Raw genomic sequence first — 103,790 nt, forward strand, 5'->3', positions numbered from 1 at the left:
GAAGATGAGACATCAATGTTTTTTCCAAATGAGGAAAAAGAAAATTTCAATTTCACTTAATATTTGTACCAGGTATCAAGCATTTCACATAAGTAAGAGAGAAGAAGCTAAAAAAATTATATATATACCTGTATATATATGTGTGTGTGATATATATACATATGTATGTATATATGTACATATATGTATATATATGTGTGTGTGTGTGTATGTATGTGTATATATATATATATATATATATATATATATATATATATATATATATATATATATATATATATATATATATATATATATAAAATTCCAAGTCCGAAAATCATCCTGATACTTGAGAAGGAGGAAAATTAAGTATGAGGTGACAAAGTACAGGACTATCCTTCAAAGCTAAAACCAAAACCAATCAAACATCAGAATTCAAGTTTCAAAGGTGTGCTGATGTCCCTGAAGAGAATATAATCTTCTTGTACTGATTCCCAGAATACCAAATGATCTTGGACTGAACAGAATCTCCAGAACCATTTTCAATAATAAGCTATTCAGTACTTTTTGAAATGGCGTCACATTATTTGAAAGATTAGCAGCATGAGGTATTGACTTCCCAATGATTCTAAGGTATATTTCTGGTAATATATAGCCTTTTAGCAAGGAAGAGATATGGAAGTTTCCTCAAAAAAGCATGAGGCAGACTTAAAGCTTGGCAAAGGTTTACTACCCATAGTAACACAAAAATACACAACTTGTGCTTTTCTTGTTTTCTTTTTAAATAGTATGATTAGAAAATGGAAGCACCATCAACTGTGAGAAGAAAAACTAAATATTTGAGTAAAAGGTGTTGGAATGTTAATGTTAGCTGTCTAAAGAGTGTGACTAGACAGTGTCGTGAATTATTGATGAACTGAAAATAAATTATTATAAAAGAGACATCTGTACATTTTACATATATATATATATATATATATATATATATATGCCGACTTTACACAGTAAAATGGATAGTGCTTTACTTGTTCAATCCCAGCCAAAGTCATGTCCAGTCATCTGATAGAACTTCATGTTAAAAGGCCTGTAAAACTCACGGAGTCTCTGGACAACCTCTTGTTTGATGTTAGGGTGTGTTCTGCCTTTGTTTTTACCAAGGCAGTGAGATTTGCTGCTGCTCTCAGACTTTTTCAGGCAGGGAAAGCCCTTGGTCTTGTTAAAGTAAAAATTTTTTCTTGTGATGACCCTTTTAAGACCCAGGAAGTCCTGGACCCTTCCAAGTTCTCCAGCTGGGTCACCAATTAGTCTCTCCCCGCTCACAAACAGTATCTGGTTGATAGGGAAGTAAAGGAGCCAGTTCTCTAAGTGCTTGGCATAGATACCAATCTGTATGGCACTCCAGGATGTGTCAATGAGGCCTGTAGTTCTGTTTTTGAAAGTTAAACTTTCAAAAGTGGGGATATCAGGGCGTTTGGAGAGTGTCTGAGTATAGTCTGAGATGGCTCTGGTCACTGGGTCTCGGACCACAACAATGAGCTTGATATCCTTGGACATAGCTGAAATTCGAGCAGGAACTTCTTTGGTGATGAAGTAACTGGGGGTTTTCTCCATGGTGATTTGTCCATCCAAGGATCTTGGCATCAGATCTCTGAAAACAGACAAATGATACACAGGTAAGCAAAAAATATATATGTGTGTGTGTGTGTGTGTGTGTGCTAAAATTTCAATCAGGAAAGTAGTATGATAGATTTTTCAGGATCCTATGAGATTGTGTCAGGGCTAGATTTCAAAGACTTGTGCCCCTCTCATGCCTTATTATGATATCTCTCTTCCTGTGATTAGATTTGTGTACTGCATTCTCATTTTTGTAATGAAACTTGTCTCCAATACAAGAAAAGTCAAGAAAAATTACCAATTGCATATCATTTATTCTCTATTTTTCTGAGCAATTAAGTATAATTTTTAGGGATTTCCAGCAGAAAGAGGTGGTTTTAAACACATAAAAATCATCTTTACTTGATATAAATCTATAGGCATCTTATAGATAATGAGAGAAATAATTTGATGGAGATCTACCAAATCAAGCTAGGAATTTATTTTCTTATTTGTAATTTCTCAATATTTTCCCCATTTCAGAGAACATAAATTACCCAAAAAGTGGTGTAATACAGAGGTGTGGAAAAGAACCTAGGAGTGGAGTTGCTATCCTGCCAATCATTTGTTCTAAGGTGTTAGGCAAGTTACTTAACTTCTATAAGCCTATTTCTACATCTGTGAAATAAGGACATTGCACTAAATCATCTTTAAAATGCTTTCCAGGCATTTTTCTATGTTTTCTATAATAGAAATAGAAAGTAATAAAGACTGAGATATCTAATCTATCCATTCTTCTATCTAGAAGCGTTAGCCTACATTCAGTTGGCTTTACCATGATAAACCCTGACAAAGTGAATTCACCTTGAAGAGAGAGCGTTAAGAAATATATGTGCATAGATATCACAATGGTATGAGCAAAACCACTGTATATTTACTACAGAAGAATATATCAGAAATCTTTATGAACTATTTCACAAAGCTTCAGATACAACAGGAAAAGATGTATATGGTATCCATCATATAATCAAGATAACAAAAATCGTGCAGATAAAGACAACTAACTCATGATAGAAGCATATAATGCCATTTAAAGAGAAAGAGAAATAGGTGCTAGTGATTAGTATCCAAAACAAAAGTTACAGCTGATGTTACTGAAGAGTGAAGGAATTTGACTGTCCTCAGTTATTCAAATAGGTACCAATTTATTGCTATGCTGCATTATGAGTACGAATACTGTAATGTTAGAAAAGTATTATACTAAAATATCTGGGGACAAATTATCTAATTCAGTGCTGAATATTTAAATACTCACTGTGATGTAATGGATCTAGCCTACGCTTGACGACCTCCAAGGAGTTCCACTTTTTGAGGCAGTCCATTCCACTTTTTACTTTTTTGCAACTTCTACCATTTATCTTTCTTGTCTTCCTTCAAGTCCCAACTAAAATTCTACCTTCCACAGGCAACTTTTCCAGATTCCCTTTAAATGTAATGACTCTACTCCATTGATGGTTTCATATTTATCTTGTAGATAGCTTGTTTGTACATAGCTGTTTGCTTATAGTCTCCTCCAATAAATTGTGTCCTTTGACTATAAGGATAATCGTTTTACCCCAAAGACTGTGATAGCATATAGTTGTTTCTTAACCAATGTTTATTGACTGACTGGTTTTGTCTTCAAGAGTTCAATAAAACATGTGTAATTCCTTCGCTACATGATTATTCCTTCAAAAAGCATCATGTCTCCCCAAGTCTTCTCCAGATTGAAAATGCACGGTTTCATTGGGAGTTCTCGGACATTTTGTTTTTAGTAAATAACCATGGAAAAATGACTACATGCAAAGAAATAACAGTAATAATAATGTCTGGCAATTAAATAGCATTATGTAATTACAAAGTACCTTATGTGGGATTTGGAGTGTCTCCAAATATCTCGGTTGGTAGATTTTAAAACACATATAATACATAATACATATACACACTCAACATATATATAGACTTACTCCAGTAGGAAATAATATTGCAAAAAAATATAATGTGCAGTGAGTGGAAATTGTCTAAGCTATCTGAAAAATTAAGTGACAGAGCTGGAGTATAGATCATGATACAGCAAGCAATCTCAGGATTACTGCTATTCTTTATTACTTAGAAGAAAAAACAGTTTACTATAAAGGATATGAAATAGTAATGAATCAATTAAAAGAAAATTTCTGAGAATTGGCTGAAATAATTTATGAAATACAAATCAAAATTATCCACAAAACCCCAAATAAGAAGGAACTCAAGATTTAGCATGCATGGAGATAGCATAAATTCTAACAAAAAAACATTAAAAAAAAAAAAAAAGCAAACTGCTGAAAGATGTCCAAAAATCACTTACAATGATCAAATAAGTGGCGTTGCAATAAATTTTATAGAAAGAATAAGAGAATTGTGGGAAGATGACAGAATAAGGCAGAAAATTACCTGATTCTCCCAAATCTCCCTCCAAATGACTTAACACCTCAAATTGAATTTTAGAGTAGCATAAATAATAAAAAGTCATGATAAAGCAGTCATATAGCCAAAGACATCTTAAGAGGATATTAGAAAAGATCTGATCTACCAGGGTGACGATCTGGCTGTGAAGAAAGTACAGACATATTGGATCAACAAGCAACAACCTTTGGGGTCAATTGTGTTAGTGGCAGCCAAGGTTTATGGATAGTTGAGAGTTGGGGGTGGGTGACTGATCATTAGAAGATTGTGAGGGTCCTCTACTATCACTGAACAAAGGGCCTGGACCTGATTACTGGAAGAAGCCTCAGGCTGTGACTGTTGGTGAGAAAGGGCAAGTACAAGCAGGTGAATGTAGTCATAGAGGGACAGCAGCCCTGTTCATTGTTCCTGGATGGAAAAGACTGGTTGCAGTCACTCCCAGGAAAGCAGAGTCCCTGGTTTTGGTACCACGGCAGAGGGGTAAACTGATTCTTCTAGCTGTAGGTTGGTGGTACATTTCTGGGATAGTAGGGAGTGATTGTTTGCTGTGGCAGCAGTGCAGGGGCCCTGATCTTGGCTCAGGGGTGGAAAGGGAGTACTTGAGGTTACTCATAAACCAGAAAGGTAGTGACATAGCATATTGGAAGAACTAAAAGGTTAAAGATCTCCATATAGAGCTCTGAAAACAACACCACAAAAACCTGAAGCCTGAGATGTCATCCCCAATACCCCAGGAACAGAGTTCAACCCTAACATAAAGTTAACAGCCAAGAAATAGACCATAAAAATAGATAAACAACAGAAAAAGAACTTAACCACAGAAAAGTTACTTCAGTGATACAGAAGAACAGGGTTCAAACTCAGAAGAAGACAATGAAGTCAAAAGAAAAACTTGGAAAGTTTCAAAGAAAACTGTAAAAAGGTCACAAGCCCAAAAAGAGTTCTTGGAAGTGCTTAAAAAGGACTTTAAAAATCAAGTAAGAGGAGATAAAAAGATAGGGAAAAATAAGAGTAATGCAAGCTGGGTTTGCAACCAAAAATAACCTACCCAGAAAAGATGATTGCAAGGGGAAAAATGGATGTTTCATGAATTAAAGGACTTTCAGATATTCTTGAGGAAAAGACCAGAACTGAACAGAAAATTTCATTTTCAAATACAAGAATCAAGAAAAACATAAGACTTCAGAACCTTACAATATGTTGTTTACAAGAAACATATTTGAAAATGAGAGACACACACAGAGTAAAAATAAAGGGTTGGAATAGAATTTATTATGTTTCAACTGATGTAAAAAAAGAGAGAGCGATAAGTGGACAAACTACATTATGTTTAAAAGGTACAATATATTATGAAGTAATATCAACATTCAACATATATGGGCCAAAGTCTATAGCATCCAGATTTGTAAAGAGAAAGGTAAATGAATTATAGGTGGAAATAGATAGTAAATAGTATAATAGTAGGGACTTGAACTTCCTCTTCTCAGAACAAGATTAATCTAACCAAAAAGTAAAGAGGAAAAAATTTAAAAAGATGAAGAGATCTTAAATAATCTAGATATGATAGATATCTGGAGAAAACTGAATGTGTACCAAATAATATAATTTTAAAACTGAGTGAGTAAAAGAACAAACCATAGGAACAATTTTATTAAGGAGAATGATGATGAGATAACACACCAAAACTTATGGAGTGTAGAAAAAGTGGTAATAAGAGGATAATTTATATCTTTAAATGCTTAGCATCAATAAAATAGAGAAAGAGCAGATCAGTGAATTGGATATATTTTTTTAAAAACTAGAAAGAAGACAAATTTGAAATTCTAAGTTAAACATGGGGGCAACTAAGTGGTATAGTGGATAGAGTGCTAGAAGAGGCCTCAGGAAGACTCATATCTATGAGTTCATATTTATCCTGAGACACTTAGTAGCTGTGTGTAGCTGTGTAGACAAGTCACTTAACCATTTGTGCAGAAGGAAATGACAAACTATTCCAGTATCTTTGCCAAGAAAACCCCAAATGGACTCATGAAGAGTTGAACACAACTGAATAAGAACAAAATTAAACATCAAATTTGAAATTCTAAAAATTAAAGGTAGTATTAATAAACTTGAATGTAAGAAAACCATTGAATTAATAAATAAAGCTAGGAGTTGGTTTTATGAAAAATAAATTGATATGAATAAAATCGATATGCCATTGGTTAATATGATCTTTTTTAAAAAAATTACTAGTATCAAAAATGAGAAGAGTGAATTCACCATTAATGAAGATGAAATTAAATTATTATTTATGAAATTATTAGGAGTTATTTTGCCTAATTTTAGGGAAATAAGCTTAACAATTTAAGTGAAATGAAAGAATACTTACAAAAATATAAACTGCCCAGAAGAAGACATAGAATATCTAAATAAATCTATTTTAAAAAAATAAGTTGAACAGGCCATAAATGAACTGCCTAAGAAAAAAGTATCAGGACTAGGTGGATTTACAAGTGAATTCTACCAAACATGTAAAGGTCAACTAATTGCAGTATTAAATAAGAGTCCTAACAAACTTCTTTTATGAAACAAATATGGTGCTGATATCTAAACCAGGAAGAGCAAAAACAGAGAAAGAAAGTTATAGACCAATTTTACTAATGTCAAGATCTTAAATAAAATATTAGATAGGAGGCTATAGTCAACATATCATAAAGATTATATATTGTGGCCAAGAGGAATTTATACCAGGAATGCAGAGCTGGTTCAACATAAGGAAAACTATTAACATAATTGATTATATCAATTAAAAATATACCAGAATTCATACGATCATTTCAATAAATGCAGTAAAAGCTAAATACAACACTAGTAATGATCCTATTAAAAACAATTGAAGGAATCAGGATAAATGAATTTTTTCTTAAAATGATAAGAAGCATCTACCTAAAATCATCAACAAACATAATTGTAACAAGTCTTCCCAATAAGACCAATAGTGAAAAAGAATGTCCAATATAACCAATATTAAACAATATTGTACTAGAAATGCTAGCAATAGCAATAAGAGAAGAAAAGGAAACTAACAGAATTAGAATGGGCAATGAGAAAATAAGATTATCTCTTTTTCAAATGATATAATGGCATACTTGAAAAAATCCTTGAAATTCAACTAAAAAAATTAGTTGAAACAATTATTTTTAGCAAAGTAGTAGGATACAAAAATAAACACATAAATCATCGTTATTTTTGTATATCATCAACAAAACCTTGCAAGAAAAGATAGTAAGAGATATCCCATTTAAAATAACCATAGACAGCATAAAATACCTGGGAATATACTTGCCAAGACAAGTTCAGGAACTACATGAACATAATTATAAAACACTTTTGATACAATAAAGTCAGATTTGGCAGAGCCAATATAATAAAAAGGACAATTCTGTTTAAACTAATTTACTTAATCAGAGCCATTCCAAGTAAACTACCAAAAATTAGTTTATTGAGATAGAAAAAATAAAATAAAATTCCTTTAAAAGGACAAAAGTTTAAAAAGAGCAAGGGAATTAATGGAAAAATGTAAAAGATCTTAAACTATATTATAAGGTGGTCATTGTCAAAGCTATCTTGTACTGGCTGATAAACAGGATGGTTGATCAGTGGAATAGAGTAGGTATACAATACATGATAGCAAATGATTATAGTGTTCTCATGTAAAGATCTAAGCTTCTAGGACAAAAACTTACTATTTGGTAAAAATTGTGGGGGAAATTAAAAAGCAGTTTGGCAGAAATTTAGGTATATCTATTAGGTATATTAGATATGCATTACATCATTTAGCAAAATATACTCAAAATGGATACGTGACCTAGACATACAGGGAGATATCACAAGTAAGTTAGAAGAACTTAGAACATCAGATTTATGGACAAGAGATAGCAAGAGATATAGAGTATTATGAGATATAAAATGGATGGTTTCAATTACATTAAATTAAAATGTTTTTATACAAATAAAAATATACCCAAGATTAGAGGGAAAATAGAAAACTGGAGCAGGGAGATTTTATAGCCAGTTTCTCAGATGAAGGTCCTTATTTCTCAGATACAGAGTAATTACTCAAATTTAAAAGGATATAGGTCATTCTCCAATTGATACATGTCAAACAGTATGAATAGACAGCTTTTGGAAGAAAAATTAGAAGGCAGTCGTGTAGAAAAATTGGTCTAAATCATTATTGATTAAAGAAATGGAAATTAAAAAAATCTTTGAGGTACCATCTTACACCTATGAAATTGGCTGAAATGATAGAAGAGTAAAATGACAAATATTGAAGGGATGTGGAAAAATTGAGACATCAATTGGGACATGTTGATGGAATTGTGAACTGATCCACCATTGGAAAAGCAATTTGGAATTATGCCCAAATAGCTTATAAACTCATATATATTCAGTAATTGACCCAGCAATATCACTGAAATTATCCCTTCCACTTTGAAACTTATCCCATCACAGGTATCAATATATCTAGAACTGGCATAAGAAACTAAATGGGAATTTTTTTCTGCAGCTTTCTGTAAGCGGCAGATAACACATGAAGGCTAGCGGCTGACACAGAAAAAGTTTAGAAACTCAGAAATGTGTAAAATGTATGGGTAGTATTATACAATATCAACCTAAATTTTACAATAAATTAATAAACATCCCATAAAAGAAAAATTTTAAATTCAGATTTCTTCTCCAGTACAAAAGAAGGATCAAAAAATTTCATAGGTATTTTCCAGATTGTGGAGCTGTTGTGCCCCTAACTGCTGTAATGTGGAAGGAATAATTGTATTATGTCTGTTTCTCAAGATGGTGAGCAAAAAAGGAAAATAATGTATATGTTCTAAAATATTTATAGTAGCTCTCTTTATGGTGGCAAAGAACTGGAAAATAAGGGAATGTCCACCAATTAAGGAATAGCTAAATAAGTTGTGGTATATGATTGTGATGGAATACTAATGCTCTGTAAGAAATGATGAGTAGGTTGATTTTAGAAAAACATGGAAAGAATTGTATGAAATAATGCAGAGTGGGGAGCCAAGATGGCAGAATAAAAGCAGGAACTTGCCTGAGCTCTTCACCAAACCCCTCCAAATACCTATAAAAATGACTCTAAACAATTTCTAGAGCAGCAGAACCCATAAAAAGAGAGAGTGAAACAAATCTCCAGCCCAAGAAAGCCTGGAAGGTTGATAGGAAATGTCTGTTGCACCAGACTGAGAGAGGAACAAGGCCCAGCACAGATCTTGCCAGCAAAGGCCAGGCCTCAGCAAACCTGGAGCAGGCCTCAGATACCTGAATCACTGGTTGCTATGGCAGTTTACATATTTCTCAACCCACAAACATCAAAGACAACTTAGAAGATAAGTAGGAAAGATCTGTCAGACCTGGATGAGAGAGAAGCAGAGTCCAGTCCTGACCCCAGCAAATGACTCAACAAAACAGGAGCAGGCTATGGGAATGACTGAATCAGTTATGGCAGCAGTTGTCTCCAGAGCTCTCAGCTCACAGAGGGTAAGGGGATCAAACAACAAGTCAGGAGATTACAGGGATTTCTTTGTTGGTACTGAGGCAGGACTCTGTCGCTTTGCTTATGCTTGGTCTGGGTCACGTTCCAGAGTGGCAGTCCAAGAGAGAGGAAAAGCACTGGCACAGAGCATTACTTGTAGCAGCAGTGGAGAGGGAACTCTCCTCACATTTCAGTGCAGAAAAGAGTGCTTGGTTTTTCACAGTTCAAAACACAGGCCAGGAGAGACATAAACACCTCTCCTTAGATCATAGAGGTCCCTAGAAGTATCTCTGAAAATAGCTGCACAAAATCCCTGAAGCTTGGGACAGTATGCCCTCCACAATAGAAGCAGAGCCTTACCTTAACAAAGAATTTAAAAAGTAAAGTAATAGCCTGGGAAAACGAGCAAACAACAGAAAAAAACTCAGACTATAAAACTTACTTTGGTGACAAGGAAAATCAAAACATACTCAGAAGAAGAAAACAAAATCAAAGCTCCTATATCTAAGGCCTCCAAGAAAAAAAATATGAATTTGTCTCAGGCCATGGAAGAGATCAAAAAATATTTGAAAACCAAGGAAGAGAAATTGAGGAAAAAATGTGAAGAAAAATAAGAGTGAAGCAAGAAAATTCTGAAAAAATGAGCCAAATAATACTAAAGAAAATAATGCCTTAAAATAGACTAGACCAAATGGCAAAAGAGGTCCAAGAAACCAATAAGGAGAAGAATGCCTAAAAAGCAGAATTGGCCAAATGAAAAGGAGGTACAAAAGCTCAGTGAAGCAAATAATTCCTTTAGAATTAGAATGGAGCAAATGGAAGCTAGTGACTCTATGAAAAATCAAGAAATTATGAAACAAAACCAAAGTAAACAAAAAATAGAAGACAATGTGAAATATCTCTTTGGAAAAACAACTGACTTGGAAAATAAATCCAGGAGCAAAAATTTTAAAATTATTGGACTACCTGAAAGCCATGATCAAAAAAAGAGCCTAGACATCATCCTTTAGGAAATTATCAAGGAAAAATCCTCTGATATTCTAGAACCAGAGGGTAAAATAGAAGTTGAAAGAGTCTATCACTCACCTCCTGAAAGAGATCCCAAAATGAAAACTCCCAAGAATATTGTAGCCAAATTACAGAGTTTCCAAGTCATATTGTAAGCAGTCATAAAGAAACAATTTAAGTATCATGGAATCACAATCAGGATAATAAAAGATTTAGTGGCTTCTACATTAAAGGATTGCAGGGCTTGGAATATGATATTATTCCAGAGGTCAAAGGAGCTAGGATTAAAAACAAGAATCACCTACCCAGAAAAACTGAGTATAATCCATGAAGGGAAAAATTGATATTCAGTGACACAGTGGAATTTCATGCATCCTTGAGAAAAGACCAGAGCTGATTAGAAAAATTGATTTTTAAATACAAGATCTGCTATGATATCAGCATAGCACACCAAGAGGAGCAAGTCTCATGCCTGACCAGCAGGCTGCTCATCTTCCTGTGGAGCTCGCGAGTAAAAGAATGAAGCAACTCTAATTTATTCAAGCAAGCATTCTGATTATATAGTCTCTGCCAGCCAGCCCAGGGAACCATGGTAACACACACAAACAAACCTGAAACTATAGTAATGAACACAAGCTGGAACTATAGTAACAAAAACAAACCAGGGTGGGGCTGTCCCTTCCAGAGCCATCTTGTTCACCCTTCCCTGCACTGGACTCAGTTTACCTGATGTCCATCAGTGTGGCGTCCCAGATGGCGTGGCGGTCAGCGCCCCTTACAACTCCCCCTTTTTGTTTTAGACCCGATGACCTACTCTCTGACTCTGACAGGGCTGTCTATGAGGATGTGACGAATGTTCTCATTTGCACTGCCTTGCCACCGTCTTCCTCTATGAACATATTCTTCAGCATGTTATATAGGAAGAATGTGTACTGACCCTGACTCAACTTTTGTGAGCTTTGCCCCATTTCAATTTTATTCATGGTTACACCTCGTCTCACTTGAGCTGAATGTGCACGTCTTCTCCTGCGTCTTCTTCTCAGACCCGCTCCAGGAGGCACTCGGTGAGGCAAACAGGCTACGGTTTCCTGTCGCGCTCAGGTATCCACTTTTGACCCTGTCCTGATAGCTCCTGTGCACTGGACTCTATGAGCCCTGACTGTCTAGGCTTCTGGAGAGCTTGACTCACTCGCTGGGTTACTGAGGGACCTGATTCCCTCAGCTGGGGTTCCTGAGGGACCTGACTCCCTCAGCTGAGTTTCCTGAAGGACCTGACTCCCTCAGCTGAGTTTCTTGAGGGACCTAACTCCCTTAGCTGAGCTTCCTGCTCCTTCCCCCTGCTTGTGGCCCCAGTTTGGGTGTCAAGTTGCTATGGTATTGGCACAGAGGAGCAAGTCTTATGCCTGACCAGCAGGCTGCTCATCCTCCTGTGGAGCTCGCGAGTAAAAGAATGAGGCGGGAGAGTGGGTCATGAAGCAACTCCAATTTATTCAAGCAAGCATTCTGATTATATAGTCTCTGCCAGCCAGCCCAGTGAACCATGGTAACACACACAAACAAACCTGAAACTATAGTAATGAACACAAGCTGGAACTATAGTAACAAAAACAAACCAGGGGTGGGGCTGTCCCTTCCAGCACCATCTTGTTCACCCTTCCCTGCACTGGACTCAGTTTACCTGATGTCCATCAGTGTGGCATCCCAGATGGCGTGGCAGTCAGTGCCCCTTACAAAGATCCAAGAGAAGCATAAAAAGGTAAACAGGAAAGAGAGATCATAAAGGACTTGTTAAAGTTTAATTGTTTACATTCCAACATGGAAAGGTGATATATCTAACTCATGAGATCTCTCTCATTATTAGGGTAATTGGAGAACGTATGTGTGTGTGTGTGTGTGTGTGTGTGTGTGTGTGTGTGTGGAGAGAGAAAGAGAAAGAAAGAGAGAGAGAGAGAGAGAGAGAGAGAGAGGAGAGAGAGAGAGGGAGAATGGCACATGGTGAGTTGAAAATGAAGGGATTATATCTAAAAAATAAAATTAAGGGGTGAGAGAGAGGAATGTACTGTGAGAAGGAGGAAGGGAGAAATAGAATGGGGTAAATTATCTCACATAAAAGAGGCAAGAAAAAACTTTTACGTTGAAGGGGAAGAGGAGGGAGGTGAGAGGGAATGAGTGAACCTTACTCTCATCAGATTTGGCTTAAGGAGGGACTAACATATACATTCAATTGGGCATGGAAATCTACAGGAAAGTAGGGGGGAAGGGTGCAAGACAGAGACTATGTGATAGAACAGTGAGCAGACTGAGGGAGGGGACAATTAGAAGTAAACACATTTTAGAAGGCAGAGGGTTAAAGCAAAGAATAGAATAAATAGAGGACACAGGGTGGAGGGAAATACAGTTGTCTTTCACAACATGACTACTATGGAAGTGTTTTGCATGATGACACTTGTATAACCTATATCAGATTGCTTGCCTTCTCAATGAGGGTGGGTGAAAAGGGAGAAAGGAAGACAATTTGGAACTCAAAGTTTTAGAAACAAACGTTAAAAGTTGTTTTTACATGCAACTGGTAAATGAGATATACAGGCAATGGGTATAGAAATCTGTCTTGCCCTACAGGAAAATAGAAGGGAAGGGAATATGGGGTGGTGGTGACAGAAGGGAGGGCAGATTGTGGAAATGAGTAATCAGAATGCACACTGTCTTTGGATGGGGGGGCGGGAAATGGGGAGAAGATTTGGAACTCAAAATCTTGTGTAAGTGAATGTTGAAAACTAAAAATAAATGAATAAAAGAGTAGAATTGGTCAAATGGAAAAATGAATGTTAAAAATTGTTTTTTACATGTCATTGGAAAAAATTAAATGCTAAATAGATACAAAAAGTAATGCAGAGTGAAATAAGCAGAAGAAGAGAGCATTGTATACAGTAACAGCAATATTATTTGCAGAGTAGCTGTGAATGACTAAGTTATTCAGAGTATTATAAATACTCAAATCAACTACAAGGGACTTATGAAGGAAGATGCTATCTACCTCCAGAGAATTTTGTGATAACTGATACATTGATAAAGAACTGATCAACAGAAGTATGCACAATATGGTTCCACATATCTGTCTCAATCAATCAATCTAAATGTTTCCCTTTTCTAATGCAGTGGTGGGAGGGAGATAACTCAATTCAAAATATAGCAAAAAATGAATAAAATAATAATTAAAAAGAAGTGTAAAAGAGAGGATCATAATAACATTTGAACTCCATAGCCTTCAGTGCAACTCCAGGCAGGCAAGCAACCTCTAGCACCAAAACCTCTTTCTCAATATATCTACATCCAAAAACTCAAAGGGAATATGAAATGGTCTGAAGCCCCCAAAGAGCTTTCTTAAAAGAGGTCAAGAAGGATTTTAAAAGTCAAATAAGAAAGATAGAAGAAAAATTGAGAAAAGAAATGAGAGGTATGAAAGAGAAACTCAACAGCTTGTAAAAGGAAGGGCAAAGATTGTAGGAAAAAAAATCCTTCAAAAACAAAATTTGCTAAATGGGAAAAAAGCCCAGTGAAGAAAATAACTCCTTAAAAAGAAGAATTGGCCAAATGGAAAAGGAAACACAAAAATTCACTGAAGAGAACTCCTTTAAAAAGTAAGATGATGCAAATGGAAAAAAGATAAAAAATCTAGCTGAAGAAAACAATTTATTAAAAATTAGAATTGGGCAAGTGGAAGCTAATGACTCCATGAGACATCAATAATCAAACAAAATCAAAAGAAAGAAGAAATAAATGAAAATATAAAATACCTCATTGGAAAAATAACTGACTTGGAAAATAGATTCAAGAGAGATAATTTAAGAAATACTGGTCAACATGAAAGCTCTTATTTTAAAAAAAAGAGGCTAGACAGAATCTTTAAAGAAATCATCAAATTGCCCTGACATTCTAGAACTGGAAGGTAAATCAGTCATCGAAAGAATCCACTGATCACTGACAGAGATCCCAAATTGAAAATGCCAAGGAATATGGTAGCCAAATTCCAGAGTTATCAGGTCGAAGTGAAAATACTGCAAGGAGCCAGAAAGAAACAATTTAATATCGTGGAACCCAAGTCAGGATTATGCAGGACCTTGCAGCTTCTATGTTAAAAGATGAGAGGGCTTGAAATATAATATTCCATAAGGCAAAGGGCTGGGATTAAAACCAAGGGTCAACTACCCAGCAAAACTGAGCATAATCTTTCAGGGGAGGAGTCTCCTAAATTTCGGTGCAATAGAGGACTTCTAAACCTTCCTGTTAAGTAGAGTTCAACAGAAAATTTCATCTTCAAATAGAAGACTTAACAGAGCCATAAAGAGATAAGAAGGAAATTTTAAAAAACCATGTTATTCAATAAGGTGGAACTCTTTATATCCCTACATAGAAAGATGACACTTCTAACTCTTTTTTAAAAATTATTTATTTATTTTTAGCTTTCAACATTCACTTCCATAAAATTTTGAGTTTTAAATTTTGTCCACCTCCCTCTCCTTCTCCCTCCCCAATATAGTGTGCAGTCTCATATCCTCTACGTATACCTTCATATTAAATATATTTCACATTAGTCATGAAGTAAAGAAGAATTAGAATTAATTGGAGGAACCATAAGAAAAAAAGAAAACAAAACCACAGAAGAAAAGGAGAGCAAATAGTATGCTTCCACTTGAATTCAGACTCTAAAGTTCTTTCTCTGGACATAGATAGCACTTTCTATCATGAGTCTTTTGGAGTTGTCATAGATCCTTGCATTGCTGAGAAGGTAAGTCTATCAAAGTCAGTTATCACACTAGGTGGCTGTTACTGTGTACAATGTTCTCCTGGTTCTGCTCATTTCACTCAGCAATAGTTCATATAAGTCTTTCCAGGTTTTTCTGAAGTCCACCTGTTCATCATTTCTTATAGCACAATAGTATTCCATTACCTTCATGTATCATAACTTGTTCAGCCATTCCCCAATTGATGGACATCCTCTCAATTTCCAATTCTTGGCCACCACAAAAAGAGCTACTATAAATATTTTCATACATGTGGGTCCTTTTCCAATTTTTATTATCTCTTTGGCATACAGACCTAGAAATGGTATTGCTGGGTCAAAGGGAATGCTTTTGATATGGTCAATTAAGCTGGTCCCCATGCCTGCTATATTTGTTTACAATTTTCTTTCTCTGTTTTGGCTCTTCCTAGTTCAGGTATCAGCACCATATTTGAATCATACTAAGAATTTGGTAGGACTCCTTCTCCTATTTTCCCAAATAGTTTGTATAGTATTGGAATTAATTGTTCTTTAAATGGTTGGTGGAATTCACTTGTTAATCCACCTGGTGCTGGAGATTTTTTCTTGGGAAGTTCACTGATGGCTTGTTCAATTTCTTTTCCTGAAATGGGGTTATTTAAATATTCTATTTCTTTTTCCATTACTCTGGGCAATTTATATTTTTGTAAATATTTATCCATTTCACTAAGATTGTCAAATTTATTGACATACAACTGGACAAAATATCTCCAAATTATTGTTTTGATTTCCTCTTCATTTGGTGGTGAATTCACCCTTTTTATTTTTGATACTGGTAATTTGGTTTTCTTTCTTTTTTAAATCAAATTAACCAAAAGTTTATCTATTTTATTGTTTTTCTTTTCATAAAACTAGCCCTTAGTTATATTTATTAGTTTTGTTATCTATTTCTTCCTGTAACTCCCTTAACTTCTCTAAGAATTTGGATGCTATACTACTTGGTGCATATATTTTTTGTAATAATATTACCTCATTGTCTATGGTACCTTTTAGCAAGATACCATTTCCTTCCTTACCTCTTTTAATTAGATCTATTTTTGCTTTTGCTTTGTCTGAGATCAGGATTGCTACCCCTGCTTTTTTTAACTTCAGCTGAAGTATAATATATTCTTCTCCAGTCTTTTATCTTTACTGTGTATCCCTCTGCTTCAAATGTGTTTCTTGTAAACAACATATTGTAGGATTACAGTTCTTAATCCAATATTCTATCTGCTTCCATTTTATGGAAGAGTTCATCCCATTCACATTTGCAGTTATAATTACTACCTGTGTTTTTCTCTCCATCCTATTTCCTCCGTCCTGTTAATGGCTTTTCTCTCTCCTTTCTGCCTGTCCCTCCTCACTAGTGATTTGCTTTCAACCACTGCCTCCCTCAGTCTGCCCTGCCGTTTCTTGGCCCCTCCCTTTTCTTCTCCTTTACCCTTACTGCCTCTTCTCTCCCTTCTATCCACCCCTCCTTTTTCTTTCCCCTTTCTCCTCCTACTGCAAATAGGGTAAGTTTGATTTCTTCTTTGAGCCAAATCTGTGAGAGGAAGGTTCAAACAACGCTCATATCCTTCCATTCTTTCCCTCTACTGTAATATTTTTGTGCCTCTTCATGTGATTTAATTTACACTTTTCTGCTTCCTCCTTTCCTCTTCTCCCAGTACAATCCCATTTCATCACGTAATTGGATTTCCTTATCATCACATCAAAGTCAACTTACATCCACACCTGTTTCTATGTATATCCCTTTTAAATGTCATAATAATGATACAGTTCTCAAGAGTTACAAGTGTCATCTTTCATTGTAGGGATGTAAACAGTTTGCCCTTATTAATAACATGTTGTAGGGTTTTTTTCCTGTTTAGCTTTTTGTGCCTCTTTTGAATCTTGTATTTGAAGATCAAATTTTCTGTTGAACTCTGGTCTTTTCATCAGGAAGGTATGGAAGTCCCCTATTCTACTGAATGTCCATCTCCTTCCCTGAAAGATTATGCTCAGTTTTGCTGTGTCGTTGATCCTTGGTTGTTAATCCAATCTCCTTTACCTTATGAAATATAGTATTCCATTTTGATATTTTAACATAGAAGCTGCAAGGTCTGTGTAATCCTCACTGTGGTTCCATAATATTTGTTTCTTTCAGGCTGCTTGTGGTATTTTCTCTTTGGCCTGGTAATTTTGGAATTTGGTCACAATATTCGTTGGCATTTTCATTGGGGACTCCTTCAGGAGGTGATTAGAGGATTCTTTCAGTGATTATTTAATTTCTGGTTCTAGGACCTCAGGAAAGTTTTCCCTGATGGTTTCCTTAAAGACCAGTCATGGTCTTTTTTTCATCATAGATTTCAGGTAGATCAATAATTTTTAAGATTGTCTCTCCTGGATCTATTTTCCAGGTCAGTAGATTTACCAATGAGGTATTTTATGTTTTCTTCTATTTTTTCATTCTTTAGTTTCTGTTTAACTGATTTCATAGAGTCATTAGCTTCCACTTGCCCAATTCTGATTTTTAATGAATTGTTTTCTTCTATTAGGTTTTGTACCTCCTTTTCCATTTGGCCAATTGTTTTTTTTTTCAGGATTTGTTTTCTACTGTTTATTTTTGTCCTTCCTTTTCCAAGCTATTGACTCTCTCTTGCATACCTCTCATTTATTTTTTTTTCCCAAATACTTCTTGAGCTCTTCCAAGAAGGTTTTTTGGGTTTGATACTACCTCATATTTCCCTTTGAGATTTTGGATGTGAGTTTATTGACAATGTTTTTCTCTTCTGAATTTGTGCCTTGATCTTCCCTGTCCCCATAATAAGAATCTGTGGTCATTGTCCATTTCTACTTTTTGCTCATGGTGTTTGTCTATTTCCTGGCTTTTAAAGTTGAGCTCTCCTGCTGGAGCATGGGGGCACTGACTCAAGTTTCTTGTGCTGGGAACCTGGAACCTGATCACCGGCTTTGTGTGCTGGGTCCTCAGGTGCTGGCAGCTTGAGGTTATAGTGGTCTGACAGATTATCTGGTGTTGATCTTGAATCAGCAACACTGGAGCTCTTGGGGTGGGAGTGAGGAGTTTAGCTCCTGAGAAATGCCTACTCACCTGAGTTTCTTTAAAGCACCTGAATATCTGGCTGCTGGAGGATGTTTGCCTGGAACTGTGACTCCTGGAGTTGTGCTGAAGCACAGGGAGATTTGGCTTTCAGAAAACACTGGTGCATGTGGTGGTTTTCAGAGCTGGTGTCTACCGGTTCCTCTGCCTGTGCTGAGGCACTCAGGGGGCCTGATGTTAACATTTTTCTGTTCTACCACCCCGGGGCTCAGGATCTCCCTGTGGTTTGCTGAGATGGGACTTGTTGCTGGCTTGCTGGGACACTTCCTGTCCTGTGCTCCTCCCCTTCCCTCAGAGCAAGAGGGGCCTTTCCTGTTAATTGCCCAAGCTTCCTGGTCTACACAATTGCTGTACCCCATATTTCTGCTGGTTCAGCTATTCCAAGGTTTTTCCTGGGATGATATTTTCTGAGCTTTCAGAGGTCAATAAGGGATGGTGAGAGTGACTTACTTCTTATTCTGCTATCTTGGCTCCTAGAAGCTTATACTTGCAACTCTTGAGAAGTGTATCTTTAATACAGTATATAGAAGAGATATACATAGATAGAGGGGTGGGTAAAATTTGACTTTGATGTGATGATAAAAAAAAATCTAAGTGGTGAAAAGGGATTATACTGGGAGAAGAGAAAAGGAGGAGGCAAATGAGGGTAAATTACAACACATGACGAGATGCAAAGACCTCTTACAGTAGAGGGGGGAAGGAAGGGAGATGAGAATTATTTGAACCTTCCCCTCATCAGATGTAGTTCAAAAATGGAATAACATACTCAGGTATGAAAATCTAACTTTTCCTATATGCAGTAGGAGGAGAAAGAGGAAAGAAAAGGGAGATGGTGATTAGAAGGGAGGGAAGAAGTAGTAGGGGAAAAGGGAAAGAAAAGAGAGATGCATGTTAGAAAGGAGGGCAGATTGAAGCACATGGTGGTCAAAAGCAAAACTGGTGAGGAGAGAAAGGGGGAAAGGGGAGAGAAAAGCATAAACAGATGTGAAAATGGGGTGGAGAGAAAGACATGGGTAGTAATCATAACTGTGAATATGAATGGGATGAACTTACCCACAAAATGGAAGCAGATAGGAAAGTGAATTAAAAATTAGAATCCTACAATATATTGCTTACAAGAAACACATTTGAATCAGAGGAATACACACAGAGTAAAGGTAAAATGCCCAAGCAGAATATGTTATGCTTCAGTGGAAGTAAAAAAAAAAAAAGAAAGTGTAGCAACCCTGATCTCAGACAAAGAATAAGCAAAAAGAGAATTAATTAAAAGAGGTAAGGAAGGAAAATACATCCTGCTAAAAGGTATCACAGACAATGAAGTAAATATCATTTCTAAACATATATGCACCAACTGATATAGCATCCAGATCCTTAGAGGAGAAATTAAGGGAGTTACAGGAAGAAATAGAGAGGATAACTATTCTAGTGGGGGACCTCAACCTCCTCCTCTCAGAACTAGATTATTCTAACCATAAAATAAGCAAGAAAGAAGTTAAGGAGGTGAATAGAATTTTAGAAAAGTTAGATATGGTTGACCTCTGGAGAAAATTGAATGAGGATAGAAAGCAATATACCTTTTTCTCAGTGGTATATGGCACCTACACACACACACACACACACACACACACACACACACACACAATTGACCATGTATTAAGATATAAAAACCTCACAATCCGGTGCAGAAAGGGAGAAATATTAAACACATCCTTTTCAGATCGTGATGCAACAAAAATTATATGCAATAAAAGGCCATGGAAAGATAGCCTACAAATTAATTGGAAACTAAGTAATCTAATCCTAAAGAATGAGTGGTCAAACAACAAATCATATAAACAATCAATAACTTTATTCAAGAGAATGACAATAATGAGACAACATACCAAAACTTATGGGATGGTGTGAAAGCAATTCTTGGGAAAGTTTTTTATCTCTGAATGCTTACATGAATAAAGTAGAGAAAGAGGAGATCAATGAACCGCGCATACAACTAAAACACCTGGTAAAAGAACAAATTAAAAATCCTCAATTAAATACTAAATTAGAAATTCTGAAAACCAAAGGAGAGATTAATAAAATTGAAATTAAGAAAACTATTGAACTAATGAATAAAGTTAAGAACTGGTTTTATGAATAAAAACAATAAACCTTTGGTTGATTTAATTTTAAAAAAGAAAGAAAACCAAATTACCAGTATCAAAAATGAAAAGGGTGAAGCCAATGAGGAGAAAATTAAAATAATAATTAGGAGCTATTTTGCCCAACTGCATGCAAATAAATTGTTCATCTATCCGTAAGTCTAACAAGTAATATGTTACATGTTCTAATTTTCTTGTAAAATATCTCTTTTTATTTAGGTCATGTATCTATTTTGACCTTGTCTTGTTAGATGTAAGATATTGGTTTATGCTCATTTTCTGCTATACTGCTTCCTAGTTTTCTCAAAAGTTTTTTTTCCAAATAATGAATTCTTATCCCCAAATCTCAAGCATTTACACTTGTCATTTGCAAGGTTCTATTCCTTTGATCTACCTTTCTATTTCTGAATCATTACCAGATAATTTTGATAATTACTGTAATATATTGCATTATACTTTCTGGTACTGCTAAACTTCATTCCTCTACATTTTTTTTCATTATTTTCTTTGATCTTCTTGACTTTTTTTCCGAATGAATTTTTTATTATTTTTATAACTCAGTAAAATAATTGTTCAGTAATTTAAATGGGATGAAATTGAATATATAAGTTAGTTAGAGTAAAATTGTCTTATTGGTCCTACCTATCCATGAACAATTAATACTTCCCCAATTATTTAATCCTCATTTTATTTGTATAAAAATTTTTAATAATGTTATTTATATTGTTCCTGGGTTTGTTTTGGCAGGTGTATTCCCAGCAATTTTATGCTATCTAGAGTTATTTAAAATGGGGCATTTTTTTACTATCTCTTCTTGCCAAGTTGTGTTTATGATAGGTAGGAATGCTGATGATTTATGTGGATTTACTTTATATCCTGATACCTTGCTAAAATGATTAATTGTTTCAACTAACTTTTAGTTGAATCTTTTATATTGTTTGCAGGAAGAGATACTTCTAGCACCTCATTCCCTATTTGTATTCCTTCAATTTCTTTTTCTTCTCTTATTGCTATTGCTAGGATTTCCAGTACAATATTGAATAATATTGGTGAAGGTGAGCATCCTTGTTTCACATCTAATCTTGCTGAGAAGGCTTACATATGTTATTTACAAACATCATTACACATATTCCTTAAAGCACAGCAATATTTCATTACATTCATGTATCACAACTTGCTTAGCCATTCCCCAATTGATGGGCATCTACTTTCTTTCCAATTCTTAGTTATCACAAAAAGTGTCCCTATAAATATTTTAGAGTAATGGGGACTTCTTATTAATGACTTCCAGGGATGGGGTAGTAATGGAGTGTCCAGTTCAAAGAATATGGGTGTCTTATTCACTTCATTTGTATAATTTCAAATTGTTTTCCAAAATAGTTGTACCATTTCATAGCTCCACCAGCAATGCATCAGTGTGCCTATTATTTCACAACTCCTCCAACAATGACTGTTGTCATATTTTTGTCACTTTTGTCAATTTTCAGGGTATAGGATACTGGATTTTTTTGATTTCTATTTATCTTATTGTGCTTCTTATTTATAATAAGTAGCCTTAATTACTTTTTTTAGTGAAGAGAATTTACTAAGCAGGTATAGCAAGAATATTTGGTATCAAATACTTTCCCTCACAAAACCCAGTATACACAAGGGCCCTTTGGTGAGTATGCACAAGCTTATTGTAAAATGCTAGTGAAGCACATAATGAGTAGATTGTACCTCAAAAGTTCAAATTACTGGATATTTTTTTCTCTTTCTGTAGAGTCTTCATTAGGTTCACTTTACGAGACCTCTTCTGACTCCAAGAGTCATAGCAGACACTTCTCTACATTGGCTCCTTCAAGCTACTTCTTTTAAGTGGCTCTCATTTTTTTTACCTCTCTTTGTGACTTGTCTTCAGTGTTTCTGTCTGCTTCTAGCTAAATGTATTATCTCTTACTGGTAAATTTCTTCAATAGCTCTCCATTTAATGTATCTAATCTCTCCCTCCAATGAGGGAGCGGGATTGGAGGGGAAGGTAATGTTCTTTTTGACATCACTCTACCTCTTGATAATCCCAAGGACAAGTGCAAAGGTCTGTCTCCTCAAAGTGTTCCTGCACTTGGAGTCCTCTGCCACTCAACTTGCTACTTTTTTAATATTTGTTGTTTGCTGTTCAGTCGTTTTCAGTCATGTCCAACTCTTCATGACCCCATTTTCAGTTTTCTTGGTAAAGATACTGTATGACTCTTTTTTATGACTCATTTTACAGATGAGGAAACTGAGGCAAACAAGATAGAGTGAATTGCCCAGGGTTACAAAGCTAGTAAGTGAAACCAGATGAACTCAGGAAGATGTCTTCCTGACTACAGGGCCAGCACTCTATCCACTGTTCCACTAGCTGCCCTACACATGCATATACACACACAGACACACAGACACACACACACACTCCTAACATTGTATGTGATTCTTTTAGTCACAAGCTAAGAATTTTCCTTGTGGCATCTCTTTTTCATCTCATTATCAAAAGCTACATTATTCTTTAAAATTGATTAGGAGCTTATTCACTGTGATGAAGTTGCAGGAAATTTCTTTAAAAACTAATTTACTCTGGTGACTGATTTGCTTGAGTTGTCTGTGCCTCCTTTAGTTAATTGAGATTGCACCTCATCCATAAATATAATGTAGATAAGGGACATAAATCCAGAACTATCTATCCAACAAAACTCAAGTCTCCAAGAAATCAGGGGATGGATATTTGAGAAATAGGCTTTGAAAATCCAATTCAAGAAAATCATTAAATATAAACATTTAAAACAAGTCATGCTTTTCAAATCAAGACAAAATGTTAGTAACAAAACACAGTACCTCTCAGGACCCATACAAGTAAAACCATTAAAAGTTTTACAAAGGTATTTCAGAGAAACAGTGGGAGAGAAAAAAGAAAGAGAAAAAAGAAGGGATCCAAGGCAATCCTTGTTCTAGGCTTCCATCTTTTCCAAAGATGTCCAAGTTTAAAAAAAACATATATGGCTATTGATATGATACAAGACAAACAGAAATTTTGCAGTGGTTCTGTTAAGTTTGGGTCAGTAATATTTCTTTTATTAGCAAGTTTCTATTCTAATTTTTCTCATTAGAAATTTCTAACCAGAAATTTTTCTAAATTTCTGATTTATATTCTAATATTTCTATCATTAATAATACTAATAAGTATGGTCTAATTTCCAATAAAAATGAAGTTACTAATGGATTAAATACAGAATGTAACAAAAACATTGCTAAAAAAACACATTTCTTCTGGAAAAAAATCTAAATATATTTAAAATGAAAAAGTGATTGAACTTTATCATGTTGCTGTCAAATTATGAAACCAGAAAGGGTATTAAATTGAATTAAACCACTATTGCTACTCAAGTTTAATATGTTTTAGATAGATTTACACTTTTAATGAGGCATTAAAATGAATATGGATTAGCAACAAAAATGCTAAAATATCTCTATATATTAATTTTTCACTAATAAGCCCAGAAAGTAAACAATAAAAATCAGTGGATGTGATAAATTGCTCCCCCCAAGAAAAATAAAATTTAAAAAAAGTATACTTTGATCTACATTCAGACTCAATCAGCTCTTTCTCTGGAGGAAGACAGTATTTTTCCTCATGAGTTCTTCAAAATTGTCTTAGATCTAATTTTTCTCAGCCTCTCTTATTTGCTTTTCAAAGTCCTTTGTTAGTCTCTCAAGGACTCTTTTTGGCTATGTGACCATTTTACATTTTTCTTTGAAGAAGAATTAGCTGTTTCGACTTTGCTGTCTTCTGAGTGAATGCAACCTTCTCTATCACCATAATAACCATCTATGATTTGGTTTTTTTCTCTTTTACTTACTCCTTTTTTAAAAGCATCTATTTCTTGACTACTAACTTTGTGTTAGCCTTGGGCTCTATTCCAGGGATGTGGGTCATTATGTCTTCAGTTTTTTGTGCTGTTGTTTTCTGAGCTCCATCTAGGTTCTTGAGCTCAGGTCCTCCTCTCTTCTCCTCAACTGCTACCTAGGCCCCCAGAAACAATTGTCACCACAAATACTCTTACTCCCTGCAGTCCCTTTTGGGGCTGCAATCTTTAGCTCACCCCTCTTCTCTTGAAACAAAACCAGGAACTTCACTCTAGTGAGAGTAGGGTCTCTACTCCTGTGTGACTGTACTCACCAATGTGAGGACTTGTTCCTCCTTGCCCCTAGCCATAACATGGGACCATGCCTACTAAGTGCACCTGGGCCATGAACCCAACATCATTGGAACCCAGCATCAGTGGAGGGCTCTGCAGTCTTCCCCTGATCAGCCCTCTGAACTCCACACTGTCAGTGGGGAGGAAGTTCCTGAAGCTGAGGTTGATGCCAATACAGGTGCCTCCCAGACTTGTATCAGAGGCATCTGCCCAGGGTTATCTGCACTTCAATCAGGCCAGACCACCATTTCAGGAGGTGAGGTCTTTCCTAACATCTTCCCAATCTGTGTTAGGTTGGACAAATGCTTTGCCTTTATTTTTAATTATTTATATTGTGCAAAATTTCACTTTGAGACAGTATTTTAAATTGTTTGTGGGGAAATTTGGGATAGCCAGGAAATTTCCCGTCATATTCCATCTTCTGAGAATCATATCAGTAATTTTTCTACTCTTTATTATGTTCCTAATCTATTCTATTGATCCTCTAATCTATTTATTAGCCAATACTAAGTTGTTTGGATGATTATCACTTTATATCTTGACTTTTCTGACACTGTCTGCTTGAAGATAATAGGTTATATATGTAACTTAGGACATAAACTTTAAGCTCCAGAAAGTTATCTTCCCATTCTGTTGTTTCCTGAAATGTTCCATTTATGTTACTCAGTACTGATTGTGTATACACATTAACTTAGGAGATTGTGGAGTCCAGCTGTAAAGGAGGCCATGAGTTTTCAAATAAAAAAGCACCTTGTTGCATGTGTCAAATTTTGCATGTGTCAGCTCTTAAAATGTTCCCTCAATTTCATCTATGAAGGGAAACAAAGGAAAATTTATTTGGAAAGGAGACTTCTCTGTTTTTTTTTTTACTGATAAATTTGCTTTAACACAACTGATAAACATAAACATTCAAATTATGGTATATTTGCTTCACACAAAGGAAGACAATAGAATGTTTTTATCATTTAACATTTATTAATAGAAAGTTATATGTTCTAACTCTCTTTAACAAGGTAGTGTCAGCATTGTTTTCTATCACTTGAATTTTATTGCCTAAAACTTAGAATTTTAGTCGATATATGTTCTTTTTTATTGGATTTGCTCTCTTTGATCCTGATTTGTTTGCTTTAAAAAACTGAAGTAGGGAGGGCAGAACTAAGATGGCAGAGAAAAGTCAGGGGCTTTCTTGAGCTCTCTCAATAACACTGCAAAATTAATTCCGTAGTGGAACTCACAAAAGGGTGAGGTGAAACAATTTTCCAGGCCAAGAAAACTTTGAAGGATAACAAGAAATGTCTGTCACTCCAGAGTGAGAATGGAGTGCAGTCTAATACAAGCTGCACCACACAGACTATGCCCCCACAAACCAGCAACAAGTCTTGAGGATAACTGAATCAGCTGTCACAGCAGAGGCTTCAGGACCTCTCAGCAAACAGATGGCAAGAGGGTCAGAAAACTCATCAGAAGGAGATAACAGGGTTCCCTTTGCTGGGACTAAGTGCAAGATTCTGTTCAATCACCCTTACGTGATTGCAATCTTGGGTCACTGTCCCAGGGCAAGGAGAAGTTTGCAGCTTCAGGGGAGAAGGAACCCTGGTCACAGTTGCAGGACAGAAAAGAGTGTTTGTGGTCACTCACAGATCAGAGTACAAGCCAAGAGATTGAGAAAAGATAATTTCACAATTATTGGGCTACCTGAAAGTCATATTTTTTTAAAAAGATCCTATGCATCATCTTTCAATAAATTATCAAGGAAAACTGCCCTGATATCTTAGAACCAGAGGGTAAAATAGAAATCAAAAGAATCCACCTATCACCTCCTGAAAGGGTCCAAAAATGAAAATTTCCAGAGATATCATGGTCAAATTTTAGAGCTCCCATGTCAAGGAGAAAATATTGCAAGCAGCCAGAAAGGAACAATTCAAATATCAAGGAACCGCAGTCAGGATAACACAAAATTTTGCAGTTTCTGCATTAAATGACTGGACAGATTAGAATATGATATTTTGAAGAGCAAAAGAGCTAAGATTACAACCAAGTGTCACCTACTCAGCAAAACTGAGTATAATCCTGCAGGAGAAGGATTAAATAGATGGATGAAATAGAGGACTTTCAAAACAAAGGACTTTTCGAACAGGACAATTCCTGATGAAAAGACCAGAGCTGAATAGAAATTTTGACTTTTCAAATGCAAGATTTAAAGGAAGCATAAAAAGGTAACCAGGAAAGATAAATCATTAGGTAGTCAACAAGGTTAAACTGCTTACATCCCTACACGAGAAAATGATGCTTGTAACTCCTAAAAACTTTCTAATTATGAGCATTTACTCATTAGAAGGAGTATATATAGACATAGGTCATGGGTTTGAGTTGAATATGATGGATTATTCAAAAAAAAGTAATTAAGGAGTGAGAAAGAAGAATGTACTGGGAGAAGGAAAAAGGGGTGGGTCAATGGAATAAATTATCTGGCATAACAGAGGTATGAAAGAACTTTTACAGTGGAGGGGAAAATGGGAAGCTGGTGAGAGAGCACTTGAACCTTTGGCTCAAAGTTGAATGACATACAAACTCCATTAGGTAGATAAATCTATTTTACCCTACAGGAAAGTAGCAGGGGAAGGGGATTAGAGAAGGGGGAAGGTGCAATAGAAAAGAAGGTGGATGGGGGAGGTGGTAGTCAGGAACAAAACACTTTTGAAGGTGAATAGAGTGAATGAGAGAGAGAGAGAGTAGGATAAGTAGGAGAAAGTAAGATAGAGAGAAATACATAGTAATCATAACTGAAAAAAAATTACAGCAAGTTTCTCTGATAAAGGCCTCATTTCTCAAATATATAGAGAATAGAGTCAAATTTACAAGAAACAAGTCATTCCTTAATTGATAAATGGTCAAAGGATATGAACAATTTTCAGTTGAAGTAATCAAAACTATACTCACGTGAAGAAATGCTCTAAATCACTGGTCATTAGAGAAATGCAAATTGAAGCAACTCTGAGGTACCATCTCAAACCTATCTGATTGAATAATATGACAGAAAAGGAAAGTGACAGTGGTAAGGAATAGGGGAAAATTGAAACACTAATGTACTGTTGATGAGGCTGTGTACGGATTCAACTATTCCAAAGAACGATATGGAACTATGACCAAGGGCTATAAAACTGTGCTTACCATTTGAACCATTGACACCATTCCTATGTCTGTATCCCAAAGAGAAAGAAAATGGAAAGGAAAAGAACCTATAGGCAAAAAAAATTTATAGCAACTCTTAATGGTGGCAAACAATTGGAAATTGAGAGGATGTCCATCAATTCGGGAATGGTTGAACAAGTTGTGGTATATGATTGTGATGGAATGTTATTGTGCTATAAGTAGGATAGCTTCCGAAAAACCTGGAAAGACGCGCAACTGATGCAAAGTAAAATGAGCAGAACCAGGAGAACATTGTATACAGTAATAGCAATATTGTATGATGATCAACTGTGAATGACCTGCGTGTGTTCATCCTGCATTGAAGAAGAAGACCATGCCATCAGAGAAATAATAACAAGACTTGCACTTGACTTTGTTTTGAGGGAGGGAGGAATATGCAGGTCATCAGCCTCCTTTCTTCTCCAGGGTCATCTGAATTCAGTGACCTCACATTCATCAGGATGACTAGAGATGACCCAGGATGAGGCAATTGGGGTTAAATGACTTGCCCAAGGTCGCACAGCTAGTGAGTGTCAAGTGTCTGAGGTGAGATTTGAACTCAGGTCCTCCTGACTTCTACACTGGTGCTCTATCCACTGCACCACCTAGCTGCCCCTACCGTGAATGACCTAGCTATTCTGTGAAATGCAATAATCCAAGACAATTCTGAAGGATTTATGATGAAAAATGCGATACATCTCCAGAGAAAGAATTGATGAATCAGAATGCTGATAGAAGTATACTTTTCTTACTTTTTTTCTTGGATTTTTTGGTCTGTTTTCTTTTGCAAAATGACAAATATAGAGATGTCTTACATTACTGTACATCAAATTGCTTGCCTTCTCAGTCAGGGGGCAGAGGAGGAAGGGACAGAAAGAATTTGGAACTAAGAATTTTAAGGAAAACAAAAGTTAAAGGTTGTTTATATGTGTAATTTGGTAAAAAGAAATGTTTTTAAAAGGAACTTTTTGTGAAGTTCTTTCAAAGAACTCTTTAAAAAAACCCCAAAATTTAATTGGTAGAATACAGGCAGGAATTCCTCCTTTCTCCTCCCTTCTCTCCAGGGCTCCACAACTTGCCGTAACTATTCTAAGGGTTTCCTGAAGCATTTAAAATAGACCTGGATATTCATGTGCAATGGGAAAGTACTGTGCCATCTATTATAACATTCTTAACAGATAATAAATAATAAAATAATGTCCTTCTTATAATGAAAATTGTCCTTTTCTTTCTCTTTTCTGTTTCCAAGAGGCAGAAATTAAATGGAGAGAGTGAACTGAAAAAAATTAGACTGGGGTGACTGGGGTGAACTTGGGAAAGCAGACTTATAGTTTTGCAAACCAGTCCTGTTATCTCAAATAATCTACCAGCAATGGATAATAGTGATTTTCAGTGTGACATCAGGTTGATGCAAGGGTCCAATGCAAATTTGACAAAATAGTAAAAGTGGGACTTTTTGTTCTCCTGCTTCCTTCCTAATCCCTTCCTGTATATCTTCAAACACCTGTTTCCTCAACCAAGGTCTACCCTCTTAGCTTTAACTTGCTCTGTCTTCTATCTCTTTCTGACCAGTTATCTGATACCCCTTACCATCTGTAGGCTGAGAGCTCCCGAAACTGTTACTGCTGCTGCTGCTGCAGCTGCCTCAAAGACCTTGGAGGAACTGAGAATTTACAAGTCCCTAGAGTATACCCTCCTCCTGGCAAAGGACTTAAAAGTCAAGTAACTTAATGGGAAAATGGCCAAAAAAGAGGAAAAATAAGGCTATAGAAGGTTACTTTCTTGGTGAAGAGGTATTTTCTTCCATCCTTTCAGATGAGAAAGAACAATGCATACCATCAGAGGAAGACATAAAAGTCAAGGCTTCTGCATCCAAAACCTCCAAAATAAATATGCAGTGGTCTCAAGCCATGGAAGACCTTAAAAAGGATTTTGAAAATCAAGTAAGAGAGGTGGAGGAACAATTTGGAAGAGAAATGAGAGTGATGCAAGAAAATAATGAAAAGCGAGTCAACACCTTGCTAAAGGAGACCCCCAAAAATGCTGAAGAAGATAACACCTTTAAAAATAGACTAACTCAAATGGCAAAAGAGGTCCAAAAAGTCAATGAGGAGAAGAATGCTTTAAAAAGCAGAATTAGTCAAATGGAAAAGGAGGTTCAAAAGCTCACTGAAGAAAATAGTTCTTTAAAAATTAGAATGGAGCAGATGGAAGCTAATGACTGTATGAGAAACCAAGAAATTACAAAACAAAACCAAAAGAATGAAAAAATAGAAGAAAATGTGAAATATCTCATTGGATAAACAATTGACCTGGAAAATAGATCCAGGAGAGATCATTTAAAAATTAAGGGACTACATGAAAGCCATGATCAAAAAAAGAACTTAGACATGATCTTCCATGAAATTATCAAGGAAAATGTCCCTAATGTTTTAGAACCAGAAGATAAACTAAATATTGAAAGAATCCACCAATCTCCTCCTAAAAGAGATCCAAAAAGAGAAACTCTTAGGAATATTGTGGCCAAATTCCAGAATTCTCAGGTCAAGGAGAAAATATTGTAAGTGGCCATAAAGAAACAATTTAAGTATTGTGGAAATACAATCAGGATAACACAAGTTCTAGTAGTTTCTACATTAAGGGATCGAAGTGCTTGCAATATGATATTCCAGAAGTCAAAGGAACTAGAATTTAAACCAAGAATCACCTACCCAGCAAAAGTGAGTATAATACTTCAAGGGGAAAAATGGTCATTCAATGAAATAGAAGACTTTCAAGCATTCTTGATGAAAAGACCAGAGTTGAATAGAAAATTTGACTTTCAAATACAAGAATCAAGAGAAGTGTGAAAAGATAAACAGGAAAGAAAAATCATAGGGGACTCACTAAAGTTGAACTGTTTACATTCCTACATGGAAAGATATTTGTAACTCTTGAAACTTTTCTCAGTATTTGGGTAGTTGGAGAGATTACACACACACACACACACACACACACACACACACACACACACACACACACACACATAGACAAGAGGGCACAGGGTGAATTGAACAGGAAGGAATGATATCTAAAAAATAAAATTAAGGAATGAGAGAGGAATATATTGGGAGGAGAAAGGGAATGGGGCTAATTATCTCTAATAAAAGAGGCAAGAAATAGCTTTTTCAATGGAGGGGAAAAGGAAAGAAATAGCTTTTTTGATGGAGGGGAAAAGGAGTGAGGTGAGAGGGTAAAAGTGAAGCTTACTCTCATCACATTTGGCTTAAGGAGGGAACAACATGCACACTCAATTTGGTATGAAAATCTGCCTTACACTACAGGAGAGTAGGGGACAAGGGAATACGTGAGGAGGGATGATAAAAGGGAGGACAAATGAGAGGAGGGAGTAATTAGAAGTAAACACTTTTGGGAAGGGACAAAGTCAAAAGAGAGAATAGAATAAATAGGGGGCAGGTTAGGATGGAGGGAAATATAATTAGCCTTTTACAACATGACTATTATGGAATTTTTTTTACAAAATACACATATATAGCCCATATTGAATTGCTTGCCTTCTTGGTGGGGGATGGGTGGGGAGGGAGGAAGGGAGAGAAGTTGGTACTCAAAGTTTTAGGAACGAATGTTGAGAACTATTTTTACATGCAACTAGGCAATAAGAAATACAGGTAATGAGGTATAGAAATCTATCTTGCCCTGCAAGAAAAGAGAGAAGATGGGGATAAGGGAAGGGAGAGGTGTGATACAAGGGAAGGCAGATTGGTGTAAGGGGTAATCAGAATGCATAGCATTTGGGGGTGGGAAGAGGAGAGATGGGGAGGAAATTTGAAAATCAAAGTCTTCTGGAAATGAATGTTGAAAACTAAATATAAATAAATTTTAAAAATCACATGAGATTATGAAAGTTTTATAAGCCTTAAAACACCTATTTCAATAAATTGAAAGGCATTTATCAAGCTGATATAATGTGCCAGGCACTGTGCTAGGAGTGCACTTAGGATATAGGAACAACACTAAAACAGCTTCTGCCCCCAAGGAGCTTATATCCTACTGAAAGGAGACAGCACATTCACATATAAATATATGTGAAGTAAGTATTCAATGAACAAGAGTTTATTTAGGACCCCAGACAGTGTTCTAGGGTTCTGGGGAAACAAAGACAAAAAGGGTCTACCTTGAATGGGGCAGAGAGTATCTACACATGTAAGTAGACTTGACAGTCATACAAGCAAATAGCTAGCTGCGTTATTTAGAAAGACTGGTTAATCTTTCAGGCGGCATTTGAGCTGAGTCTTGAAGGAAATCAGGGATTCTAAAAGGTGGAAGGAGAACATTCCTGGTATGAAGTAAATACAGTGTAATGGCATGGAGGTGGAGTGTTTCAGGAGAAAAATAGAAAGAAGACTAGTATTGATCTAATGCACGTAAAAAATCTGCTTTCAACATGCTACAATTCTCTCTAAGCAGTTCCATTATGCTTCATCAAGATTCTCCCAAAAGCAATTTACCTATTTTTTTTTCCCCATTGGGAATTATATCAACCCAGAATGAAGTTGTCTTCTCATAAGGATTGTACTCATTGGCCAGTCCTCTGTTACACAAATAACTACGCACTTACAAAATAACGTAGAGTATCCCAAAACTTATTATATTTAAACCTGCACAAAGAAGTATGTGAAAAGCAATCTTAGAAAAAAGACAGTAGTAGTAAGGGCAAAAAGGGTAGACTTGGAAAGGACTCCTGTTGTAGGAAGTGTCAGAGCTGAATCTTGAAGGGAACCAGAGAAGCTAGTAAATTGAGGTGAGGGAGGTGAGCATTTCAGGCATGGAGAATAACCAGTGGAAAAGAGTGCCATGTGTGAGGAGCAGCAAGAAGGCAGGTGTCACTGAACCGCAGAGCATTTGTAATGAGGTAGAAGAATGAAATTGTAGGAAGGACCCAGATTATTAAGGGTTTTAAGTCCATAGCAGATGATTTGATATTTGATGGATTCATCATCCTTGTAAATTTCCAGATCCCCCCAAAAAAACCAAAGCAAAAAAACATGTTTTGGGGTTGCCACTCCCCTATCTATTGAGATTTTTTTAAAAGTTACAAAAAGGTCCATTGATTAGGTACTATTGTCAATCACTGAATCAATGATACGGAAGTAGTAATCTGCAGTTTTATTATACTCAGATTTCAGGCTAAACTGAAAACTTACCAATCAATTAGTAGCAAGTTTAATCAATTTTATATAGAATGTGAATAGATAAGCAGAATGATTACAATGAAATTGTATAGAAAGCACAAAGAGAAGGTGAGGAGGTATACTTTTATTTATCTATGGCTTAAACATTTTCTTTAAGCTGAGTTCTCACTTTGATTCTAGAAATAAAAGATATGATAGAGTCAAAATTCTATTCTGGTATGGACAAAGAATGAAACAAATAGGATTTCTCATAAAATAAAACTTAATGCACATGTTAGCTAAAATGTTTATATTCTTTGACCCAAAAGTTCTGCTCCTAGGCTTAGAAGTCAATTAAGTAAATGACATGAAGAAAGGCCCACATACACCTCCAAATCTTTATATTGACATTTTTCACTGTAGCAAAACACTGGAAGAAACATAGTTACTTATCATTTGGGGAATATATAATAATACATGAATATAATAAACTTACCTTAAGAAATGATGAACATGAATACAAAGAAAAATGTAAAGACTTACATGAATTGATGCAAAATAAAATAAGTAGAACTGTACAAACAATATTCATCATGATTAAAATGATATGAATGCAAAGAATAATAACAAAGCTATCAAAATGGAATACTACAAAATTTATAACAGCATCAAAGGTATGATATGACTAGGCACCTCCCCCACCCTTTGTGCATAGGTGGGGGACCATGGACATGCAAAATTGAAAATGATATCTTTCTTTCAAAAATATTTTAGTTAGTTTTGCAGAAATTTTTCTTTCTCCTTTTAAAAATGTTTATTATAAGGGATAGTTCATGGAAGGACAAGGGGAGAGATACAAAGTGAAATGTAGGTGACATAAAATATAACCATAAAAATAATTTTAGAGATGATACAACTTGATGCTATAAAAGTATCACTTTGAAGCTGTACCCATATTGCAAAAACAAATACAATTTACTTGTGAATGCCAGCTTAAAAAAATACAACATTACAAGATCTGACAATATATCTGGGTGGCTAGGTGGTGCAGTGGATAGAGTACTAGGCCTGAAGTCAGAAAAACTCATTTTTCTGAATTCAAGTCTGACCTTTAACACTTACTAGCTATGTGACCCTAGGCAAGTCACTTAAACCTGTTTGCCTTTGTTTCTTCACCAGTAAAATGAGTTGGAGAAGGAAATGGCAAACCACTCCAGTATCTCTGCCAAGACAATCCCAAATGGGGTCATGAAGAGTTGGATACAACTGAAAATTACTGAATAACAACAAATTTTACTTCACTTGAACTTGTTCTCAACAGATATTTGCCATGGTCCTTGACTTGCTGCTACATTTATTATCCTTTACTTCCTTTCACTATTATTCAAGGAAGACTGTAGAAGGTGGGGGTAAGGAAAGTGATGTTAAAGAATTCTGGAGCTGATAAAACTTAGATGGCACCTACTGTCAGAGAAAATACAACACTAACCTGATGAGAAATTGAGAAAGTAAGACAAGAGATACAGGTTTGTAATAAACAGATGATAGTCTTAGTATCAGACTTCAAATGGAATGATTTCCCATAGCCAAAAGGTATTTCTGAGACAGATAATATAAACAGAAAATAAATGGAACTTAGAATTAAATAAGAGGAGGTAAAGCAGACTGGATGGTCTTCCGAAAATTGCTAAGCTTTTTAATTACATCAACCTTTTCTCAGAAATAAAGGTTCATTTTCATAACGCAAATAATCTGTTAGTATTATTGTATGTCTGTGAGACATTGAAAAAATCAACCTATGAAGAATTGACAAAGAGCTTGAAGAAAGGCTTGTTGGTTGTGAAGAGACTGCAGCATATAACGAATCAGTAAACAAGAATTTATTAAATGCTTATTAAGTAGTACAGTGGATAGAACATGGAATCTGAAGTCATGAAAACCTGAGTTGAAATCTGCCTGTTAACTTACATGCATTAGATAGAGCCCTGGGCCTGAAGACATGATGACCTAAGTTTAAATCCTGTCTCAGATATTGAACAGCTGTGTGATCCTGAACAAAACCTTTTTAAATATTAAAAAACATTGTAAGCATATTTAAAGATTTAAACCTCTCTTTGTCTCAGTTTCATCAACTGTAAAAGAGAGGTTATAATAGCATCTATCTCATAGGGTTGTTGGGATGATCAAATAAGATACCTGTAAAGCATTTGGCACAGTGCCTGTCACATACAAGGTACTTAATGAATATCTGTTCTCATCTCTATCACTGCTTGCATCCATTACCTTATCGATCAAACCTCTGAGAGTTATAATGATAAAATGAGATAATATTTGCAAGTCACTTGGCAAACCTTTTAATATATTTAACATATGTACTATATATTTATAGTGCTTTAGCCCCATATAAATACTATTATTAATATCATCATTATCATCACCATTTTATTTGTACTTTCTCTTTCCCAAATTCACTTAAGATTGCTGTATGGTTTTCTGTCTGAAATTTCATATTTTATAGGATTGTCTATTTCTTTTCTGTTCTCAGTTTTGATAACATATAACTATGCATACTATGTTCTAATAATTCTTTTATTTCTTTTGATTTTTGTATGATTTTTATCTCCTTTGCAATTTTGCTATTTTAATTTTCTTTCCTCTTTAATAAGATTGACCAATGGTTTATCAATTTTATTACTTTTTTTTTCAAGTAATGCGCATTTAATTTTACTTATCATTTCTAGTGTTTTTGTCTCCAGTTTATCCATTTCTTCTTTTATTTTCTCTCTTTATCTATTTGTTGCTTTCCTAATATTAAAATATGCATATATATGTTCATGTGTATATATACATGTATGTATGTATGTATGTATACATTCTATTTTGTTAATAGATGTTTTTAGGGATATAGGTTGTTATGGCTGCATCCCAGAAATTACTTTCTTTCACATAACTATTAATTGTTCTTTTGATTTATATTCTGCTCCATTCATTATTTAGATTTGCCTCAAGTTACCATCTGGGTCTGGGTCTTAATCCCAGATAAATTACTATTTTTATTTTCTGTAAAGGATGTGTTTCCCTGTGATGCTATGATTCTTAAGATGATAAATGTTTTAAATTAGCATTTATTTGATTTGATAACTTTTGTATTTGGAGGTAATGTCTTTCAGTTTTGTAAAAATCTAACAGAAGGCTAAAAAAGGATGAAATATAGAATTGAACAAATTGATGGAGGAATTAAAAGCAAAAGACATTGTTTTTGTAAATAGAACTGCATATATGAATATATATATATGTATGTGCATACACACAGAAATATATATGTATATATGTGTATATATGTGTGTGTATATGTGTGTGTATACACTTCATAAAGCCACAGAGAACTTTTACAAAAATTTACAATGTACTACAGCACAAATATATTGGAAATAAAGGAAAAAAGTCAGAAATAATAAACACATCGTTTACAGAGAATAGAAATTGGAATAACCCTTTAAAATATGAAATTTCAAACAGAAAACCATAGAGCAATCTTAAATAGTACAATTTGGGAAAGAGAAAAAGTAATTATAAAGGAACTAAGAAAGAAAAAGAAAACCTCTTTTATCCTGACCCAATAGTAGAATTCTATCAGACTTTTAGAGAAAAGTAATGGGAAGGAGCTGATGTGACTTAACTCACCTCCTCAATACAATATCTTACCTTTACCGGGAGAGGTCCAAATGATATACTATCAGGACAATCAGAAGACAGACATACCTAGATTCAAAAGACCTTGGCAACTGTCACTCAGAATCATTGAAAGAAGTCATTGACCCAATTTATGATTACTGCTAATCTAACAAATAAATTGATTATGCTTGGATCATTGTTTCTCACTTTACTTAATTTTAAAATAATTCACTAATGAATATAGTTACAAATATTTTAAACAATAGCCTTTTGATCAGACTACAATGATTCATCACAAAAATCATTCATCCAAGTTAGACTATAGTAGAGATTGAAGAATAGTTTATACCATAAGTAATCATATTTAAAAAAAGCCATACCAAATTGTATGATTATCTCAATAGATTCAGAAAAAGAATTTAACAAAGCACAAAACTGAGCCCACAGATGCTAAAAAACCACACAAAATACAAGAATAAAATTTCCTTTTTAAAATGTAATAAAAACTATCTATCTAAAATCAAAAGCAAATATCATGTCTAATGGGTACATATTAGGAGCTTGACAAATAAATATAGAAGCAAAGCAAATATGTCCACTCTCCCCAGTATTGATTGAAATAATTCTGCAAATGCTAGAACATAAAGAGGACATTAAAAACTACCCTTATGTGCTGATAACATGGTTTGCTTAGGAAATCAGCAAAGATACTAATTAAAATAATAGCTTCAGCAAAGTGGCAGAGTAATAAACAATAAACTGCCCAAAGTCCACAGCACTGGGGGAGGGAGGAGTAGAGCCAAAATGACAGAATAAAGGCAGGGACTTCCCTGAGTTTTACCCAACTCCCTTCCAAACAACTTTAAAATAACACCTCAAAAAAGGATGGGGTGAAATGATTTTCCAGTCCAAGACAACTCAGAAAATTAATAGGAAAGGTCTGTCTCACTGGGGTGAGAGTGGAGCACAACACAGTGCAGACTGTGCCCTGGCAAGCCAGCATCAGGCCTTAAGAGCAGCTATTACAGCAATGGAGGCTTTTGGAACTTTTAGCCTACAGATGGTAAGGAGTCTGGACAACTGGTAAGAAAGAGATTACATAGGACCCTTTGCTAGCACTGGGTACAGGACTGTGCTGCATTGTCCAGATGCAGATCAAGCTTGCAGTTCCAGAGTGAGAAGGAGCACTAGTGTATCAGAGTGTGTGATCATAGGGGAGTAAGTCATAGTTCTGTGGTGGAAAAGAGTGCTTGTGATTACTCACAGACCAGAGCACATGTGAGGATAGTAGTGACTACATTTCTCCTTAGATCATACCATTTTGGAAGAACTAAAAACTTACAGAACCCCAGAACTAACTCTGAAAACAGCAGCTTGGGATGGTGTCCATTCCACTCTGGGAGTAGAGCCTAACTTTAATATATAAAACTAAAAGTCAAGAAATAGGCTGGAAAAATGAGCAAACTAGAAAAAAAGAACCTCACCATAGGAAGTTACTATAGTGACAGAGATCAAAACACAAACTCAAAAGGTGACTAAATACAAAATGGCACATTCAAATCCTCAAAGAAAAATGAACTAGTCTCAAACTCAAAAAGAATTCTTGGAAGAGTTCAAAAAAGATTTGAAAAAATCAAATGAGAAAGGTAGAAGAAAAACTGGGAAAAGAAAAGACAGTGAGGTAAGATAATCATAAAAGAAATCAATTTCTCAGCAAAGGAAGCACAAAAAAAATACTGAGGAAAATAATGCTTTAAAAACAGAATAGGTCAAATGGTAAAAGAGGCATAAAAATCCACTGAAGAAAAAAATTCTTTAAAATGTTGAATTGGCCAAATGAAAAATGAGATACAAAAGCTCGGAGAAGGAAACAATATTTAAAAAGTAAAATTGGGTGAGTGGAAGCTGATGACCCCCTGAGAAATAAACAATCCAACAAAATCAAAAGAAGGAAAAATAGAAGAAAATGTAAAATATCCCATTGGAAAAACAACTGACCTGAAAAATAGATTGAGGAGAAATAATTTAAGAATTGTAGAACTACCTGAAAATTATGATTGAAAAAAGCTTATACATCATCTTTCAAGAAATTATCAAGGAATAATTGTTCTAATATCTTAGAACCAGAGGGTAAAATCGACATTAAGAATCCACTGGTCACCTCTTGAAAGAGATCCAAAAATGAAAACTTCCAGGAATATTATAGCCAAATTTCAGGGCTCCCATGTCAAGGAAAAAATATTGTAAGCAGTCAGAAAGAAAAAAATTTAAATATCATGGAACCACAATTAGGATAACACAAGATTTTGCAATTTCTATATTAAATGATTGGGCAACTTAGAATATGATATTTTGGAGACCAAAAGAGTTAGCATTACAACCAAGAATCACTTACTCAGCAAAACTGAATATAATCCTTCAGGAGAAGGATTTAATGTGTGGATGAAATAGAGGACTTTCAAGCTTTCTTGATGAAAAGACCAGAGCTAAATAAAAATTTTGACTTTCAAATACAAACTCAAGAGAAGCATAAAAATGTAAAATCATAAAAGGGTAAATAGGAAAAAGAAATAATAAGAGATTCAATAAGGTTCAACTGTTTACATCTCTACATGAGAAAATGATACTTGTGATTTCTAAAAACTTTTTCCTTATGAGAACAGTTAGAAAGAGTATACATACAGAGAGGTCATGGGTTTCTTTTTTTTTTTAAAAAAAATTTCATTTAAGGGGTTAGAAAGAAGAGTGCCCTGGGAGAAGAAAAAAGGGAAAAGTATAATGGAATAAATTATCTGACATACAGGAGGCATGAAAAGGCTTTTACAGCGGAGGGGAAGATGAGAGAGGTGGGGGAAGCCTGTGACCCTTACTGTCATTAGAGTTGGCTGAAAGAGCTAATAACATACACATTCACCTGAGTATCTATCTTACCCTACGAGAAAGTAACAGAGGAAGGGGATAAGAAAAAAGGGAGCAGGATTGATAGAAGAAAGGGTGGGTTGGGGGAGGTAAAAGTCAGAAGCAAAATACTTTTGAGGATGGAAAGGGTGAAAGGAGAGAGAGAATAGGATAAATGGGGGAAAATAGGATGAAAAGAAATAGTTATTCATCATAACTGTGAAAAAAATTGTAACATAAGGTTGTTCTGACAGAAACCTCAGTCCTCAAATACATAGAGAACACAGTCAAATTTATAAAAATGAGAGCCATTCCTCAATTCATAATGGTCAAAGGAAATGAACAGGCAGGTTTTTTTTAATAAATCAAAGCTGTCTCTAGATATATGGAAAATGCTTTAAATAACTATTGATTAGAGAAATACAAATTGAAACAACTCCAAACTACTACCCCATACTTATCAGATTGACTAATGTATTAGATGGCTAATATTAAAAAGGAAAATGACAGGTTGGAGAGGTTATGGGAAAATTGAAACATCAAGGCATGTTGAAGTTGTATACTGATTGAAACATTGTATAGAATGCTCAAAGGACTATAAAACTGTGCATAGTCTTTGAACCATCATTACACGACTAGGTCTGTATCTCAAAGAAATAAAAAAGGAAAAGGAAAAGAACCTATATGTACAAAAATATTTATAGCAGCTCTTTTAATGTTAATAAACAATTGGAAATTGAGAGGATGTCCATTTATAGGGGAATGGATGAACAAATTGTATATGATTGTGATGGAATGTTATTGTGCTATAACTAATGACATGCAGGATGCTTTAAGAAAAACATGGAAATACTTGTCTGAACTGAGGGAAAGTGAGATGCTCTGAACCAAGAGGACATTATATATACACACATATATATGGTTATATATAGTTATATATACACATATATAGTTATATATACACATATATAGTTATATATACACATATATAGTTATATATACATATATAGTTATATATACACATACATAGTTATATACACATATATAGTTATATATACACATATATAGTTATATATACACATATATAGTTATATATACACATATATAGTTATATATACATATATAGTTATATATACACATACATAGTTATATACACATATATAGTTATATATACACATATATAGTTATATATACACATACATAGTTATATACACATATATAGTTATATATACACATATATAGTTATATATACACATATATAGTTATATATACATATATAGTTATATATACACATATATAGTTATATATACATATATAGTTATATATACACATATATAGTTATATATACATATATAGTTATATATACACATACATAGTTATATACACATATATAGTTATATATACACATATATAGTTATATATACACATATATAGTTATATATACATATATAGTTATATATACACATATATAGTTATATATACATATATAGTTATATATACACATATATAGTTATATATACACATATATAGTTATATATACACATATATAGTTATATATACATATATAGTTATATATACATATATAGTTATATATATATAACAATATTTTATTCAACAATGTAAATGTATAAATCAACTGTAAATGGCTTCACTATTCTCAGCCATGCAATGATCCAAGACAGTTCTGAGAGATAGGATGAAAAATATTTTCCTTCTGTAGAGAAAGAAATGATGGAATCTGAATGTGACTAAAGCACAATTTTTGTTTACTTTCTTTGTTTTTCTTTGGATTTTTATTTGTTTTTTCTTTCACAACATAACTAACATGGGAAAAGTGTTTTTGCATGACTATACACATGCAGTCTACATAAAATACTTAACTTCTCAATGATGGGAGGTGATGGAGGGAGGAAAAGAATTTAAAACTCCAACTTTTTAAACATGTTGAAATTGGTTTTACATGTGAGTAAAAATAATATATTAATTTTTTTAAAGAAATGCAAATGAAAGTACTCTGAGGTGCTCTATAAAATTGGCTAATATGAAAGAAAAAAATGACCAATGTTGGAATGGATGTGGGAAAATTGGAATACTAAAGCACTGTTGATGGAATTGTGAACTGATACAACCGTTCTGCGGAGTAATTTGGAACTATACCAAAAAGGTTATAAAACTTTGATCCAGCATTGCGCTACTAAGTCTGTAACCTAAAGAGATTATAAAAAAGGGGGAAAATCTACATGTACAAAAATTTTTTACAGCAACTCTTTTCGTGGTGGCAAAGAATTGGGGGATGCCCATCAATTGGGAAATGGCTCAAGAAGGTGTAGCAAATGAATGTAATAGAATACTATTGTGCTATAAGAAATGATGAGGAGGTGGATTTCAGAAAAACCTGGAAAAACTTACATGAACTGATGCTAAGCGAAGTGAGCAGAACCAGGAGAATATTGTACACAGTAACAACAACATTGTGGAATGACCAACTGTTATAGATTTAGCTCTTCCCAGCAATATAATGATCTAAGATAATTCTGAAAGACTCATGATGGAAAATGCTATCCACCTCCAGAGAAAGTACTATGGAATCTGAATGCAGATTGAAGTATACTATTTTCTCTTTTATGTTGTCTTTTCTTTTTCATAACTTCTCTCTTTTGTTCTTTCACAATATGAATAATGAGGAAATATATTTAATATTACTTACACATATAGTCTAGGTAACACTGATTGCCATCTTGGGGAGAAGAAAGGGGATGGAGGGGAGGAGGAAAAATTTTGGAACTCAAAACCTTATAAAAGTGAATGAGAACTATCTTTATATGTAATTGTAAAAAATAAAATACTATGAAGTGGATTTTACAAAAAGAATAAGGCATTTTGAAAAAGGTTTCTTTAAAAATAAGCAGAAGGAATATTGATTGATGATGGCTGAACCATGCCAATATAATAAAAACTATAATATTACCAAAGTTAACTTACATTTTTAATTCTAAATTAATAAAACTATGAAAGCGACATTTGTAGAACCCAGTAAAATAACAAAATATATTGGGAAAAATCGACTATCCAAGATAAATAATGAAAAGAGACAGGGAATACCATCTCCAGACCTTGAGCTACATTATAAAGCAAGAATCATCAAAATCACTTGATATCATATATACATTGAAAGACAGAAGAAGAGAGAGGAAGAAAAGAAAAAATTATCTAACATAAGTGAGGTACACTTGTAGAAGTCTGTATAATGAGGAATTAGGAATTGGGAGGAAAAGATGACATGAGAACCTTCCTGAAACACCATGGAACTATGAAGGTCTTTTAACGGGTAGGAGAGGAGAGAGTGTTTTTAAAAATTGATGGAGTATTATGCCAGGAATAGAGGGCTGGTTCAATATTAGGAAAACTATCAGCATAACTGACCATATCAATAACAAAACTAACAGAAGTCATATGATTATCGCAATAGACGCAGAAAAAGCTTTGGACAAAATACAACACCAACTCTTATTAAAAACACTAGAGAGCATAGAAATAAAATGCTCCTTAAAATGATAGGTAGCATCTATCTAAAACTATCAACAAGCATTATATGTAATGTGGATGAACTAGAAGTACTTCTAATAAGATTGGGGGTGAAACAAGGATGTTCAACATCACCAATTTTGTTGAATATGGTGCTAGAAATGTTAGCTGTAGCAATGAGAAGAAAAAGAAACCGAAGGACTTAGAGTAGGCAAAGAAACTAAGTTATCACTTTTGTAGATGATATGATGGTATATTTAGATAATTCTAGAAGATGAAGTAAAAAATTACTTGAAATAACAAACGAGTTTAGCAAAGCTGCAGGATATAAAATGAACCCACAGAAGTCATCAGCATTTCTATATATTACTAACAAAGTCCAACAGCAAGAGATAGAAAGAGAAATTCCATTTGAAGTTTCTGTAGACATTATAAAATATTTGGGAGTTTACCTGCCAAAACAAACCCAGGGACTGTATGAACACAATTAGAAAAGACTTCACATGAGTAAAGTCAGACCTAAATAATTAAAAAAATAGCAGTTGCTCATGGGCAGGCCAAGCTAATACCTTAAAAATGATAACTCTACCTAAATTAATTTACTTATTCAATACCATACCAATCAAACTACCAAAAAATTATTTTATAGAGATAGAAAAAAACAATAGAAGAATTTATCTGGAAGAATAAAAGGTCTCAAATAATCAAGGGAACTAATGAAATGAAATGCAAGGGAAGGTGGTCTAGCAGTACCAGAGCTTAAATTGTATTATAAAGCAACAATAATCAAAACTTCTTGGTACTGGCAAAGAAATAGAGTGATATAGTGGAATAGGTTAGGTATTCAATATTCAATAGTCAATGAGTATAGAATCTACTATTTGATAAACCTAAACACTCTAGTTTCTGGGATAAGAACTCACTATTTAACAAAAACTGCTGAGAAAACTGGAAAATAGTATGGCAGAAACTAGGCATAGACCAACATCTTACACCCCTATACCAAGATAATGTCCAAATGGTACATGATTTAGATATAAAGGCTGATACTATATGCAAACTAGGAGTGCAAGGAATAATTTACCTGTCAGACCTATGGAGAAGGGAAGAATTTATGACCAAACAAGAGATAGAGAACATTATGAAATGCAAAATGAATAATCTGTATGACATTAAACTGAAATGTTTTGCACAAACAAAGCTAATGTAACAAAGATTAGAAAGGTAGCAAAAATCTGGAGAACAATTTTTACAGCCAGTGTCTCTGAGAAAGGCCTCATATTTAAAATATCTAGAGAACAGGTCAAATTTATCAGAATGCAAATCATTCCCCAATCAATAAATGATCAAAGGATATGAACAGGCAGTTTTCAGATGAAGAAATTAAAGTATCTACAGTCATATTAAAAATGCTCTGAAGCACTATTGATTAGAGAAATACAAATCAAAACAGCTCTGAGGTACTACATCACACCTCTCAGGTTTAGTAACAAGACAAACAGGGAAATGATAAATGTTGGAGAAGATGTGGGGAAATTGGAACACTAATGCATTGTTGGTGGAGTTCTGAACTGATCCAACTATTCTGGAGAGCAATTAGTAACTATGCCCAAATGGCTGTAAAACTGTACATACCTTTTGACCACTTCTAGGTCTGTATCCTAAAGATATCATAAAAAACAGGAAAAGGACCCACATGTACAAAAATATTTCTAGCAGCTCTTTTTGTGGTGGCAAAGAATTGAAAATTGAGGAGATGTCCATCAAGTGGGGAATGACTGAATAAGTTCTGTTATCTGAATGCAATGGAATATTATTGTGCTGTAAGAAATGATGAGCAAGTAGACTTCAGAGAAACCTAGAAAGACTTAAATGAACTGATGCTGAGTAAAATCAGCAGAATCAGCAGAACACTGTACACAAAAACAACCACATTGTATGAAGGCTGACTTTGATAGACTTAGCTCTTCTCAGCAATGCAAGGATCTAAGACAACTCCAAAAGACTCATGTTGGAAAATGCTATCCACACCCGGAAAATGAACTTGGAGTCTGAATGCAGATGGAAGTATGCTATTTGCTCTTTTTCTTTTGTTGTTTTGTTTTGTTTCTTCTTTCTCATGGCTTCTCCCAATGTTTCTAATTCTTCTTTACGTCATGACTAATGTGAAAATATGTTTAATGTGAATGTATATGTAGAGTCTATATCAGATTGCATGCTGTCTTAAGGAGGGGGGAGTAGAGGGCTAAAATTAAAAACTCAAAGTATTGTGAAGTGTATAATTAATTAATCATAAAAAAGAAAAAATCAATGGAATATTCATTATGCTTCAGTTGAAGTGAAAAAGACTGAGGTAGCTATTTTGATCTCAGACAAGCAACAGCAAAAATAGATTTAATTAAAAGAAATAAACAAGAAAATTAAATTGCCTTTGAAATATCATAGATCATATCAGTTCTAAATATACATGCACTAGACAACAAAGTATCTATATTCTTAAAGAAAAATTTAAGTGTTATGAGGAGAAGCATACAATGATACTATAATAGAGATTTCAATTTATTCCTGACAGATATAGATAAAAAGTAACCAGAAATTAATCAAAAAGAAAGTGAAAAATTGAATCAAATTTTTAAAAAGTTAGATAAGATAGGCCTCTGGAGAACCAATATTTAGCACAGTGTCTGGCATGTAAATCTAAGTGATTTATTTACAAAAACCTGAGTTGCCCAGATTAACAGAAGACCAAATGGAACAATACTTAAGTAAACTTATGCTAGAAAAATAAATTGAACAACCCACAAATGATCTCCCTAAGAAAAAAAAAATTCCAGGATCAGATGGATGTATAAGTGGATTCTAAGAAACATTTCAGGAGCAATAAATCCCAATCCTGCATAAAGTATTGGAAATAATAGGTAAAGAAGGCCTATAGAATTTCTTTTGTGACAAAAATATGGCTTTGAAACTTCAACTACTGAGAGAAAAAAAAAACAGAAAAAGATAATCATAGACCAATTTTACCAATGAGTATTGATGGAAAATTTTAAAATAAAATACTAGCAAAAATGTTATAACAATATAGCACAAAGATTATACAATATGACCAGGTAGGATTGATAAACACAATTACAAAATACTCTTTCATGTAAAGATAGATCTAACCAATTGGAAAATTAATTGCTCATGGGTAGGTTGAGCCAATATAATAAAAATTATAATTCTAACTAAATCAATTTTCTTATTTAGTGCCATGTCAATCAAATTACCAAAGAATTGTTTTATCAATCTAGAAAAAAAATAATAAAATTAATCGGGAAGACAAAATGTCAAGAATATCAAGGAGAATTAATGAGAAAAAATGTAGAGGAAGGTGGCCTACTAGTGACAGTTTTAAAACTATATAATAAAGCAGTAATCATCAAAAAAATTCTGGTGCTCCTTAAAAAAATAGAGGGGTGGATCAGTGGAATAGATAACAATAGTAATATAGGTGCTAGATACACCCAAAGATCCAGAACTCATCATTTGACAAAAGTAGTGTGGAAGATACTATGTACAGAACAATATCTCACATCTTGCACTAAGATGAAGTCAAAATGGAGACATGATTTAGACATAAAGTGTGATATAATAAGCAAACTAAAGGAGAATGGAAAACCTTATGATCTTAGATAAAAGAAAAGTTTATGAACAAACAAGAATATAGAGGAAGATGAGAAAGTATAATGGATAAATTTTATTGTATGAAACTGAAAAGTTTTTGCATAAAGGAAACTAAAGCAGCCTAAATTAAAAGGATATCAGGAAACTGGGGGAAAATTTTATAGCAGGTTTGTCTGATAAAGGCCGCATTTCACACACACAAACATATTTGAGTCAAATTTATAAAAAGTATATGAACAGGTTGTTTTCAGAAGAAAAAATCAAAATTCTCCAAAATCATATCTATAAATACTCTAAATCAGTATTAATTAGAGAAATGCAAATTAAAACAACTCTGAGGTATCATTTTATACTTATCAGATTGTCTAAGATATGACAGATAAGGAAAATGATAAATGCTGGAGGGGATGTGGAAAAATTGAGACACTAATGCATTGTTTATGGAGTTGTAAACTGCCATCTCAGTGTGTGGTGTAGTAGCGAGGAAGGGAAAGAATCCAGAACCGAAAATGAAATAAAGTTGAATGGAAAAAAAGAAAAAATGTTCAAAAGAAATTTGAAGCAATTAATGAAAGAAGAGGGGAACGGGATGGTTGGGGGGAACAGTGGCAGTAACAAATCTCAAATTATATTACAAACCCATAATCATTAAGACAGGTTGTTACTGGGTAAAAAAAAAATGAAAGGTTGATCAGTTGAACACAGAATACACAGAAGCAAAGGAGCACAATAGCCTATTGTTTGAGAAAGTCAAAGATCCCAGTTATTAGGCAAGAACTTACTATTAGATAACTTGAGAAAATTGAAATGCAGTCTGACAGAAACTAGGTATAAACCAATATTTCATAAAGTATACCAATACAAGATCTAAATGGGTACATGATTTACACATACAGCATAATCTCATAAACAAATTACAGGAGCATGGGGGGAAAATTTATCCAAATGAGATAAGAAGATTCACAGGAGGTAAAATGGACAGTTTTGATTACTTTAAGAAGTTTTTGCATAAACAAAACCAATGTAGCTAAAATTAGAATAGAAGTGGGGAAACAGGGGAAAATTATGGATCAAGTTTTTCTGATAAAGATCTCAATTGTAAGATAGAGAATTGCTTCAAGTTTATAAGAATAAGAGCCATTCCACAGTTGATAATTAGTCTAAATACATGACTAGGCAGTTTTCAGAGAAAGACTAACATTGGTCATATGAAAAAATATTTTAAATCAGTAATTTGATATAAGAAAAATTAAACAACTCTGTGGTACCACATGAGACCAATCAGATTGCAAAGTTGATTTTTTAAAAGGAAAATGACAAATATTAGAGGGGCTATGGAAAAATTATGATGTAGTCTGGTAGAAATTAGGCATAGACCAATACCTTATATCGTGTTCTATAATATATTCTAAATTGATAAGTGACCTTAATAATAAAGATCACACTTTTTAAAAATTGGAAGAAAAGCAGCTGTAGGTAATAGATGTATTCAAAACAAAACAAGCAATAGATTTAATTACAAAAGATAAAATAGATAACTTTGATTATATGAAACTGAAAAGCTCCTCAACAAACAAAATTAATGCACTTAGGAAAGAAAGGAAATGGTTGATTTGTGCAAAAAATCTCTCTATAAAATCTCTGATCAGTGTTCAAATCTAAGAGATAGTAGAGAGATAGAATTTTAAAAGATATATGTACATATATAAACTGTAAATACAAATGCAAACACACAATACACACATGTACACATGTATATAGATATTGTCTATATGTATATACACAACACATATCTGTAAACATGTGTGTATATAGATATGTCTGTATGTACTTGTATGCATTCAACCTCAAAAGCCAATTTAAATTTACCAGTAGGTAAATCATTAAAGGATTTGAAGTTTTCAAAAGAAGAATTGCATACTATCTACAGTTATGTTAACAAAGGCTCTAAATGAGGGGTGTCAAACCCAACTAGAAACAGATCCTCTAAGCTACATATTGATTTAGAAAACCACAATTAACATAATCTATGTTGTACTGTATTTTTATTTATTTTTGTTAAACATTTCTCAAGTATATTTTAATCTTGTTTGTACTGCATTTGGAAGTTTTGTGAACAGCGCATTGCCTCTGGGCAGTAAGTTTGACATTTCTTCTCTACATCATTAACAAAAAAGTGACATACAGATTTTTAAAACCCTCAGATATCACTTCACATCCTGTAAATTGGCAAAGATGACAAAAAATTGAAATAACAAATGATAGAATGATTTTAGGAAATTAGGCTTACTATTGCATTGTGGATCAATACAACCATTTTGGAAGGCAATCTGGATTTATGTAAATAGGGTGATTATCATTTTGTATCTTTTGACTCAGCAATTTCACTCATACGCTTATACATCAAGAAGTCCATTGATAAGAAAAAAGTCCCCATACACACCAAAATATTTGTAGCTGCACTCTTTGTGACAGGAAATAATTGGATGATAAACAAATAACTAAACAAACTATTTTACTTTGATGGAATATTACTGTGTTTTAAGAAATGATGAATATGCTGAATACAGAGAAGCATGGAAAGGTCTATAGGAAGTGATGCAGAGTAAGTATGCACAACCAAGAAAACAATATACATGATTACATCAATGTAAACAGGAAAAACAATTGCCCACATCCCCAAATCTAAAAAGAGTGTTGCAAAATTATGAAGAATAAGTAGGCTTCCAAAGAAAAGATATGAAAAGTACAGTGCCTGCTACGCAAATGCACGATAATAAATGCTTAATAAATAAGTGCTTAATAAATGCTTACTTGCTGGCTGACAACCCTTGGCAAACATGTGAAGTCCACACGGGGCATACTGCACACTTTCAGACTCTCAATTTATTAATCAGCTGTGTTGATTTTCTTTTTTCTATCTATAAAAATTTTGTTTGGGGGATTTTGTTCTGACAAGTGTAGGAGGAAGGGCATCAAGTAAATTTATGGTAATTTATTTTTTTAAAAAACCTATTTTAAAATATTTTCATCCTAACAGAGAACAGAGAACTAGGTGGGGACAGGAAGAGGAGAGATGGGGTTAAAAAGGGATGCAAGAATCAATGAGAGATAAGTGATATGGAAGACAACCCCATCTGATGACAGTGGATCATGAAAAGGATATTAAAAAGCTAGAGGGAAACCACATCATGCTTAAATGCATTATCAATAATATGTCAATATTAATATTAAATATATGTTGTTGATCAGTTGTTTTAGTCTTGTTTGACTCTTCCTGATGCCATTTGGGGTTTTCTTGGCAGAGATATCAGAATGATTTGTCATTTCCATCTCCAACTCATTTTACAGATTAGGAGCCCAGGGTCACATAGCTAGTAAGTGTCTGAGGCCAAATTCAAACTCATGAAGATGGGCCTTAGTGACTTCAGGCCTGGCACTGTACTATCTAGCTACTCTAGGTGATACAACATCTAAATACTTAAGGAAAAAGTTAACCAAATTACAGGATGAAACTGAGATTAAAAATCTAATAGTAGGAGACTCAAATATACCCCCTTCCAGATCTAGATAAATTTAACAAAAAGAGAAACAAGAATGAAGTTGAGGATTTGAAAGGAGTCTTAGATAAGTTAAATCCAATAGATCTCTGATGATTACTGAAAAGGAAGGGAAAGGATATAAAAATTCCTCCACTGAGTATGGCACCTCTACAAAAATAACCATTTACTAGGGCATAAAAAGTTACAGACAGATACAGAGAACTACCAAACACCTTCTTTACTGACAACAAAGCAATAAAAATTATATTCAATAAGAGGTCTTTAAGACAAAAAATCATTTAGAAATTAATTTAATTCTAAACAATTTATTTATTTGTTTATTTTTGGGTTACTGAATACTTTTATTCTGCACATAGAAGCCACTAAGGATTTGACCTGTGGGCTCTTCAGGCTGCATCACAAGTACATGGCTCCACACATCAACACCAGGGTTGGGGGTGAGAACAGGTCAATCTATCCCAGTCACAAAATGATTAAGGATCTTCTGACAGAGAGTCAGATGATCAGGTAGTCTCCAGTATAAGACAGTTCTAACGAAGCAGTGAGAACATCACAGAATGGTTGAAGGGAGAGGGAAGTTAAGCAGCAGAGGCTCCTGCTCCCAAAACAAGACTGCTCTAGTACTTGGTGCTGCCCATTCTTAGGACAGGAGCAGGCTTCTACAGAGGTGACACTCCTGCAAGCTCTTAGGCCTTCTAGCCACAGAGCTTACTTGACCCAAGTGTTTCTGAAGTTCCTTCCAGCAAATTTAGCCTTGCTGCCCAACTCTTCCTCAATTCTGAGAAGCTGATTATACTTGTCCAGACTCTCAGATCGGCAGGGGGTACCAGTCTTGATCTGCCCAGTACAGAGATCCACCACCAGGTCTGCAATGAAGGTATCTTCAGTCTCCCCAGAACGATGGGAAACCATTACTCCTCACCCACTGGATTGGGCCAACTTGTGCACCTGGAGAGATTCAGTCATGGAGCCAATTTGGTTCACTTTGAGTAAGAGGCAATTGCAGGCCTTCTCATTCACAGCCTTTTCAATTCACTTGGGATTGGTCACTGTGAGATCATCTCCTACCACCTGGATGCCAGCAGGTAACAGTGAAATTTTTCCAAGCTTCCCCATCATCCTGGTCAAAGGGATCTTCAATAGATACCACTGGATAATCTTTGATGAAGGTCTTATAGAGGTCCCCAAGCTCAGAAGGGGAGATGAAACTGCTGGAATCATCAGGAGACTTGAAGTCCAAGTTATATTTCCCAGATTGGAAGAATTTAGAGGCAGCAACATCCATACCAATTACGACCTTATCAATACAGCCAGTCTTACCAATAGCATTCTTTAGCAGGTCCAGAGTTTCTTTGTTCTCCAGGATGTTAGGAGCAAAGCCACCTTCATCCCCTACATTGATGGTATCCTGTCCACATTTCTGCTTAATCACACTCTTCAGGTTGTGGTAGACCTCAGCTCCAATGCGCATGTCCTCCTTAAAGTTTGCTGCTTCAACAGGGAGGATCATGAACTCCTGCATGGCCAACTTGTTACCAGCATGGGAGCCATCATTGATCACGTTGAAGACTGGAATGGGCAGGATGACTTCATCGTTGCCTGCAAGGTCAGCAATGTGATGGTACAGGGAGACACCTTTCTCAGAAGTTCTGGCCTTACAAACATCCAGAGACACTCCCAAAATGGCATTTGCACAAAATTTAGATGTATTCTCAGTGCCATCCATCTCTATCACCAATTTGTCGATCTTCTGCTCCACAACATTCAATTTCTTGCTAATCAGAGTCAGGGCAATAGTTTTATTGATGTGCTCAACTGCTTTTGAGACACCTTTCCCCATGTAATGGGTCTTATCATTGTCTCAGAGCTCCAGGGCTTCATGGATACCAGTAGAAGCACCACTGGTCACAGCAGCTCGGAATTTACCTTTTCCAGGGTAGAGATAAACGTTAACAGTAGGGTTTCCATTAGAGTCAAAGATCTCTCTTGCCTGGATCTTGTAAATAGACATGTTGAGTTTCTGGATAGGGCTTCCTCCACTGAGCTCGCAGAACAGAGGCCGAGGGCAATTCTAAACAATTTATGAGTCAAAGAACAAATCATAGAAACAAATCTAATCTCTTCAATAAAAATAATAACAATGACACAAAATACCATTTTTTTAGATGCAGCCAAAGCAACCTTTAAGGGAAATTTTATATATCTACATTCCTTCATCCACAAAAGACAGAAAGAGCTGACAATAAATTTGGCATGCAATTTAAAAAGCAGCAAATAAAAAAATTCTAAACATCAAATTTGAAGTTCTGACAAATCAAACAAGTTATTGGTTAAATGAAAATTTACAAAAAATAATTACAAAATAAAGTGATAACTAGAATTAGGAGGTGAGTTTCTTTTTAAACTAATAGAAGAAATGTGCTCTGATAAAAAACATAAGAATAAGGAGACAATCAAATTGCTGGTATAAAAATAAATAACACTAAATAATACCAGAACTCAAGTAAATTGGTCCCAAGTAGGAGTAACTTTGGGAAATTTAGTTTAACAGGTGAGGTTGTGAAATCTGATCATGGCAAACAATGTAGTTCTTTAAAGTAAAGTGTGGAGTTCATGTGTCAGTCATATCAGACAACATTCTTAAAACAGAGTCGAAAACTAAGACAGTCCCCCATTCCCCAAAGACAAATAATCTTAGCCATCTGTCTGAACTGCTCAACTCTCCCCAGATTGAATGAAATGATTCCATTCAAACACAAGGACCTTGCTGACTGATCACAAGGTCCCAGTCTAGCTTGGGAAACCATGTCCTTCATAATTCCACAATATTACAGTTCAAGTCTATTGAAACCTGAATATAATCAAAAGCTACTAAAAATGAACATGTATGGGCCTTGGTTTGAACCATGCTTGATACTTTTGTCTCCAGAACTTCATGAATAGGAAAATAAAAAAGGTGTTTTCTCCAACACATGAAATCATGTCATGTTCTCATTGTGTGTGAGATAAATCTTCTAACTGGTTCTTTTCCTTATTCATTCTTTTGTCCACTTTTTCCTATGTTGTTTTCCCAAGTCCTTATCCTACACAATATATTTCTTAGTTGTTTTACACACACACACACACACACACACACACACACACACACACACACACACAAACACAGACAGTTACTAAAAATAACCATGTTTCTGTGCCAGTTTACTGATGGTAAATTTTTTTTTTAAAAAACTCTTTGGAAGCAACATAGTTTCAGTATGGGTCATGTCCATCAAACTGTAACTATAGTAAACTGATATTTTTTAAACTCTGAAAAAAAATGCATCTCCATACCAAGAAAGATTTTTCTCACTTTGGAATATGTTAAATATTAGGATAAAGGTTAATCTTTTAAAAAATTTGTTGAGCTAACAGAACTATATTAAAATAATGAGAGGAATTTATCAGAATAAAATGTTTGCAGCAATAATAGATTTTTATCAGCTTAAAGTTACCATAAGAGAAGAGGGGAGAATTCTTCCCTGTAAGATTATATCTCTTAAAATACTTATTGAGGCCAAACTCTAAATACAGTCCCAGATAATAAACCTGTTTTTATAAGCCTGAATAATATAGTAGCACTGCTGAAACTATTGACTCAGAGACACCAAAACAACTTCTTTCATAGCCTATTAGTTCATCATATTTATTATTACTCTCAAGTTACAAAAAAAGATTTAAGATATAAACAAAATAAATTAATATAGCTATTCTAAGTAGGAGGGAAGTACAAAAGAAAAGTCTGCAAATTAAATAATAGAATTTATGGATCAGTTATTTAGTAACTTCCAATCACCCATGTTTTGGAAGCAATAAAGTATATTTTTATTACCCTCTGTTATTATTATGACCTGTTCTCACAAGATGAAGTTTTTCCTAAAACATAATAAAGTGATAAAATACTTAAATTCAATATTCACTGACACTCATAACTAAACCCTACTTTTCCACCCTAAAATAAAATGCATTATGTGAAAGCTTCCCCTATACTATCTCCAATCCAAGTAACCTTTTTGAAAAAACAAAAGCAATTCAAGTATCAGCAAGAAATGTGTTTTTATGAGAATCCAAAAATAAACTGAATTTTTTAAATTCACGTACTATGCATATGTGAAATTTGTTTTAGCAGGATCCTCAAATATTTCACCTACCCCCCCTCCCATATTTTACCTCTGTTTTAATTTTATCTTCTTTAAGCATATTTTCTCTATTCAGAATGGAAGAGCACTGCATTATTCTACCTCTAATGGGAATGGGAATTTAAACTTCCCCTTCATAAAGCAAGAAGACAACTAATCTACAAAAAAATCAATATACTGAAAAATGATCCACAGATACTGATATTTTAGTTACAAAACTTTTAGTAAATGTTACCTCCGTTATTAAGGATAAAAATAGTTTCAGAGAGAGTCTTCTCATTCTCTGTATAAATATAGAAAGAACTCCAGAAAAAAAAAAATATGAACAGATGTCTTTTAAAAACATTCAAATAAATGTAGACTTCAGACTCAATTTTTAAGGTACTGTACAATAACTTATCATTTCACAGTTACTATGTATCATTTAAAACATACACTTTAGAATTTTCCTCTCCTTAAACAAATAAGTGCTATTAAATATTGCCTATTTCATTAATTCAGAGTAGGAAATGTATGAAAATATGCATGAAAATAAGAATGTAGGAATTATGTGCAGGAAAATATATGATTAATTTATGCAGTAATTTCCCCTGAACTTATAAGATATTGATCAACCATTTTAAAAAGTTCAACACATGCTACGCTATCTTCCTAATAAATCTCGACAGTTCTTTTTTGTCACATATTGGTTTTTATTTCAAATGGCTGCATATAAATAAACACAGATTCTTTTATCTTCTCTCAGAAGCTGGGAAGTGAGTTGCATACTGAGTTGAAATTTCAGACTTAGTAAAATGCTAACTACTTCAAATTAAATCTTGCATTTCTCTTAATGTATGAAGTAGGATTGTTTGCAAACTGGATTTTGGAAGCCTTCAAGGAAGAAAAGGAAAAGCAGTTTTATCAATGTGAGATGAAATTAAGATACAGAAGTTATCTTGCAAATTTTAGCTATTACATTTTCAGGACAAATTCTTGGTATGTTACTTTTAAAATTAAATTTTAAAGAAACCTGCTAAAATATTACTTATAGAATTAAAGTTTTTCTTCTGAGCATATTGAATGCTGATTTTAAATTTAGGGTAAGATTGATATCAAATGATGATTAACTTAATTCTAAGAAGTTTAAAAATTGGTCATTTAATCTTAACTTGACATACACATCCTGACCTTAAAAAGGGTAAATTGAAAATATAAATATACTCACATGTAAATTTTCTGTACTTTCACAGTCTTTATGCTGGAGGAATAAATTTTGTCATTTTATGACTTGTCTGATTTTAATGGTTTTATGGAGAGAAATGAAACTAAAGAGGTGCAAACAGATTCTAGAGATTGATATTCAGAGAAAATGAATAAAAGGAAGAGATAAACATGTTGAAATAGTCACTATTTCAAGTACATAAAAATACAGAACTATTTAAAAAATAAAACCAGCCTTTCTTATATAGAAGTAATAATAATTGTCAGTTAATTCACCCATACTATTATAAAACTTCAGCGTTGCTATGTTTTTTTTGTTTTGTTGTTTACTGCTAAGAAATTGGGAAAGAAGGGAGATTGAAATATGGTCATGAGTGGTATAAAAAATTATCAGAATATATTTGGACAATTTGATTCTAAAAAACAGCACTCAAAATCATTAACAGTAATTTAAAGCTGTTATCTTAAAACATGCCAATATATGAATTCTAATTATGAAAGTCATAAACAAAATGTTTCACTGATCTAGATGAAAGATTGAAGTACTTAGAAAAGTACTAAGAACTTTTTGTGGTTAATTGAAAACAATTCAACATGTATTCATCTAATTAATGATTAAAATATTCAGTGAATGATGTGAGAATTCTTCCTTTCTCCACATTTGCACATTCTAAAGTCTATTGAAAGATAACATCAAACTTTTCATACAGTGTTATTGGGATTGAAAATTAAAATGTGTTTTCAAAAAAGATCATAATTTACTACTTTTTTAAGTTGAAGATAATCAACTTAGTATGTAAATTCAGAAAAACCTAAAAGAAATTTTACTTCTGTGGCAGATGGACTATGTTTTTCTATTTGTTTTTTAAAATAATTCTGAACCAACAGATAAGGTCTCAAATCCCAGCCATGTAGAAAGCCTCCAAACAAACATCTTAATCAGCTTTGTTTATGTTAAGAGTGCTGAATTATGACACGTGGAGCCATTTAAATTCAACATAATTCACACCACTATTTTTCCAGTTCTACCAGTGCAATTGTTTATACTCTATAAAATCTATTTAACTACATATTCCAGTCATTCTCTGTTTCTTATCTCCTGTCACAAACATTATGTAAATCAAGGTGTATTTTTTTCTCGGCATCTAAAACTTTTTTTTGACCATGGGAAAACTGCCCCTTCCATAGTTTATAACACAATTTAATCAAATGAACATTCTCTTTTTTTTAAAAAAAAAAGTTGGATGTCTTTTTATAACAATATTTTCAAATAGTGACTATATTTTCTGAATTGGTTAAATGACATGTACATAATTTTTAAAAACACTTTCTTTCAATCCGATGAGTTTCTGTAAATATAATTAGATGATTAAGAACTGTGGTAAAACTTCAAACAAAAAGGATCAGGGTAAGAAGTAGAACCTAAGACTACAACTATTAAAGTAACAGCTGGTAGTGGCTAATGGTACCATTGCTTATATATAAACAAAATTCCTATTCAGATTGGAGACTATTTATTTTTCTTTAAGAGATATTATCTTCCCACTGCAATCTAGGCAAATATAACAATGAAGGAATGTACTCAACAAAAACTTTTGTGTATTCAAATGCCAGTTGTTCTCAAACAAAAATAGAATATCTTAGATGTAATTTTTACTTTAAAAATCAACTAAAAGGCAAAGTTGTGTGGAGATGTAGTAAGGGTGCAGGTCTGGAACTGAAAAAGTACAATTTTTATTTTCATTTTGGGTGCAATTATGTAGCATGAAAAGTATTTTTTTCTAGTACTGTACTTTCAGCAGAAATCACCCTGCAATCCATGCTCCTCATCACTCCGGCATTTTTGCTCATTTGTTTTTGTAGTAGTTTCAGAAGAATGTTAAAATTTTCTTGTTTGCCTCAACGCACATTAATCTAGAGGCTAATAAAAATCGTTACATGAAGTTTGTTGAAATGATGAACTTACTGAGCAGCTAGAAATGAAAACTGTCAAGATGAGGTTATCTGGTGGGGAGCAAAGGAGCAGTACTGGCATTTTCCCCACTTTTGCACAAAGTTTCAGAGCTGTGTTGAAGAGTAAAAACTTTGCATATGTGCGAATTTTGCCCTAAAAGTTCAGGGGTAGACTTCCCCTAAAGTTTTGTTTCCTGAATCAGATCTTCATAAATATAGATTGTGTATTTACCCTAACTTCAATATATTACAATTAACAGTCCATAAAAGGGCTCTGGCTCCTTCAAATACTTCTGATGGGCTCCTTTGGGGCAAGGCTTTCCTCCCCTTTGGAGGCTAAGAGTTTGTAAGATTCTAGGGTTGAAGAAGGAAGGTAAAAGTAAGAGGTGTAGGCCAACAGATAGATTGTTGACCACTGCACTGTCGACCCTTAAAGTAGCTGGTGCAAGTAACCAACAATTACAAACACACAAGTGTATACTTGTACAAACATATGTGTATGCTTCTTGACAGTGCATTAACCTGAGAGAGAAGGTTTCTTTCAGAGAAAGTGAATAAAAAGACTCATGGCTCTGGGTAAAAATCTTTTTGCTTAGGACCGCACAAATGGTCAAGGTTTGTTTTTATTTCTTTCTATGATTACATTAATTAGTCATTATTTTTCAGACCAGATAACGGAAATACCCAGACTGGCAAATTTTGCAACAGCGTTTTTAGAAATTTCGTGAATTCAGGGAATTCCATTCCTGAGTCAATGGTCTCTAAAAACTCTAAAATACCAAGCTTTTGGTCGCTGTTTTGCTAATACTCGCACACAAAATCTAAATTTTAGATTTCAAAGAATCTCCTTGGCTAGCTTGTAATGCTAATCCCACACAAGGCTGGCAATTGCTGCCGCGAAGTTTGTTGGAAGCGCTTCTTGCTCTTATTTTCATAAGAAACTTGAGACATTGGAAACACTCAAAAATGTTTGTTTGTTTAAAGACGAAAGTAACAAAGAGAGAGAGGAAAAGAGGGAGAGAGGGAGTAGGGGGTTTTAATCCTCAGGGTCAGCTCCATAATCTCTACATTTGTGACCCTTTGTTTCTCATATTCCCCTCTCCCCCTTCACCTGGTTTCAGGGAAACAGAAGAGAGGTGTCAAAAGCGGAAAGGATCGGAGAGGCGATGAGCTTAAGTTGTTCCTTTCTCTTTGGTTTTTAGAAGTGTCTAGCAGTGAACACTGGGGGCAAGTTTTAACAGTGTAATTTGGATGCACTTCAGTATTCAATCAGAGAAGCAGAGAATAGTCTCTAGAAATGGGGCCCTCTTTTCTACCAGGATCAGGGTGAATGGAAGGAGGGAGAGGCAGTAGGACAAGGAGACGAAATTCAATGGACCAGGATTCAAGTTGTGGAATCTGAGTGTTATCAGACCGACAGCTCCATTTCTCCCACTATTTATTTATTTATCTGCTAACTAAGACCCCATGAAAAGGCTGAGTGCAGCCTTGGGATCCTTAAGCGGTCTGGGGCTCCTCTATTGAACTAGAACCTACTCCAGGAGCCCCGAAACACAGATTAGAGAAGCCGGGGAAGGAGAGGAGTGGGGAGACGAGATAGGGTAGCAGTCACCTCAAGTGAGCCACGCTGTCTGTCGACTAAATCATGGAAAATTCACCTAGGTTTCTTCTGTCTCAGGAGCCAGAAAGTGCTTACGGTTGTGCACCACCCAGACAAACATGTTTCTTAATCCACTAACGACCAAGAGGTTATTTATTGAGTTCCCACATAATGCTTAGAAAAGAATGTTCGTGAGCTGCTTACCAATGGGTTTATATTCTTCAGTTTCGTGGCTTTGTGAACTAATTCAAAGCAGCTCACAGAGAGATTAAATTCGTTTTCCTTGTGTGAAGAGCCCTCGGCTGCAGTGAGCCGATTTCTCCAACAGAGACCAGCAAAGCTCCACACAGGTACGTACTGAGCTGCTTCGAATAGTCTCAGTTCCAGCCTGAAAGAAGAGGCGGCAGCTACCCATAGCCCGCCGTGGGTCAGAGGCAAACAACACCCAGGATTCCCAACTGAAGGAAAGCGGGTTCAAAACCCCTTCAAAGACCGTCAGAACTATCTTAAAACAAAACAAACCCGAATTATTAAACGTACGCCCTCTGCAGGTTAAGCAGTCATCTGTTGAGCCAGGGACGAATACCGAAATCTGGTCTGGAGGAGGTACATCCCATTAGACCCCAGGGGAATCTCCGAAACTCCCAAGTCAGGAATGAAAAATGATTTTGATGTAACAGTTGGAACAATTACTCCACTACTCCAGCTATAAAATGTACGAGGCACCGAGTCCGCGAGCTTGCTGGTCATTCCAGTTGCACGATTGCAGAAGTATCCTTCCCTCTCTCCTTCAATCAGAGGTTTGTTTTTTAATGACTTTACCTTTGAAATTAATATTTAATATTAATATTGAAAGGGGCAAATTTTGCAGCATTTCAGTAAAATTTTCCTGCAAAAGTGTCTGTAGGCCGAGAGACTGTTCTATTAAACGTTGTCCGGGTTTGAAATTCTTATTCTATCAATTTACCAGCAAGATAACTTTCTCTGGTTTCTTGAAAGAGGATATCAGCTATCCACACCAAAATGCAGAGGCAGAATTATCAGCTATACTAAAGTATTTCTTTCTCGCACAAAGATGAAGGGAAGGGGAAGAGGGAGGAGTGTGTGCCTGGAGAACACACCGCCAGCAGATCTCCAGTTTAGTACAGTCTGAACAGCATTCTGCTCCGACCCAGAACTGCACCTCCCTGGTCACCTATCAAGCTTTATCATTTCGTCTGGGGCGAAGAAGGGTCAGCAATGCCCTTGGAAAGTCAATCCCCCTTTTCCCACCCCAATCCAATACTATTTTGCTTACTGCCCTCCGCCCCCTTTGAATTCAGAAGTCTGAGTTACCTGTACCAGGTGAGCCCCTTGTCGTAGCTGCGGTCAAAGAAGTGAGGTTCGGCACCCACTGCACACACGTCAGGGTGCACCCGTAGGAACTCCAGCAGAGCCCTGGTGCCACCCTTCTTCACTCCTATGATGATTGCCTGAGGCAGCTTCTTGTTGGCAGAATCACTGAAGAAGCTAGAGAGAGGATTGGCGGAATCAGCAAGTACCAGGCCTGTTTCCTCCTGTCTCTCAATCTTGGCTGCAGTTGAAGGAACCTGTGGCAAGCCAAAGAGTATCTTGGAGTTTATAGCGTCGGGAGCCAAAGCAGATGTGACAGAGGCTTGGAACTCTGCTGGCAAGCGGGGCACTTTGCCTGGCAGCACTAGGCCCCGTACTGAAGCACAAGAGTCTGAACAAGAGTAGAACATGTAAAGCCAGAGGCACAGCATGGTGAACCACAGTACGAGTTTCCTTCTCACCTGAGGCAGCAAAGGCAACAAAGGACTGGGGTCACTGAGGCAAAAGTTACTGTCACTTAGGCACATACGCTGCTTATGCGCACTGAGAGGGTTATGGCTCAGCGGGACGCGCTTCCCTTGCTAACTCTTCTGTCTCCCTAGATCAAGCACTAGAGAGAGTTCGCTCCTTTCTCAAGCACTTGCCAGCACCCAACTGACAGCTTTAAAGCTTCAGAGGTGCCGCAGCGCCTACTTCAGCTCTTCCCCGACTGGTGAAAGCCACAGCTTTAGCGGCTCTTGACATTTTGGTGGGAAAGAAAAGGCGCCTTAGAAGTTGAAGCAAGAAAATTATGACGGGCTAAGAAGCCAAGTGAACCGCTTACAAAAAGTGTTTTTTGTAAAAAACAAAAAAAACAAAAAACTGGCTTCCCAGAGTAATTCACAACTCTTAACTTGTGACTACTGCCCACGCCGCTGCCCTGGCAAACTTGCGCTAGCAAGAAGCATACTTGAAAAAACCTCTCAGGTTTTTTTTGTTTTGTTTTGTTTTTGTTTTGTTTTGTTTTGTTTTTTTTTACTGACTCAGCCTGATGCTTCGGGCAGCCAGAAGATGAAGTAAAAGGAGAGAGTAACTCTGAGAAGAGGCAAGAGAAGTTAAGGTGGGCGGAGCCACAGCCTCCCTGATTGAAAGGCCTGTCGACCTATCAGGAAATCATTGTGCCTAGCAAATACAAATGGTTTATAGACGAAGAAACAACCAATCACCTCTCTGGAATTGGGGGGGTGGTGAGAGCTGGCGGTCAACTGAGAGAAATGAAAATGCCATTGACCTAGGGCAGGGAGAAGGGAATGGGAGAAAGGCTACACCAGAGACAGGAATGAAGTGTGTTTAGGAGTTGGGAAGGAGGCAGGGGACAGAGATGGCTGGGAGTGTAGAGTAGGCGTGACTGAGGTTGGAGATTTGGGAGAAATCTGGCACAATCAGTTCATTCCGTCTCGTCTCCCTCATCGTCCCTAAAGCAAATCTGGAGAGGCCGAATAGAATCTTACCCCTTCCCCTCTCTCTCCCATGCACTAATTAAATTCCAATGTCCCGGCGCAACTGGAGGGAAAAAAGAAAGGGTAAACTGCGAACTAGAGAAGGATGTCGGAAAGAATGAAAATTAACGTTTCGAGGTTAGGAACCAGAAGTTGGGTTCGGGAGTATTCGACAGAAATCCTAATTGAGAATCGCCATCAACTTAAAAAGAAAGTATCTTTTTTAATTTCAACTCTTTGTGAGGACATGGGTCTCCTTGAAAAACCGTGATATCAGCCTCCCAAATTGTAAGAGATGAAAGCTGGGAGTTGGGAGAGAAATCAAGGGAATGAAAACAAAAGGTCTAGTTTTTAAGAGATTTAAAAATTTCCACCAAATGTGGAAACTTTTTTATCCGATGATGTATGTAACTGAGAGCTTTAAATATGATTAAATAAAACTCTCTTATGTCTATCTTTTTTGGTCAGAAAATAATTATTTTTTACTTTGAGAAAAATCTGCCAGACTTGTAGAAAATAGTTGTTTTCATAGTAGTGGGGAGGAGAATTTTTTTAATTGCAAGGCAAAAGTGAGCTTTGAGGAACTCAATCACTGAGTTCTATTGATTCAGTAACTGAGATGTAATTTGGTGTTATGTTTTTTGTTCTGCTGACTTTCTCAAAGACAGAAAAGGAGAGATGTCCCAGGGTGAGAATTTTTTTTTTTTTTTGGCTTTGGGAGCAGAGAATTTAAGTTTAAAATTTTCAAGCCATTCCTGGTTCCGCTTTACACCAGATATTGCAAAAAGTCACCTTCTTATCGGTCGTGTTGATAAGAGCTCTATCTAAAATTTACTGTGTGTGTGTGTGTTTTATTTTTTACCATTAAAGTAAAGACAAAAGTAGCGTTCTAACTTTGTATTTATCCATCCCTCCCCTTACCAGGGGAATTATCCCTGACTCTGAAATAGATGGGAGTGGCCAGTGGTTCATTAAGTAGACCCGTCCGGGTAATAGTAAATAAATCAAAGCAAAAAAGATCAATGCAGATTTGGGGATATATTAACATTAGTCTCCGCTCTACATTCTCCTTCAGAGATTGATTGCTCTATATTTTTATCCCAAGTTATTATCATCTATGTAATCAATAGCAATAAAATCGCGTCGTCTGACTTCTCATAAATATCTGACCAGTTCTAATTTTGGTAGCCTCCCTCTTTCACCCCAGCTCTATTTCTTTTCTTAATAAATCTGTCAGAATACTCCAACAGTTCTCATTGTTCAGGCACACCTCTTTACGTCTTTTCTCTTAGAGGGGTTTTTTGAACGGAAGACTACTGGAATGCAATGAAAATCCAGCTTTCACTTAACTCTTTGGCCCTAAAACTTCCCTTCTGTAACCAAAAAGGACCACAGGAAATTGTTGATCTTGGCTGAGGGGGAGGTTCGGGAAGGGAAGAGGAAAAACATTCTATTAACAAAATCAATGTGTCCACGATTCGATCTTCTGCATTGTGTTTTTGTAACTACTCTCAGGCTCAAGCAGTTTTCACTACAAATTAAGTAAGGTGGGGTAGGGTGGGGGAATAATGTAGGCAGAGGATTTACCCCTCACACACACTTTGTTTTTTTTTAAGTTCACAGGAAGAATTGTTTCCCAGTCACTTTTTCCTCCGCGTTGGTCTCCTTTCGTTTAGTAGAAATAGATTATTCAGGTGAGGACAATATTTTACCTTCAAAATGTTGTAGAGCAAAACGTTTCTGGGCATTTCTCTTTCTGTGGTAAAGGGAGAAAGTTAAAGCTTCCGAAGTGTGTGTAAATTTACCCTTAAGTAGTAGAGGGAATTTTTTTTTTTACTTAAATGCACTATGCTAAGTATGAAGAAAAAAAATTGTCTGAAAATAAAAAGATACTTTTTAACCAGAAAAGGTCTTTGATGGTGAACCTCAGCCCAACAAGGCTATTACTTATTTTATTTCATCATAATTTTTAATATATATTTTATTTGTTTAAAAATAATTACACTACTAGCTAGTAGTCCATTTATAATTAAAATAGATTCCTTTTCTGAGGCTTGCAGAAAAGGCAGTTAAAAGGACAACAATTTCAGATCATTCTATTCTATTGCATTTTCAATGAAATGGGAACTCTCTCTCTCTCTCTCTCTCTATACATATATATATATATATATATATATATATATATATATATATATATATATATATATATATATATATATATATATATATATATATATATATATCACTCTTCCTTTTGCTCTCTCTCAAAGTAAGCTAGAAGAAAGACCAAGCAGGAATAGAAAAAATAACTTGATTCTCCAGCTGAGGAGACCTGAAAATAACCCTCTTCCCACTAAGAGAAGAAAGCAAACCAAAGGCTCCCATACAGTTATCTATAACTTGCTGAGCAATAAGAAAGTCTGAGTTTTTCGCAATCTATTATTGATCTAGGATGCTTTAGCATCTGACTATTATTAACTTGTCCCTTGCATATGTATAACTGGCAGACTGACCTAGGTTTCCTTTTCTGGAAAAAAAAATCTGTATTGTGTGGTTTTTTCCTATAATTTTATGGAAGGATGGGAGAGAGGTATCTGAAAATTGGTGGGTGAAGGTAGAGGTAAGGAATGGAAAGTAGGGGATCATAATACTTTCTCTGAATATATGATGCCCACAAGTTCTCGTCTTTCACTTACATTGCCTTGTAAAGTCCCCACATACTTAGGAGTGAAGCAACACAAAGACAATCTCCTTCAGCTTCCCTTTTATAGCTCCCTACCCACCACTTCCTTGGGGTTTCTTCCTGGAGCTTCTTGAGAGCTTGGAAAGAGTACTGAGAGGGGCTAGAGCAAGAGAGATGAGCCACAGAAAGAATTTCACCCACCCTATGGGATCTTCAGTTTGAAGTCACAGAGGGCAACTACAAAAACTGAGGGATCAAAAGATCCAGGTGATCTTGAATCTCATTTTTGATGGAGACTAGATTCCTTCTCCTTTTTCTATTTGAAATAGTCTGCCCATAAGAAAATTTAGGGTGCAGTCCCATAGGACAGCTCCTTGAAACAGTAGAATCCCTCTGATTCATAACAGCAGTTCCTCTCATAAATTCCATAGCCCTTGCACTGAAAGATTTGGTGGAAAATTCAGTCTTAAACTTGGCCTTAAAAAAAAGTTGATCTTAAAAGTACAAGCTACAGTTAAATGGAAGAATGGCTCACAGGTTATCCTTGAAGAGAAAGTAAAAGTGTTGAAAGAATTGGTTTTATCTAAAGGCAAGAAGAAATTATCTCATTGGCTAGTATCATTTCAAACTGGGTTTTTGCAAAGTATATAAATGAAAATAATTACAGCTTAATAGTTCCATAGCTATTGCGGAGAATGAAGTAGAGAGATTTTAGAAAGAATTTGGTAAGACACAACAAATTAAATCAACATGGTGATTGCAATGCAAAAATGAGGATGCTGAAAAATATATTAGAAAAAATGAACCAGAAATAATGAAATAGGCCAAAGACTTGAATGTTATACAGAAGTCTCATGTCTTGAGTTCTGGGAGCCAAGATTGCAGAGTAATCAGTAAGTCACTCTCACCCTCCCTTATTGAACTTTCAAAACCCAGAAGATATCACCCCAGGAAAAATCGTGGAACAGTGGAGCCAACAGAAAGATGAGGTGTAGCAGCATTTTAGTCCAAAAGGTTAGGGGGATTGATGGGAAAGGTCCCTCTTGCTGTGGCTGAAAGAGACCAATACAAGAGAGGAGGTATCCTAGCAAGCCAACAGCAAGTCCCACTTCAGCAGATCAATGGGAAATCCTGAGCCCCAGGGTGATGGAACAGGCAAATGCCAACACCAGGATCCCCTGTATGCATTGGCACAGCCAGGGGAACCAGCAGAAGGCAGCATGGAGAACCACTACTTGTGTTGGCAGATGGGTATCCAACGCTGGTTGAACCTATCCATGCTCTAGTGGCCAGACCACCCCACTCCACCCCCAGACCCCACTGGAGGTTCAGTCTAACCCTGGGGAAATGCAGAAAAACCTCACCTGGCTTCTGCACACACCAGTCATCACCACCAGCTCCAACTCAGCAAAGTTAAGGTACAGCCTCTACAGCCTCCAGATGCCAGCCCCTGAGGCCCCAGCACACAAAACCAGAACCCTAGTCCCAAGCACAAGAAGCATGACAGTGGGCCCTGTACCTCAGAAGCACAGATCACTTTAAAAGCCAGGAAAAAGCAGACACCATGAGCAAAGAGCAACAGAAAAACAAGGACCATAGATTCTTACTATGGGGACAGGGAAGATCAAAAGACAAATTCAGAAGAGGACAGCATTGTCAATATACTCGAATCTGAAACCTTAAAAGGGAATATGAACTGGTCTCAAGACTAAAAAGTCTTCTTGGAAGAGTTCAAGAAGGATTTTAAAAGTCAAATTAGAGAGGTAAAAGAAAAATTGAACAATTCTTTTAAAAACATAATTGACAAAATGAGGGGGGAAAGTGCTTTGAAGAAAACAACTCATTAAAAAGTAGAATTGGCCAAATGGAAAAGGAGGTACAAAAGCTAACATAAGACAACAATCCGTTAAAAATTAGAATTGGGCAAGTGGAACATCAAGAATCAGACAAAAAAATTAAAAGGATGAAAAAATAGAAGAAAATGTAAAATACCTCATTAGAAAAACAATTGACCAGGAAAATAGCTCCAAGGGAGATAATTTAAGAATTACTGGTCTACCTGAAAGCCGTGACCAAAAAAAGAGCCTCGACAGCATCATTCAAGAAATCATCAAGGAAAACAACCTTGAGGTCCTAGAATCAGATGATAAAATAATCATTAAAAGAATCCACTGATCACCTCCTGAAAGAGATACCAAATTGAAATTGCCAAGGAATATTGTAGCCAATTTTCAGAATTATCAGATCAAGGAGAAAATACTACAAGCAACCAGAAAGAAACAATTAAAATATCATGGAAACACAGTCAGGATTATGCAGGATCTTGCAGCTTCAATGTAAAAACATCAGAAGACTTGGAATACAATATTCCATGAGGCAAAGGAGTTTGGATTACAACCAAAGATCAACTATCCAGCAAAATTGAGCAAAATTTTTCAGGTGATGAGATGGACATTCAATAAAATAGGGGTCTTCCAAATCTTCCTGATGAAAAGACTGGAACTTATAGAAAATTTGATCTTCGAATATAAGACTCAAGAGAAGCATAAAAAGGTAAACAGGAAAAGAAATAAATCCTGACATGTCATCCAATAAGGGCAAACTGTTTACATCACTACATGGGAAGAGGATGCTCTTGAGAACTGGGTCTTTATTATGACATTTAGAAGGGATATACATAAACAGAAGGTGTGGGTATAAATTGATTTTGATGTGATGATAAAAAAAACCTAATTAAGTGGTGAAAAGGGATTGTAATAGGAGAAGAGGAAAGGAGGGAGAAAAAAGTAAATTGCATCACATGAAGAAGCACAAAAACATATTACACTAGAGGGAAAGAAGAGAGGGAGAGGAGCATTGTTTGAATCTTACTCTAATCACATCTGGCTCAAGGAAGGAATAACATATTCAGTTAGGTATAGAAATCTAACTTTTCCTATAGGCAGTAAGAGGGAAAAGGGGAAAGAAAAGGATGAGGGTGATAGAAGGTAGGGCAGATTGAGGGAGGTGGTGGTCATAAGCAAAACTCTAGTGAGGAAAGAAATGGAGAAAGGAGAAGTAAAAGGATAAACAGGGAAGGGAGCAAATAGGATAGAGAGAAAGAAACAAATAGTAATCATAACTATGAATGTGAATAGGAAGAATTCTCCCATAAAATGGAAGCAGATACCAGAGAGGATTAAGAACCATAATCCTACAATATATTGTTTACAAGAAACCCATTTGAAACATAGGAATACAAAGAGATAAAATGTACAAGACTGGAGTGGAATATATTATGCTTCAACTGAAGAAAAAAAAAGCAGGGGTATCGATCCTCATTTCTGACAAAGAAAAAATTGATCTAATTAAAAGAGATAAGGAAGGAAACTATATTCAGTAAAAGACACCATAAATCATGAACTAATATCATTACCAAACATATGTACCAAGTGAATAGCATCCAAATTCTTAGAGGAGAAGTTAGAGGAGTTACAGGAAGAAATAGACAGCAAAACTATTCCAGTGGGGGACCTCAATTTCCCCCTTGCAGAATTAGATAAATCTAACCACAAAATAAACAAGAAAGAAATTAAGAAAATGAATACAATTTTAGATAATTTAGATATGGTAGATCTCTAGAGAAAAATGAATGGGGATAGAAAGGAATATATCTTTTTCTCAATGGTACATGGTACCTAACCAAAATTGTTTATGTATTAAGGCAGAAAAAACCCTACAAGTAAATGCAGAAAGGCAGAAATATTAAATACATCTTTTTCAGATCATGATGCAATGAAAATTATATGCAATAAAAGGTCATGGAAAGATAGACCAAAATTAATTGGAAACTAAGTAATCTAATCCTAAAGAATGAGTGGGTCAAACAAAAATCATAGGAACAATCAATAACTTCATCCAAGAGAATGACAGTAATGAGACAATATACCAAAGCCTATGGGATACAGAGAAAGCAGTCCTTAGGGGAAGTTTTATATCTCTAAATGCTTACATGAATAAAATGGAGAAAGAGGAGATCAATGAATTGGGAAAGCAACTAAAAAAGCTAGAAAAAGAATAAATTAAAAATCCCCAATTAAGAACCAAAATGAGAAGCTCTGAAAACCACAGGAGACATCGATAAAATTGAAATTAAGAAAACGATACAAATTTAGAGGAATACAAGTCATTCCCCAATAGAGAAAAAAATTAAAGCTATCTATAGTCATATGAAGAAATGCTCTAAATCATTATTGATTAGAGAAATGTCAATTAAAACAACTCTGAGGTACCACCTCACACCTATCAGATTGACTAATATGACAAAACAGGAAAATGATAAATGTTGGAAAAGCAGGTGGGAAAATTGGAACATTAATGCATTGTGGATAGAGTTGCAAACTGATGCAACCATTCTGGAGAGTAATCTCAAACTATGTTCACAGGGCTATAAAACTGTATACACTCTTTGATTCTACAATAACCCTTCTAGGTCTGTATCCCAAAGACATCATAAAAATGAGAAAAAGACACATATACATAAATATATATAGCAGCTCTTTTTGTGGTAGCTAATAATTGGACATTGAGGGGATTCCCATCAAGTGGGAAATGGCTGACCAAATTGTGGTATATAAATGTAATGGAATACTATTGTTCCATAAGAAATGATGAGCCAGTGGACCTCAGAAAAACCTGGAAAGACTTATATGAACTGATAGTGAGTGAAATGAACAGAAGTAGGAGAACACTGTACACAGTAACAACCACATTGTTTGATAACCGACTTTGATAGACTTAGCTCTTTCAGCAATGCAAGGATCTAAGACAACTCCAAAAAGACTCATGATGGAAAATGCTCTCCATATCCAGAGAAAGAATTTTGGAGTCTGAATGCAGATGGAAGCATCCTATTTGCTCTCCTTTTCTTTTGTTGTTTTGTTTTGTTTCTTCTTTGTTGTGGTTCATCCCGTTACTTCTTAATTTTCTTTACATCATAACAAATGTGAAAACATGTTTCATTTGAATACATAAGTAGAATTTATATCAGATTGTACACTCTCTTGGGAAAGGGAGAAAATTTGAAACTCAATATCTTATGGAAGTGAACATTGAAAACTAAAAATAAATATATTAATTTTATGAAATAAAAAAATTAAATATATGAAAATTTCTCAAAAAAGGCTCGTCTTTATACCATAAATGCTTTATATTAAAAAAAGAAAGAAAGAAATAGAAGATAGTAGATATGTAATAACATTAAAAAAACCTGATTTTATTTTAACAGATGAAGCAACTTATATGGGAATCCTGAATTAGTTGTATATGTATAATTAGACTGCCAGAATAAAATCTCTTTACTTTTAAAGATAATAATTAGAACAAATATTTGAAGAATCAAAATGAGAAAAATATACAACATATATTCAAAAGAACTCCATAAAGACCTATTTAAATGCATTTTAAGGTAAAAAATTAGACAGTGACAGATGGAAGGAAGGACACAATGAGCAGTATTATGATGAAAATAAGGATAAAAAATGGGAAATGGCTGTAAAGATTTTTATCACAAACTCTTTTTTACCATCATCAAAAGTGGAGTAATCAAACTTGCCCTTTGCCAGCCTAGTCCTGGATATAATTATAGTAGACGTACAAATGACAATATAGCCCAGGCTTGTTCCACCCCAAACTGAGGCATTACCACGGAAACTTGGTGGGTTAAATATCCACCTTTAAGTCAAGCGGACTACCCATTGTACCTAGGTTTCTGAGCAAAATCCTATTGAGCTTGAACAGATTTCCAAAATGATTTCATAGATGTGTCCATGAAGGGGCAATATCCATCTTTCTGGAGGAGAGAATGGGGAGAGAGAAATTAGGATTCTGGAAATAGCTTCAGGAAGAAGAGGAAACATGGAGAAATGAATAGGATACTGAACTTGGGGACTCAGGACGACCTGGGCTCATGTCTTGCCTCAGAAAAATACTTACTGTGTCACCTTTGAAAGTCACAATCTCATTTAATCTGTGCCTTAGTTGTGTCATCTATAAAATGAGAATATGATAAACTTGATCATCTCTCAAGTTCCTTACAAATCTATAATTCTAGAATCACAACTTTGTATCCTAGATTTTTCAGGTAGGTGTGTGATAGTCTCTGTCATTTCCCATTTGATAGTCTCAAGCTGAGGAAGGGAAGAGAGCAGAATAAGAAAAGTGTATATCAAATGAAATTGGGAAGTAAGTGGGGCAAGGTGAGGGCCAGGTCCAAGCAAGATGAAACAAGGCAATGACTATTACTACTTGGGCCACTGAAGGAAACCAGTATGATTGATAATAGCTTTCTTTCCCATCTTTCCCCATCCCTCCACTGAGAAAGTCATTTTTTCCCATTTGCTTGTCAGTCCTTCAATTCCTATTTTCCCTCTTCTAATTCAAAAGACTAGAAAGGGAAAAGTCTACTTTGTCCTTTTATCTCTCAGTGAATTATTTTCAAGTTGTTTATTTTCAGTGTTAATGCTATTTAAATGATTGTTATAAAATTTAATGGTCATATACAATGGAGCCTAGATGCTTCTTAATTCAGTACTCTGAGGTGGGGGGTAGAGACAGGGGAGAATGGGGTCAGAAACCAAAACTCTTAAAGGAGAGGGAGACATTTTCCCCTTAGCATATACTAGAGCTGGAAAAAGAGTGAAAGAGAGCCTGTACAATTTTTTTAGTGTAACACCTCATCTTAACTTCTCTTCTCAAATTTTACTCCTATTCTCTGGTTGAGTTTTCAAAGAATACATGCACCTTATGTTTTAAGGCTAACCCTGGGGTGCTGCATTTCAAACTCTATCCCATTGAAGCTGAATCTTCCCTCAGTTTAATCAATTTGATTGTCTTTAGTACCTAAGGAAATTTTTTTCATTTTTTTAAAATTTCAAACTGTTTACTTCTTTGGGAAAAACTGTAAAAAACACATGTTGGGGTGGAGTCAAGAGGGCAGAGTAGAAAGGACCTGCTCTAGCTCAGCCCCTATAGCCCATAAAATACCTGTAAAAAATTACTCTAAACAAATTCTAGAGATAATCAGGAGCAAACATTATTGTGGGAGGACAGGTCAAGTGAGAGAATGGAATAAATGAAGGGCAGCATAGGACAGAGGGAAATGTGGTTAGTATTTTACAACATAAATATTATGGAAGTGCTTTACATTGTTACACATGCATGACCTATATTAAATTGCTTGTTTTCTCAATGATGGTGGTTGGGGAGGGAGGGAGAAAATATGAAACTCAAAGCTTTAAGAATGAATATTAAAAATTGTTTTTAGCATGCAACTAGAAATTAAGCTATACAGGCAATATGGAGTATAGAAATCTGTTTTGCCCTACAGGAAAATAGAGTGGAAGGGGGATGAAAGAAGAGTAGGTAATAGAAAGGAGGACAGACTGGAGGAAGGGGTGGATGAGGCGCATGCTGTCCTGGGGCAGGGGGTGGGGAGAGATGAGAAAATTTTGAATTCAAATTCTTGTGGAAGTGAATGTTAAGAACTGAAAAAATTAATAAATTTAAAAAAAAATTTTAATTCTACGTTTTCAAAGCTACCCAGCTTTTCTGTGCTTTCTTCTGTTTTCTTTTGTTGTTTTCTAAACAGTTTTGTGTCCCTCCCTCCCCACCCTACAAAAATCTACAATAGAGCATGAATATATGTACATATATTCATACCTATGTATATACATACACATATATAAACATATACATACACACATATGTACATATATGTAAAACCATACTGTACATACTTCTAATTATGAATTATTTCTCTGGAGGTGGATAGCATCTACCTTCATAAGTCCAAGTCTTTTGATGTTTTTCTAAAATCAATCAGCTCATCATTTCTTATAGCGCAGTACTATTGCATTGCAATCATATGCAACAATTTGTTTAGCCATTACCCCAACTGAAAGGCATCTATAATTTTAAACAATCTGATATATGTAAAATGATATCTCAAAGTTGTATTAATTCTCATTTCTCTCCTCAGTAATGATTTAGATAATTTTTTCATATGACTATATATAGTTTTGATTTCTTCATCAAGAACTGCCTGTTCACATCCTTTGACCATTTATCAATTGGGGAATGACTTACATTCTTATAAACTTGACAAAATTCTGCAAGTATCTGAGAAATGAGACCTTTATCTAAGAGACTATGAAAAATTTTCCCCAGTTTTCTGCTTTCTTTCTAATTTTTGCTACATTGGTTTTATTTGTATAAGAACTTCTTAATTTAATATAATAGGAATTATTTATTTCATATCTCACAATACTCTTGATCTTTTGTTTACTCACAAAATTCTTCTCCTCTCCATAAGTCTCATAAGTAATGTGCTCCATGTTCTTCTAATTTTCTTATGGTATCTTCATATACATATACATATATATGTATCTACACATATATATATACATATAGATATACATATACACACTCATATGTCATGTATCCATTTTGACCTTATCTTGGTACATGATTTAAGATATTGCTCCATGCCCAATTTCTTCCAGATTGCTTCCCAGTCTTCCCAACAATTTTTACCAAATAGTATATTCTTATTTCAAAAGTTTAAATCCTTACATTTCTCAGACACAAGGTTACTATAGTCCTTTACTACTATGTATTTTATGTCTACTCTGTCCCAATGATCTACTTTTCTGTTTCTTAGCCAGTACTAGATAGTTTTGATATTTACTACCTTATAATATAGTTTGAGGACTGGTACTACTGAACCTCCTTCTTTTACATTTTTTCATTACCTTCTTCGAAATTCTTGAACTTTTGTTCTTCTAAATGAATTTTGTTATTATTTTCCTAACTCAGTCATTTTTCTTAGTAATTTAATTAAGATGTCATTGAATAAACTGATTAGTTAGGTAAAATTGCCATTTTTATTATATTGGATCATCTACCCATGAACACTTAATAGTTCTTCAAACAATTAAATCTGACTTTATTTGATGTAGGAGCTTTGACATTGTTGTCTTCTTCTGGTTGTAGTTTTGATCTTCTTTATCACCAAACTAAGATTCTATAGTATGATTTTTTTAAAAGCTGTTTTGTCATCTTCCTAGCCAAATACTTGATTTTCTAACTTTTTGTCAAGGTAGGACTCTGCTTCCAGGGGGTAGGGGAGTGGGGGAGGTGTACTGTCCCAGGCTTCAGGGATTTTGTATCAGCTGCTAATTCCCCCACCTTCTGTGGAGAGCTCAGCAAACATCTAATAACTCCAATGCTGCTGTCTCTGGTGCCAGGCCTCAGCCAGACCTTGGCCCTCTTTCACCCAGGTCTCACAGAGTTTTCCCACTGATTTTCTATGCTGTCTTTGGTGTTTGTGGGTTTAGAAGCCTGAAACCCACAACAGCTGCTAGCAATTCAGTCTCCTGAGGCTTGCTCCAGCTCTGTCTTTGTTGGCATGGCCCAAGGTGGACTGTTCTCTGTTCCCAGCCCAGGGCAATATACCCTTCCTGTCAAACTTCCAGGTGGTCTTGGGCAGGATATTTGCTTCACTCTGTTATTTTGTGGGTTCTGTAGCTCTAGAATTTGTTTAGAGTTATTTTTTAGAGATACAGATTTGGAGGGGTTTGGGAGAACTCAAGAAATTCCCTGCTCTTACTCCACCATCTTGGCTTTGCTGCCTGGAATATCTGAATTCTGATTTTTTTAATCCATTCTGCTACCTGTTTCTGTTTTATGGGTAAATTCATTCCAGTACTCATCTTAGTTGAATATATTTCTCTATATAAACCTAAGTAAACATTTTTGTTGACTGCTATTTAGCATGTGAAATGTCTCATTTTGTTTTGATATCAAACATAAGTCATGAGAATATTGATCAGGCTCATCTCAGAATAATTTTGACATAGTCTTGCAAGACACAATGAGTTTGTTGAAGTTGGGTATGGACAGTGCAAAGATAGATGAGCCTGGACTGGCCTTCATGATTTTGGTAATACTTTTCCAGAGATAGTGGTTATTTATGGTGAACTACTCTTTTTCTACCCATTCTCCCAACCCACTGTGACTCATACTACAAAAAGAAAACTATAACTCTTTAATGCCTTCCAGTTAGGTTAGGTCTTCTAGTTGGATAATTTAAGCCTTTTCTAAGTTTTCATGTTTAGAATTCAGTTTCACCCTCTATCTGAGGAATGACTTCAATGTCATAACTCTTTTAGTTGAAGGTTGGCACAAAATGAGGCACTAAAAAGTCATTAAGTGACCAGTGGTGGGCCCTGGAGGTGGGTCAGTAGCAATAGAAACTTTGCGAGCTCTCCCAGTGACAGTAGGGGATGAAATAATTAGTCTGAAAGAGATTGCAGAGGACCCTTTGTTGGCACTGGATGTACGTCCTGGAACTGTTTGGTAACTTTATTTCCCATGTGTCGTTCTAGGTCATAGTTCCAGAGTATAGAGGAGTGCTTGTGGTTAGTCACAAGGAAGCAGGGGACTTGCTCACAGTTTCACGGCAGAGAGGAGCACTAGTGCTTGTAGATGCAGGACAGCAAGCAACCTGATTACAACCTCAGGGTCCCAATGGGATAATAACTCTTGTGGCTTCAGGGGAAGAGAGGCTTTTCCTGGGAAAGACCAGAGCATAGACCAGGAGAGCAAATGACCACACCTTGGTTGCACCACCTTGGAAGCAGCAAAAACTTAAAGATTTCCTACATCTAGTCGTGAAAACAATAGAGTGAAAAAAATCTGATTTCTGGGACAATGCCTCTCCACCACTAAGTAAACAGAGTCCAAATTTAACATAAAATTTAAAATTGAGAAATAAGCTGGAAATTAAGAGGAAAAAACAAATTTAAAGAAAAGAACTTGATCACAAAAAGCTACCATGTTTGCAAGGAAGACAAAGAAACAAACTCAGAAGAAAAAAACGTGAAAATAACTGTAAGCAACACCTCAAAGAAAAATAAAAATTGGATACAAGCTCAACAAAAATTACTAGAAAAATTAAAAGAAGATGATAAAAGTGGCAGAAAAAAGGAAAACAAATGAGAGTGATGTAAAAAAATTATTAAAATTATGAAAAGAGAATAAAGTACTTAATAAAAGATGGACAAAAATATTTAAGAAAATAATACCTTAAAAATAGAATTGATCTAATGGTAAAAGAGGCACAAAAATTCAGTGAAAACAACAATTCCCTAAAAATTAGAATTGGGGGGCAGAGCCAAGATGCTGGAGTAAAATCAGGGACTTGCTAGAGCTCTCCCCCAAACCCCTCCAAAAAATGACTCTAAACAAATTCTAGAGGTGTAGAACCCACAAAATGATTAAGTAAAATAAGTCTCCAGCACAAGTCAGGAAGGGTCTATTGCGCCAGGCTGGGAGCAGAGTCCAGTCTAGTGTGGTCTGGGGCAGCATAGACAGCACCATAGCAGGCCTCAGAGGATGGAATCACTGGCAGTTGTGGCAATTTCTAGGCTTCCCAACCCACAAATGCCAAAGACAGCATAGAAGGACAGTGAGAAAACTCTGTGGAACCTTGTTGAGAGAGGAGCTTTGTTCACCCTCAGCTGTGGGGCAGTGGTGGTGGTGGCAGCAGTGTTGACACCAGCAGTAGCAATGACTGCTTGCTGTGTTCCCAGCCCACAGATCTCTGTGAGAATTGAGCAGCTAATCAGAGGAGAATTGCAGGGATCTCTGTGCTGGCACTGAGGCAGGATTCTCCTGCTTTGCTGTGCTTGGATCTGGGCTGAAGTCCTGGTTGGTAGACCTGAGGGGAGGAGGAGCACTGCTGTAATGGAGCTTGTGATGCAGTGGAGAGGGAATCCTCTTCATAATTCCAAGACAGAAAAGAGTGTCTATGGTCACTCACAGATCAGAGCACAGTCCAGGAAAGGAGTAAACACCTCTCCATTGATCATACCACCTTGGAATAACTGAATACTTGCAGTCTCTTAGAAGTATCCCTGAAAACAGCTGCACAAAACCTCTGTAGTTTGGAACAGTGTAAACCCCCCCCCCCCCCCCCCCCCCACTGGAAGCAGAGTCCTACCTTGACAAAGAATTAGAAAGTCAAGTATTTGGCTGGGAAAATGAGCAGACAGCTTAAAAATCTCAGAATACAGAATCTTACTTTGGTAACAAGGAAGATCAAAACATACAACCAGAAGACAATAAAGTCAAAACTCCCACATCAAAAGCCTCCAAGAAAAATATGAATTGGTCTCAGGAAGAGCTCAAAAAGGATTCTGAAAATCAGGCAAGAGAAGTAGAGGAAAAATTGGGAAGAGAAATGAAACTAATGCAAAAAAATAATGTAGAACAAGTCAACAGCTTGTTAAAGGAGACCTTCCAAAATACTGAAGAAAATAACACCTTAAAAAATAGACTAACCCAAATGGCAAAAGAGGTCCAAAGAGCCAATGAGGAGAAGAATGCTTTAAAAAGCAGAATTGACCAAATGAAAAAGGAGGTCCAGAGGCTCAATGAAGAAACAAATTCCTTCAAAATTAGAATGAAACAGATAGAAGCTAATGACTTCATGAGAAATCAAGAAATTATAAAACAGAATCAAAAGAATGAAAAAAATGGAAGACAATGTGAAATATGCCATTGGGAAAATCACTGACCTGGAAAATAGATCCAGAAGAGAGAATTTAAAAATTGCTGGACTACCTGAAAGCCATGATGAAAGAAAGAGCCTATATATCATCTTTCAAGAAAGTATCAAGGAAAACTAACTTAATATTCTAGAACCAGGGGGTAAAATAGAAATGGAAAGAATCCACCGCTCACCTCCATAAAGAGATCCCAAAAGGAAAACTCCTAGCAATATTGTAGCCAAATTCCTGAATTCCCAGGTCAAGGAGAAAATATTGCAAGCAGTTAGAAAGAAACAAATTAAGTGCTGTAGAAACACAGTCAGGATAATACAAGATCTAGCAGCTTCTACATTAAGGGAATGGAGGGCTTGGAATATGCTATTACAGAGGTCAAAGGAGCTAGGATTAGAAACAAGAATCACTTACCAAGCAAAACTGAGCATAGTTATTCAAGAGAAAAAATGGATATTAATGAAATAGAGGACTTTCAAGCATTCTTGATGAAAAGACCAGAGCTGAATAGAAAATTTGACTTTCAAATACAGGAATCAAGAGAAACATGAAAAGGTAAACTGGAAAGAGAAATCATAAGGGACATATTAAACTTTAACTATTAACATTCCTACATGAAAAGATGATATTTATAACTCATGAAATCTTTCTTAGTATTGGGGTAGTTGGAGGCTACATATGTAGATATATATACACCCAATCACATGCATATATACACACATATCTATGTATGTGTATATATGTATATATTTATGCATGTATGTGTATGTATATGTGTGATATATGTGCATGTGTGATATATGTATATACATATATGTATGTATGTATATAGACAGAGTGCACATGGTGAGTTGAATATGAAGGGATGATAACTAAAAAATAAAATTAAGTGAGGAGAAAGGAATATATTGGGAGAAGGAGAAAGGGAGAGATGGAATGGGGCAAATTATCTCACATAAAAGAGGCAAGAAAAAGCTTTTACAATGCAAGGGAAGAGGGGGAGGTGAGAAGGAATGAGTGAACCTTATTCTCATTGGATTTAGCTTAAGGAGGGAATAGCATGCATACTCAATTGGGTATTTTACCCTACAAGAAAGTAACAGGGAGGGGATAAGCGCAGGGGGAGGTGGAGTATAATACCAATGTGATATTCACAGTGCCTACAGTAGCCGTGAATATCCAGGCTCAATTCTGAATCACGAAATACAACAGACTCCATATGGAAGACTGAACCTAAACATTTATTCAGACACCAGAAAGCCAACTCCATCATAGTAACAAAAATGTATACACAGTAACAATGCAGAGAACAAAACCATCCACAAACCAGCTCCAATAAACAAATCACAAACAGGCTTCGCTTAAACAAAATGCCTTTCTCACACTCACAGCCACCTGAGGGCTTGCCTGTGTTCTTTAGTTCTGACTGCTCTGATCAAATTTTCTGTCAACTCTGCTCTAGCTCTGCCTTTTCCTATTCCATCCTTCCTGTTCCCCCCATTCAGCAAACTCCTTCCACACAGGTTCCATGTAACTCAGGCTTCTATGTGACTTCAGCAGGTCACATGGGCCTATTAATGGATGGGAAAAAAACTTCTCATTAAACTACAAAAGTACATTAATGATAAGCAAAAATACATTATCAATATAGATTGAAGGGAGGACAGATGCGGGGGAGGGGGTGGAGAGAAGCAGACACTTTTGAAAAGGGAAAAGGTCAAAGGAGAGAATAGAATAACTGGGGGTCAGAATAGGATGGAGAGAAATATAGTTGATATTTCACAACATGACTACTATGGAAGTGTTTTGCATAACTACACATGTATAACCTAAATTGAATTGCTTGCTTTCTCAGTGAGGATGTATGGGAAGGGAAGCAGGGAAAGAAGTTGGAACTCAATGTTTTAAAAACAAATACCAAAAATTTTTACATGCAACTGGGAAATAAGATGTACAGGCAGTGGGGTATAGAAATCAATCTTGCCCAACAAGAAAGCGAGAGGGAAGATCATAGGAGGGAAAGTGATAGAGAGGATGGCAGATTGTGGTAAGGTATAATCAGAATGCAAGTCATCTTGGGGTAGGGGTAGGGGAGAAATGGGGAGAAAATTTGGAACTCAAAATCTTGTGAAAATGAATATTCACTAAAATTGACTAAGTTAATACAAAAAATTGGAACTGGACAACTGGAAGCTAATGACTCAATGACTCCATGAGACAACAAGAAACAATAAAACAAAGTCAAAAGATGAAGAAATAGAAGAAATGTGAACTATTTCATTGGGAAAAAACTGACATGGAAAATAGATCAAATAGAAATAATTTAAGAATTATCAGGCTGCCTGAAACCCAAGATTTTTTTTTACAAAAAGAGCTTAGACATCACATTTCAAGAAATTTTCAAGAAAAAATGCCTGATATTCCAGAATCAGAGGGAAAAACAGAAATTGAAAGAATCAAATGATCACCTCTTGAAAGAGATTTCAAAATGAAAACTCCCAGGAATATTATAGTCAAATTGCAGAGTTCTCAGGTCAAAGAGAAAATATTACAAGCAGCCAGAAGAAAACCACTCAAATATCAGGGAGCCACAGCCAGGATCACAAAACATTTAGCAGTTTTCACATTAAAGAAGCAGAGTGCTTGGAATATAATATTTCAGATGACAAGATAGAAATACGTCAAGGATCACCTACCCAGCAGAAATGAGTATAATCCTCCAGAGAGAAAAGGATATTTAGTGAAAAAGAGGACTTTTGAACATTCCTTTTGAAAAGGTCAGAGCTAAATAGAAAGTCTTATATTCAAATATAAGAACCAAGAGAAGCATAAAAACGTAAACATGAAAGAGAAATAATAAAAGATGCAACAAAGTTAAACTCTTTGCATTCCTATATAAGAAGATGATTCATGTTACTCCTAAGAACTTTACCATTATTAGGAGAGTAAAAGGTGTTTACCTAGACAGAGGGGATAGGTATGAGTTGCTTTTTTTTTTTTTTAAATAAAGTAGTGAGAAAAAGAGATACATTGGGGGAAAAGGGAAGGAAAAGCAAAATGGGGAAATTTTTCTGAAATAAAAGACACGTGCAAGGGATAGTTTTTATAGTGGAAGGTAAAACAGGGTGGTGGTGGTGGTGAATGCTTAAATCTCAAGTGTGTGTGTGTGTGTGTGTGTGTGTGTGTGTGTGTGTGTGTGTGTACACACACTCAGGTGGGTATAGAAATCTAACTTACCCAATAAGCAAATAAGAAGGGAAGGAGTTAAGAAAAAGGAGATGATAAAATGAAGAGTGGATTAAGGGAACCAGTGTTTAGAAGCAAAATAGACTTTTCAGAAGGGAAATGTTAAAAAGAGAAGAAAAAGTTGAACAGAATAAAATACAGTAAAGGGAAATATGTAGTAATCATAACTGTGATGTGAATGGGATGAGGTCACTCATAAAATGGAAGCAGATAGCAGAAGGGATTAGAAATCAGATGTACTTCAAACAAGAAGATACCTGCTGATTTAAAATAAAGGGCCAGAATGGAATCTAATAAGCTTCAGCTAAAGTAAAAAAAGTAGAAGTAGCAGTCATGATTTCAGACAAAACAAAAGCAGAAATAGACCTAATTAAAAGAGATAATCAGGGAAAGTACTTTTTACTTAAAAGTTACCTAGACAGGGGTGGAGCCAAGATGGCAGAGTAGAAAGACACACAAATGCTGGCTCTCCCCACACAGCCCATAAAATACCTGTAGAGAGGGACTCTCAACAAATTTTGGAGCAGCAGAAGTGGAGAACAACAGAGTGGAGGAGATTTCCAGGCCAGGGTGACCTGAAAGACCCATGGGAAATGTCTGTTGCACCAGATGCCGAGTGGAGCCCAGTCCAGCCTTGGCTGTGCGGCACAGCTCCCGAACAGCCCTTGGGGGCAGAATCTCCAGTTTCGGTATCCCCAGTCTCAGTAGCAGCGGGTTTGCAGATCCCTCAACCCACAGGCACCAAAGGTCAGTGACAGGGTTTTTTCAGCTGGCCAGGAAGGGAGAAGGGCCTTCCCATAGCTCTGGCCTTAGGCAACAGCCTCAGAGGTCACATCAGGCAGGCAGCTGCAGTTCCCACAGCAGCCCCTACAGCAGTCCACATACATTGCTGGATTGTAAAACCCCTGGGGGCACTGAGCAGCTGATTATGACCTCAGCCCTGTGTAGAGGCCCTGAGGGAGCTGATCTTTATTCCACACTGAATGGTGGGCCTGCCCATGCAGCTTATCTGAAAATCAGCCCCCAGTGCTGCCTTGGTGGAACTGGAGGCCAGGTGGCTGTGGAGAGGAAACTGCTAAGATTCTGGGCACAAAAATCTCTTCCAGCTCCCAGAGCAGTGTACATGCTTGATTGTGCTTCCTTGGAGGAACTGAGATCTTACAGATTTCCAGAGTATACCCTACTCTTGATAAAGGACCCAAAAGTCAAGCAACTGGTTGGGAAAATGCCCACAAAAGGGAAAAAAAATAAGACTATAGAAGGTTACTTTTTTGGTGAACAGATATCTTCTGCCACCCGTTCAGATGAGGAAGAATAATGCTTAACATCAGGGAAAGACACAAAAGTCAAGATTTCTGTATCCCAAGAGCTCACAAAAGATTTTGAAAATCAAGTTAGAGAGTGGAGGAAAAACTGGGAAGAGAAATGAGAGAGATGCAAGAAAAGCATGAAAAGTGGGTCAACACTAACAACACTAACAACTAAAGGAGACTCAAAAAAGTGCTGAAGAAAATAACACCTTGAAAAACAGGCTAACTCAATTGGCAAAAGAGGTTCAAAAAACCAATGAGGAGAAGAATGCTTTCAAAAGCAGAATTAGCCAAATGGAAAAGGAGGTTCAAAAGCTCACTGAAAAGTTACCTAGACAATAAAGCAATATAAATTTTTTTGCAGAATTTCCTCTGATACTGGATATTTCTTAAATATATGAGAACTGAGTCAAATTTATAAAAATAAGTCATTTCCCAATTGATACATGCTTTAACTATGTGAACAGGAAGTTTTTAGAAATCAAAATTATCTATAGTCATATGAAAAAATGCTCTAAATCACTTCTGATTAGTGAAATGCAAATTAAAACAACTCTGAGATACCATCTCACTCCTATCAGAAATGGCAAATGCTGCAGGGGTTGAGGGAAAATAGGTACACTAATGAATTGTTGGTGAATTAGTGAAGTGGTTCAACCATTCTGGAGAACAATTTTGAGCTATGTCCAAAGGTCTATAAGACCATGCATATCCCTTAATCCCCCAAAGACCTCAAAGGAAAAGGATCTATAAATACAAGATATTTATAGCAGCTCTTTTTGTGGTGGAAAATAATTGGAAATGGAGGAGATGCTCATTGACTGGAGAATGAGTGAGCAAGTTGTGGCATTTGTAATGGACTATTGTGTTATGAGCAAGTAAGTGGCACTGTAGATAAAGGCCTGGGGTCTGGGCAGGAAGATTCATCTTCATGAGTTCACATCTCATCTCAGGCACTTACTGTGTAACTCTGGGCAAGTCACTTAACCTCATTTGTCCAGTTTCCTCATCTGTAAAATAAGCTGGAGAAGGAAATGGCAAACCATTCTAGTGTCCTTGCCAAGAAAACCTCACAAGAGGTCATGAAGAGTGGGACATGATTGAAAATAACTGAACAACAATAACCATTGTGCTATAAGAAATGATCATTGGGATGGTTTCACCCCATGGTTAAGACTGTTATGGTTAAGACATGGTAACATGGTTAAGACTGTTATGAGCTGATGCAAAGTGAAGTGAGAAGAACTGGGAAATTATTGTGCTTAGTAACAGCAATGCTGTAATAATGACAAAATGTGAAAGACTTGGCTATTCTGATCAATACAATGATCCCAGAAAACTCTGAAGGACTAAAGATGAAGAACTGCAATCCACCTTCAGAGAGACAACTGATGTATTCTGACTGCAAATTGAAGTGATCTTTTTCTTTCCTTTCTTTTTTTTTTTTTTTTTGCAATATGGCTAATATGGAAATATGTTTTGCATGATTTCACATGTATAACTGCTATCATATTACTTGCCTTCTCAGTGGATGTGGGTGGAGATGTGAAGGAGGGAGAGAATTAAAAACTCAAAATTTAAAAAGAAAAGAATGTTATAATATGTCATAATAATATTAATGTCAATAACATTAATATAATAAGTAATGATCTTTAAAAGAATGTTAAGAAAAAGAGAAGTGAATTAACAGCTTGGTAAAAGAGGTACAAAAATATTGAAGAAAAGAATATTTTAGAAAACTAATGGCAAAAGCCTAGTGGCTTAATGATAAAAGAGGAATGAAAATTAATTGAAAACAAGAACCCCTTCAAAAACAGAATATGCCACATAGAAAAGGAGGTACAAGAATTAACTGAAGAAAAGAACTTAAAAAGCAGAACTGCCAACCAAAATAGAGGTACAAAAGTTCACTGAAGAAAATATTTCTTTAAAAATTAGAATTGAGCAAATGAAAGCTAATAATCCCGTGAGCTATTGGTAACAACAAAACGAAGTAAAAAGAACAAAAAAAGAAAAAAAGAAAATCTAAAGTATCTCATCAGTAAAACCAACCTGGAAAAACAGGTCAAGGACTGGTAACTTGAGAATTATTGGACTACTTTAAACGTATGATAAAAAAGAGAACCTAGGCATCACATTTCAAGAAATTTTAAAGGAAAACTACCTTGATATCTTAGATGTATAGAATTTAAATAGAAATAGAAATTTAAAGAATCCATTGATTCTAATAAAAGTCCAAAAATGAAAACTTCCGGGATTATTATAAGCAAATTCCAGAGCTCCCAGGTCAAGGAGAAATACTGAAAGCAGCCAGAAAGAAACCATTCATATACTGTGGAGCCCCAATCAGAATCACACAAAATTTAGCATTTTCTACATTAAAGGAGTGGAGGGCTTGGAATATTGTATCTTGGAATACAAAGGAGCTAGGATTATAATCAAGCTAACCTAGCCAGAAAAATTGATTGCAATTTTTCAGGGGACATAATGCATTTTAATGAATTAGAAGACTTTCAAGCATTTCTGATGAAAAGGCCAGAGCTGAACAGAAAATTTGACTTGCAAACATGAGACTTAGGACAGTTAGAAAAATCCACACAGACAACAAGGCATAGGTATAAGTCAATTATTTTGAGATAAGCTAAAATAAATGGAGTGAGAAAGAGGGATGCACTCAGAGAAGGGGGAAGGGGAGAGTAATAATGGGGAAATTTTCTCACAAAAAAGGTATGCAAGGAAAAGATTTTGCAGTGCAGGGGGAAGTGGTGGTAGGTGGCTGGCAAGTGTTGAATCTCATTCACATTTAAATTGGTTCAAGAAGGTGTATATATACACACACACACATAAATACATACATACATGCATGCATGCATACTCAGTTGGGTATGGAAAACTATTTTATCTAACAGGAAAGCAGGAGGGGAAGGGGATAAGAGAAAAGGGCAGAGTGATGAAAAGGAGGGCAGATTAAGGGAGGCAGTGGAAAGAAGAAAAACAGACTTTTGAGCAGAGACAGTATAAAAAGACAATGGGTAGGGGCAGGAGAGAAATGGAGCCAAGATGATAGAGTAAAAGCAAGGACTTGCCTGAGCTCTCCCCCAAACCCTTCTGAATACCTGTAAAAAATGACTCTGAACAAATTCTAGAGCAGCAGCACCCCCAAAATGACAGTGTAAAACAAATTTCCAGCCCAAGACAACCTGGAATGCTGACAGGAAAAGGCTATGGCACCATTCTGAGAGAGGAGTGCAGTCCAGTGTAAAACATACCAGCACAGACCTGGCCCCAGAAAATGCAGACCAGGCCTCAGGGAACTGAACCCCTGGCAGCACTGGCAATTTCCAGACTTCTCAACTCATAAACACCAATGACAAACTTAGAGGGTCAGTAGAAAAGGTCTGTCAGACCAGCCTCAGGCCCAGGGTGGGGGGATCCAGCAGTTGCTCAGAGAGGGATTGCAGGAAGCTCTTTGCCTGCACTAAGGAAAGATTCTCTTGCTTGGCCCATGCTTGAATCTGGGTCTCAGTCCTGGGTTATGGTCCTGGGGTGAGGAGGAGTACTGGCATGGCAGAACTTGTGAAGAAGGAATCTTCCTCTTAGTTCCAAGGTAGAAAAGAGTGTTTCTGGTCACTCACAGAATACAGCATTAGCCAAGAGAGTAGTAAACACCTCTCCTTAGGTCATACCACCCTAGAAGAACTGAAAACTTATGGGTCCCTAGAAGTATCTCTGAAAATAGCTGCACAAAACCCCTGAAGTTTGGGACTGTATGCACTCTACATTTGAATCAGAGCCCTATCTTAACTAAAAATTTAAAAGTCAAATAATAGGCTGGGAAAATGAGCAAAAAAAAACCAAAACAGAAAAAGACCTCAGATTATAGAAACTTACTTTTGTGGCAAGGAAGACAAAACATACACAGAAGAAGACAACAAAGTCAAAGCTCCTACATTGAAAGCCTCCAAGAAAACTATGAATTAACTTTAGGCCATGGAATAGCTCAAAAAGGATTCTGAAAATCAAGCAAGAGAAGCAGAGGAAAAATTGGGAAGAGAAATGAGACTGATGTAAAAAAAAATAATGAAAAATAAGTCAACAGCTTGCTAAAGCAAAAAATACTGAAGAAAATAGCATGTTAAAAAACAGACTAACCTAAATGACAAAAGTGGACCCAAAAGCCAATAAGGAGAAGAATGCCTTAAAAAGCAAACCTGGCCAAATGGAAAAGAAAGTCCAAAAAACTCACTGAGGAAAATAGTTCTTTTAAAATTGGAATGAAGCAGATGGAAGCTAATGACTCGGAGAAATCAAGAAATTATAAAACAGAAGCAAAAGAATGAAAAAATAGAAGACAATGTGTCCTACACTTTGCATGCCTTCCTTCCTGCCTTTAATACACTCCCTGCTCATTTACATATGAAACCTTTCTCTTTCTTTGTCATCTTCTTTCTGTAGTCTTTTATGATTCCTGTCCTTCCCCTACCCCCACAAAGATCCATCTCTGATTTAATAACTCATGTTTCAGACCTCTTAATTCAGTTTTTAAAATGTATTATCCTGTGCATGTATCTCATTCTAACTTGTATTATAATTATCTTTGTAGATACTTTATTCTTCTACGAGATTACAAATTCCATGAAGACATAAACTAGATTTTTTTTTCTCATCTTTGGATTCCCAGCACCTAGCAATGAGATTTTCATACAGTAGGAGTTTAATGTATGTTTGTTTAATTAAATTAAATTATTTCTTCTTTATTGGCCTGTGAATTTCTGTGAATCATCAGCCATCTTCATTTCTTGAGTCTTAAGAAGTTTTATACTAAACTCCTTTAATGACTCTTCATTGTCCACCAAATAAAATCCCAACTCTTTAACCTAAAATTCAAGATCTTCCATGATCTGGGAATACCCTCTAAAATTTACCCTTGTTCTTGTGGTCTGGAGTATGGGGAGATGGCTGGAGTTGGGGAGAAAGGCAGAACAGAAAAGACAAAGAAATGGCAGAATTGGGGTCCAGGGACAGTGACAGGTAGAGCCAAAGAAGTCTTTTTAGTCTTCCTAACCTTCAGTCAAATTGGACTTATTGTTTCCCAAAACACTACACCCTTGAAAACATCTAAATCATTTCTCATGCTATTCCTATTTCCTAGAATGCTTTCCAGTGTCCTTTTCCACCTAACGAAATGCTACTTATTTTTCAATGCTCAACTTACATACCACCGCTCCTCCATGAAGCCTTCCTTCAGTCCTCAAGCATAATGAAATCTTAAGTTCCTTTGAACTTCTGGAACAGCAGTTCCTAACATCTTTCTGTAATGAATTCCTTTGGCAGTCTACTGAAACCTAGGGATTCCTTTTCAGGATAGTGTTATAAACACATAAAATACAAAGGATTACAAAAGAAACCAATTATATTGAACGTAGTTGTCAAAATACTTTTTTGGAGGTGGGAAGGCAAGGCAATTGAGGCTAAGTGACTTGCCCAAGGTCACACAGCTAGTAAGTATGTCAACTGTCTGAGGCCAGATTTGAACTCAGGGCCTCTTGACTCTAGGATCAGTACTCTACTTACTGTGCCACCTAGCTGCCCCTGTTAAAATGATTTTGGAAATATTTTTTGACCTCAGATTGAGAACCCCTGATCTACAATAACCCTTCTAGGTACTACTACTCCTACTACTAGCTACTAGTACACTAGCTCATAGTACTCCTTTTTTCACTTTTCAGTCAAAGACATAGCTCATATTTGTTTTTACAAAAAAGCATGTCTCCCAACATGCAACTCAATGTTCCATGTAATGTAGTATAAGAGCAATATTTAACATAATTGGAACTGTTTTAACATAAATATGCTTACTGCTTAAGTACACTGCTACAAAATAACTATCTTGAGAAAACCTGAAATAAAGTTAAAGACTTTATGCAATTTGGTTATGACATCTTAGATGGATGTTCTTCTGTGTTCATAAATACTGAACCTGAAGTTTTCAGTCAAACAATCCTGATTACATGTACTTATGGCCCTTGTATTGACTTATATCACAAGCTAATTCTGCAAAACTGTTAAATTTCATTTTCGTTTTTTAGACCAAAACTGACTAAGCGTCAGTGAGCAGGATTACATTCCCTATCTACCAGTTCATATTGGAAACGTCACACTTCCCTCCCATTTCATCCCCTCCCATAGACGCACAACTCCCACTACTGCAGTATGCAATGTTTGATTAAAAAACACTGGAATTTTCCTGTAAACCTGGGTCATATCTGCTCACGATGCTTTAAAGACCTCTCCATAAACCCCACCTAGGTGCTAGCTAGCTGGACAATGTTACCTTAACTAGTCTGACAAACCATAAGGACCACTGCTTGCTCCTGTTGTAGAATTCAAGAAGGATTCTATATATCTGTGCTGCATATTTTTTGTATTTTGACATAGCTCCCATGGCAGCTTCAAGTATAGCAAATTCAACATCTGCTTCTCCAGTCACTCTGCCACTGGGTCCAATTTCAATGTGTACTTGCACAGGGTTGAGTGGTGAGATAAAATTGTAAATATCATTTTCAGTAACTCTGTAAGGTAATCCTCTCATGTGCACACAATGGTCTGTTATACTCTGGTAAGTGGACCCACCACTATATCTATGATCAGACAGACATTCCTGAAAAATAGTAATTGAGGTCTCTTCCAAATCTATCTGACTCAAAGCCATAGCCATCATTATATCCCTTGTAGTAATCATTGCTTCCATACCCTCTACCATAGAAACCATATTCCTCCCCTGGAGGTCCACTAGTAGTATTACCCCATTTGGCATGATTTCTAAATCTGGGGAAAATTTCTGAGCAATTTCTTCCTTAATTTGTACGGTATCAAGACTATTCAGACCAGTATGCTTCAAAACCCAATCCATTTCAACATTTTTTGACTTGAAACTTTAACATATCTGTATCTCTTAGCTTCTCTGGTTTTTTTTTTCAATGTCAATTTTACTTCATCTTTGGCTTAAAGTGCAACAAATGTTTCTACATTTGGTCTGCCTTCTCAGGTATAGATGAATGAATGCCTGACCTCAATTTTGAATTTCTCATTCTGAGAAGTATTAAACTTCATCAGCTGAGTATGGCCAGGGCAAGCCCTGGAGAACTTCATCATGAAGTTTTCTCTACCTTTGGTTTTCAGTCTCATCTTGTTCTTGTGGCAGCCACTCAATACTTGTCTTCATTGTGGCTATGAAGAGGGTATTTAGCCCTTCTTTAAAGAACTCATTACTTGCTAACTTGTAGCTATTCCTGTATAAATTTTGTGTCCTTTCAATGGTCTAATTTTTTATATTCTTAGATGAATCCTGATAGTATCCAGATATTCCCCAAAGAGGTGCAAAAATAGAAATCTTTCCATATTTTTTTCATCTTATATGATTCTTATCCATCAATCCTCCTTAAAGTACCTACTCAGTGCTTTTAAGTGGTGTGTATGTGTGTGTGTGTGTGTGTGTGTGTGTGTGTGTTTAATCCTTGTACCAGTGTAGCACTCAAGTTATCTATTATTCCTTATTCTCACTAAATGACAAGGTCAATCTTTTTCTGGTCGGACATATCCCTGGTGTTTCTTATGACATGATTCTCATGAAAGTCATATATCATTATTATAAGATTGTCTTCTTAAAATTAATCTTTTAATTGCCTTCTGGATCATTTGAATTCTAATTCTTCTGAAATCATAGTGTTCCATCATTTACAACCATATAGCATTATTGGGAGAATATATTAAAAGGCAGGATTTTGTGGCAGTGAGACTATTCAAGTCTTTGCACCATTGAAATTTTCCCTCCATTTGATTCAGTTAAATCTCCTCCCTGATTCCATTCTGGAGCTGACTCATTGTCTGTCTTCAGTACCTGTCAAAGGTACAATTCAATTAGATTATAATCTGATTGAATAACTCATTGGGTTGTCTGTTCAATTGCATGTTGCCCCTGCTCCTTCAAAACCACCAGTGCTCCTTTCTGGCCTAGATCTATGACCAGAGTAAAAAAGCTGCCAAATGGCAACCAACCCTGTGTCCAGTGCTAATTCAGGGGTTTGCTAGGACCTCTTTCTGACTAGGTATTCCATCCCCTTACTGTCTTACTAGAATTACTGTTGCCACTAGTGCTGCTACCACCACTGTCACTACTTCTTCAAGCCACACTCCTTGCCAACCCCCACCCAATGCCTATAGACCTCTCTGTCTTCCTAAGCCACCTTGGGCTAGGAAAATGATTCACTAACTTTTAATTGATTTTTCCCCATAAGATTTCAGCTTAGTGAATTTTTGGTATTTTTTTTTTGTGGTGGTTATTTTGTAGAAGAAGTTTTGGCAGATATTTGACAGTCATGACCATTCATTCTGGCATCTTGTCTCTGCTCTTCCTTCACTGACATTCTGTCTCTGGAAGAAGATAGCACTTTTTTTTGGTTTGTGATAAACCTTTTCACAGAGTATTTACAGATAAACTCAACCAAGGTTGCTAGTCTTCTGGGAAAAGTATTTCTTAGCATTTGGACTACCTGATAGGAACCATTCTGGCCAAGGCAAAGACTTTGAAAAATGCTACTCAAGAAGATGTTAACTATTTCCGGCATTAAGAAAACTAAAACTATACTTTACCATCCTCAAGGAGACTCAAAGTCTGAGCATTTCAATTGCACCCAGCTGAATTTCTTAGGAATACTAAGACTAGAAAAAAATTGCAAAACATATAACACTTTATACATGTGTATAATTCCACCAAGAAGGATACTATGAGCTTTATATTCTACCTGTTGAAGCCTGGGAGAGAGTTATACCTGTCTGTTGACTTGTGCTTTAGAATCTCAAAGGAAAGAAAGATTGTAAATATTCACAACCAATCTATCTCTCAACTGAGAGAAAAACTATAAGAAGTGTACTAACTAGCTCTGATTTTATCTTGGAAGAGCCTTCTCTGCATTTCTCAAAACTTTCAGAGCTGTTTTTCTTGATAATGTTGTCATTATATAAATTCTCTTTTGATTTCACTCATTTTACTACATTTTGGTTTACACAGGTCTTTCTAGTCTGATCTGAAACTGTGTATTTTCATCATTTCTTTTTTTAAAAAAAATTTAAACACTTTTATTTCTATCCAACTACATGGAAAGTTTTCAACATTTATTCTTTTTTCCATCTTAAAATTTATTTATTTTCAGTTTTCAACATTCACATCCAAAAGATTTTGAGTTTCAAATTTTCTCCCCATATCCCCTCTCCTCCACCCCAGGACAACATCTATTTTGATTACCCTTTCCTCCAACCTCCCCTCCATTCTATCACACATAGACCCTTTATCCCCTTCCCTTCTATTTTCATATAGGGCAAGATAGATTTCTATAATCCATTGCCTATATATCTTATTTCCTAGGTGCATATGAAAACAATTTTTAGCATTCATTTTTAAATGTTGACTTCCACATTCTCTCCCTTCCTCTCTCCACACCCACTCTCATTGAGAAGATAAGCAATTCAATAAAGGTTATACATGTGCAGTCATGCAAAACATTTCTATAACAGTCATGCTGTGAAAGACTAACTATATTTCCCTCTATCTTGTCCTGCCCTCCATTTATTCTATTCTCTCCTTTGACCTGTCTCTCCACAAAAGTGCTTGCTTCTGATTATCCTTTCCCCCAATCTGTTATCCCTTCTATTATCACCTCCCCCCCCTTTCCTTTAATGTAAGATTGAGTTCCTTACACAATTGGATGTGTATGTATTTCCTCCTTAAGCCAAATCTGATGAGATCTTTCCAACAAGAATTCTTGGAAGTCTTCTATTTCATTGAAATTCCATTTTTTCCCCCTGAAGTATAATACTCAGCTTTTTTGGGAAGATGATTCTTGATTTTAATACTATCTCTTTAACCTCTGGAATATCATATTTCAAGGACTCTGATCCCTTAATGTAGAAGCTGCTAAATTTTGTGTTATCCTCATTGTGTTTCCACAATAATTGAATTGCTTCCTTTTAGCTGTTTGTAATATTTTTCCCTTGACCTGGGGGCTCTGAAATTTGGCTACAATATTCCTAGGAGTTTCCCTTTTGTGATCTCCTTCAGGAGCTGATTGGTGGATTCTTTCCATTTCTATTTTACCCTCTGTCACTAAAATATCAAGGTAATTTCCCTTGATAATTTCTTGAAAGATGATATCTAGGCTCTTTTTTAAATCATGGCTTTCAGGTAGACCAATAATTTTTAAATTGTCTCTCCTAGATCTATTTACCAGGTCAGTTGTTTTTCCAATGACATATTTCACATTTTTTTCTACTTTTTTCATGCTTTTGGTTTTGTTTTATAATTTTTTGATTTCTCAGAAAGTCAATGAACTTCTATTTACAGCACTGTAATTACGAAGCAATTATTTTCTGCAATGAGCTCTTGGACTTCCTTTTTCATTTGGTCAATTCTACTTTTCAAGGCATTCTGCTTCTCATCGGTTTTTTGGACCTCTTTTGCCATTTAGGTTAGTCTAATTTTAAAGGTATTATTTCTTTCAGAATTTCTTGGGTCTCCTTTAGCAATCTGTTGACTTGTTTTTTATGATTTTCTTGCATCAATCTCATTTATCGTCCCAATTTTCCTTATTTCTCTTATTTGATTTTCCTTTTTTAAAAATTTATTTATTTGTTTTTAGTTTTTAACATTCATTTCCACAAGATTTTGAGCTCCAAATTTTCTCCCCATCTCTCCCCTCTCCCCCCAAAACACCATGCATTCTGATTATCTCTTCTCCCAATCTTCTCTCCCTTCTATCACACCCCTTCCTCCTCTTATCCCCATCTTCTCTCTTTTCTTGTAGGGAAAGATAGATCTCTATGCCATGTTACCTGTATTTCTTATTTCCCAGTTGCATGCAAAAACAATTCTTAACATTCATTCCTTAAACTTTGAATTCCAACTTCTCTCTCTTCCTCCCTCCCCACTCATCCTCACTGAGAAGGTAAGCAGTTCAATACAGGCTATATATGTGTGGTTTTGCTAAAGACTTCCATAATAGTCATATTGTGTAAGACTAACTGTATTTTCCTCCATCCTATCCTGCCCCCTATTTATTCAATTCTCTCCTTAGATCTTTTCCCTCCCCTAAAGTGATTACTTCTTATTACTCACTCCTCCCATTTGCCCTCCCTTCTATCATGCCCCACCCAATTTATCCCCTTCTTCCCTACTCTCCTGTAGTGGAAGATAGATTTTCATACCAAATTGACTGTGCATGTTATTCCCTCCTTAGGTCAAATGTGAGGAGAGTAAGTTTCACGTTTTCCCTCCCACCTCCACCCTTTTCCCCTCCATTGAAAAAAATTTTTCTTGTCTCTTTTATGAGAGATAATGTGCCCCATTCTATTTCTCTCTTTCTCTTCCCAATATATTCCTCTTTCACCCCTTAATTTTATTTTTTTAGATATCATCTCTTCCTATTTAACTCACCCTGTGCCCTCTCTCTCTCTATATATATACATATATATATATATATATATATATACACACACATGTATGTATGTATGTATGTGTATATAATCCCTTCAACTACTCAAATACTGAGAAAAGTATCAAGAGTTACAAATATTATCTTTCCATGTAGGATTGTAAACAGTTCAACTTTAGTAAGTCCCTTATGATTTCTCTTTCCTGTTTTCCTTTTCATTCTTCTCTTGATTCTTGTGTTTGAAAGTCACATTTCCTATTCAGCTCTGTCTTTTCATCAAGAATGCTTGAAAGTCCTCTATTTCATTGAATGACTATTTTTTCCTCTGAAGTATTATACCTAGTTTTTCTAGGTAGGTGATTCTTTGTTTTAATCCTAGTTCCTTTGTCTTCTGGAATATCATATTCCAAGCCCTTTGATCCTTTAATGCAGAAGCTTCTAGATCTTGTGTTTCCTGATTGTATTTCCACAATACTCAAATTGTTTCTTTCTTGATGCCTGCAATATTTTCTCTTTCACCTAAGAACTCTGGAATTTGGCTACAATATTCCTAGGAGTTTTTCTTTTGAGATCTTTTTCAGGAGGTGATCGGTGTCTTCTTTCAATATTTATTTTGTGTCTGCTTCTAGAATATCAGGGCAGTTTTCTTTGATAATTTCATGAAAGATGATGTCTAGGTTCTTTTTTTGATCATGGCTTTCAGGTAGTCCCATAATTTTTAAATTGTCTCTCTTGGATCTATTTTCCAGGTCAGTTGTTTATTCCAATGAGATAATCCACATTGCCTTCTATTTTTTCATTCTTTTGGTTTTGCTTTGTAATTTCTTGGCTTTGCATAAAGTCATTAGATTCCATCTGCTCCATTCTAATTTTTAAAGAACTATTTCCTTCAGTGAGTTTTTGAACCTCCTTTTCCATTTGGTTAATTCTGCTTTTTAATGCATTCTTCTCCTCTTTGGCTTTTTGAACCTCTTTTGCCATCTGAGTTAGTCTATTTTTAAAGATGTTATTTTCTTCAGCATATTTTGGGGACTCCTTTAATAAGCTGTTGACTCACTTTACATGATTTTCTTGTGTTGCTCTCATTTCTCTTCCCAACTTTTTCTTTACCTTTCTTACTTGATTTTCAAAATCATTTTTGAGCTCTTCCATGGTCTGAGACCATTGGATATTTTTTTGAGAGGTTTTGGACACAGAAACTTGGGCTTTTATGTCTTCCTCTGATGGTATACATTGTTCTTCCTTATCTGAAAGGATGGAAGAAAATACCTGTTCACCAAGAAAGTAACCTTCTATAGTCTTACTTTTTCTCCCTTTTCAGCATTTTTCTAGCCAGTTACTTGACTTTTGAGTCCTTTGTCAAAAGGAGGGTATACTCTGGGGACCTGTAAATTCTCAATTCCTCCAAGGTGGCACAATCAAGGAAGAGGAGTTTACTCCTCTCCTGGGCTGCACTCTGGTCTGGGAGCTACCAAAGCTTTTCTGCCCAGGATCTGCAAGTAGAATTCCCTTTCCAGAGCCTCCACCAGCTCCACCATGACAACACTCTTCCTCACCCCTGCATCATCGGTCAAGGCTGAGACTCAGATCAGCGACTCAATTCCCCCAGGGTCTTTAGGTGATGGGCTCTGCAAATGGACACTGTTGCTGCTGCCACCACAGCCTGGGGCTGGGGCTAGGGGAGGACCCTGCTCCCTTCTCACCCAGTGAAAAAGTTTTCTCACTGACCTTTGACTCTGTCTTTGCTGTTTGTGGGTTGAGGGATCCAGGAACTGCAGCTGCTGCCGGGAATTCTGCCCCCAAGGCCGGCTCTGGTCCTGTTCCTGCTGAGCTGTGTGGCCAAGGCTGGACTGGGATCTTTGGGCTGTGCTCCACTCCACATTCCATGTGATAGACCTTTCCAGTCAGCTTTCCAGGCTGCCTTGGATTGGAAATCTCTTTCATTCTGTCCTTTTGTGGCTTCTGCTGCTCTATCATTTGTTTAGAGTCATTTTTCACCAGTATTTTATGGACTGTGAGGGAAGAGCTAGAGTAAGTGCAACTTTCTACTCTGACATCTTGGCTCTGCACCCTCTTATTTGATTTTCAAAATCCTTTTTGAGTTCTTTCATGATCTGAGACTAATTTATCTTGGCTCTTTCTGGTTTAGGTATCAGTACCATAATTGTATCATAAAAAAAAAAAAAATTAGTAGGACTCCTTTGTCTATTTTCCCAAGTAATTTATATAGCATTGGAATTAATTGTTTTTTAAATGTTTGGTAGAATTCACTTGTAAATTCTTCTGGCCCTGGAGATTTTTACTTGGGGAGTTCATTGATGGTTTGTTCAATTTCCTTTTCTGAAATGGGGTTATTTAAGCATTTTATTTCTTCTTCTCTTAATCTGAACAATTTACAGTTTTGTAAATATTCATCCATTTCACATAGATTGTCAGATCTATTGCAAAGTAGCTCCTAATTATTGTTTTAATGTCCTTTGCACTGGTGGTGAGTTCACCCTTTCCATTTTTGATACTAGCAATTTGATTTTCTTCCTCTTTTTTTTTTAAAAAAAAAAAACTTACTAACCAATGACATCTATTTTATTGGATTTTTAAAACTAAAACCAAATCTCAGTTTTATTAATTAGTTCAATAGTTTTCTTACTTTCAATTTTATTAATTCCTCATTTGATTTTTAGAATTTCTATTTTGGCATCCAGTTGGGGGTTTTTAATTTGTTCTTTTGTTGGCTCTGCCACTTCAGAATTTGATTTGACACATTATTTTAAAACCGTTTAGAGAAAAATGTTGGGAGAGCTTGGCTATAATACTTATTCTGTTCTGCCATTTTGGTTCTGGCCCTGGAAGTTATCTTTTCCTTAATCTTAAGAATAATTATATAGAGTTATCACCCCATCACCTTTTCCTTTAACTTTACAATAACTTTCCATCTATTCTGCCATTTCACTGTTTCCCCCCCTTCTTATTGCAACAGCAAGCAAACTAAGATCTTTTTCTGTTTTAGTTTTAGCCAGTCAAGTGCCTTTGATTGAATCAATCAGGAGTCTTTGATTAGAGAGAAGGGAAATTGAGTGGGCTAGGGGAACTTGTTTGCAGGGAGGCCTAACAGAATGTTTGTGATGTGGGCACTCTGTTGATGTGTTAATTCCTTAGAGAGAAGTCCAGTCTGTTGATTGGTGTCGATTTCTCAGACAGAAGCCCTGTCTGTTGGTCTTTATGAGTGAATTGAGATGATGGTGTTGGTAATATGTATAGATATTGTTATAGCCCTGTTAAGCTTTGTTTCCCTAGAAACAGAAGCTGCAGGAAGGAGTCCGTTGTAATGTTAATTAGATCGGTCCCACTCATTAATAGGCCTCAAGTACCTTTTGTTAATTTTTATTGAGGCACTGGGTCAGAGGGTCCTACCCTCCAGCTCTGAAAAGTGTATAAATACTCATGTGAGGTTTTACTTTGGGGCTTACTCATCGGAAGTCTTTGTTTAGCCAGATGAGACACTGCGCAGATGCTAAGGAGCACCCTGGCTTTGAAAACCCAGATGTTGGTACTTCTCTCTCAGGTAACTATGTATGTATGGTCAGACATCTGGATCTGTCTGTTGATCTGTGATGTACGTATTGCTTATGGTCAGATAGTTGGAAGTCCTGTCTGTTGGATGGTCTTTGTTTCTCTGTTTGTATTTTTTCTGAAGTTCAGGATGCTGACTTTTCCCCCTGAACTAAGTGAATGATATATGTGCTTGATTAAAGTGATTGTTGACCCTCCAAAAGGTGCTTTCCTTTTAGAAAAGCAGATCTAAGAGCCTATACAGCAGGTCCTCCTGTGTATTTCAGGATACTTGCTGATACACCCCTGAAGGCTGCTATCAGGCAGAAGCAGGAAGAATTTGGAGTGGAACAGTCCCCATGACCTGGACCAAGGAGCAGGAGCAGAGAGCTGCCTGTGTGTGAACCCAGGCAAGAGCTGGGAGTAGTTAGCCCACAGACAAAGAGCCATGGGACTTGGAAGTCAACCTTGAGCTTAGATGAGAGAGGACTTTACTTGGACATTGTGTATTGATTAAGAAGATTGTTTTTTAAAATGACCTAGGGGTGGATGGTGTGGTATTTTCTGCTACCCCTTAAGAATGCCTTGTGCTAGGGAATACCCTATCTGGGACCCCCTGACTTTGGAGATGCAATGATATATTCTATGTACCATGTGACATACTGAGTGTTCAGGATAATCCAACTGACATCTAGCAGAGAGATGGCACATGAAGAGACTACATGCAAAGCTTATCTTTGCCTGAGATTTCTACGAAGCTGCAACTGGTTGAAATGACTATTGTTTATTCACTAAATATGGAGAAGTTATTGAGTATTGTAAGGCTATTGTTGTTATTGAAATGAGTACAAAGTAGGGGCACAGTCAGAGCGTGCTAAGGTACCCCTCTTGTGGACATTTTAGAAGTGAGAGTTCTTTGCAAACCATCATTCCTGTCCCACTTTGACACACACAGCTCTGTTCTCTTCTGTGAGAGGGATGCTCTTTGGGGTCTTCAACTTGATAGGGACAAGTCTATTGCACTGTCTCAGGGGAGTTGCAAGGGCACGAGAGGTCATGAGAAGATATGATGCTGAAAAACCAGATGATGAAAGCAACCTTGGTATCTTGCCTTTGTTCTGTATGATGTCAGATAGATTTCTTCATTAGGGGCTCCCAACTTGGGGTACACATGCCCCCAGGAGGTATAAGAAGCTTGCCAAGTAGAGTATAGGGAGTGTGATAAATATGACCTTTCAAAATTTAATCTCTTTATTTTGTTTGTCTGTATATGCTTGGTGAACTCTAGAATTTATTTCCTTTTATATTGAATAGGTGTTTGGGAAGGTTTTTCTTACGTGCATATACTCTAGACTTTATTTCTTTTCATATTGAAAAGGAAATCCAGCAAGTCTTATGCAAAATCAAGGTGTATGAGGACCAAAAATAAGATGACAACTCCTTTGTTAGGATGTTTTTTTTGTGCCCCAGAACATAATAAAATGTCTTTGATACAGGAAAAAAAAAGAAATTGAGCCTGGAATACAGTGCTTAGAACTTAGTAAATGTCGTAGGAATTTAGTAAATGCTTGTTGCATGCCTGAGAAAGCCATCATCTACAATCAACTACAATCAGTACCTCCACTTCATTTTTTTGTTAAAAATTATTTTTAATTTATGGAATAAAACAAGCATTTCCATAACATAGTATAATAAAAAGATGATTGCACATGAAATTGAAAAGCTACTATGAACAACTTGTATTCCTTTCAAATATACAAAAAAATTATCATGTAATTTTCTTTTTTATTTTTCCTCCTGTCTCCCTTCTTGAGATGACTACCTTTAGACACAAATAGGTGTGTACATGTATATGTACATATATGTATAGGTATGTATGTGTATATGTATACATATACATATATGTGTATACACACACACATATATGTGTGTGTGTGCAAATATATATATATATAATTATTCTGTACATACTTTTATTTATCAGTTCTTTCTCTGGATGCAGATAGCATCTTTCTTCATATGTCCTTTATAGTTAATTTAGGAATTTATAATAGTGAAAATAATTTACTTGCTCAAAGTCATTTTTAAAACAACATTGCTGTTACTGTATACAATGCTTTTTTGGTTCTGCTCGTGCTCCTCATTATTTTGTGCAAGTCTTTCCATGTTTTTTCTAAAATCATCAAGGTCATCACTTCTTATAGCACAGTAGTATCCCATCACAATCACATACCACTTGTTCAGTCATTCCTCAATTGATGGGCATATCTGTAATTTCCAGTTTTTTACCACCACAAAGAGAGTTGCTATAAACATTTTAGAAAATATAGGTTTTTTTTTTTCACTTTTCCCTAATTATCTTCAGAAAATAGACTAAGTAGTTGTATTGCTGGGTCAAGAGTATACATAGTTTAATAACTCTTTGGACATAATTCCAGATTGCTTTTCTAAATGGTTGGATCATTTCACAATTACAGCAACAACGAATTAGTGTCCCAATTTCCTCACATTTCCTCAACATTTGTCACACTCCCCCTTCTATCATCCTAACCAATCTGGTAGGTGTAATATGATATCTCAAGGTTGTTTTAATTTTCATTTCTGTAAATGAATGTAAATATTGATTTAGAATGTAAATAATGATTTAGAGCATTTTTCATATAACTATAAATTGTTTTGATTTCTTCATTAGAAAACTGCTTGTTCGTATCCTTTGACCATTTGTCAGTTGGGGAATGACTTGCATTCTTATAGATTTGACCAAGTTTTTTATATGAGAGCTTTATCTATATATATATGTATTATATATATATATATATTATCTAGTATACATTTTTTTCTTCAGTTTTCTGCTTTCTTTCTTATCTTGGCTACATTTGTTTTATTTGTAAGAAACATAAATTTAATGTAATTGAAATTATACATTTTGTACTTAATTTTGCTCTCTTTCTCTTGCTTATTCATAAACTGCTTGCCTTCTTAACTCTGCAGTCTGATTTCCAAACTCATCATTCAACTGATACTGCTCTAATGGCCCTTTTTCAGTTCTAATCCTTCTTCAACTTTAGACAATATCAAGTACCCCCTTCTCCTTAATTACCCTCTTTTTCTCTCCAGCTTTTTGTATTATTCTTCTGTCTCTTTTGCTGAATCTTCCTTTGGATCGTACCCACTAATTTTGAATATCCTCCAAGCATCTGTCCAGGACTCTCTTCTTTTTTTTACTTTCATACTAATCTGTTTGGGGATCTCACCAGTTCTCAGATTCAATCATCATCTCTATAAACATGATTCTCAAATCTATTTATCTATCCCTAATTTTATCATTGTCTTTCTGTCTCAAATCTTCAACTGTCTATTGGACATCTCAAACTGGCTATCTCATAAACATAAATTCATCATGACTAAAACTGAACTCATTATCCTTTTCCCCAAACCTTCCTTTTTTCTGAACTTCCCTCTTACTGTTGAAGATACCACCATTCTTTCAGTCATCAAGCATCACAACTTAGATGTAATCCTTGACTCCTCACTCTCCCTCCTGCTCACCTATATCCAATCAATTGCTAAAATCTGTGGTTTTTTCATTTGTAACATCTCTCATATATATCCCTTTCTCTCTTCTTTTTGGAAAAAAAAATTCTTATCAGTTCCAAATTCTCTCCCTCCTGTGCCCATCAAGAAGGCAAGAAATACAATATCCATTATACTTAGGAAATCATGAAAAGCGTATTTCCACATTAGCCATTTTTTAATTTAAAAGGCAAGAAAAATATGCTTCAATCTGCATTCTGAGTTCATGAGTTCTCTTTCTGCAGGTGGGTAGCATTGGTTTTTTGTTTTTGTTTTTTACATCATGAGTCCTTTGTAGTTGTGGTGGATTATAATACTGAACAGTTGCTAAGTCTTTCACAGCTGATCTTCATAGTATTGCTGCTATTATGCAGATTGTTTTCTTGGTTCTGCTTTTTTCACTTTGCATCAATTCATATAAGTCTTCCCAGTTTTTTTGGAAACTACCTCCTTCATCCTAATTTTTTTTGGAAGGGGGAAGGCAAGGCAATTGAGACTGACTTGCCCAAGGTCACACAACCAGAGTCAAGTGTCTGAAGACAAATTTGGACCCAGGTCCTCCTGACTCTAGGGCTGTTGCTTTACTCACTGCACCACCTAGCTGTTCCCATCCTCATTTTTTGGAGCACAAAAGTGTTCCATTATATTCATACTCCCTGGCTACTTCTTAAACAGGTCTATTCAATGAATGGGTATTACCCAATCCTAAGTGAGTACCTGAATAGACCTTGGCCTAAAGGGGCCAAGATCTCCCATTGCTTCCTGGGTCATCTCCAGTCATCCTGATGAATATCTGGTCACTGGATTCAGATGGCTCTGGAGGAGAAGTGAGGCTGGTGACCTGCACAGCCCTCCCTCACTCAAAACAAAGTCAAGCGCAAGTCATGCCATCATTTCTCTGATGGCATGGTCTTCTTCGGCAACAAAGGATGAATAGAACAACAATAATACCATAACTTGTTTGGCCATCCCCAATTGATGGATGTCCTCTTAGTTTTCAATTCTTTGCCACCACAAAAAAAAGAACTACTATAAAAATTTTAGAGGCAGCTAGGCAATGCAATGAATAGTGTCAGGCCTGGAATCAGGAAGACCTGAGTTCAAATATGACCCCAACTATCATGTGATACCTCAAAAGGCTGCGTACCACCAGGCAAATCACTTAACCCTGTTTGCCTCATTTTCCTCATCTGTAAAATGAGCTAGAGAGGAAATCTTTCCCAGTATCTTTGCCAAGAAAATCCCAAATGAGGTCACAAAGAGTTGGACACAACTGAAAAATGACTGAACAATAAACATTTTTGTACGTTTCCTTTTAATTTTTCTTTGCTCTCCTTGGGGCATCGACCTAGTAGTAGTACTGCTAAGTCCAAAGGTATGCAGTTTTATAGGCCTTTGGCCATGGTTTCAAATTGTTCTCAAGAATTATTGGGCCAATTCATAACTCCACCAACAGTGCATTAGTATACCTTTCCCCACATTCCCTCAATATTTGTCATTTTAGTTAACATCCGTCATCCTAGTCAATCTGATAGGCATCATGTGTTGTCTCAGAATTGTTTTATATTTCTCTAATTATTAATGATTTGGAGTATTTTTGATATGATTATTGACAGCTTTGGTTTTTTTCCTGATAAAAAGCCTAATCATTTCTTTTGACTATTTCTCAATGGCCAACGATTCTCCTGACCACGTAACAATGGAATATGGCTCTAATTTTTAAATAATTGCCCCAGTTCTTCATAGTTTTGAAAAAATAGTAACTTTTTTAGAGAAACTTGCTGTAAATTATCCCCCACCCAGCTCTCCTGCTTTTCTTCTAATGTTGGCTGCATTGATTTTGTTTGCTCAAATATTTTTAAATTTTGTGTAATCAAAATTATCCTTTTAACTTCTTGTGAAGCTTTCTATCTAGTTTGGTCATGAACCCTTCTGCTATCTATAAATCTGACAAGTAATTTCTTCCATTCTCCCCTAATTTGCCTATGATATCACCCTTTATGACTAAATCATATACCCATTTTGAGTTCATCTTGGTATGTGACATGAGACCTTGGTCTATGTCTAGTTTCTGGTAGACTGCTTTCCAGTTTCCCCAGCAGTTTTTGTCAAATAGTGAGTTCTTGTCCACAAAAGCTTGAATCTTTGAAATGAAATAATCAAGGACAAAATAGACAATCTTGATTTTATAAAATTAGGAAGTTTTTCACAAACAAAAAATAAAATCAATGGAATTACAATTAGGTAAAATGACATGATTTTGGGAAAATGTTTTCTTTTTTAAAACAAGACTTGTGATTTTTCTAGTGTATCTTTCCTCTTTCTGACTGCCTAGGCAAGACTAGCTATCTAAATAGCTTATGTCTTATAAAGTATTAGACATGCCCTGTATTACAGGCAACGCTACACCTGGAAACTAGGAAAGGAGATCTGGAGATTGAAACGTGAAGATGTAGTGAGGCTGATGACACATGCTGACCTTTTTGTACAAGCTGTATCAATTTTGGAAGAAACCAGCAGAAAACTGAGTTCCTGAAAGTCATCATAAAGCTAAACTTCCACAAGGGGATTTTTGAGTGGAAAATCCAAGATAAGAACCTATTCAGGAGGAGATGAGTCTAGGGGAGGAGTATGTTAGCTCTCTCTGCTAGCTGGAAGATTGATGTGGGAACTGCCTAGGCAGTCAGAAAGAGGAAAGATACACTAGAAAAATCACAAGTCTTGTTTTAAAAAAGAAAACATTTTCCCGAAATCATGTCATTTTACCTAGAAAAAAAAAGCGTACAGGATGAAGAAGTATTTCATAAGGAAGATGAGGATTTAACCATGAGGAAAACTTAGCCTTAGCTAAGATGAAAATATGGACAGTACCTACAAGGGGCAGGGCTAAGGGGTGAATAGTAGCTAAATGGTCTTAGAGCTCAAGGCACAGAGAGCTTGGTGGTAATCCCAAAGAGGCCTTTGTTGCTGGATGGTGGGCTATATCCAAGTAGAGGAAAATAACAGCCACAAGCCCAAGTTCCTGAATGCTGAATAGCATCAGGATCTCATCACAGGACCCCT

The 103,790-nt window shown here is 35.7% G+C and overlaps 1 protein-coding gene and 1 pseudogene across 1 annotated transcript; both read right to left on the minus strand.

The window, feature by feature from the left end:
• Positions 1–310: 310 nt before the first annotated feature.
• Positions 311–62,215, minus strand: HS3ST3B1 (heparan sulfate-glucosamine 3-sulfotransferase 3B1). The gene is made up of 2 exons (XM_072645025.1): positions 60,804–62,215; positions 311–1,627 (listed from the first exon to the last, which is right to left on the minus strand). Exons 1-2 carry the CDS (start codon positions 61,325–61,327, stop codon positions 1,009–1,011), a joined length of 1,143 nt encoding a protein of 380 aa, XP_072501126.1. The 5' UTR covers positions 61,328–62,215; the 3' UTR covers positions 311–1,008.
• Positions 62,216–88,252: 26,037 nt separating this feature from the next.
• On the minus strand, positions 88,253–89,307 carry LOC140523015 (heterogeneous nuclear ribonucleoprotein H2-like; annotated as a pseudogene).
• Between the last annotated feature and the right edge of the window lie 14,483 nt (positions 89,308–103,790).

The sequence above is a fragment of the Notamacropus eugenii genome, chromosome 2, assembly GCF_028372415.1.
Source record: "Notamacropus eugenii isolate mMacEug1 chromosome 2, mMacEug1.pri_v2, whole genome shotgun sequence".
Classification (NCBI taxonomy): Eukaryota; Metazoa; Chordata; class Mammalia; order Diprotodontia; family Macropodidae; genus Notamacropus; species Notamacropus eugenii.

What these genes read in the sequence shown, in the direction of transcription:
- HS3ST3B1 (XM_072645025.1), bottom strand. Translation starts at nt 61,327, where the DNA reads ATGTGCCTAAGTGACAGTAACTTTTGCCTCAGTGACCCCAGTCCTTTG. An exon ending in AAGGGGCTCACCTGGTACAG is followed by an intron (nt 1,628 to 60,803) that starts GTAACTCAGACT and finishes GTCTGTTTTCAG; the next exon opens with AGATCTGATGCCAAGATCCT.